Genomic DNA, 144,179 nt, shown 5'->3' with positions numbered 1-144,179 from the left:
TCAACCAATTTCCAGTATGAGGGATTCAAATATTTTTCACATTCAGAGATCATGTAGGAATGCCTGATTGAAAAGAAGAGAACAATGTCATAACGGTGATAAAATACATGCCAAATGAGGTATAGTATTAAACTTAAATGCTTAAATAATTTAGTCAAGTAAAGTTGACAAAAAAGAGCTATAAGTGCCTATGAGGTTTGCTTGCACTGTGTACAAGTGTGAGTTCTAGCCAACAAGCACGCCCAGTGTTAAAAGTGCAGGATGGGTACACCTAGGAACAGCAGGGCCATCTGCCCTGGGAATGCAAACATCCATCTTATTGAGGACAGCAAGTCTGGGAATAGATAAGGAACACAAGTGGGACGGGAGAAAGAGCAGCGTCGGAGCAAATAGGTGAGGACAAGGTGAAATGCAGTCAGGGGAGATGCCGGTAATGCAGCAGTCATGTAGACATGTTGAACCATTTAGTAAATTGCAATACTTACATCTACAATAATATAGTAGTCGTAGTCAGTTTTCATGAAAAAAAGTTCTTTCCATAAATATATATATATATAAACAAACATTTTCTTTTTATGTGAGCAGGACAGTCGGGAAGGTCAGTTGAAAGGACAACAGATAGTCATAACCATCTGTAAAGGATGCCAAATACCACAGTCAGCAAACTGTACACGGTCATGATACTATCTAGCTGCATTCTCCATTTGTTTTTATTTTTAGACCGTTTCCTCATCACTGTATAATCAGTATAGATGGTCCCACTGACACAGCACTCCATATTACCTTATCACACTGAGAGCTTTTAGCTGTGCATCCAGCCATTAGCTTGAGACGGCGGGCAGCGAGCAGAGAGAGAAAAGTGGCTTCCCAGTGCCTTTGGATGATGTCATTGGTGAAAGGGTCTTTTTATAACACAGCCTGTCCATCCTGGCGTCCCAGTGCAGATATCATGGCCGGTTGAACCTCTCTGGAAAATTAGCTTTGGCATTTAACATCACTTTGTTTTGTTCTTTTGTTGTTGTTGCTTTCACCGTTCAAAGAGACTTTTTGTTTAGTTCTGCCTGTGGCTGCAGGATGCTATAAAACCTCCATTACATGCACAGTGTGCCCTTGAGCAAGACACTTCAGCAGAAATTGATCACCTGCGAAACAAAGTAGCATAATGGCTCATAACACAAGATGGTGATGTCAGGCTATCTTTTCCAGATGTGTGTTGTGATTCAATTTGGAGTCCCCATATGCTCAATAAGATTACACATGCATCTGTTATTGGTCTGCACAATCCAAAATAATCCATCATTTAAAGTTAGCATTTGGAAGTGCAGGAACAAGCAATATGTGTTAGTACCTTTTTGTCCCGCATTAGGATACAGTGAGTCACGGAAGTATAGGCTGCAGTGGTGGATGTATTGCACCAGTAGTTTTTTTTATTAAGCCAAGGCATTAAAAAATATACCGTTTAATTTATAAACTTTCTGTCATCTAAGAACATTTAACTGTTCTGTCTGTCACTAAATATTACTGGCATTAAATAGATTAACAAAGATAGTAGTTTGTCATCCCAAATAAGTGCAATTGTAGCATAATAGTTGATTACTGTTGCACTTGTCGGCGTTCTCCATTTCCAAAAATTTGACGTTATACAGAGAGACATGCTTTTTGCAGTGGGCAATATAGCGGATATATTTGCGGAAAAACTCACGCCACAAGAACGCGTGAAAATGTGATGCTCCTTATAAGATGCCACATCAACTGAATGTGCAGCTAGCATTGGCCACCATCTGTCATTCGAATGGCTTTCATAGCGAACAGCAGCTTGATGGAAGATTCCAATAGAGATTCCAGTAGCAAGGCTCGCTTTAGGGTGGATGGAAGAGACAGCGGGACAGCAGAAGTCTTGAGATCTGTTATAAATTTTTGCATTTGCTGTAAGTGTGAGGTTTTTTTCCAGGCTCATACTATGCTCCACTTTGGGAGAACGGCTAAAGCTATTTCTTTTTTCCCCTCCCCCCCATCTAGAGTCTTTCCTAAGATCTCAGGCTGCTGAAAAGCGAGTGCCGACTGGTGCTCCGGTTCTGTCTCCCTCTGTCGGTCATTATTTTTTATGTTTCTTAGACGAGTTGTGCCTGTTAAGTAAATGTTATTGCTCTGTACATGTGCATGTGTAATGACAATAAAGATCCATTCTAAAGAAACGTTAGTGGCAATTCACAACTACCTGTGGATTGGTTTCTGATTTTGAATCAGAGCTTGGTCACTAACTGTGGGGTTTAATGTAGATCATTGAATGTGTTATGCACATTTGATATCTTATTGTATATGTTATTTCATTTATTCAAGAAGCTTTCATTTCATTGGAGAATTTCTTTTTAAATATCAACACACAAAAGATGCATTCTGTTCTCTTCCAGTTTCAAGTATGAACCGAACTGTAAAGTAAAAAGCAAATCGTGTACCGAATGATGATTCTTGGTGTATCGTGACTCCAACGAATGGATATTAAACAAATCAAGCTATAAACTGCCCCTGTTGCTCAGGAGTGTGGCATAAAAACATAAATAAATTGTCTAGGAATGGTACCTTAAAAACAACTATGCCATAGTGTAAAAGAGAATGACTCCATTACTTTGATGACCCCTCACTGAAAGAAAAATGCAGCACTTTAGCATCCGTCCTCCAGCCAGCATACACGACCTGATTTAACATCACATGAGAACAATTGTTCAGCTGTTCACTGGAGCGTTTCTGGTGGTCTGAGAAGAGTGCCCGTCGTGTGCGGTGACCGGTGCGTTATTGACAGATGGCCGGGCCCCCCGTCCTCCCCGCAGCAGACGTCTAAACCAAACAACTGGATACACTTGAGGTGATCCTCACATCAATAGCAATCAATTATTCACAGATTTGCGCTGGCTTGCGAAAAGCAGCTCGCCTGCAATGTGACGAGCGCGAGACCAGCATGCATTTTGTAGGAGCAAGTCCTAGACCCACTGGTGTGGTGCAATGACTTTCAGCGTGTCACTCTTTGACAGAGCTGCGATTAAGTGGGTCAATGATTCCCATTGTCTGCATTATGGCTATTAGCTTTTATGGAGAAATACATAATGCACGGCAGTTCTAGTTGTCAGCAAGTATAACATGGAGAGAAGCTTGTTTTATTTATTTCAAAGTGAGCTTCAACTTTGAACTAAGGGAAGAATTTTGGACTGTGCACCTCTGCAGATCTTGCTGATGAGCTGATCAGCTTTATTGGAGGAGGGAAACATCCAAAGCATGTGGAATAGGCGCCCTCGGGGACCGGAGTTGATGAGACCCGTTCTATCAAGTCCTCAGTCAGATAGCGCATTGTTCTAATGCCATTTTTCTAGTCGCTTCTCCTCTGTAGGCCATGCCACAGCATCTCAATCGAGTTGAGGGTAGGGCTTTATATATAAACGTATATAAATCTGAAAAAGGTTTATAAAATTATCTCTACAAATATTCATGCACAATGAAGTTAAAAACAAAGAAATGAGTCATATAAAAAATACTAGCACATGCCAACATCTGTTGATAAAACGACCATACATTAAACATTAAACAATAGGGTTCATGGGAGAACATACTGTAGAGGAAGACGTCGTCGTCAACAAAAAAAACCTTGCTGCTCGTTGGAAGTTTGCTAAAGAGCATTTTGATGTTCTACAGATCCACTGGCAAAATATTCTTTGGCACAGCACACAAACAGCAAAACCTTATCCCAGCTGTGAATCGTGGTGGAAGAATGGCATGGCGAGTGCTTTGCTATTTCAGGGCATGGACAGCTTTTTATCTTACTTTTATTGGATTTTCAACCCATTGTAGCTCTGTTATTCAGCCCCTCACATCAGAAGTGCAGTTGAATTGAAATTTACCTAAGCGTTTAATTGTAAGTAACTTATTGGACAACTGTCTAATAATCGCACAATTTTTGCAAGTCCTTCCAAGCATTTTGACCCCAACCTATAGGGAGTGCCACATATTCCACAACAACTTAACCATGTTAACCATGTATAAAAAAAAAATACATGGTTAACATTAACATACACTTGAAAGTGTTATTAGCTTGACACACATGTGTAGCGCAGTGTGGTATACAAAATGGCCTTTAAACAATAAATGACCATAAACATTTTCTAGATTATCCTTAGTTTGAGAAGAAGAGATCTTTTTTTGTCATCTTCAAGCCATTAGTTGCTTTCAGCTAATTTAATCAGCATGGTAATTCCTTTCTGTGGGAAAATAAGTCTCTCTCAAGAGCCGATATGGTGTCCACTAGGCCTGTTGTTTAGACAAAAGCCTCCCAAAAATAATTCATCAAAATTGAAAAAAATAATCATTTATCAGAACTCCTCACACAAAACACTGCTTGGGACACACGCTTCTTAATAATTGAAGTCCGCAATTAGGCATCTTAGCATGGGCTCGGTGTGGGGCTCCATGCAATATTCATAACCAGGCATAATTATGCAATATATTCACTGAAATAAGAGGCCATATATCCGCAGCGGGCCTGTCATGAGCCAAGACATTTTTATTTGCTTTGTATCACTGTTTCATCTTATACATGAACAGCTGGCTTGTGGAGACGGTAGAGAAGGAGGACGTCAGGCCCTTGGCACTGTGATGCTGGCTCATCGAGCGAAGAAAAAGGGGGCGGGAGATAACCAGTGAGTGGTGGTGCTTCTGCAATAGGACCCCACTAATAATGAAGCCTATTTGCCGGACAACAAAGTCACCTTAGTGGACTGCAGTCAGCATAGTACAAGATGAAAAAATAAGATTCGAGGCGCACAGAGTCGGTCTCTTGGGATGAATTGTATGATAAATTATATATAATGCTCATTGTAAGCCAAAGTAAAAAAAAAAAAAAAAATGATTGTAGGGTGAAGAAAAAAAGCCCTTGATGGCGCCTGAAGCAAATAAGCAAAAGCAGCGGTCTACAGTGGACACACTGTGGACAAGGTTGGCTTTCATCTTGAGATTCGCTTCAAAGCGACCGGCGAGGCGCTCAACAAACCGCCAATCAAAGCCCCGGCAGTAGCTGGGCTGCGTTGCACTTCACAAGGCCCGTCGTCTGGGCCGTGGCAGAGATCACACGCTGAGGCGCCGCTCGCATCACAATGGCTGATTTCCATGTCTTATCATTTTACACTGCCGCGTTTTACAACACGATGAATGAGAAGCAGACATTTTTATCTAATTTGACTGTAGTAGTATTTTCTTCCATCATGATTATTTTTGTGTGATTGAATGAATAATTGAATGACTGATAGGCGGTGACTGCAAACATATTTTGTCTGGAACGTCGGAAGAAAAACTTTGTGGAAGGCGTTCAAAAGGCACTTGGTTATGCAAGTTTTGATCAGTAGCCACTTTTCCACAAAGATCTGGAAAATTTGCCTTATCAGGAAATACTACCTTGGCTTTTCACACAGAAGCCTGAAAAAGCTGTATCTTGCCACAACCAAGTACATTTTCCTTTACCTGGCGTGAATTTAAAGGAAAATTTCAAGGAAATGAGGGGAGCCACTTCCATTGGATTCAGCTGTGTTCCCTCCCACAAATCAAAACTCCACCCATGCAAACAGTTAGACTCCATTTTATGCTACACTTTGACACCAATAGTGTCAAATAGCAAAAAAAAAAAAAAAAAAAAAAAAGCAAATAAGCAAGCCGTATTTATGGAATAAATTATAACAAAATTCTCGCCAGATAAATAGAAATCGAAAATATTTTTCATAACCAATCTAGTGCATTACCGAATTTTACTGAAATAATGGGCCCCAACTACAATTGCAGGGCTAAATGGTGGAATTTTCCTCTTAAAATTTTTTAGTCCAAATAAATTTTTCAACCACTGGCACCTGTGCGACCAGAAATTTTGCAAATATTTATATTTTGTTGTGGACAAACTTCTTTCCACACTTCAGTACATTTATCAGTATTATCAAAAAGAGTGGACTGAATATTTACTTTGCAAATGTGTGGCCCTAAATTTTCTTTTTGTGCCCCTAAAATTTCAGTTTAGGGGCTCCAAATTTTGAGCCCTAAATTAGTCAAATGTTTTATATGCAGCATTTATCCGAGGACTTTAAAAAAAATTACCTCCAAAGTGTGAACGTGAACTGAAGACTAAAGATTCTATTTTTGGGACCGGAATTGAGTTCCACCCAATATTGGTAATTTCGAAGAGGGACGGCTGTGCGACTCAATCATATATATATATATATATATATATATATATATGTTACATACATACTCGATCTGATTCGTTATCTCATTTATTGTTGTGAACATTCTGACTATTGTTAATCATAGTAAGGTCAATAACAATGTTCTTGCATAACTGAGGGCTATCCTGTTCTTTCCAAATATTCTACTGCTTACCATCAGTCAAAGCATCATCCTTTGAAGTGTCCTTCAGGACAATAAACAAAACATGTCTATTTTAGTCGCCACGTACCGTACTGCCAAACACAGACCTTTGTGAGTATGGCACCCATTTACTGTCAGTATAGTACAGATGTGATTAACATAAATAAGAGTCGAAGTCAAATAGGCATAAAGGTCATCACTCAGGAATAGTTCGGGCTCCGCAAAGTGATTTACAACAACTTAATTTGACTGTGTGGAGTCATTTATCTGCCACAGAGGGAGCCATGCAAGTCTCGACGGGGGGGACAATATGCCGTCACTGCACACGTCTCGCATCCGACCAATCAGTCAAGATGCTTTACACCTTCTGTCAGGGACCCTAACAGCTCTCATAAATTACAAGGCCATTGTGCGTGCTGCCAATAACTTTTGAAGGAGAAGCTCCACCAAATGCAGCATACTGTAGTTGCATCTATGTTTTTATACAATTCAGAGTATGATATTAAAGCAGAGATGTACTTGAATAGGTTCTATCTAGTACAAATATTAGTTCCCATAATGAAATGATTTATTATTAGTTGAAATAACAAGTTTAATTTTTTTTTTTTTTATTAAACTCAAAACATAATATTAGAATCACCACTCAATTCAATAATTTTCTTTACATTTATTTATTTATTTTTTAAAGCAAATTAACTTAAAACCAAATATAAAAATTATATTACATTAAATTAAATTACCCCGTGACCCTTGTGAGGAATAAGCGGTCACGAAAATGGATGGATAGATGGATGGATGGTTAAATTAAATTCAACTACAGTACATTTAAAGTATTAACAGTACTTGTTTTCATATTCTAAGTTTGTGTTCCAGAGAACAAGAGTAACCCAGTGGAACAGATGAAGGACACAAAGTTTCAATGCTCCGTAAACAAATGCATTGCAGCTCAGCCTCTGACTCGTGGGTGTTATATGTATTTGACATACGCCAGTTATAACTCAGTTGAAACGGCATCAAACGAACATAAATATCAAGGCAGCATGAAAAGAAATACAACCTCTAACAGTCAAAGCAACATCAAATGCCTTTGGTGGCTTTATATTACATATAATTTATTAGGCTCAAACTGGTACTGCTACAGCGTCCAGAAAATAGTATACATGCTATTTATTTTTCACTTTCCTGAAAATAAAATATTTAAGTTGTAAATAGGTATATATTTTTATTTGATTGTGTGCATGATGTTGTTTGTTCAAGAATATTTATATTTATAATATTTAATGTACCAAATGGAAACTGAGCCATGACCTTAAATCTGTCTCATTTTCAATACTACCAATGTTCCTCCTTTTCCACTTGAGGGGAAAAAAACAAACTAAAAAACAGCTTTGATATGGAACATACTTTCAGTGTTCCAACTGAAGGTTTGACTAATGCTTTTCATTGATGTCATCTGCACATAACACAGGCGAGGGGGCTATAAGGCGTGAATGATGCAGAATCATTTATAAACAGAGACAACAATGTGATAGGGACAGAGACGTGAATATGCTCGTCCACTGTCTGCAAGCAGTAATGTGCTGTGATTGATTTCAAAAGCCCCCACACCCCCCATCGAGTGACTATTGATATTCTGTAGCAGAATACTCACTATAACTGCAGCATATCAGATCTCCTCTACCATCAATATGGGAATAATAAACAGAGAATGTGAGGAAATCATGTCGGTGAATATGGCGTGTACGACAGGTGTGCAAATTTCATGAAAGCACATGTATTTGACAGATAACACTTAAGGTTGGGAGACTGTTGTTATGGCGAAGGATGCAGCGATTTTCTTTCATTTTGCAATGACAGCGCATGCCTCTGAATGATAGACAGTCATTGAGACCACCCAGAGGCATTCAAATACCATTCGGTACAGCCCCTTCGGAATTTTCACAAGAGAAAAGTGGAGGACCACTGAATCGGTTCCCTATAACCCATGTTTTGCAACCAGTTAAGAATCAAATAAAATTACAACAAAGGACGATATCACATGTATGTCAGTCTTCTTTAGAATATAACATTTGTCCTTTTCAATTAATAAAAAACACTAAGACCATAAAGGATAACTAAGACCATAAAGGATATAGCATTTTGCCCTGCACTTATGTATTGTTTCAAATGAAAACTTATGAAAGACTATAATGCAAGCGGGAAGCGCGGTTAGCTTGCATTTAGCAAGTCAAGAGGTTTTAGGTTTGAAACTCGGCTCAACAACTTGACCCCAGTCTCCACAAATATTTGCATTATTATTAAATTTATTACTGCTAAATTTTGACATGGACGTGTCTGCTGCGTTGCGACTGGAATTCCCGCAGTACATGCTTTCCAAATAAGGGGCGGTCATTAATCGCACGTTTAAAAAAAATAGTGGCATAAAAGAACTTTAAATTAACTCAAAATGAATGCACAATTTTGACACTCCTATAGTCTGTAGAGTAATGTGCTGCGCGATAGCCGTAAGGAAAAACATATTTGCCTATAAGGATTTTTAGTCATAGTTGATGAGCTAAATACTCTAATTTGGATTTACAGTAGGTGTGAATGGTTGATTTTGGCGAGTGTCCCTTTTGATTGTTTAGCAACCAGTGCACGTTAGCTATACTCCACGTTAACCGTCCTGAGAGCAGGGGGTAAAGAAAAAGAATGAAAATTAAATAAAATTAAATTGATAAATATAATTAACTCATTTACTCCCAACCATTTTGACTGAAGCAACCCCCTTCGCTCCCAGCTGTTTTATTGGATTTTGACAGATTTTGCAAGGCCCACAGAATATTGTGTGATTAGAGTATTTTCTTTTATCAGGAAAAAAAGTATATTTCTATCTGTTTCCGTTTTGCAGTAATTAGCATTAGAATATAGCTAAGTTTCGTCATTATTCACAAATCTGTTTAAAACTGTGGGTAAATTAGCTTTTGTCAAGATGGCTCCTGGTTGATCTCTTATACTCTGCTACCACTTGCTGGCCGTTTTTGTAATAACTACCATTGCTTTAAGCGACCTCTTCAGGTCAGAAGCTGCATCATAGCCTTCTGTATGCTCTTGCATAAAAAAAACATTTAAAAAACACAAATCCATCTTTAGGACACTTAAAACATTTAAAATAGATCATATTTATATGTTTTGGGGAGCAAAAGAGTTTAAAAGTCTAAATGGAATTTGTAAAAATAAAAGTAATGTTAAAAATGTGCACTTCTACAGGTTCAATTTCTGTCATTGTAGGCTCACTGTACGTGTTGCCTAGCATGAAGTCATAACATGAAGACTGCATATAGGCTGTTGAGTGGCACACCTTGACACGCAGGTGCCTTTAACACTAAAGCAAGGCATCTGAGATTACGAGGGGGAAGGGGTGGGAACCCTTTCAAGCAGATGGTGTCCATAAAGCATGGGTGCTAAAGCTCTCCCAGATGTTGAAAGGTGCTTGCGGTTGTGGTGACATGCAACGCGAGGGAGAACCTGCTAATGCAGGGCGTATTAGCGGCCTCTTTATGGGTGCGTTGGATGCTGCGCAGGGGGGAAACGCGTGGGTCACCACTAGTGAGCTACAGCCTGGATTTACGCTTTGATGCACCTACCCTTGAAAAAGGCGAGGGAGGGCCTCCGTGAGAAGACACCTCACACTCTCCAGCTTCATAAATCAGTTTTTCCATATCATCATCTAGTCATATCCAATGCATATGCACCCTTAATCAGTAAATCTGTCAGCTTCCTCCTCTTTTACTGATATATCAGACTCGTAATACTTTTGCACATATGCCGTAAATCTCCGACATAGCCTACTTTTTTGAAGGAGCGTTTAAGTTCACTGGAAAACAGAGAGAGTAGCTCGTCTCCCAGCGGGAAGTCGGAATGAATTTCTCCATTCCCCACTGAGGACCTGCAGAACATCTCGGCCTGATTAATGGCTGTACACTGTCTAATGAGCAGTAATTGAATGGTATAATGCAGTCGGCCCTTAAAAACCCAGAGGAGCCGTCTTGTGCTGTCTGTGGAAATGAGAGTGACATTGTCTCCACTTGATTATAGTTGACCTTGCGTGTGGAGACGAGGGCCTAAGCAATGGCCAACGTGAGCTTTGGGGAATAGGAGCACGGAAAAGAGCTCAGAGACAAATGGATTGGACTCGCTTTGGAGAGAGAACAGAACGGATCAATGGGGCGATCAATAGCAGTTTGATTTTTTATCACCAAATTCTTAAGGAAAGGAAGACGATTGATCAAGGCGTCCCCGGTGGAATTGGCATTTCTAACAATATTAATTAAGAAAAAATGCTTAGCTGACTGCTTGATAAATCAGCCAATATCGTTAAATCAAAACAAATGATCAAGTCTGCCCCGATATATTTTCTCAAAGGGTGTGATGTGGAGGAAAACGCAAAAGTGCCACAGCAGTCAACAAATCAATCAGCTTCGTAATACACAAAAGCCTGCAAAAAGTCCAACAAAAGGCAAAGTGATTATAAGAAAAGCTTTGTCAAATGTGACCAGCCGTGCTTGGCAGAGAGTCCTGAATGCTGAATTGCATTATTCGTTATTTGGCCACCACCGTACAGGTCAATATCACACACACAGATTAAAGTGAACTATGTCTTTATATACAGTTGCAAATGAAACGTGATGAATCATTTAAAGCTTCAGCTGAAAATGTAATCATATAATTGGATGTGATCATCAATATCAAGCGTATGGTACAAAACGTACGGGGGAATTTCACAAGCGGGAAGCAATGTGGCGTCAATCTCAAGTCAACGAGTCATGGCGGCAGTTATCCCTCATTAATATTCACAGCGCTCTTTTCATGATGAAGTTTCCGACCAACAGACGTCCTTCCCATGTTTGGCCTCAAATGGGGAAAAAAAGAGGAGTAAGAGCATAAAGTGAATCGATTTCATTTATCATGCTTTGAATACTGCGAGCTGCCATACAAATGTAAAAAGAAATCAGCCGCAGTATAATAATGTACATGGGACAGTATTCATGTACATTACTATACTTCGGCTGATTTCTTTTACTCACTCTTTGGTGATGGGTTCCAGATCCGTAACAAAGAAGTGACGAGTGAAGCTGGCTGAAAGGGAGTCAACTATACTGTCATACGAGCATTAGTGATAGTGGTTAAAACTAGGGGGGCACGGACTTTATCAGAAAGCTGTTATGTAGCAGTTTATCAAATCAACTTCAAAATAAACAACATATAAATGCTTTCTTGATTTATGTTAGAAGAAAGAAAAAGGTGAAACACACTGTAGCCTTGTGGCGTATTCTAAAATCCCACTGCTATTTCCCCGAGTTCCCTGTCAGGAAGAGAGTCTGATATGTACAATATGTTTTTCCACAGCCAATCTGAATCAGCAACATTCATGTAGGACTTAAAGCAATAAGTAATGAACCAAGATATTGACGAGGTCCTTAGCCAGGGTCATAACTGCCCCCCAGAAGTCAATAATTATCCCGATAAGAATATCTTTATTACAAAAGTGCATACGGCAGCAAAATCTTCGCCACACCAAAACATTCCCCCGCGATGTAATTGCCACCGCTTGGAATTATAGTTTTCATTAAAATGGAATGTTCAAGGTTATTGATTGCTTAAATAAGACTCAATATCTTCTCATTTCAAAGGCGAATGAAATTGCCGGCAATGGTAATATCGGCCAACTGTTGTGTGCATTCATTTCCACGTTAGGCTGCCGCATATTGCTGTCCCTCGAGGATTATCAGCGAGAAATAAGTGTATTTAAATGAGTGTAATTTCAACGGGGCACACATCCATGCAAAAGCGTCTGGTCGGGAGGAAAGCTTGGCTGCACTTTATCACTGCAAATGTACAAAAAACAAAGCACACACTTCAATTACAGGCTACACACAGAGAGAACGACCTTCTGTGATCATAAACACGCATTATCAAGTGTTTTTAAAGCTTGACACAGTGGCCTCACAGGACACAAGAGTGGAACAACATTCTGTTTACTACACAATGCTGTCTTTAACGACTGTTTGAGCCCCACGGAAAGACTTCAAAATAAAGCACAGTTAACATTAAGCATGTTATGTTCACAGGAAAATAAGAATATGGGCTTTGTGTTGACCGTAATTGCGAATTAGGGTGTTTTCCTGTGACATACTCTTAAAAAAAAAAACTATAAACAAAGGAAAGTGCCTACCTAATGAACTTAGAAGCACTCGCTGTACACTTCGTTAGATACAGTACACAGTCACTAATGAGATACAAGAGGCGTCCTTTACCAAGATAACTGCAAAGGAAACAACAAAGTTGCTTTAAACTAAGTTTGACAATAATCATAGAACCTGGATATTGAACTCACTGTGACATAGGAAAGTGTAATTGCTCAATAAAATATTGATATAGTAGCCTATTTGCTAAATTTCCTAACCTTGCCAGCAAGCTAAATTCTCGTGATACCACGAGAATCCATCTTGTACTGCTCCCGCTCATCCGTTCGCAACCGACTTTGTTTTAGGTCGGACCAATCCGGCATTGTTTGTGACAAAACCAGGAAGCGCCGAGCCCGGGGGAAACAAAAAAACCTAACATGGACGAATAGACTCTGCAATTAATTCTGTTCTCACAGAATGACTCAGTTTCCTTTTTGAAGAACAGTGAAAGGCGCTTTGTGCATATTTAGCAGGTAAAGACGGTAGGCATGCACAAGTTAGCGCATCGTCCAATCATCTTGAATTATTGTTCAGAATGTCCGCCTTTCCCGAGCAAATCACAGTGGAGCAGTCCCAGGTTATAAATGTCCATCCATCCATCTCACCTTTTCGATCGTGTCTATCCTCATTAGTGTCAAGGGTGAGATTGAACCAATGCCAGCTGACTTTGGGCGAACCACAAGCAGGACTGGTTGCCAGTCAATCATAGACAACAGTATATAAAGACTGACAACCATTCACACTCACATTCACACTGTCACTGAGTATGAATTGAACTTATCACCCACTTTTACACCATCAGTGATCTGCTCAGTCACTCTCATTTGGCCAAGATGATGTAAATCATGGCTAATGACTTGCATGAAATTGATCAAAAAAGCTTAACAGCAAACTGTCCCTTCTGCATTGTGGATGAGTAGTGTTACCTTATTTTAATTGTTACAACTTTCTTTCTTTCTTTTCTTAAACATGTTTGTGACGTAAAAATGGTACTTACAACGCTGAGTGTGCATGGGTAGTACTCTGAGTGGCCTTAAAGGAATACTTGACTCATTGAGACATTTTCAGCAGTAAAAAAGTTAATGTTTAGTTTCATACACTTGATTATTTTTCATGTACAATTAATACCTTTAAAAACTATTTTTTCCATTTACTGTCAACTGAAGATGACATCTGTGCTGAGGAAATAGGAAACGACCAATCATGTTTTCTGGGTTTGATTAGCAAACTGAGCCGTTTTTGGTCGTTAACTGTTTCCTGAGCACAGGTGATGTCACATCTTCAGTCGACTGCAAGTGGGAAAATTTGTTTTTAAGGTATTAATTGTTCATGAAAAATAATGAGGTTATCATGTTAATTCTCCACAAAATAGTATCTCCTCACTGTTAAAAATGGCTCAATGAGTCAAGGAGTAAATGTCAAGGGGTAAATGTGAAAAACAAACTGTAAAAAAAAAAAAAGGGGGGGGGGGGGGCAAAAAAAACACCAAAATCTTTAAAAATATTGGAGAAAATAAAACACAAATATGCAAATTGACAAGCGTCAAATTGTTATTATGCATTGACTGTAGTTTTATGTTGTAACATCACCATTCACCACTAGGTGGCAAACATTGCTTTGTTGTGCTTACACTGGGTTTTAGGGGTTAAAAAAAGATTTAATAGGCGGCCAATCGATGTTTAAACATCAATTTCTTATTAAAATAATCAACAAAACGTCTTACTTAGGGTTAGGGTTCTCACGTTAAGCATGGAAGAATGTTATATTAATGGAACACTAAGCCTTAATATTTTATTTCAATGCTGTTCAAACATTAAATAGATAGCAACAGATTGTGTTTGTTAAATACAGCGACTCACAGTTATAAGCCTGAAATTTCAGATAAATAAATACATTTTCATACAAATCTTACAGTGTCCATGAACAAGTTTACTGGTTAGTATTTTCTAAATTTGAGAAAAAAATAAAAAATAATCGCAATAGTCAACTTATAGATTCATATCGGAATCGAATGACCTATGAATCGTGATACGGATCGAATCGCCAGTTACTAGGCAATTCACACCCCTACTGGGTTTTGTACTGTGCTTTATTACAATTCATGTCATTCATTTGGCCACACACTATGTGGTTATTTTGTTGTTTGCTTCAACCCCACTTTGTTGGGTAAGGATAGTGGATCCTTTTTACATTCATTGTGAAATGTATTATGAAAAATTATGTATATTCAGAATACATATTTACACATATGTCCATATTCTGTCCACATTTAAAGTGTTATTTTTGTCCTGACACTGGTTAAAAAGTGTGTGGTCCTAAACGTCCCCAAGCAGCACAGATGAAAAATGTGTGGCCCTCTCCAGCATTTTAGTTGCCCATCCCTGTACTACCTGATGCACATTAGATTTGCGAAATGAGAAGGAATTACATTTTGGTTTACCTCTCTTGATAAGACATGATGAAATAATATTGAGTGCTATGCCAGACTATGTTTCTGTTCCTTATTTCTTTATCTCTGATTGTCAAGCAAAGGTTTTTAAAAGATGTCTTGTCTGATCTGTATACAGATCTTTCACCTGAACAATGGGCAGGTGCACTTTTAACTGCAACACCAGCACTCCTTGCGTCTCTTTCCTTTTGTTTGGCGCACTCGACATGCTGCACCTCCGAGAAAAGTGATTAATCACAATTACCTCATCGGTTGGCAGCCTCCGCCTCTTTCTTCTGCATGCTCGCTCCCCCTCAATCCCTCACTGGCCTCCTGTCTTCTCCCCTTCCATTTCCCCCTTCAACTTTACCAGAGATCAATGCCGCTGTCGAGCCACTTTATTTATTCAGACTGGTCCAGAGGATAAAAAAAAGGGGCCACGGAATGCCATGGTCTGGCCTGGCCAGCGTGAACTTTCACTTTGGGGTTGGCTCTTGACAGTGACAGGTCGCTCTTGAGGCAAGTGCTTGTGCAGATCCGTCAAACTGCTTTTCTGGTAAACAAACTCTTCTTCGTCTACTCTTGATTAACAGAAAACACTATTGGACATGAATCTACTTTAGTAGCCTCAAGTCATTTTATTTCATTGGTTTAAGACTACAGCTGCTGGATTAATGCCTAATGGCAGCAATGCACAGAAATTGATTCATATTTAGTTGAATATGGACGTAGCAGACTTGTGAAATGAATAAAGTTACACTTGAACCTCCAAAATTGAACACAATCTGTCAACAGTGAAATAGAAATTGCAGGGTCATCTTTTTTTTTTCATCCTAAAAACGTCATCATTCAACTCTCCATGCATTTTTTCGAACCTCATTTTCTAGAGTGCTTGTCCTCATTACGGTCTCAGTTGAGCTTGAGCCTATTGGCCAATAAAAAGTTTACTTTATTAGGTAACATGTTAACATTCTTAAGAGTCATATAAATAGTTGACCATTGTTAAAGTGTAAAACTGACCTTTTTATTAAGCAATATTTTCACATTCCACATGGCCATGAAATGGTAAAAATTTATCTTGTGAGACAAAACATGCATGTTAGGTTCATGTGCTACACTTGAAGACATCACATTTGAGTCAAAACGCTGCAAAGGGAACAATATCAATGAGAAGAATGCCAGATGTTATGACATAACATCTAAACTAACCTAACCCACCTAAATAGTGTACTTATTACAAATAAGTCTGTATGTAATGTGTGTTATTTGTGGTTACATTGCATAATTGTGCACGGAAAAAAATACCCATAAAGCAACAGCCTCCTATTAGAGGAATCAGGCAAACAAACACACCAATACAGACTACTAATAATTTGTCTATGAATGTTAAGCTGGAAAATTGCTAGCCATCAGCCTCATGAATGCCTTGCGATATGATGTTTTTATGACCCTTTGTCAGCATGATTCCGATTGGATTACCATTTTCATTCCCACATCAGAGGAAAATGAGAGTGTTTTGTTTTTCCCTTCCACACAAGTTAAATAACAAGCCTTTCTGGATAAATATTCAACAAAAATGCCTGATTGACTTCATTTATGATTTAAGCCTGCTCAACCGTGTTTGAAGTCTTGTTCTGGTTATTAATATTCACCGAAACCCGTGTTCACACACCAAACAGCGGGGGGCCATGTTCTGTTTGGACTTGAAAGAGCACTGTACTGGGTGAGAAGAACGGCCATCAAATATGTGTTCTGAAAAAAAACGTTTGACCCATATGCCCTAATTAATATGCCTACCACATATTAATTAGTTGTTCCTTATAGAATATACATCCAAGCATGCCTTATAAGGATAATATGGCACTTTTTTTTATTCCAGACGGAGTGCTGAAGTGCTCAACTCTTGAGTAGTCACCGATGCCAATACCAAGTACCGATATCACTATTGCCAGATCATTTTGAAGAATGTATTCCAATATAGCATGCTTTCCTTAAAAATTTTATGAAATTAATGGCATTTTTTTCCTAATTTCTACTTCCTGATCATAAAACAGCTACAAGACAGCGGCCAATACTGGTAATGGCGTACGTCATAATTACCAATCCTTGAAATAAGGCCGGGTGTCTTTTGCAACAATGTTTCTTGTTAGAGAAACTGCTAATTCCTTTTTAAATAATTCTACATTTTGATAGGAAAATGCACTTTTGGGACGAGCGGAACAACATGTGCATTGCACCCATGTAATGTGTGCCATATCGTCAACGCCCAAACCAATTGGTCGAATTAGTCGATTTTAGTGTCTTTTTGTGGAATTTTTATCAATAACACCGGAAAAATAATAAGATTGATATTAGCCATTAATTCAAAATGTTAACATTTACAAGCCTCAGTAATGTGTGCAAGAAGCATACGTAACAACAGCCTGGTCACACTCTTACTTGTAAACAGCATTCCATGTCAGAAAAAGTGTTTGTGATGCTCGCCTTAATGCGAACAGCACGCCCAAGTTGATCCAACAAGAGTTGATACCACAGAACTAAAGAGTTGAGAGAAATCTATCACTGAACTACCAAATATTGTTGAGATCAGTGTATCTCTAAAAAGAGAATTGTTAAACCAATATAAGATTATAAATTGTATTGTTGACCAACGTAATAAGATTGCTTCAGTTGGTAACACACGTGAATATCTTAAGTTATTATTATTATTCAACAATTGAATTTGTACACTTAAGTTGGTTCAACAATTCTCTTTTTAGAGTGACCCAACAAGTGTTGCATGCTGATTCTTGCAACAGAACAAATCACCACTTTAGCTGTGCCCAACACCTTTGCCAGGTCTTTTTTTTTTTTTTTTTTTTTTAACAAACTCCTCCTACAGAATTTATCTGATCGTCTTCAAATTTTGGATGTTTCATCTGAACAAGTTTAAGATGAAAGGTATTGAAAGTGTTTTATTTTATCGCACACTGTTGCCGTGGCGATGCACCGTTTGCAGAGTACTACATAATTCTCATTTTGAGGGTCTCACCAATGTGGCAGTACTACACCGTGCTATACCCCAATGGGATCTGGGCTGCAAGGGCCCTTTATAGCTGCTTGCAGTTCTAGTTTTTCTTTGTTACGGACAACACTTTGTGGAGCTAATAAAGTGACCACGAGTATGCATCAAATCAACACGGTAGGAGAATGAATATAAAAAGAGATGAATAGGACGAGAGACTGATTTGCTCCTGCAGAGGCATGATCTGAGTACTGATTGTGATACAGTTGTTTACATCATTTATTCCTGGCAGTGTCTTTCCTACCCGGCCCCTGAGCTGTGTTGTCAGCTGAAACCACCAGCAAACAAATTTAAGACAAAAAAATATATAGAGACATGCTGTCATGATGTCCTTCCATTCATCTGCGATTCATTATTGACATGTTGCTGATAATAGGGGAAAAAAAGACAAAACACAACTTGCTCCAACACTCTTTTTAACATTCTCCACTGACCTCCATTTTTCATGCGCTTTGTCGTTCCCCTGTGACTCCTATTCTATCGAATTCATCTGCTTCCAATACATTCTATACGCACAACCTATCAATCACCCGGGAGTGTGGCAAACTAATCATTTATTGATGAAACAGGGAGAGTGCAGGAGGAGGGAGGAAAAGGGGGGGGGGGGGGCAGCTATGAATTTCCAACTGCATTTGTCTTATTTATCAAGGCAGATCAAACAATGAAAACCCAAACAAGCTTTAAGGAAGCAGACAGTGGTGGGGTATTGATGAAGAGGAGGGGAGAAAAGGAGGTTTGGGACTCAGTTTGCAAGGAAGAGGTGGGAGGCGGAGCCAGAGTGATGTTCAGACAGCAGGGCACACATCTGAATTAAAGCTTCCCTGAAAAGGCAATTTTCTCCTCATCCTCTCTCTTGTAGGTAGAAAGGTGAGCTGCCTTACAGAGAATGAGAGGCGCACACAGACTTAATGTGTCTTTGCAGCCGCATCGCTCTTTTCTTTACTCGAAGGAGGGGGGGGGGGTGCATGGAGTAGTGCGGTGTAGTGATTTCAAGCTTCCACCAGACTGCACTTGTGGCAGTGAGTGTTTGCAAGCTCACTAACACGCAGTCTGGGGGAAAGGCAGCATTGTCACTACTCACTTGTTTGCTCTCTTTAATGTTCGATGCTGTTGATATTCTTTTGAATTCTATGCACCCACTGGTGGGCCGAGAGGTGGGGGGGATAAAAACAAGGGAGTGAAGTTTGCTTGGCGCGTTGACGAAAAAGAAGGGTTGAAATAGAGTTCACGCTTGCATGCTCGGCTGTGTCCACAAGCAGACGAGATGAAAGACGAGAAGAGCAAGTGGCACTGTCACAGCGGTACAGAGTGCCAATTCAATTTCATAACCTCAATTCATGAGTGAAATCAAAATACGCCTTGGCAAGGCAAACCAAAATCAACAATCTGATCATCATGTTTGCATTTCAATGATGTTATTGTTGAGGAGGGTGTAGCAGTAGCGTTATAGCTTGGGAAACCAACACCTGGCAAGAAGAAGTATTTGTGATTGAGCTACCAGTAGAGTACTAGAGTACCATTTTGACTAGATTACACTACGGTTCAAGTGGGGCAATTGTGCATTTTTTTTTATTCACTGGAATGGAGCTTTACCAAACGGCACAAGTTTGCCTCTCGGTTTTGGGCTTTAGAGTCACATTTTGGGCAGAGTTAGGTAGCCATACAGCCGTAAGCAATAAACACGGCTGTCTACTAGAAGCAAATGTCAAAATGATCAAACCCAAAGGCTCGTGTATTAGCAGAGGTGGAAAGGTCCGTCAATCTGTCAATGACTTAATTGCCCATTTTGCTAATGAATGACAGAAACATTGACAGATGCTCATTTTGCTAAGGAATGATGAATGACGATTGATGATTACAATGCGGTTCGGTTTGAAATATTGACGGATTGACAATGACGGAAGGGTGTCCCGACTGTTGCTCAAAATTCACGGACGCGCCGACATCTGTGTATTACATTCTTGGATAAAGAAGAAAACTAAGGACATTTTCACCAGACTGCTTATAGTTAGTTTTCGTTTTTTTGGTAAACATAAATAGTGCTAATTTCGTTGACAAAAAAATGTTGTCATATTTTTCATCACAATTTTTTTTTTCAGATGAAAATCTAACTAAAACTAAAATAGAAGCCATTCATTGAGACGATAACCAAAATTGACTGACAATTTCGTTAATTACTAAAATGAAAATGAAAACAAACACAGTGACTAAAATTCACACAATCCAATCAGATGGAATGAAACACGGGTGGGAGAAAATAACCACTCGGAAACTGTTCAGTGTTTACTGCACTTCATTTAATGTTCAAACAAGTTTACATTCATTGTGCAGCTGAAATAATTAATCTCAAGCAATTAGGCACTTTTTATTTAGGTGAAAACTAAGTTATGAGATGGCATATTATTGTCAGTTCAACATGTTTCATTGAAACAATTAATACAAATAGGTGTGTTATAATTTTCTGGATAAAAGTTGAAATGTATGCTGAAGGAAACACCTAAATTGTCAATTTAGTCCACTAAAATTGCTCTTTATTTTGTCGACTAAAATTGCTCATTATTTTCGTCGAATAAAATTTGATTAAAACTCAAATACAATAAGATAACAAAATTATGACTAAAACTAATTATTTTAGTTAAAAGACTTTAACTAAAAAATGTCAAAATTAACACTGTTTGACAATTTTTTTCAATGTTATTTCTAATTATTTGATGTGTTGTGGTTAGCTAAAATAACTTTGGTTCTAAGTGCAAATCTTGGCCCTGGTCTTCCTGTAGGGAGATTGCAATTTCTGCACTTTCTGTTTTTTTTTACAGGTGCTGCATCTTCCTCCCACCAAAAAATTGAAGACCCTAAATGGTCCGTCAGTGTGTACGTGAGTTTGTACGAATGCTTGTTTGTAAATGTAAGTGCTCTGCGATTGGTTGGTCACCAATCTTGGGTGCACCCTACAGACAATCTCTGATAGGCTCCACGCTATTGAGGACAAACGTGTAAAGGGATACAATGTGTTTGCGTTTCACTCATTGGTGACCCTTGAATGGACAAAGCAAGAGACAAAGCAACATTCCTCTTTAGAAGTGTATTTTCTGTCAGAAGTATTAAAAAAATGGGAATGTGCCTCCTCAAATTTTACAGCTATAGGTAACAATAACCCATCCATCTATACCAATTTTACTAAATAAGGTGGGAGAGCCAACAAGTTCTTTATGGGACAGGATGAGATTACAGTACACACGGCGGCCATTAAGAAACTCCAGCAGCAGACAAGCTGAGGTCATCCACATCTACTGTACGATATCCCGTGGGAGCGCACGGCAATGTGCATCAGGAGGCCCCCCAAGTATCAGGGAGAATAAGTGCAACAGACGAGATACTGGAGGGCTGGACTGTGTAGCAAGTAATCGGTCATCCTCTCTAGCGTCACAGGAGAGGAGTCAACGAGAGGACACTGTGATATGATAGCCCGGAGGTCTGGAGATGGTGGAGGGGCTGGGGGGACGGAGGTCCAGACCAAGCGGGACTAGCAGCCTCCAGCTAGCATGCAAGCTGCAGTATCAGCAGGGTCCACTCCTGGCCTGGTGCTCCTTGGGGAGCAGACACGCTGGCATCAGCAGGAGGTGGTGTAGTTTTCCACAGGGCGCTATAGTATTCCCCTCACCTTCCTTCCCGGTAAGGATATTTCGGAATGAAATGGACAGCTTTGGGGAGATTTACTCATTATTTCTCGGTTCTTTTTTTAAAGACATGCTAACTGAAGACCATATGAAGATAGTGCTTTTTTGGACTTTGGGTTTCACTTGTGAAAACCACATTTGCTGTTAAGCAGACATGAAGACCAGAGAGCTGTCTGTCTGTCCAAGTGTACTTAATAAAGTGTCCAGATTCCATGTGTCATTACTCACTTGTTTAAAATTTGTATATCTCATATGCTCGTATTTTGCATTCTCCTGGTGTACGGCAGTAAAATATGATGCACGATTATGAAGAAGTATTTGTCAAGCCACTCTTAATTCTTTCAACTTATGACGCAATCATTCACCTTCCGCAGTAACTCGTTTTAATCAGCAAAGAGGAGCAGTTTAGCTAATGCTGCCCAGCACTTACCACTGTATCATGAACTTCTCCGCTGTTACTAATCAACCGTAATGCTCAGTGACTGGACGGCAGGCCAATTCTCCACCAGACTGAAAGATGAGACTCATTTTTAACTTAAAACTTGCAGTGAAGTTTTTTTGCGGTGAGTTATGCACCTGCTTTGTACTGCAATCCTTTAGGTCAGCAATGTAAGATTAAGGATACGAATTGAAGCCAGAAAGCTTTATGAAAACATCCTTAATTTAGGCATTCCAGGAAACAGCTAACTCAGCATTGTAAGCCCAGCGAGGAACATTGTGTGCCGGATGATGTCATCGTTGCGTCGTGCAGTCAAGTAAAGGCTCTGCTGCAGATGTCCAATTCACAGAGCTTGTGCAGCTCACATACACCGCAGGCAAGGTTAAATTTTACACATCCTATGTGAGCACATTTTAAAGCATCTTTTTATGGGCATTTCTAAGCAGACTGCTGTTGCTTTGCGAGGTCAAACTGAAATTAATGACGGAGATGACCCTGTTAACGGACGACTTAACAGGTGACAGATCGAGACAGGGAGGGCCGGAATCTTTTTAGCCACCTCAAAGGGTCTTGTTAAGCGGTCACATCATGTTTACAGATATTCATAAGGGATCACTGAGGGGATTCAAATGTGGCACCAGCATGTCTGCTGAATGAATTATGCTCAGACTCAGACTGCCTAACCACAGCCATAATGTTGTCTCTGTCTCCACCTAGTGGTACAATAGGAAAGAGCAACAGTTTTGTTTTCATTTCTATTTACACAAAACTACTTAACCCTCATTGAAATACATGAAAAATCAACCATTTTAACAATAAAAGATCATTGTAGAATATTTTACTTTAGTAACTTTTTAAAACTATTATGGTAATTTATAAATGTATTCTGTGTTGATACAATTATATCATGTATAAATTATATTACATTTACTCCTATTGTATATGTATCAATATTTTGAATAATGCATGTAAATACATTTAACTATTATAGTAGTTATTTTTGTAATATTTAAGTAGAAAGTTCAATTTCATTAATTTAGTAATTTACAGAGTTTGATACCTATGAATGCACAATTTGGTACTCATCCAAACTGTGATTGCTCAGCCTGGAGGTATGTGCTCTTCTGAGTTACATTAAAATTCAAATTCCAAAATTCAACATTGAGGACGTGAGTCCTTCATCTGGGTCAGTGGTTCCTGACCAGGGTGCCATTGCACATTAGTGTGCAGTGAGATTTATTATGTATTCACTACAAATAATATATTTGTTTGTCCATCTATATGGCATCATTGTATAGTGAGAGGCAGAACAATTACACGCTATTCCATTAGATGACAGAAAATACAACATGTACAGTATTTGTTACCTTTCATACAACAGAATAAGTCACACATTAAACCTTTTGTGACTGTATCAGCTTTGTATTCAAATAAACAGACCCAGGTTTGAAACTAACTAGATGTTTATAATGCTAATAAATTTTATTTGTATAGCTTTAACAAAACAAAAAAAGTGTTTACAAAGTGCTTTGAACAGACCAAGCAGAACGCCCCATCACAGACAATGAAATGCTAACAAATTAATCATATAAAAGTAACAGCAACAATAGTAACCATAAGAACAATAACAAAAATGAAGGAAATGCCCCAGGAGTAAATCAAGATTACTCAGTATTCATGATAATTGTGACATTTTTGGTGGTGTGCCCTTGATGCGTACCTCATTTTTCTCTATGTGAAAAATTGGCATGTGCCACAGCATTGTCATCCTTCATGGTTAAAACACATCGCATGTTAGGTGACACCTCAAGATGCTGAGTGTGCATGTTCTCGTCTCCACGCAATCCTCCTATGGATTCAAAACATTCTACTGGCTACTTAATCACAATATGAATGTAGTATTTTTTTCCCCCACTCAGAGTCGTCATGCTCTTGGTGCAAATGATCTGTGCACGAGTCCCACTGTACTTGATCAACCAGCCTCTGTCGGGATTACCCATCAAAGTGGAACCAAACGGTAACTCAGTGCGTCCCGAAGACAGTGATGAATGTTAGTGGCGTTTCATAACCAATTGCACTCCTTCAATACGTCCCGCACGTGGGGAAATGTTAATTAAAATGCTAGGGGTGCAAACTAGACACGCTTGTCACGTATCACTTGATCAGAGTGTTATACAGTGACGTGTTTGACCAATGTCATGAGAAGCCAAATTATGCTGAAGTTCAGCTTGACACACAATTCTGATGTGATCAATTGCATGGGGCGAATCTAAGATCAAGAAGTTTAGGGGTACTGACGGTTTCAGAGCACATCCGATTGGAGGACATTTGGTCTATGCAAGATGGGAGAGTTGGTTTAGGTAGAGCACCCTTTAAAATGGGCTGGCAACACTAACGATACACATATACCAAATTGTAATATCACCGTCATAGTACCAAGACTGACCTGTAAGAGGCAACATGGTGCCACAGGGCATCCAGACGGCAAAAACAAAGAAGAAGAAAGAGTAGTTGTAGAAGAGGAAATAGCTAGGCTCTTCATCTATTAATCAAATCACAACCAGTTGCTCCTCTATTAATGTCCAGCAACAGTGTGAACTTCATAAGTGGTTTACAATCATGGAGTAGTGATAGGAAAATGAAGCTTCACGAAGCTTCATGAAGCACTTGCAATATTTATTTTACTCCTCTATATGGTGATCTTGGCTTAAATATAAAGGCCAGTGCAATGGAAAGTGATTACATTTCCACTACATCTTTAAACCAAGAGTGCCATCTGGAGGAGTCAAAAAAATATCACAAGTGCTTCATGAGGCTTTATTTGTCCATCACTAAGTTTGTGGCTTGGCCGAAATCTGTGTTGACCACACCGTGAAGCCCACCGCACACCAGTGTGGATGGAGTGTCCCATGGTGGGGTTATGCATAATCTTTTCTCGTCACACAATTTATACATTGTTGCACAGTACATATAACTTAGTATTAAAGGGAACAGGAGATTGCACAAACAATGACTCCTAATTAGTTTGTGTCAAACAGTTCTTGGTCAATTAAATGCATAATTCATCTCAGCATTAATTATTCATTTCTTAAGGGAGCGATGCTGTGCTTTATTAGGACTGCATCATGCATATTCAAATCATTTTTTTTTAGAGGGGTCAGTAGGATAACTCAGCAGGGACATCCCCCCTAAAAAACTTTTTTTTTTAAAGAAAATAAAAACAGCAGCAGCCAGAGATGCAAAGATGATGAATTATTATTACTGACACAACTATGCAAAAGATTATTTAAAGTAGGAAATGCCACACACCCCTATGTAATTACACTGCCAAACTGTTAGTTTAGTTAATCTTCATGTTGTTTTTATTTAAGTGTCTTTAGAAAAAAAAAGAAAAAAGAGTTTAGCCACCATTTCCATGCTAATGTTAACTGTAAAAAAAAAAAAAAGGCTTTTTAGGGAAAGGATGATGTTCTGTACTAGTACAAGTATGTAGCCCTTTAAATCCGAGCGCCTCTCGGACTTTGAAGAAGAAATTGTGTGAAACAATGCACTAATCATGAAATAATATAATGATGCACATCAAATTAAACTGCAGAACTGGGGCTACAAGAATATATAAGCCATTTTTACATGCCCCAAACACAGCTCAAACGCCTACTAATTTAATTATCAAGTATAGAAATCGGTATTGTGCAGTGAAATAATTCAGCTCTCCCGCTGTGCTCTTTCATGCAAAACACACGTGATTTTTTGTTTTTTCACATTTGTGCTGTGTGCCATACTAATTTACTTTTAACCAGTAACATATATTACACATCTCAAAAAATCTCACAAGTGTTCCATTTATTATGACACAAGAATTATTAAAATAAATCTTGTGGTTGTAGAGATTTCCTCTTATTTTGGGTATGCAATTTTCGAGCAAAAGCCTGAAAAGACAGCTTAGGGCTTAAAGGGTTTTAACTCTTGAGTAACCACCAAGACCAATATCAAGCACCAAGTACAACTTGTACTTTTGATAAATACAATTCCCCCCAAAAGACAATAATAGATCATTTTAAATAAAGACCTATATACCACAATATAACATTGTTAAAATGACATGAAGTTAATGGCAATTATGCATTCTTCTACTGTAATTTATCATTTCTAGTTCCCAATCGTAAAATGGCCACAAGAGCGCGATCGAGTCACGATACCTTGAAATAAGGCCGGTTGTCCTGATACAATACCTGGTATCGGTACTCGCCCATCGCTACTTCAGAAGTTTAAAAATATTTAGAAAATGTGCAGAGCTGGGCAAAACCGCCTTTACATCAGCCCGTCATTGATGAATGCTCACCTTTCGGCAATTGCTTCTGCATTTTCGGCAAGTGCTTTATGATGCAAAGACTGACTGAAGATTTTCGCCCGTCGGGATCTGTGCAGACTTTTTACTATCTTAAGAGGAGTGCACGAGTTTCATTTGAGACACAACTCATGTTTTATTATTTTTATGCTTCAGTATTAACAGTTTGTCACCACATCATACATTTAAATAAAGAAGCATATTACTTATTTTGACACATGTATAATGTCAAAAATGTTACTTTTATAAAAGTTTAACTAGGGAACACCCTGGAACTAATTATTTCTCATTCCATTGTTTCCTACAGGTGAAAAGGGTATAAATAATGACCTTAGTAAAACGACCATGTTCATGCCATGCTAATACAAGTGGTATGGTATAGTTTGACTTTGGAACTGATTATTTCTATTTTCTTAATTTCCAATGGGGAAAAAAAAAAGATTCTAACATCAACCATGTGTTAACAAATCACTATATAATAGTCATAATCAATGTTTATACATTTCATTACTGTATCCTTATTATACCAAAAGTTATAGTTCTGCATCATTTTGTCACTCCAGGTCAATTAGGCCATCTTGGCAACTCAGACAGAGTCCTTGTCAAATTCACATACAAAATACATTGTTGGTTGGCACGCAACATCAGTCCACTCTCCAGAGGCAACCATCTCAGCACAGTCCTCATCGTCATAAGCATTATTGGGTTCCCCTTTTCTCCATTTACTGTAGGTGGACATGGGAGAGCGATCCACGTAGGTGAACACTCCTTCCACGTCCAGGTCGTGAACGCCGATGTAGACTCTGCTTAGACCCGCTTCCGTGATGTAGCTCGCCAAGGCTGTGTTGGCTCCCTCATCCTTAGGCATGGCCAGGTGCCCTCCCCTCATCTGGCAATAGCGCTCGGCATCCGAGTAGCGTTTCTCTTCCTTCACCAGCAGATACACCTTTGTGTCTGTCTCTTTTATGCCAGCGACAGCTGCGGGGGAGGGCAGTGCTGAAAAATGAGCACTTGCATTTCTATAAATTTCACATTTGACATGGCCTGCATTTGCATGACTGAGGTTGACAAGTGAGGTAGTTGTCAGGGCATCCATAGTGTACATACGCACACACACACACACACTCAAGATCAAGGAAACAACAACAAAAATCATACCATTTTTGATGAACTTCAGTTCAGAAACTAGCTGGCCCACAATGATGTCCATTTCACCAATCATCGTTCTTATTGGTGAGCACTCACATGGGATGCCTGATGAGTCCACAAATCATATATTATCACAATTTAAAAAATCATGGGCTTAAAGGGGAAGTCAACCTTAAACATTTCTTGACAATATGTTATGTGACCTCACTAGTCTAAACATGACATTCTGATTAATATTACATTTGTGGAATATGAGTTGTAAAGCAAAATCCAGCCGTTTTTATCCATCTCAGGGGGCAGCCATTTTACCACTTACTATCGACTGAAGATGACATCAAAGTTGCCCAGGGCTCAGGCAACGACCAATCACAGCTCACCTGTTTTCTGAAGCTGAACTGTGATTGGTTGTTACCTGAGACCTGAGCAACTGTGATGTCATTTTTACTCGAGTGGCAAAATGGCTGCCTTCTAATATTGATAAAAACGGCTGGATTTTTGCTGCTTAACTCATATTCCACTTACACACTATAAACCAGAATACCGTATTTAGCCTAGTGGGGCTGCATAGAACATATTGTCAAGATTTGTTTTGTTTGTTTGTTTTGGGGGGGTTGACTTCCCCCTTTAAAAAAAATAACAATCTACCCGTTGGCAATTACTATGTGATACCTGGTTCTCCATCTGGGCCTCTTGGTCCTGGGTCCCCCATGTCTCCCTTTATGCCTGTGAAAATATGTCATTATTATTATTATTATTATTATTAGTCTAGGTAAAAGTTGTGTAATTTGGAAAGTTGATAACTCAGATTTTTCTCTGATAGAGTAATTGGAACAGTTACTTTCTTGTCCCAAAAAAGTCATCAAAATTGCTAATTCATGTGCCTGTATGTGTATTTTTGATCGAGCAAATTTGCTCACTTTTTCTGTTAATCAATAATAAAGTCATAAAAGAACCAAACTTCATGGAGGTTTTGTTCACAAAAACTTTTTATACTGACCTTTTATTCCACCTGGTCCCACTTTTCCATAATGTCCTATAATTCCTTTTTGTCCTTTAAGCCCAGGTTGACCTGAAACATACAGGTGACAAGAGTATGTATTCATTTATTACAAAATATCTCCTATCTAATATATATATTCATTCACCCATTGTCTATGTTGCATATAGGATTGCCGGGTGTGATCTCACTTGCCATTGAAAAAGAGCAACAACCTGGACTGGACACGAAGCAAGCGCAGGGCACATGCAGACTAACATTCACACCTCAGGACAATTTAGAGCCTTCAATTAATATAATGTGCATGTTTTTGGAATGTGGCAAGAAACCAAGGAGAGCCCGTAAAAGCAAGCACGCAGGAAGGCTGGAGCCAAGATTTAAACCCACAAGCTAGCGTGCTAATTAGTCGGCCACTCTGCCACTATATTACATCTCATTTTCTTTGGATTCTATGCGACACGGATGTCTGTTCATACCTAGAATGTAAGCACACGTTCAAATTTTGCATGTGCAACGAGCTTGAACACGGCCCACTTCTCATTAAATCCTTCAGTAAACACATCTACTGCTTTGGATTGTGCAAGCCATTTCTCATCCAAATGTAAACACAAGACCAGCTCCGATTAGCTTGACACACAGCACATCAACAAGCCAGACGATGTGATCCTTAACCCAATTATGTGTGTCTGTGGGCATGTACATCTAATTAAACGACTAAATATATATTTCTTAGAATGAGAAAAGAATTTTCAAAATTATACCAATTTCCCCTGGTGGGCCCACTCTTCCTGGTCTCCCTGGGGATCCCTTTGGTCCTTTCTCCCCCGGTTCTCCTTTTGAGAAAAATGACACAATAAGAAGACAACTGAAATGTGTCAAGCCGGTCTTACCTTTGAGGCCAGGGACAAGGATCTGAACAGTGCAATTCTCCTCTGTCAAGTGTTGTCCTTCTGATGTATGCAATGTCAATAAAGTCACTACATGCATAACAAGGAATGCTTGTATGTGCTTCTGTCCTTTCATCATTGTACACGGACTATGTAGTAGGCTGTAAAGGAGGGAAAGAAGTGTCTTAAGAAAGTATGAAGTAATCACGTAAATGGAAAAGAAAACAATAATTGATGGAAAATGAGCTATGGTAATGCAATTAAATCACAGAAAATACATAAAATCCAATGCAATTTGCCTTTATGAAGACAACAACAATACTCAATTTATATAACTAACAAATTAATATAACATAAAAAGTTACAGTACAAATACAATGCAACACAACTATAGGATTTTTAATCAGATAGCCTTGGTGTACCTAATATAATAATAATAATAATAATAATAATAATAATAATAATAATACTGTATAATTAGCACATTTCTAGATGCTTAAACATATTTGTAAAAAGAGAAATAAATTAGCCGGGATATTTTTAAATATCTAGAAAACAATAGTACTCTCGCTACTACCATATACAGTAATTGTTGAGCATTTAAGATTGTGTGGCTCACCTGTAAATGTTTTTTTTTCCAGTCCGAAGTAGAGCGTACAAGCAGCTTGGCAAAGAATTGGTCAGCTTAAAAAGATGTGAAGACGTTTCCAACACAAGCATGGAGGAATGTTGGGGATTGGACATTCATAAACACAGATAACGTCGAGCTTTGCAGATAATTGGCTGGGAAAGTTGCTGAGTGATTGACAAGAGTGTGGGGCGGGAGGCGACTGATGGTCACTGAACCTTAAACTTAGTCGGACCATAAAGTGCATTTTTCAGGATATTGAGAATTCAACTAGTAGTTTCAACTGTTCTCATCTCTGGGATGAGTAATCTTTGTTTTCCTTTCTTTTTTATTATAAAATCAAAATATGAGCAGGTCTGTCCTTTAATTGAACCAAAGGCAGTACCCAATACAGTTCAAATGCATGTATAACATATCCACTCTTTACTTTGTGAGCATGATGTTCAAATTTCAGAAGATTGGGAGTGTGTTTTGCTTTTTCTCTGGCCTTTTAATGTTTAACACAATTCAGTGAAAGATGTATGCCACACCTGGTGGGTGGAGCAAATACATTTGTTAAACACTGTATAAACGATTTAACATCTTGAGATGAAATCTTTTAAAACAATTCGGATTTTTGTTTGACATATTGAACAAAGAATGTGCACTTTTTTGGACAAACTATGGGTCTCACTATGAGTCTCACCCCACAGCCGAATTTGTCCACTTGATGGAGGTAGTGTTCAAATAAAGAAATGGGTTCTAAAAATTAAATATTGTCTACAATGTGTCACACATGCTGTAATTGAAATGCATCATTCAGGGCAGATTACATTCTAAAATAGCAGCCATGCATGATAACTATAACAATGTATTGTATATCAAATTTAAAAAATCTGCATTGAATTTGCATATATATTAACACTAAATTTGTCTCTGGAATACTGTTACACTAATTTTGTTCTGATAAATTTTTTTACAACAATCAAAGTGGAATTTAAAACTAAAAATGGTCAAGATGGTGCCTCAACGCTGTTGTCCAGTGACAGTAATGAGATACGGTCCAAACCAGGGGTATCACATATCCGAATTAGATCCACAAAACCCCACGGTGGCTTTCAAAGGTGGATTGAGTGTCTCCTTCAAAAATCCTCCTAAAGGTTTCAGGTGACATTCAATAAAGTATTCATGACTCTCAAGGCAACATTTGAAGTCTTTTCATTGCAATTATGCTCCCAGTTAGTCTTTTATAGACGACATTTTTATTTATTAGGATAAGTGTATAACCTAAGCCTACACTAAATTGCATATACATGGAACATTGTTACCTCTGCATTACAATTTCAAAATACACCAAATAATCCACATTTTAAGAATGCATTTAGGATCAGACAGACTATAATGCTGATTTATTTATAATAATAATAATAATAATAATAATAATAATAATAATAATAATAATAATAATAATAATTAAACACAGCAAGTATATAAACTCTACTGACATATATGGAATCATCAGGTAGTTCAGTTAAAAAGGAACAAGAAGAAAACAAATACCAATATGACCAGTAGGCCTACTAGCAAAAAAACACAGTTACCTTTATCATCCAACACATCACCTCTTAGCAACTCCAAACCAATACACCACAATATAGCATTTTGCAATCATTATTTATCTATAAAAACATTAAATAAACTACTTCGTACTCACCAGAGATGCTGACGCAGCAGACCTTTCTTTGCCCTTGCCTGTCTGTGTGTGCTAGCTGTAGCACGGATACATGCTGCCCTGAAAGTGCAAAAACAAAAACTCATTTTCCAGGTTCAACACGCCAGCAGCAACACTCTACTGTTGGTTGACCTAACCTCATAATATCTACTTGCACCTTCATGTCCGACATCATCTTCTCGTGTCAATGAATCTTGGTGCACATATTGAGCTCACCAAATCAGAGGGGTTAAACATAGCCGCCTAGCTCAGTGGTGTCCAAACTCGGTCCTTGATGGCCGAAGTCTTGCAGGTTTTGGATGTTTCCCTGCTCCAACGCACCTGTTTCAATTAAAAGGTTCATTATCAGGCTTATGCGGAACTCACTGATGAGCTTCAGGTGTGGTGGAAAAGAGAAACATCCCAAACCTGCATGACTCCCTTGAGGACCGAGTTTGGACGCCACTGATCTAGCTCATCTGATTGGAGGATGAAAAAATGCCAACATCACTCGTTTGAGCAAAATAGTGAAACTAAAATGTGATTAATTAATACACAACAGCTATAACGACAGTGCGTGTAATCAATACCAACACTGAACACTCTGGATTGTGATGGCGTTGGGCAGATTACATTTACATAGCAACACAAAGAAGCTGGAATCTGATTGGTCAAATAAATGAATGAAAAAATAAAATGAAACCAAAAATTACTATAGGTGGGGAGCCAAGACATATACTATGAAATAAAGATAAAAAAAAAATGTGTCTTATATGTCTTAACATTTAATGTAAGTTGTTGATGTACATAGGTTCGTGCTTTTGAACAAACAGAGGGCCTTGACTGCACTCCACTGGTTTGAATGACCTAATATAAATTGTTGCTAATTTGCTATCAATGACCCAGCGAGATATTAGAGTAAAACCACAGGTTCAAAACGAGCTAAAAGATATTCCGAGCCGCACCTAAACGCACCGTGGCCGCGAGCTATCTCTCCTCCTCTCTGCTCTACTGTCTGACTGCCTGACATCCATTGAGACTTGACTTCAGGTCGTACTGCGTCAGTCCTGGGGGGACATCGGTTGGCACTGAAAACTTGCGGTTGTCACACATCCAAATGAAGGAACTCGAAGTAGTCGCCAGCGCCGCACTTACGTAAATTTCCCTGTTTTTATTTGGAGGAAAGTCACAGCAACAGGTAGGCTACTACTTTACTAAACTTGATCATCTTGCAAATGGATTTAATTTACTTACCCGAATTGCTTGAACGTCATGGTTGGTCAAATTAAAACAACACTAGAGCTTAATTAATTCATCTTTGTTCTTAGTCTGGGATAGACGGCTACTACTTTACGTGAAGTCCTACTTTTAAACTAGGATGACGTCAGAACGACCCAGGGGTGCTGCAGGAGATTTGAGGGGCTTATGGATAGAGGGGTGCTCAACTTTGCTTCAATTAGTGTGTTGAGAACCTTTTTTCCTGACATTATCTTAAAGGTTTATTTTATTTATTATTTATGCATGAGATGGTATTCAATAATGTGCCCTTTTTTTTTAAATCATCTGTTTTGTCTTGCATGGACTTTCTATTCTATTTTAAAGATATACACCTAAAAAAAACACACACAACCTGTGTGCTTGTCTGTCTTCACCCTGATGCATTTTCCATGTGCCTGTGCCCAGCAGGGAACAGGAAGTAGCAGGCAGGAAACAAGAGTATGTGTTCCTGTCAGGCACTATATCCATATTTCTCACTCTGCATCACAGCACCAGACATGTGCCATTGATTTGCATTTACTCAAATAATCACTTGACTTTTTATTTGTTAGGTTTTAAGCATCCCCCTTGAAGCCTCTCTTGCCTCCATTGTCAGGATTAGGGTCAGATACTAATAGGATTTAAGGCGTGTGCAGCGTGCCGACACATTTGATTCAGGATGCCACTTTTAGGATGAGGCCCTCCTTAAAGTCATATACTGTACCACATTGTTTGACAGTGTCCTTTTAATGTGGCATGTTACATGAAAGAAACTGAAGGCACATTTTCTGTCACCTTAGTGGTACAAATCCTTACAGGAAATTTTGTTGTCATCTTGTTCTCAATCTTTATCATCCCCAAGTAACAACCAAATCTGATGAGAAAAAAAAGCATTTGTCCTTTACACCAACCTAACAAAGGAAGAGAGTTAGAAAAACACAAATCACTCAATTAATAAAACACATCACAAGCAAAATACACATTGGCATGGTGTTACAGCCTATCCGCAGGTGCAAATGAACAGAATGTCATATGTGACAATGTGATGGAAACTTAAGTAGGGGACAATTAATTCAGACTAATTTTTGCATTGAATTATTGATAGCAACCAAGAATAAAATAAGATGTGCCATCTTGACACCAGGTTTTGCACAAATAAAGCCCCTCAGAGAAACACCCCATGCCAAATACGTAATGACTGTGTTGAGTATTTGAAGTAGACAACTGTGGGAAATCTGAAAGTCTTCAGCCTTGATCTAACTTTAGGAGGTTGAAGATAACACAAAAGGGGAAGAAAAAAAACTGTTATCTTATCTTGTTCTGGCATACCTTTTGGTTTTGCCTTTGCTCATGCTGCATGACTTTGTTACAAAGGTCATATTTGCGATACATTTCCTTCATCTACTTGTAGTCTGTTCCAGAGGACATATGTTTAGTGTTACTGACCTCCACTACAGTTCTGTTGACTCTGTGGCACGTCACTTCTTAATACAAATGTGAAGTTGTGGAGGTCAATGAAAAAGTTAGAGTAATGTCATGTTATTGATTTAAGTATTTGTATTCAATGGTTACTAACCACCTGAGTGTGATAAAACCAGGCCAAGATGTGCAGCTGCATTTTTACAAAACAATGTTTAGCAATTCAAACAATATTACTATAGTACAATCTTTAAATGATTTAAATTATAGATTAGCCTGTTCTGCACTCTGTGTAGGCATTACAACACCTTTCCTTAATAGACAATGGAGAAAGTTTACAGTCATTTGTTTGTTTCTTTGTTTTTCATTCTAAGCATTATTTTTTGAGGAAGGGAGAACCTATCTGTGAATAGTGTGAACTCCTGTTTTGTCTCAGTTGTATATAGCCTACCAGTGGTTCTCAACCTTTTAGCCAAGTAATGCAGGGGTGGCCAAATTCGGTCCTCGAGAGCCACTATCCAGCCTCTTTTCCATGTCTCCCTCCTTCAGCACAGCTGAATCTAATGATCAGCTCATCAGCAAGCTTTGCAGAAGCCTGATAACGATCCTGATTATGAGTCAGGTGTGTTAGTGGAGAGAAACCTTAGAAAACAGGCTGGATAATGGCCCTCGAGGACCGACTTTGGCCACCCCTGAAGTGATGTAACTCCGTCCACAACCCAACAAATATAATTATTGGACAACCATTATTATGTATTTGGTGTGGCTAGTGTGGTATCTAGATTAATTTTGGATATATATGTGCAGCACACTACATCCAAAGAGATGGCAAAATAAATGTGGACTTACTGTACTGTTCTTCAAATAACTGTATGTCCCCAAGAAAAGGACAAAAATAGACTACAAGTTACTGCTCACACTGAATCTGCTGAGTAAGTTTAATTAATTTCTGTTTGAAGGCTGTGCCAGCACTTTGCAACACCGATCCCCTTTGACATTTGACCACAATCGCTCACCTAATTGGATACTCCAGCATAACGTCAGGTTTTAGCAGTGATGTAGTTGTTTTAAGATTAACGGAAGCTGTTAATTACATTGATGTAAAACTTTCACACTAGCGGTTCTCTCGGTGAGACTTTCGACATTTATTATCCAATTGATTGTAGTCTATTCTGGGGTCATGTTTTGTATTACCGAATTTGATAGAATTCATCCAAGCTAAGAGAAGTTGTCTGTAGTGTGATATTGGACACCAAGACACAACTTTAGCAAAGCTTTAAGATGAGGTTCACAACATATCCTATTGTACTGAAACAACTAAACGTCTGCTTAGCTGTGGGTTATTATTACTTGCTGTATTTTGTTCACCAAACCAAGACAGAAAAGCAAAGAGATTGTCCTAATTTGGAAGTCTCTAAGGAGCCAAGTCAAATCAAGCTCCAAGAAAATCCTCTCTCACGATTGCTAAGAAATCAACAGGTTCATGGAGAGAACCAATGAGCGCCAGCTCGTTGAGTACAAGTCACACACAAATGTCACTTGACATTTGTAAAAGCAAAACAAATAAAATAAGAAGTTAAGACTGGACTAGATCATTCATCTGCTCAAAACAACACTGGGATTAAAGCAACAGTTCGTAACATAAAATGAGAGATTATCCCACAAATTATACAAATGGAATTATTTTCCTCATAGTCCATCAAGGGAAGAAAAAGAAGGTCTGAAGAATCACACTCGAATATGTCATTGTTTTACGCTCAAATGGTGGGATTGGTCAATAATGACAACTTGTCCTTTCATATTTCCATTATCAGTGCTTGTTTAGCCAAAGAAGGTAAGCAAAAAATAAGTGTATTGGTTGTAATAGCGAGTGTTCTTGTATCCTCGCATTCAGTTACAAGGCCGTGCTGACCGCAGCTAAGCCATGGAGGATGGGAAGCCGGTGTGGGCCCCCCACCCCGCAGACGGGTTCCAGCTGGGCACTATTGTCGACATCGGAGCCGACACGCTCACCATAGAACCGCTGAGCCAAAAGGGCAAGGTGGGTCACCGCACACAAAAATGCACAAATACTTGTTATGTGATGATTGAGAATTCAAATGTAATATTGATCACGAAATAATAATCACATTTTTAAATGATTAACCACATTTCACCCTGACATTAGTATGAACCAATATTCCCACTATTATTAAGGTGGCAACAAAACAATGTGTTATAAATGAAATGCGAGAGAGAGCAAATGTTCACGGACATGAATAAATAAAGGCGGAGGCAGCAGGTGTCTGATAGCGTTGCCTATAAGAGAGCTGCTCATTAGACAACAGAGGCCACCTGTTACACCCGAGCGTGCATGTCTTGCATGTTTACAGCAGTATTAAACATAACAGGGCATCTCAAATGCAGATGAAAATACACCATCAACGAATGAATGCCATCACCAACAGCAGTAATCCACAAGATGGTGCTAATGTAACACTTTCAATAATTTTCTCATTGATAACGGGGCTAGTTTCCAAAACAACATTTGTGAATAGGCTAATTGGGTCAGGTCAAACTGTAAAAGACACCATATTGATTTATTACGCCACTCTCCAGTGGAAACCTGAATCATTTTTAGAGGGGAAGATAACCCATACATTTTCTTTACAATAATATGTTCTATGCAGCCTCACTAATAATAATCATAATAATAATAATGCATCGGATTTATATAGCGCTTTCCTATCTAATCAGATACCCAAAGACGCTTTACAATGGATTGGATACATTATTCATGCACTCACACATTCACACTGCGGTTGCGGTAAGCTACTTAAGTAGTCACAGCTGCCCTAGGGCAGGCTGACGGATGCTAGGCTGCCAGTGTGCGCCTACGGCCCCTCCGACCACCACCAAACATTCGCATGCTTATGAATAAAGAATAAATGAAGCAATATTGTGAGAAGGCGGTTTGAGGACCAAAATAAAAAACAATTTATCACTATCCGCAATTTTGGTTGTTTACTTTCGCCTCAAACGCTTTCAGGTCGGAACTGGGAAAAAAACAACTTGGATAAATCCGACTTCCGACCTTCCTTGAATGCAGCGTCAGGGCTCAGGTAACGTCCAATCACGGCTCGCCTGTTTTTCGCAGCTGAACCGTGATTGGTCGTTACCTGAGCCTTGAGCAACTGTGATGTCATTTTCAGCTGACAGCAAGTGGCAAAAAGGAAGTCCCCTGAGGTGGATGAAAACAGGTTGATTTTGCTGCTTAACTGATATTCCACAAACACAATATTAATCAGAATGCCATGTTTAGACATATTGTAAAGATAACTTTGGGGTTGACTTTTCCATTACGTCAAAAATAATTAGATTTTACCAGAAACAGTGTCGAACTGGCAATAAGCATCTCAAATTCCTTACCCAACTGACTGCATAATTGTAAAGCATGAATCGCACTGAACCGCTCTGTTATGACAGAAATTACTTGTTTCTTTAATGACCGCGATGCTTAGCTGGAATGCATTGAATTGAGCCTCGCTTGGAATGGCCATGAATTTGATCATCAGTTTATTCTTTAGTGCAAAGCATAAACTATGTCCCATTCAGTGAGGGAATGAAAGGGCCATTCAGTGTTTGTCTCTTTCACTTTCTCTTTATTGCAGTGCTTAGCTCATTAGTGGCTAAGCTGAGTACACAACTGTCGGCCTGGATGCCGCTTCTATGTCAATTTTATTGCTTAGACATCTGTCATGTGGCGTTTATTATGGCAGATTCGAGCCAAGTTAGTAGAATGAGTACACAAATTGTATTTCCGTGTGTGCTTCTAGTCTGTTTTGTGATAATAAACTGCATCAGTGCAGAGTGTGTAAACAGGAAAATGGAGGTAGCCCTCATTTGTTGATCCTCTCTGCAATCATGTTGCTGGGTCTGATTGTTATACAGTGTTGTACCTCAACGAAACTATGAAAGTTCATTAACTTGTTCATATTTTCGGAGAATATGAATTGAATGTAGTGCATTTTTGCCTAATGAACATTTTTGTGAATGTGCTCTTACTGTCTGTGAATGGTTTTCGAACAAGAGTTTGTATTTGTTCAGGTTTCCAGGAGAAAAATAGGATAAGCACATAGTAAATGAGCCCTCATATGTAGGTGGGTAACTGCCTTATTTGGGAACTAGGGGTCCACTGATTGATCGATCGGCTGGGATTGGCACCCGTTTCCTTAATTTTGAGTGATCGGTGATCGAGAAAATGGAAAAATGCCAATATTTAAGAGGTAATAAGCTCACAGCAACATATTGAAGAAAAAACAAAAAATATGAACAGTTTTGTTTTTGGAACAGACAGTCAACCTACAAAATTTTTAATTCTGAATGAGTTAATTATAAAATTTGTGAACTGAACTTTGAGCTAGTTCACACAGAAAATGAACTTTTTCAGCACTGGTGATGTTGAAGGTCCAACACAATCTGTGATACTGGTCAAACTCTCCAAACTGCATTTCCCATTGAAATCGATCCAATTTGAAATAATCTGTTCCAAATGTAAACAACATTTAAGGCCTTTTTTTTTCTAAAAAATTGTGGACAACTCTAAATTTTACATGCCTTATGGCAATTTGAGTTACTTTGTGTTTTACAGGTCCAGACGGAATATAAAATTTAGAGTCTGGCTTATTTGAATAATGCATCAATTTTATTGGTTCCCACTAGACCAGAACAAAGTGCAATCATCATTTGCTCACTCAGTCAGTCAGGTGTTTAGATCCTGTTGCACTTCACACTAAATTATTCATCATCGTGCCATGTCTGCCCTTGTTTCTCTCACAGCTGGCTTCTTCTATTGAGTTTATTTTCATTCACGCTCTACAATAGATAGAATGTCACATGCCTGGGAATGTATTCCTCCAGATGCCATTTCTGTGATATTAAAGCATGATGAATAATTTATGATAATGCATGCTTAGCTTTAATTTTGCGCCATTTTCCAGAACTCTAATGAGCATTGTGTATTGTCATTAGCTACTCAGAACCTAAGAGGAATTATCCTTATTTATAGCAAACAAGACTGTTACATGTATGCGATGTTAGAAACTATCCATGTTTCAGACTAGAGATGGATTAATTCGTCCATATTTTTTGGCTTGATTATGGAAAGTTAATCATCATTAATTAAATGATTACAGTGGAACCTCCAAAGTTGAACACAGTCTGTTCGTGATTTTCTCATTTCAAAACTTTCTTTGCACCAGTGAAACACAAAAGGACAGTCCAAAGGTGGCAGCACAAGGATGGATGATAGTACACAAACATATAACATCATGGAAATAGAAAGCGTCTGTACAAATTAAATTTAAATTTAAAATTAAATTTGACTTAGTAACAAATACAGTACTGGACAATCGACTGAATTCTTAACAATAAGTGTATCAATTCTTATCCCATCCCATTCCAGACATTCCTTGCGCCGATGAGCCAAGTGTTTCCAGCAGAAGATGATGTCAACAAACATGTTGAGGACAACTGTAAGTTAAACTTAGTGTTCAGCTCTCAACCTATTGTCATATACTGTAAATAGTGGAATTTTTTGTTTTGTCTTTTCAGGCTCACTCATGTATTTGAATGAAGCCACTCTACTAAACAACGTTAAAGTGCGATACAATAAGGAACACATCTATGTAAGTCTTCCCTCCGCTCTTTTTTTTTTTTTCATTGTTTTTTTTTCTCGAGAGTTCAGTATTGTTCATTCGGTAATTTTACCGATTTGACATGTCATCATCATTGCTCTTTTTTCTTCTTTTTAAAATTATTTTTTTTTAAATATATGTATTTTTTAATTTTTTTTTATTTTTTTATCTTCCTTCCGCTCTTAATGACATTAGATCACATACCACTTTAACTCACAACTTTTGCATTGCAAGTGTGCATTACAGGTTCGAAGGGCTAGAAAGATGATTCCTACTGTTAACTAAGGGGGGGACATGCCGGGTGGTAAAGAGGAAAAGGCGGTTAACTGAGGTTGACTGAATGACTGTCAAACAGTATAGCAATCCCAGTCACTCACTTAGCAAATGAGGGACAGCTGCTAAATGCGAAACGAGAGGCAAGAAAATGTCAAGTTGGCTTCTCTAACAGCTTTGTCTCACAAACATTCTATCATTTTTCCGTGTCTCTCTAATCTGCTTTTTATTGTTTATTTTACAGACTTATGTGGCCAATATATTGATAGCTGTCAATCCTTACTATGACATCCCCAAATTGTACGGCCCTGAAACCATCAAGGCGTACCGGGGCAAGTCTTTGGGGACTCAGCCGCCACATGTCTATGCAATAGGTGAGAGCTCACACCTTGAAAAAAAATGTCTGTGTATTTATTTGTAAAAATTTGTTTTTCATTTCAGTCACACACAAAAAGCAGTGCTGACTTTAATCAAGTATAAAATATAATCATATGTGTTTTAACTTTTTCTGTGGCTTAAGTTTTGATGTGTTTTGTGATGCCTCAAAACTATGGTACCAGTAATGAGAAAGAGATGCGATGATTACCATATAACTGGAAATGGAACTCACTGCAAAATAAAATAAGACGAAATAAGGATGCTAATCATGATATGAGCAATACAATTAATAAAATATAAAGTACTTTACACGAATAATTTTTACCAAACAGTTGGTAATATATATACACTTGACTGCACAATATTGGTACATTGATTGATTGATTGATTGAACATACTGTATGGCTCATACAAAAGTTTTATGGTAGTGTCAGTTTAAGCTTTGAATCGGCTAAATAACTTTATACTTGAAGTTCCTACTCCAGTAATGTTTGGAAATCAACCAGCAACAACTGATTATTTTTCAAAATTGGAGATTTCACTGCTGTATAACATGCAGGGTTTTGGAACGCTAAGTCAACCTTATGTTGATTTATGGAATTATTTTTAATAGGCCACACAACTAAATAATTACCAGATCATTAATATGCTATTTATTCCACTTAATGCTGTTATTGGCACAGAAAGTTAATTGGATGACGTGTTTTTCTCACTTGCTTTAGCTGACAAAGCCTACAGAGACATGAAGGTTCTGAAAATGAGTCAGTCTATTATCGTTTCTGGTGAGTCGGGTGCTGGCAAAACCGAAAACACCAAGTTTGTTCTCAGGTATGATTCTTAACGAGAAGATGCCCTCCTAACCCCCGTCACTCTGAGTTCACGCTGACTGTCTTTAATTTAAAGTGTGTCGTTTATATGCTGTCTGTTTTTATCTTTTGGTTTGCATTGCCATTGTTTTTGTTATCTTAACTGCATCTCCACCCTGTAGATATCTGACCACAACTTATGGAAGTGGTCAAGATATTGATGAGAGAATTGTTGAAGGTAAAAAAAAATATCTGAACAAAACAACTCAATGTTCTACAGAATGCCAGTGTGATCTTGACCACACAGTTATGTTCTTCCCCCTTCAGCAAATCCCCTCCTGGAGGCATTCGGAAATGCCAAGACAGTCCGTAATAATAACAGTAGTCGCTTTGGGAAATTTGTTGAAATCCATTTCAACGAGAAGGTGATGAGATCTTCTTGCTCAGACTATTTTGTGAGTAGACAGAAAATTGAATCTGCATGGTTTTCCTCTCATGTTGCCAGAATGCAGTTGTGGGTGGATTTGTCTCCCATTATTTGCTGGAGAAGTCCAGGATTTGCATGCAAAGTAGCGACGAGAGGAACTACCACATCTTCTACAGGCTTTGTGCTGGAGCATCTGAGGACATCAAGAAAAAACTACACCTCGACTCACCAGACAGCTTCAGAGTCAGTGTATTCATTAATAACATTTGCATTAACCTATTTGGGCCACGCCGAAAATTAAAGTGATTTATGAGGGGGTGATCCTCATATTATGCTCAATTTGTTTCTTAAAATTAGGAATTTATTATTTAAATATTAATAATTCATCCATCCATCAATTGTGTGGATGATACTGCTCAGCGTCGTATTTCATTGCTACTTTATCGTCATAAAAGTACTGTCATCCTGTAGCTCAGAGGTCCCCAACCCTGGTCCTCAGGAACCGGTATCCAGCCTGTTTTCCATGTCTCCCACAGCCAACACAGGTGGAGATCGTTATCAGCCTTCTCCAGAGATTGCTGATTAGCTGATGATATGAATCACCTGTGTTGGCTGTGGGAGTCATGGAAAACAGGCTGGATACCGGTCCCTGAGGACCAGGGTTGGGGACCTCTGCTGTAGCTGGTTTGAAAGGGAGTGGAGGTGGGCTGTCAATACTGCGATAGACCACTAGATGTCAGAGTGGTACATTTTATGTCATCTTCAGCCATCCATTTCCCATTCTGCTCGTCCTCTTTGCAGCCTAACCCAGCTCACTTTGTGCAAGATGTGGAGTAATCCCCAGACTGATCTCAAGCCAAACACAGGGCGCATGAAGACAAACAAACATTCACTCTCACATCATTACAACACTAAGTTAGGTTTTAGAATTTAGAAAGTAGTCGGAATAGCCGCAGAAAACTCACAAAAACGTGGAGAACATGCAAACTCCACACATAATTATCTCAAATGAGATTCAAACCGAGAACCTCTTCACTGTGAGGCAGAGGTGCTAACCACCACCACAGTGTGCAGCCTGCGCTATCTTCATACAGTTCTTTTCTTAATCCAAGTCTTCCCAATTTGGTTGAAAAGATGATTTTTCAATTAAATATTGTTTAATGCAATAATCAGCTCAGGGGGCGCATACTCAATAGACCATATTAAACATGCTCATCCCAGCCACAACACGTCGTTCTGCATGCTAAAATAACAAGAGCAACAGCAACAAGCTGCTAATTCTTTTAGTTTAGATACTTGTCATTAAATCCGGTCCCAAGGTGGCAGCAACCTCAACAGAGGCAATTACCTCACACTATTGCCCTCCAGTCAACTGTGAGAGGCAATATTAACAGGCAAGAGAGAAAATCTTTCACATGGTGACAATCAATAGGAATATCTCCCTTAGGTTTTCCCACAAGGCTGAAATGCGCTCATGCTAAGTTGAGATTTAATTAAGTACAGATAATTGTGTTCGAATGTTTGCAATTATTTTCTTTCTGCGTTGCAGTATTTGAACCGAGGCTGCACCAGATACTTTGCCAGCACAAACTCCGATAAGCAAATCATGCAGAACCGCAAGAGTCCTGAGGTAAAGTCAATTTCACTGCTCGCGTGTATTCACTTTGCAAAAAAAAAAAAAAAAAAACTGCCTGCTATCCTTTCCAAATTGTTATACCGACAAGCTCTGAATGCTGTGAGCACAATATCAAAAGCAACGGTAAAAACATTGCTCGATATGTATTTGGTGAGTGATGTATAACACAGAGAAGAACACTTGTTTTTGTTGACGTGAAGCCCGACTTGAAACAATTGAAAGAACACAGTATGTAGCTTGCCATCAATAAATTGAGGTAGAATATTTTATTTCATAATAAACAGAGTTACATTATATGGTAAAATAATGGTAAGAAAAAAAACATTCCTTTCCGAATAATAATTTAGGAATGTGAAATGAGTCATACCTATTCTGCTCTATTAGAAATGGGCATAGTTGTAAGTTAACTGATCATGTTGAATTCTTTGTGGAATTGATTGTTAGGTTCATTGCGCCTTGCAGTAATTGAGGCAAAATAAAGTGCAATACCTGCATCCAATCAGCAGGTGCACTCTGGATTCATACTCATCTTTTTGCTATCAAAAGAAGACCAATGTGACATTAGTTATGGGAAACTGAGCCACATTTACAAACTATGGCCTAACTCCGCCAGGCAGAATTATTATGCTCTGTACAACACTGACGTGGAACCATGTGATCAGAAAATTGAGAGAAAGCGGTTTTCCCATCAGATTGTTATCAAAAAATTAAAAATGAATTACTGAATTGTTAATATTCCCTAAAGTCCATTAGTCAAATGGTCGTCCTTATGCTCTACATGTCAATGTTGTATTTTATATATTTTAGTTTCATTGCTATTATTCCTCACCTTGTTATTTTACACAATTGCTATGATTTAACATCTTGTTGGCATAAGTTCATTTGCTAATTAAGTCACCTAATCATTTATTTCTCTGCCCCACATCATGTTTGTGATGTAAAGGACAACAAGGTGATGTCTTATTTATTTATTTATTCATTTTAAAGTAGAAGGAGCGTTTGTTTTTTCCATGCTGCTGTCTATACTACAAACATGAAAAATGCGCATGCCGTTTGGTGCTTATTCAGCTTTTTCTGGTTTTATCAGGCATTTAAATTTCTAATGCAACTTTAGTTCCTTAGGGTACTTAACAGTGAGGCCCTTATGGACCTGACCTTGTTAATTGTGATTGTGTGATTAATCCATCACATTTCATACTAAATGTCTCTTCTTTCTTTATTCATACATGAACTGTAAACTCAGGTAGAAGTTTGTCCGTTTGGAAGGAGTGTGTTTGCTGTGTTCTATTTAGACATTGGATGTAGTCTGCTAAAGAAGGCATTCAAGTATAACCGTCACACACTTTATTTTCCTAATCAGTATCTCCTCCGCTTCTGTTCGCAGCATGTGAAACTGGGCGCACTGAAGGACCCTCTTCTCGACGACCAGGGCGACTTTAATAGGATGTGCATGGCCATGAAAAAGATTGGTCTGGATGATGCAGAGAAGCTAGACCTTTTCAGGGTGGTCGCTGGCGTCCTGCACCTCGGCAACATTGACTTTGAGGAAACGGGAAGTAGCTCAGGTTGGACAGATGGAGTTCATTTTCGATTTCAAAAATGATAACACTAGGTTAAAATGTGTTTATGCAAAGATGATGTAGTTTGCTTGAAGAACTGCTACCTGAAAGCCACTACAGCACTGTAAAATAGTTTCATACTAATTTCATGTTGTACCAGACGGATATAAAAATACTACAAATGTTCTTAAAATATTTGGATAAAATATTCAATTTGAATTTGGCATCTTTAAACTTGTAAATACCCTGATTGTTCTTTTTAAATTTATATTATTTGTGAATTGTGATATTTTAAATACATTGTATTATTTTTTGTTGTTGTTGTTTTTTTTACATTCTATTGCGTTTTGTTTTCAAATTAGTCAATTTATATTTAAACATTGAAATATGTTATTCAGTTTTTATTTCGATAGTAAAAATTTATATTCATATTGAAATAAAACGTATTGGTAATTTTGTTCATCTATATCTTACCTTTTCTTGTAGATATTTGCGTTTATATTTCAATAACACGTAACATGATTTTTATATTTATTTGTTCGTTTGTATGTTTTAAATATATAAATTGAAATAGGTATAGAGTTTCATCAAATCCACTTTGAGGATTAAACCAAGTAGGAAAATTATTCATTTTATATTACAGCTTGTGTGTTTGTCCATATCGTATAGGGGGCTGTGTTCTGAAGAATCAATCTAGACAGACTCTGGAGTATTGTGCAGATCTACTGGGTCTGGATCAGGATGATTTGAAGGTCAGCCTCACAACGAGGGTCATGCTCACGACAGCAGGGGGCGCTAAAGGAACAGTTATCAAGTAAGTATTGACGCATTGTGGTCTGCTGCTTGACATATGAATTTGCTTCAGGCACTATGTCCAATATAGAGCCAATAAAAGTTCAAAAGAATTGTAAATGCATGAAAGAAGTAGAGGAATTACACTTTTTTTCTTAAATGCTGTTAAGTACTGACATAAGATTGAATTGGTTCCATTAATAATGCCCTTTGTGAGTTTCATACAAGTACTCATAATACACAAATATCACATACTGCTTGAGATGTCTTTGCTTATTGTATTTTATCCACGTATCACTTATTCAGTGCAGAGTGTGTTGCAGGCTGGTTACATACTGGTATTACTCCCATGTATATGCAGTGAAGATGTGGTGTTTGAGTGATAGGACCGGGTTTAGACGATTAATATTTGAAGAGGGCCAGATGCTGGCCTGGCCTGGAAGTGTTTCCCCCTTATGAATAATGTAGCAGGTATCTGAGGAGGCAGGCAAGTGTAGTTTCAATATATACAAGAAAATAAAAAAAAAAATAAAAAGGCCCCCACTGTCTGGAGGAGGGAGGCGGGGCCTGCCTCTGTCATAAAGGCCCAAACTGATTCACGCTGCCTTGGGGAGTTTGACTGCAGCACAAAGCCGTGGACGCTGTTATTGTATCACTCATGGCTGAGTCTCTCTCCAGAGGGGATGTGAAACATTGCCATGGATAAAAATGCTTGTCGGGTCTCTCTAACATCGGATGTGTTTTATACAACCTGCAGCATTTAAAACAAATGGAGAAAGTCAACGATTGGCGTGGTACCTATTTATTTATTTATTTTACGGAGGACAAAATGTATGGAATTTAAAAGAGTTGGAAAATATAGAAGGATTCATGATCGCTAAAAGGCACATATATTAATATTAAATTCCCCCAGTCCTCCCAGCTGGAATATCCAAGTTAATCTCTGGGTCACTGTGGGCGTGCACTTTGGCCTTACAGTCAACCCTGATAAATAATGAATTTTTTTCAAAATGTGTTAAAGTGCCATTAAAAAGTCAAGGGGAGGTCAAGGTTCACGCTGCACTTTCCATTCATCTTTAGCTACAAAATTTGACTTGAAATGTGACTGCTTTGCACAAAAACACCTGAACAGACAACAACCATCAACACATTTACACAAAGTTTTGTTGATTTTTTTTATTTTTATTGTCATGCCATACCATGTGCTCCTCTAGGGTGCCTCTAAAGGTGGAACAAGCTAACAACGCTCGTGATGCCCTCGCCAAGGCAGTGTACAGCCGCCTTTTCGATCATGTGGTCAAACGAGTGAACCAGTGTTTCCCTTTCAAGGCCTCCTCAAGCTTCATCGGGGTGCTGGACATTGCTGGCTTTGGTAAATATATTCTACTATAGTTCAATGGAACCTCCAAAGTTGAACACAATCGGTCCTGTGACACAAGGTTGACTTCCAAGAGCTTCTAATGTCAATACAAATTTCCCACAGGAAATAATGTAAAGGGAATGAAAGTGTCACTATCATAAAACCTCATGAACTCTACAAGCAGTATTACACGTAACACTTCAACATTCCTAACTTTTATAAAAGCATGAACATAATTCAACCGCTGTATTATTAAACTAGAATGAAGTTAAACTACCAGTACTCACACTTCCAAGACTCCAGCCAGATATATAACGGCGAGATGATTTTGATTTCGATTTTTTAGTTTTGGGTGTATTGCTGCAATTATCAAGTGTTCATAGAAAATGGATGGATGGTTAGTTTTGTGTGGTTTATTATAAGTGCATACATATTAGCATCTGTTCGATAAAATGACAGCATGTCATTAAAATTCATTGGTCCTATTATATTAGGAAGCCAGGCGCTTTCCTATGCCGCAGAAAGTTAAATTCCTGGTCATATATTCAGTCTGATTATTTTTTCCCCCCTTTTGCTATCGCTGGTGTCCTTTGGTGGTAACGTCACATACTACTCCAAAAAAGCCATATGCATAGGCAGAGTTAATCCTGAGATTCAGAACCCTTTGGGGGATCCACTACTTAGTTTAGAATTAATTCTCACAAAGGAACCGTGTTCTGTAGTCTTTTTTTTATCAAATTAGAATGTGTATACTGAAGAATCTCACAAAATACAGGAAAATGTGACACGTGTCCGTAATAATTAATTTGTAAACATAATTCAAGTTTATTTGTGCTGTGGTATTTCTTTTTCTCAGAGTACTTTGAGCACAACAGCTTTGAGCAGTTCTGCATCAATTACTGCAATGAGAAATTGCAGCAGTTCTTCAATGAGCGCATTCTGAAAGAGGTAAATAAGCAGCATATTTTAGTCATCCTCAGAAACCTTTTTCTGTCATGTCACAAAGTGACAACTTATTTACTCACTAAGTGCAGCAGGACACTGTGGATGACACATTTCCCCCTGTACTGTGTTTGTCTCCCTGTGTTCCCGACGAAATTAGAATGCTAATTTCCCGAGGGATATGATGAGACTTGTTTCTCTCCTGTGATCTCTTAATGTTATTTTCTTCTAAGGGCTGCAATTAAAGGAGTACAGTTTTTAAGTTACTTCAGGCACTTGCAACAATTTCTAATATACATTTTGGACTACTTTTGGACTTTTTGTGCAGGAACAAGAGCTCTACCAAAAGGAAGGACTGGGAGTGAACGAAGTGCATTATGTTGACAACCAGGACTGCATTGGTAGGTTTCTCTTTCATTTCCTGGTTACAACAGAGACACTCCATACACAAAAAAACTATATTTAAATTATACCTGCTGCAATAATGATTCTCACAATGCAAAAGAACTCAATCAAATGTATTTTTCGAACCTATTACATTTTTATATTTCAGCTAAACACAATCCATAATCAATCGTGTTCAATTTTGTTATGGGGGAGCTCAAAACCAAAATCATATACTTTAAAATGGATCAGGGTGACAAACAAATTTTATTTTATTTTTTTAAATGTCTCTAAAAATGTTACAGTCAATATACACACTTAAACCTAAAGGTAACAGTCTGAGCCCAGCTGCCATTGTTGCCATATACAGTACAGTACTAATAATGGGTATATTATTATTGTTTTTAAACTCTTTTGGTTGATGAACAACCCAACAAAAGACTTGAGTGTGTAGGAGCACACAAATATTTATTTTTATTTTCATAGTATTTTGACTGCATTCTATATCATATCCATTATTTATTTATCCTCTAAGTGACCAAATTTCCACCATATATTGTACATAAATATGATTAAAGTTCATTTGCATTGCTTCATTGATAGCTTATTCAAAAATACATTTTCCTGGTTATGATTTTCAGCAAGGGACCACATAGTGTGGCTCACTTAACAGTGCTGTTTTTTTTTTTATTCCGTAAATTACAGTTGTGCTTACAGGATTAAGTATATTTCACGAACCATATATCTTTACCTTTAATGGTCTTCTGAGTTCTGACATTACAACAAGCCACTCGAGCAACACTCGGGGACACTATTTAAGATGAAGGTACTGTGTGCCTGAGGGCTAAGATATGCAAACTGCAACACACATACTCAGGATGCTTAAAGTATGTCATCAGTTCGCCCACATCACATGGCCGTCATTTCGACCATTTCTCTTACTCAGATATGTGTCAGAGTGGCAATAGTGTATGTGGTGTCACTGCTACAAAAGCAAATATTTCTCATTATCCGAGAAGCGTGTGTCTGAAGGGAGGCCATATAATGAATCTTTGTGGCTTTTGTGGATTCTTTAGTGGCACATGAAGGCAGGAGAAATGATACAATCTTGTTTCTTGTTGTCCCACATGTCAAATAAATCCCCCAAATTAATAGGAGGAAATAGTCCACATATCAAGGTGAAGCATTTTGATTTGTATTTCAAAGGCTGTGATTATTCAGGTGCCAGGTTAACTGACAGCCATGAATAACATTTATGACTTGCAAATGACCATTTGGACTGCGCATTAATTCACTCATCAGTCTTCAGGATTCATGCACAGGTGCTTGTTCATGCAAATATTTCCAGGAGGTCTTTGGCTATTAGATTATATTCCAAACACAGCATGCCATATGAATAATTCAGACATGACACTAAATGAGCATCCTCATCAACACATTTTGTGCTTTGAATATTCACATCGAGTGGAAATTTCCAATAAGTGTTACAGGGTTCATTGCATCATATGGCCTTTTGGGATGTGTGTCTTGATTCGTTTGCAGACCTTGTTGAAGCGAAGCTGGTGGGCGTTCTGGACATCCTGGATGAAGAGAACCGTCTTCCTCAGCCCAGCGATCAACACTTTGCACTGGCTGTACACGGCAAGCATAAAGACCACTTCAGACTTACGGTTCGACGTTTTAACTACTTGCCCGCTTCCACACACACACAGTTGAGTTTACATGTCTAGTGGGGACATCTCATTGACATAATGCATTTTCTAGACCCTTACCCTAACCTCAACCATCAAAAATGATTGCCTACCCCAATTTCTTACCCTAACCTCAACCATAACCCAATTCAAACCCAAACTCTAAAATCAAGTTTTGATCTTCAAAAAGAGGTTTGGACTCATGGGGACCACCAAAATGTCTCCACAAGGACACGTGGTCCCCACAATGATAGTAAAGACCCAGAAAATGGTCCCCATGATGTGATATAAACCCGCATGCGCGCGCGCACACACACACTCACATGTCTCGCTATCTTTTACCATCATTCTCTACCTCTGTGTTGGGCATAGAGATCATGTTTATGGTCGTTTTTACTAGGCCTATGTGCTACAGCAGTTACGTGACTGACGTACACACTCCCTGCCTCTCTCTGCCTTTGTTGCTCTCGTTTCCCTCAGCCATCTTCTTGCAAGCATGAAATCCTTTTAGATTGCGTCCTTGACACACATTCAAGTTTTATAAGTAATGCATTCAAATACTCACTTTAAAAAAAGGTAACAATATTTGTGGACAGACAATCTGTTGTTTTTTTTAAATACTTTCCCAGATACGTAAACAGTCTCTCAGACGAATTGGCTTATTTCCTTGCAGTCATGCTTACCATTTTTATTTTCCTAACTATTACTTATAATCACAAATAAAGGACTTACCCTCAATAAACACGTGGCCCTTTCAGCAGTAAATAAATGCCTCCCTCACTGCATAAGGGAATAGATTGAATTTACTATTATGACATATCTTTAACGAGGAAGTCAACCCCCCCAAAAAAAATTCTTGAACATAGTATGTTCTATGCAGCCCCACTAGTCTAAATACGGTATTTGGGTTAATTTTGTGTTAGTGGAATATGAGTTAAACAGCAAAATCCAGCCGTTTTTATCAATACCAGAAGGCGGACATTTTGTCACTTGCTGTCGAGTGAAAATGACATCACACTTGCTCAGGTTTCAGGTACCAACCAATCACAGTTCAGCTTCATAAAACAGGTGAGCTGTGATTGGTTGTTGCCTGAGCTTGAGCAACTATGATGTCATCTTCCGTCGACAGTAAGTGGCAAAATGGCCGCCCCGTGAGATGGATCAAAATAGCTGCAAAATAGCTTTTTGTTGCATAACTCATATTCAACAAATGTATTATTAATCCGAATGTCATGTTTAGACGAGTGAATCACATATAACATAATATTGTTAAGAAATGGGTTGAAGGTTGACTTCCTCTTTAAAATATTTTGTTGTGAATGTTTCATCATCAATTGGGTGAGAGCAATCATGCAGTTCTATGCCGCATAGTTAGTTTTAGGGTCAATATTTAACTCTTTGACTGCCAAAAACGTTAAATAACGTTTAATAAAATCCTATGGAGGAGTGCCAAAGACGTTAAAAGACGTTTGTTTCAAAACAGAGGTGAAACTAACCATTTTCTATTGTGGATTACTGAAAAATGGAATAAGGTAGAAACAAACTTTTTTTTTCTGATGAAAGATGAGAGTCCAATCTTTTTTTCGTAGTATGTGTGTTTCCATAGTCCAAACACATAATTTTCTATGGACCTTGAAAGATCAGTCAAAATGCTTAAAATCGGCTGGCACCCACGGCATCCCTTTTCTGAAAACGTCTGGCAGTCAAAGAGTTAATATCCACTTAAGTTACCAAATATGTTTCATTGCCTAGGAAATGGGCTTCACTTTTCGAGTGCATTTCTGCCTTCAAAGTACTTGAAGCACTTTTAATGTCACCTCGTTCACTCACTGAATAATGATGGTGGCATATGTTGCCATGGAGGGAACGTCTGGGGGCTCGATATCTTTCTCAGGGATCAAAGCAACAACCTGCGGTTTGAAAGGCAACCACCATTACCTCTGTCAAACCAAATGCGATGAATTTTTACAAGTACCAATTATGCAGGTTCTCTTATAAAGCCGGGACGTATCGTATAATTATATACATATATGGTAATGCACTTCAAGTGCACCTTGTAATACATGTGCAGGACAACATGATTCATGCGAGCTGTCAATCAGTCAAATGAATGCAACTTACCCTTTTTTTTAGAATATGCTTGCTGTACAATGCATAACAAATAGCATTTTTGTGCGATTTCAGTGTAGCTCCATTAAACCAAACAAGGCTTCCACAATCAATACTGTAGCAGCGTATAGTTGATAAACAATGTTCTTGTGCATAGACAGTGATGGATAATTCAAGAGTGCAATCATTACATTTGTGGTTCAATATATAAAATTTGATGTCTCTCTCTTGCTGTGCCTCTCAGGTTCCTAGGAAGTCCAAACTGACTATTCATCGGAATCTCCGGGATGATGAAGGCTTTATCATCAGACACTTTGCCGGAGCTGTCTGCTATGAAACAGTAATTTGTCCTACAGTCTTTAATATATGGAGCAGTGTTGCCATCCTGAATATTCAAGAGCTGCATTATACAGTGATGACAGTGTCAGTGAAAACTACAATGGAAAATTAACAGTGAGCGATGCAGCTTGGAGTTGTTGATGAAATATTACAGCAGGTGCTAAATGGGTGTCAAATCTGCAGCTTCTCATTTTTGGCTCGACCTCCTTAAAAACTCATCTGTCATCTTGGCATACTATAAATGGCTATTGTAAGAAAGTTAATATGAATGCAGTTCGAGTCAGTTGCGTTTGTTGATAGACAGCACTAGATGCTGCTTTATTTCCTCGACTTCATTAAGATTGAACAAAATTTTTAAAAAATTCCCCGTGTGTGTTTCTGCCAACAGACTCGATTTGTCGAGAAGAACAATGACGCCCTCCACATGTCCTTGGAGAGCTTAGTGTGCGAATCTAAAGACAACTTTGTTCGAGAGCTGTTTGAGACCTCCACGACTAACAAGGACTCTAAACACAAGGCGGGAAAACTCAGCTTCATCAGCGTTGGAAACAAATTCAAGGTCAGGGAGGCCCTACATTGCCAAGCTGCTAATGTTAAGTAATCAGTTATATCAAAAGATGAATATGTACAAAATAAATCAGAACGATGAATCTGAATATAACATTTTGTGGAAATAGGCAGTATACTCTACCTCCAAAGTCAAACAAAGGAACATATTATAACCTAATCAAGGGTCTATTTGATTAATAATATATGATCTAAATACAAAGTAGATGCTATTGTGAATACCATTTAGTTAAACACATAAATGCTAATGACTCATAGACAACCATAGTTAACAACCATCAAAGTTTCTGAAATGGAGAGAGCTCTCCAACATGCTATTCATTTTATCGGATAATCTGCCCTAAAAGGGTAAGTCAACCCCCCCCCCCCCCCCCCCAATTTTTGACAATAATATGTTCTACTAGTCTAATCTAAATATGTTATTCTGTTTAATATTGTGTTAGTGGAATATGAGTGGAGCAGCAAATTCCAGCCGTTTTTATCCATCTCGGGGCGGCCATTTTGCCACTTGCTGTCGACTGAAGATGACATCAATGTTGCTCAAGTCTCAGGTAACAAGTTTACAACCAATCACAGCGCCGCTTCAGAAAACAGGTGAGCTGTGATTGGTCGTTGCCTGAACGCTGAGCAACATTGATGTCATCTTCTATCGACAGCAAGTGGCAAAATGGCCGCTCCCCTGAGATGGATAAAAACAGCTGGATTGATCATGTTTAGACTAGTGAAGTCATATATAACATATTATTGTCAAGAAATGTTTAAGGTTGACTTCCACTTTAACCAATGACCCCTCGCCCCAATTAGTCCTTCAAATAGAGGTTTCACTATTTAAAAAAGTGTCACAGAGCAGGTTGTTGGAATGTCAAGGTTTCACTATATTTTATTTTCCTGCCCTAGACAATTTCCCCCATCCTTCTTCAGACAAGTATACTTTTGATTTCTAGACACCTCAGCCTCTTTTCTTTGGGAGAGAATAAAGCTGAGTGAAGTCTGCTTCAGTTATTACGGAGCAGTGATGGCAAAACTGAAAAGAAGGCTGGAAACAAACACCTGAAATGAGACACTCACAAAAGAGTGTTTATTGAACCACAAGCACACAGTGTTGACGTCTTCTGTTTGTTTCAAGAATCGGAAGCCTGCCTCCCTCTCCCGACTTTCCCCCACCCACAGTCAGGTACAAAATACGCGCTGTGTATTTCAACAAGCTTTATCACTGCTGAGACTGCTGCAGGGCTTTCATCACTAATGCACCAGACACGGACTCTCGCACAAAGATAATGCCGTTCAATAAGGTGTTGGTGGCCAGAGAGTGTTGCAGGGGATGTGTAGGTGCCCACAGCTCATGTGGCCAGCTCACTTCATCTCACAATCCTCAAACAAAAAAGTCCTTGTCTGCTTCTTTTCACAGACGCAGCTCAACTTACTGCTAGAAAAGCTTCGCAGCACTGTGAGTTATAATCATCATGACATTGTAGACTCAAATCAAAACTTCTACGGGCAGATTTGTTGTTGTTTTTTTCTTTTAATGGCCCTCTTTGTGTGCAGGGCTCCAGTTTTATCCGCTGTGTCAAACCCAACCTGAAAATGGTCAGCCACCACTTTGAAGGCGCTCTCATTCTCTCACAGCTGCAGTGCTCGGGTAACATGTTTTTAAGTCTGTCTGTCTGTCTGCTACTGCAGTGCTGTATTGTAATGTCATCAGATAGACTTAAACAAACAGCCAAAATCGAGTCTATAAATCATTTAATAGCCAAAAGGGTGCAGACAAATTGACTGGTTGGAACAAAAGACTGCAAAATGACAAGAATTGTCAGAGTTGAAGCAACAGAAGGAACAAGTGTTTGTTTGTTTTTAAACAGTTTTGAGTAGAAAACAAGGCTGGACAGGCCCTGGCATTTTGACTTAGGCCCCTGGCTACCACGTAGCTCTGCCACTGATGTTGATTGGTTCAGTTTGCAGTCTATATTGTAAATGTTTTTTTGGGCTGGTCTCTTGAGGTAAAATAGAGGAACGTGATAAAATGACACCGCATCGGCCCAAAAACACTGTGGCCCACTGGGCATCTGCCCTATATACCAAATGGCCAGTCCAGCCCTGGTGGAAAATTATTCCAAAAGAGGGGCACTTAATACTCAGACTAAGATTTGAGGATACACAAAATCCTTTAAATTATATATATTTAAAATATTCTTAAATGAACTATGGAAAATGGTTGTAAAGTAAATAAGATTTGTTTTGTTTTGTTTTGTTTTACTCAGGAATGGTGTCCGTGCTAGACCTGATGCAAGGTGGCTTCCCCTCCAGAGCACCTTTCCATGAGCTTTACAACATGTATAAGCAATACATGCCGGGAAAACTTACGCGACTGAACCCACGACTCTTCTGCAAGGTGCAATATTAATTGTTTTCCCTCACTGCTGTTAATATAACAAGTGACTGAGTATGTCTATGTTAACCCTTTTTTATGTTGTTCTATAGGCTTTGTTCAAAGCACTGGGACTGAATGACAATGACTTTAAATTCGGGTTGACCAGAGTGTTCTTCCGCCCCGGAAAGGTAATCCGAAAATGTTGATATACTGTAAAACACAAACATGCCCTAAAATAGCCCAGTTAAAAGTAACTGTCCATTGTGTGTTCTCAGTTTGCGGAGTTTGACCAGATCATGAAGTCGGATCCCGACCATCTGGCAGAGCTGTTGAAGAAAGTCAACAAGTGGCTGGTGTGCAGCTGTTGGAAGAAGGTCCAGTGGTGTTGCCTGTCTGTGATCAAACGTGGGTCCAGTCGACCACACATAACATCCCCTATGCAAAACTGTGACAGTATATGGTTACATATTCACTCCCCCCAGTAAATTGTAGTTCCCTGATGGCGTTACTAAAGTCATACTTCACACCCCTGAATTTATTCGTAATGTGAAAAGTAGCTTCAAGCGATTTGAAATTGTACTCTCAAAGCAGTCAGCACTGCAACACTTGACGCTGTGCTTGCTTGTTGAGTCCTACCATTTAACAGCATGCATTCTGCTCTTTGTTTTGAAAGCATTCAATTAAATTATGGAAGAAAATTGCCTGCTTGATGAGGCACTCCCTGCATAACAGACCAAACAAGTACTGTATTGTATTTCAGTTGCCATTAAATTTAGGGTTTTCTTTTTGTGTGTGTGTGTGTGAGAAAAACAGGATTTCCCACAGGGTTAGGGACCTTAGTGCTGAATTCCATTACAGCATGTATGATTGTATCGGATTTCTATGTGTGATTATTGTGTTACAAATGTGTTTCTCTTTTTCCACTGTCACCAGTCAGGAACAAGATGAGCTACAGGGCTTTGGCGTGCATTAAGATTCAGAAGACGGTGCGCATGTGGTTATCCAAGCGGAAGCACAAGCCACGGTGAGTTTTTACTGGATTCCATTGCTATAAAAGCATGTAACCTACCAAAAGAAAGATTATATTCTCTTCTTTCATCAGGAAAAAAAGTTTATTTCTGTTTTCGCTTTGCAGCAATTAGCATTAGAATATAGCTAAGTTTCATCATTATTACAAATCTGTTTAAACTACCTGCTGGCCGTTTTTGTAACAACTACCATTGTTTTAAGCTTTCTCTTCAGTTCAGAGGCTGCATCAAAGTCTTCTGTATGCTCTAGCATAAAAAAAAATAAAAATAATAAAATAAAATAAACGTATTAATACGTCTTTGGGACCATGGCAATATTTAAAATAGAACATATTTATACATTTTTGAGAGCAAATGAGTTCATTGGACATTGACAAAGTTTATAAATAAATTACATTAATAATCCTTAACTTCAATAACAAAGGCCTGATAATGCAAAGTTGAGTCATGCCCCATCACACCGTTTTCAACACTACAGTCCAGTGTATACAGTATTCTTCTTCTCTTCTCACATTCTGAAAGAAAGAAAGGAAGAAAGCAAAAGCAAAAGCAAAACACATGCAGAGTTATTCTTATTCTTATTATTTAATGAAGTCCCACTCAATACTAGTGGGTCGATATCTATTTTGTTCTGTAATGGAATTAACTACACCAGGCTGTTACATGATCAGATAATATCCTGACCTGTATTAGTCTAATTTGTCTTTGCCCTTGGTGAAACATCATGTGGCCAATTAAACAAGGTTATCTTGTATAACTGCTTCTAAGTACCTGTAATTATACTGAATATCACGTGTTTGCTCTGTACAATCGCTTTGGTATTATTGATATAGAAAATATTGCCTTAGCAGTCTCAACTTTTAAATATCTTTGAGAATGTGTTACCTTGCCTTTCTAAAAAAAAAAATATATATATATATATATATATATATATATATTAGAGCTGTCAAACGATTACATTTTTAATCAAATTAATCACATCTTAGAATTCTGATTAATCACGAATTATACACCCTTCTTTTTATTGGGTTGTTTTAAGACGCTGGTTAGACAGCAATTAAAAAAAAATGGTTTTATGTCATTATAGCATTGATGGTATGGTAAAGGTGAAAAACCTGAAGAAGTACATGGAACGTTTCAACGAGGTGGTCAACGGGCTGAAGGAAGGCAAGCAGGAGATGGCCAAGCAGGTCCAGGAGCTGGCGACCTGCATAGACGCTCTGTCAGCCAAGATAAAGGTGAGTCATCACAAACTTTATGCCATCCCCTCTCACGGCATCCAAGGATTATTGTCCAGTTGTAAAGACTGACCTTGTCATAGTGACAGTAAAGCTGCTTATGCGGTCTCCTTTCTAGATGCTCACGCCTAGTATTGAGGTGTGCATGAACTATTTTACTACATATGATGCTAATAATAATAATAATAATGTTTATGTAATGATTTATAGAGGGTTTGAGTCACACTGTTATCCTATTTATGAATGAAATATGATGACATCCACCAAAATTGTGTTACACTCACTGCACCAATACCTCGACGTGGTTCCAGCAGTAAAGTTTTGTCTACTTTCAGACACCAAATTGTGACGTACAGATGGAGCATGTCAAACTTTGGTACACCGAAACGTCTGGCATGGTGCAGAGAGATCAACCGAATTCCCAAACATGTGCATTTATGCACACAGACGTCTCCTTTGCTAAGTGCCCAATCCTCATGCATTCTCTCTCGATCGATATTTTCAATCGGCTCATGGAGATGAAATCCTCTTTTCAATATTGTCCTTTAGTATGGCTGTTCCTTAAATGATCAAACTTGATTAGCAAAATCCCAGTCCACCCCATGCAATAAACACACCTTTTATTGGAGCTGCAAAGTGCAGCAAATCATCGACTAATCTGCATCCCATCCAGTGAGCATTCCCCACAAGTGTTGCTTTTCTTCAAACTGTTGCTCCTCTCGCACCATTAGCAGCTACGATAAATGAGAGGTGATGATGCCTGAGGCGTCCTGGCTGACAGTGACGCAGCGGTGATTCCTGACCCTTCCTATCCCCCGCTTCATCTCAGTCAGCCCCTCAACCACTTTATTCTTCCGTTAGCCTATTAGCAGCCAAGCGACAACACTCACAGTGCTGTGAGCAATGTGTTGCTGAGTGAATAATTCATGGGATGCCGATGCCTGTCATTCAGGCCTCCATACTTTAGGGACAAGACCTTGTCACCTCCCTTCTTTGTGTTCCTGTTAGTGACTCACTTTAATGAATCTGCACAATATACTGACCTCTACTCCGCTCATTAATTGTCTGACAAGTCCGGCAGCCAGTCAGTTGACGTCTATGTATTTATTTATTTATTTATTTTGGTGCATGGCAGCAAAATGTTGGCACCATACAAAGGTCACACTGTCACTAAATTATTCAAAGTTTGAGGAAACTTTTATGTTAAAAAAAAATAAAAAAAGATTAAAGGTATTCCAATTGTATTATCTCTGAAAAGGTTTTATTTTGATGGCCAAGTTTGTTTTTGTGTGTAACCTTCTGTCTCCATTTTTTTAAGATCTTATCCCAAATTTTTATTTTAAAAAAATGATTGAAGAAAGATTATATAATGGGGAAAATAGTGGGAAAAAAAGCTTACTTATTTGTCGCTTTTTGCATAATTCAAACAAAAATTGTTAATAGTATGTCATTCATTGATTGATTTGGTGCCTGCACTGGTACCTCTAAGGATCAATAGAACCGGATTTAAAAACAACAATAATAATAATAATAATAATAAATTAAATTATTATTATTATTTCATGTTGGCTTGATCTGAGTGTATTAGACAATGAACTGGTAAGCAATGTTCACACTGGACTGGATTAAAGCACCTGGTTTGTATGTTTTTCATTGACATTAACATTTTTATCAGCTCAGAAATTAAAAATAATTTTTGATGAAGTCATAAATTGATTGCCCTCGTCTTAGTGGTATTGTGCTGGTATGTTTTTTTATTTAGGTATTTATTTATTTATTTATTTATTAAAAATAACATGTCAAAAGGATGATTATTTGTTAGATGATGCATGTTTGATTGTTTATTTTTTTTATATTTAAAACAGCTCCCAGGTGTTTTAATAGCGTGTTTGTGACATATACTTTCATCAAAATACACCCAAGGTTCCGAGACTTACAGGACACTTAAAATCCCAAATTTTTGTCTGGATTTTGAGGTAGCAGCCTTTACTTGTTCAAATTAGCCACTAATCACCCCTCCCCATCGATTACAGATTTCATTACCACGACGACTGGGAGCCCTAGCTAGGGGTAGCTGCATATTGAGCCCCAGAGTCATCCATGACTATACATTAACTACACAAGTCTGCGTACGGTCACACTTGAGCTAATATGAACCGAACCACATACTGTAGGAATCAAACCTGCTGAATCTGCAGTCGTCCAAACCTCCCTTTCTCAGATCGCTATTCTCCTCTATGAAATTACCAACACCAGGTCTAACTCACCTCCTGTTCAGATTTTCGCCATGTGCTGTGCAAGATTCATGCTGTTCACAAAATTAGAGCCCATTGTTTACACCACATTTCAAATCCGGTTGTTCACATTTGACCGATGAACCAAACACAGCCATATAATGTATATCAGCTAGTGCACTGATCTTTCTTGTGACCTCATCTCCCATCCAACAGAGTTCAATCATGAACCGGAAGGAGATTGACACCGAGTACCAGGTGTTGGTGAAACGCTCAGAGCAGCTGCTGTCCTCCATGCAGAAGAAGAAGCAGCAGGAGGAAGAATCTGAGAGGCTGAAGCACATTGAAGAGGAGATGGAGAAAGAGAGAAAGCGACGGGAGATGGAAGAGCAACGGCGCGAGCAAGAGGAAGAGGAACGAAGACTGTATGTGGCAACAAGGGGAAAGTTCAGTGTAAAATATTTTGGTCTGAATCTGTATCAACTCTTTGTAGGAAATCAGTGATGGAGCTGAAGCGGAAGCAGGAAGAGGAGGATAGAAAAAAGAGGGATGAAGAGGAGAAGGTTCTGCAGGTTTGGGAAGCTTATTTTATTTGTCTTGTTTTGTACTCAACATATTGACATCTGCATGACATCTGCAGAACTGAAGAAAAGCCCCTGTTTGTTTGAGTCAAAAGATCATTTGTCTGGACTGCATTCACCTCTCTTCGGAAAATCAATATCCCTTCCAAGAAAAGATGTTTAGACCCGGTCAAATCTACTTGTCATTCATGCAGCACTTGTAGTCTAATCATTGGTTGGTCCGAAGCTTACTTGAAAGCAGCATCATGTATTTAAGGACATGTTACTGATGTTTCACCTCAGTGTCCTCAAAGAAATCAACCCATGATGAATGATCTTTGTTTCTTATGGGGTGCTTTATATTGTTGGGGCAGTTTGTGCTTACCAACTACTAGGGCTGGATGTCGATTCTAATTTCCTCCTGATTTGATTTTTCTCAATTTGATCCGATCCGCTTCTATTTTGTGTATTTTGACTAATAATGTAACATTAATTATTCTTAAAGAGCTAGGGAATGTTTAAAACTCCACAAACAAATTCCAAATAAGGAAGGCAGAAACTGGTTAAATATTTCAATAATTGTAAATAAAGATTCTGAATGGTCTTAACCTCCTAAGACCCCGGACTCTTGCGTGGTATGCATTTTTTATTTATCTTGGCTATTTGGGATGCCTGCTGAGTTTAAAAACACAAGAATTATCTTTTTACATTATGTCGTTTCTGAGAAAAAGAATGTCTGCATATGTGGCATTTGTTTTATATTTCAACAGAATAAATACAGTCCCATTTGAGTTGTGATGAGCAAAACTCTTTACGTTGTGCCTGATCACAACAGCATTTTCTCTGAGTGCAAAAACAAAACCATAGTAAACATTCTCTATTTTGCATTCTACTGTCCTAAACTGTTCATTTCAACTTCTGAACATGAAACATTTGACTTACACTCCCAAACTATTTTTCCTACATGGAAACATCTTTACACATATGTGTGAAGGGCTGTGTAACAGTTTAGATCTCCCTGTAAGCGGGGAGGAACACCTTGCATACACAACTGCACTCAAGCTTTCCCTGAGCAGCTTTTTGCACTGCAGCACGCTGCATTCTTCAAGTTTACCCCTCAGGCAAATGGGCATTCGCTCTCCTGCGTACTAAGACGTGGGGCACTGCTGTCATTGGACGCCTTTGGACCCAAACATCTGGGTCGTTTTCCTGCTCTGAAAAGTCAGTTATCATTGTCATACTGACCCAAGAAGGTCTTGGCCACATCTTAAAGGAAATTCAAGGAACTGCAAGTCTCTTTTTCAAGTGTCTTTTTTAATGTCTTGTGGACATTTTCAACAAAACTAAGTCCTTCTGTCCACATAGGTGTACATCAGCTTTAACAGCATGGTAAATCCTTGCAGTTACTAACGTTTGTAAAATTTGACTTTTAACACTTATATACATATCTGAACAAGAATCAGCCATAAAATGTCATTGATTTTTTTTTTTTTTTTACCTGGTCAATTCTTCCACCACTAAAAAGCAGTATAATGTCCTCGTTAGTGGACATCAGGCCCTTGTAGAGCAAAATGTAATATTATGCTCTAGACAACTAAAAATGTGAAGTCCACATATGTGGACGCAAGGTCTTAGGAGAAGTGCAATAAGTTAGTCAAAATGTATAAAAACGTACTATATATATTTATTAGTTTGTTTATGTTTTTTTATGCTAGAGCATACAGAAGGCTTTGATGCAGCCTCTGACCTGAAGAGGTCCCTTAAAGCAATGGTAGTTATTACAAAAAATGGCCAGCCGGTGGCAGCACAGTATAAGAGATCAGCCAGGGCCATGTTGCAAAAAGCTCTTTTCCCCAGTCTTTTCAACAGGTGTCTGAATAATGATGAAACTTAGCTATATTCTAATGCTAATTGCTGCACAACGAAAACAGATACAAATATACTTTTTTTTTCCAGATGAAAGAAGAGACTCTAATCTTTCTTTTGGTGGCTTCCATGTTTTTTAATAGCAATAGAACACAATATTCTATGGGCGTTGTAAAATCAGTCAAAATTCACTAAAACAGCCGGGAGCAAAGGGGGTTGCTTCAGTGAAAATGGCTGGGAGTGAATGAGTTAATGTAAAAAAAAATACTTTTAAGATCGTGTGAACAATAAATTTCAAGAAAACAGTAAGATAACAAAAAAATTGCCTTTAAAATTATATTTTCTTATGAATTTATAGCAAAAAAATAGATATTAGAATAATTGATTCATGGTTTCATAAATCGATATTATGCTCAAAAAGGAAAATTGATTCGACATTTCGATTATTTGATATTTAAAACCCAGCCCTACCAACTACTGTAGTTGTTAGAGACATGCTAGTCTGCATCCTTAAAAAAAAACATCAAGGTCTTTGGGGGAAGCATACCCACAAACCTCAATCTTAGGGGGATATTCACAAATCAGGGAGAGCCCTCTATACAGCATATATGCCATTTTTCTATGTGATTTGCAACTAAAATAAAGTTGCTGATTGAATTTCCCCTCAGGGGAGCATAATAAGAATATAGTAAAGTTAAAAATGACATTAAATTAAGAGTGTACCAGGGACTTTTTTGGCTGACTTTATACTGCTCCATGCAACTAATTTACTGTATTGGATTCATTCCCACTGCTCTTGTAGCTTTTTATTTGGACATCAGTACATACTAAATTTTACCCAGAGGAAGCTTGATATAAACCAACTGTGTGCTGCAGTAAACTTACAAAACAAGCCATTTGAACACTATACGCTAAAGCATTATACTGTATGTTATGTAGTTACATTAGCAGACTAAAAAGAAATGATGTTGGTTTGTGTGAAATGGGAAAAACTTGTTTTATTTGTATTTTTTCACACATCCCACACCTCAAGGACGCAACTCTTTAGTGATTGCATAGTGTCATTGGTTGACAACAAAATAATATAATGAGCTCACATTGAAGCTTTGCAAGGCCTTCCCATGGCTATATCTCCCCCGCGCCATCTCTGACTCAGCGCTAAACTGATCTTGCCAGCAACTGAAAATATTGCCAGAACCTCTCCAGTCTCTCACATCTTGGCTCCAATAGCGAATCTGCCATGGTATGATGCTGAGCAGTGAGTACAAGCCCCGCTGGTGGACATTTCTGTTTTTGATAGTTTGGGCAGAAATATGCACACGGGTGGCTTGCTGGAGGTCAGTTTGTAGGCCTCTTGAATTGTTCCTCTCAAGGAGGAAGAAGCAGATATCTGTTCTACTGCCGGATTATTATTGCCCCTCTAGAGCCCTTCACCTCTCCTAGTGAATTGGCCTGTCTCCTTGTATCTCTTCCTTGCTTTTATAGTTTGCCAGGAGCCGTAGTGTGATACTGTACGATCAGCATGACGCTCCAGAAACTACCCCATTCCTCCACAGATTTGTTTCATGCAAATTGCCTCATCTTCCCACCTGTTGTTTGTTCCATTTGCACATATTAGCTTAAATGGATTTGTAATGTTGATTGCTTACTAATTGGACAGCTTGATATCCAGTCATTGGGATTGATTTAGTTAGACTGTGATGATTTTGTGTCTCTTTATTTTACGAGTGCCATTTTTATGCAGCGTATATTTCCCATGTTTTCACTTTCTGCCCTAAATGACAACACCCTGGTCCTGACCTTGTACCAATTCCCAGAAGGCTTCCCATGTGGTCTTGATTGATGATCCTATTCCCTGACAATTTTCCTCTAACCAAACTCATTTGGCCCTCTTGTGTTCTCGCATTTGTTCTCTTATCTGCTTTACTCTCATGTGTTATTTGTTAAATCCATCCATCTTTGCCTTTTCAACACTCAAGATTTAACATATTACTGTTCCTTTTCATATGTGCTTAGATACAAGTAAAGTTTCATGCACATTTTCTGCTCTGACCAATTTAACCCTTAACTCATTCAAAGTATTTGTCTCTGTATAAACACACTTATGAAGCAACTTTTTCACCAAACTTTGCGACCAGTAGAACCTTTTCCCTCACCTTTATTTTCTGCTGCATCAAGGACTCACGTCATGATATCTTGGCCCCTTCAGTACTTAAATCTTTGTGTTGTGGTGTCATTAGGGAAGCTCCGAGAGAGAGGCTTTGTGATTTAGGTCCGCTTTAGAATGACAAAACCTGTGGAATAGCTCTTCCGAGGGCCACACTAGGCTTTGTTGGGAACCATAAATTTTTTTCTTGTGCTCTGTGACTGCAGAGTAGCTCAACACTCAGATCACCCCATGTTTCACTCTGGTCGTGTGTCATAGCTGCTGATCTGACCATCCACCGGCATGAATAATACATTATAGGCTAGAAGGTCATTCATATTTAAAGCTCCTTAAAGGAAATGACCGTATGTGGACTTCATCAATAGCTATAAAAGAGAGAGAAATGTTTCGTTTCACAGTGATATATATATATATATATATGGGTGTCAGGCAATTACAATTCTTAATCGTAATTAATCGCATGACTTTAACATGGTAACATAAAAGTGGAAACATGTTAAACTAAAAGAAATATGGCTCAATCTTTTAGTCATTGATACAGTCATTTCTTAATAAATCATAAAATTGAGTTAAAATCAAAATGATGTAGTGTACTGTAAAAAAAAATAGTGTGATATTGATTTGTGTTGAGGTCATTTTTCTGCCACTAGACGGCATAATTGCATTTGTAAGACATTGGTGACAGCTCAGTGCATTTTTCTTTTCATATTAAGAGCTATCTAATCTTTAAAGCAACAATAAGGAACTTTGAGTTTATGTTGATTATGGCGTCGCCTTATGGACAAAAGTGGTAATGTTATGTCTGAAGGAAGACCACATTTCACATTAGGACAAGCGTATTGCGTCGGTTTTTTGGGGGGGGTTTTCATGCGTTGACATTCAAATTGACTTCAGTCTTTGTAACGAATGGGTAAAGGGAGAAGTGACGTTTGCCATAAAGCAGTCAGCACATGTGTAGTTATGTATATATGTGGAACTTTTCATTGTTGTGGAACTTTTCATTGTTAAGTTTTTTGTTTTTTAAAAAAGGTTATCTCGGGTGCTGACTGATTCTTGTGTGTATAGTAGGGCAGTGATTTCCTACATTAATTAAGCCAAGGCATCCGCAAACTAAAAACAAAAATACTAAAATTATGAGTATCTTGTATCAATTTACTCACAAATTGACATGCTCATTGTAAAATGTGGGCATGTTTGCTGTCAGAGCGACTGGTCAGTAGCTATTGAGGCTGCTGATGGTGATCTTTTTGGGCAGCGAGTCGACTTGGTCGACTTCAGGCATGGTGGGATGAGGAACCGTGACAGTGATGCATTGAATACTTTGGTGAAGACCCCGCCGGCCAGCTGGCCTGCACGTTCTCTGAGTACCCTCCCAGTCAATCCGTCTGGGGAAAACTATTGTTGTGAAAGCGCTTTCAAACTGCAGTGCTGTGTTTGTCTAGACATATGACCAATAAAGCTTTCTTAATAGTGGATTAATAGCTTTAATCAGGCTCGAGCAGACAGCAGAGTTTTAATTGTTATATAGATTCTGGCAAAAAGGAGACCATCCGTATTAAGCCAACATGCGGTGTGTGCGTGTGTGTGATTTTCCAGGCGGAGCTTGAAATCCAGTTTGCGCTGGAGCGTGAGGAGCAGGTCCAGCGGTCCGCCATACTGGAGCAGGAAAGACGTGATAGGGAGCTTGCCATGAGGATTGCACAGAGCGAGGCCGAGCTGATCACCGAAGATGGTCAGCTGGACCCCAGTCTGCGCAGGTATTACATGTGAAAAGAAAGAAAGAAATGCACATGGTTGCATTCGTTTCACAATGAAGTGAATGGACAAGCATTGATGGGTGTTAAACTTACCGTCTGGCTGTTTTGCATGCAAGTAACTCTTTTTTCCCCCCCTATTATTCTGCCCTGTCAAAGTGATGAGACTTTTTCGGATCTTCCTATCTCTGCATCCTCAGCCAGAGCCATGTAAGGACTCAGCACTATTTTAGACTAGTGTCAAAGTCACTCACTTTAGTGCCATAACCCCGATCATAGTTCCATCCATCTCTGAACTGCTTTGAATAGATCAGCAAAGCAAAACCCTTGTTTCATTCCACCAAAGCCGCAATCACGTATCAAATGCAACAATAGAGTTTTTGATTAGACAGAATCACTGCATGTGCTGTTCCAAGGATCCTTGTGTTTGATCAGAGGCGCGCAGCATACTATTTACTCTGTGTGTTTGCTCAGTTTGCTGTTTTGCTCACACATTGATGTTTAGGCGTCGCGTCGGCCGAAGATGGATTATAACTACTCAATACGGGAGCCGGTTTCATTCTTTTATAAGGATTGATTTGCATCTTAATTCTGCATGAATCGGTGTTGATTGCATTCAAAAAGGGAGACGGTGTTCTTTTTGCTGTTGCGACCCAGCAAAGAGGGCAACAAGTACATTCCCTTTTTCCACAGCCAAGCTATTCACTGTTGAGGCGTTTGAACTTTAAATCTAAATATCATTTCCAGTTTTATAAATGTCAGTATGAGTGACGTACAGCAAACCACTCTACTGGTCACCCATCTGCTGTTGAGTAAATTTGCCATTGCTGCGTTGTAACTTTTGAGTTATGCAAATTACGTACCCGTAATTTACGTAAATGCTCATCAAAAAAAAAGTCTGTTTGATCCCACTCTAACCAGAGTAAAATTTACACTTTGAAGAGAGTAAAATATTCTGAGTACATTTTTCTAAAAGTATTTTGTTTTAAATAAACTAATAAAATGTACTCCAAAAAATGTCCCTCTAAAATTGTATTAGAATTTCTAAAAAACATTACTAGGTTTTTGTAATGGCATAGGCCAATTCGTTCGTACATATTAAAAACACTTTGAGTAATTTACTCTCTTCCAAGTTTTACTTTAGAGTGTGACCAAATAGACTCTTTTTAAAGTAGATGTACTCTACAAAATGTACTGTGTATCAAAAGTACTAGCGGTATCGGTTTTCCTGACCACTCAAGATTTAAGCCTGTATTAGTATCAGTCTGAAAGAAAAAAAAAACGTCTCCAAACCGTCTGCCCTAAAGGAGTCTACTCGGAAATCTGCCCGTGCTTGTGCTTGTATATGCAGCACACAAAACTAAAGCACACTTACTTCTACATGCAATACACGTAGACCCACTTCTTGCCTTGGCTGGTGTCATCTTATATTATAATTGACCAAAATAGGCATTTTGGACGCTGCCTATTCCCTTGTTGCTCCAACCAACCATTTCCTATTAGCAACAGCCCATCGCTTCCCTCCCACGGCTTATTTCCTGCCTGCACAATCCTCCTCATCGTGCTCTCTTTCCCATGTTCCAGCTAGACCGATGATGATGGCTCCCACTCTGTTTCAATGTTTTTAGTCAGCATCAATTATAAATGGTAATCTGGGTGATTAGATCAGCCATCCTCTTCTCTTAGACATTAGCAGCTGTAAATAGAGGACTTAATTCCTCGGTATTATTGAATTAACAGCCGCCACTCTGCAGGACGGCTTGTGGATGTGTGCTCAGATCCTGCTGTTAACTGTGCGAAGGTCTGTGCCACTCGTTTGATTCATAAATTAAACTCGGGAGCTAAATGCCTGCGGATGCACGTTGTTGTCAAGCTGGTTGTAAACACTCGCGCAGTCGGCGACGAAGGCGGGGGGCAAAGTGTTGCGTAGCCCTCCTGCTGATGTGCTTGTAACGTGGATTGAATCCCGTGAGAAGCGTCTCGTAGCCATAATGAAGAATCTTTTGTTGAAGCAAACACTGACCAAAGCAACCAGGAAATGAATTAAGCGCGCGGAAAATGTGCGCGTTAGCTAACACATTGGACTTTAGCTCGCACTTTGCGAGAAGTCTTTATGCCTTCATCGACTGCAGGCACGGGGAGGGCTGCCCTCCTGCAGACTTCTGGAAGGTGGTCAATGTAAGAGACTGTCAAGGAGGGTTTCTTAAAGCGTCTGAGAATAGAAAGAGACAGTTCATACTAGATCATTGTTGTTTTGTTTAGTTTTGTTTTTACTGCAAACAAATAAAAATCATGATTACATTTCTAATTTTTTTCAATCCTGGAAATGTGAATAGTTGTTTTGAAGTCAAAATCAAGATAAACAAAAATGGTCCTTCCTCGGATCTCCTGACGGCTTCACGGCTCTGGCTGGGTTCTGGAGTGTTCGGTTTAGGTGAACCGTATGGGATTTTTTAATAGGTTTTAGGTGAACTAATGAATACACACTCACACGCACGCGCACATGCACATGCACATACACATACTCACCCACATACAAAATAAAAAATAAAAATAAATTTAAAATTAAAAAATAAAAATAAAAATAAATTTAAAATTAAAAAATAAAAATAAATTTAAAATTAAAAAATAAAAATAAATTTAAAATTAAAAAATAAAAATAAAAATAAATTTAAAATTGAAAAATAAAAATAAATTTAAAATTAAAAAATAAAAATAAATTTAAAATTAAAAAATAAAAATAAATTTAAAATTAAAAAATAAAAATAAATTTAAAATTAAAAAATAAATTTAAAATTAAAAAATAAATTTAAAATTAAAAAATAAATATAAAAATAAATAAAAAATAAAAAAGAGAGAGAGCAATGACGATGACATGTCAAATCGGTAAAATTACCGAATGAACAATACTGAGCTCTCCAGAAAAAAACAAAAAACAAATTAAACACACAAAAATATGGTAGTATGAGTACATAACCAAAACAACAATGGTTCACTGTAGCACTGAACCCAAGCCACAACTGTGTGTCTAGCTCCCAGTGAGCTAAAATACTGGGCAGCCGGCATCTTAGGACCACATTTGAACAGTCATGAAGTGAGGCACATTAAAAAGATCAATGTCCAAAATTAATACAACAATTTATACCTTTAAAAACAAATTTTTCCACTTGCTGTCGACCTGTGTTGAGGAAATACTTTTCTGGGTTTGGTCAACAAACTGAGCCCTGATTGGTCGTTACCTGTTTCCCGAGCACGGGTTATGTCATCTCCAGTCGACAGCAAGTGGTAAAATTAGTTTTTAAATTAAATGAATTGCTATCACATTCATTATAGACAAAATGATAGGGTTAGGGTTCTTACTGTTGAAAATGGCTCAAGGAGTCAAGTATCCCATTAAAAAAAATTAAATACTTTTTAAAGATAAAACAATTATAGCACGTACACACACACACACACACCCCTACAACAATCATTCTTAATTGACTTTGAAGAAGGTGCACTCCGCTTCCCATTTGTCCCGTAACGAAAACCCGGTCATTTTCATTCATTAAAAAAAACAACAACGGTCACCTGGACAGGATGTTAAAAAGTCGACATGTCCGAACAAAAGAAGACATTTAATCACCTTATGAAAATCCACACAAGTACAGCGGCGAACATGTAAACTCCAGTCCGAAAGGCGGGAGCCAGGATTTGAATCTCAAACCTCTTGATTGTGAGGCAGGTGTGCCAAGTTACCCATTTTCTACCCAGCCCATTACTTAAGTCAAATTTGTGTTTTTGTCCAAAAACAGTACTGCTAAAATCATTGATCCGTGGTGTTTTGGTTGCTCTTAAAAAATACAATTCTTGCTCGTGAAAGGTGAAATATGTACTTAGGTAACAACCTCACATTATTGTCTCATCATTGGCAGGCAGTGTACCTTTTGTGCACTGTCACCGTCTATTTCTTTATGCGTCACGCACACCCATCATTACCTGGTCTTCTCCCGCAGGGGCCCTCAGGTGCAGGCAACCAAAGCCGCTGCCGGTGTGAAAAAGTATGACCTCAGCAAGTGGAAGTACGCCGAGCTGCGAGATGTCATCAACACTTCCTGTGGTGAGGAAACCCGGCTCCCTTGTTTGTGTGCATCTTTTGCACTTTTTGTGGATTTCTCCCAGTCATTTTCTTTTAAAGTATCCCGAGAGGTTGCCAAAAAAGCTGCGCCTGCAGCTGTACGGGTTCATGCGGACACATGAGATCTTGTGCTCATCAAATAAAAAAGACGGATCAGTGGGTGCTCCCACAGCTGCTGCTGCTCATTAGGCTCTTTTTTTTTTAAAGTGGCACAGTAAGGAAGTTATCACCATTATGGAGGATGACGGACCTCTGCCCTTCCAACTCGTTCTCAGCCAACTTCTACTCAGTCAGCATGAAGATCGGAAGATTTTCCACCGGCTGCCTGGCTTATGTCTTTATTTTAAGTCAAGCAACTCGGATACTTCCTGTGGGATCCCAAGGACATCTGGGTAATCTGTGAAAGCCACTTTATGTAATGCCGCTGCTATACAAATCCATTTTTGAAGGCCAATTAATTAGAGGCGAATAGTCTCGCATCCAACTACTGAAGAAGGGATTACCTCCGCCAAGGAGGATGTTTGTGTTCAACTTACAGTTTTGGATATATCAACCTGTATTTTTAGGACCTGATAATGATGACGCTTCTTTCTTAAAAAATGTAATGTCAGCTGTCATTCATTCACACAGAAAATTGTCTTTTTTCCCTGTGCAGTAAAATCATACCTTGTTATCGACACAATTGTTTTGTGTGTCGTACTGCATCATTTTTAATTTGATACATTATTTTTTTTGGGAGAGCTCAGTATTGTTCATTCGGTAATTTTACCGATTTGACATGTCATCATCATTGCTCTCTTTTTTTTTTTTTTTTGTATGTGTGCGTGCGTGCGAGTGTGTGTGTATTCATTAGTTCACCTAAAACCTATTAAAAAAATATCCCATACCGTTCACCTAAACCGAACACTTCCAGCCAGTCGTGAGGCCGTCAGGAGACCCGAGGAAGGACCAAAGAAAAGAAAGGAAAGTGAAATCCAGCACCGACCAGACACCACCCACCAGTCCTTCACCAACCCCAGAGACATCTAAATTCCAACAAATCAGGGAGACCTCAAGAGACCAAAGGAGAGACTGAGGAAAGGAAGGAAGGACAGACAAAGCAGAGTGAGATCCACAGACACCAGCCTCCACCGATTCAACGACCAGAAGAAGAAGCAGATTGTGTCTGAGTTTCGATAGATGCTGGTGTGGTGATGCATTTATGTCAGTATCGGATCTCAACTTGAGTCAAACAAAGTTCTACATTTTTCCCCTCATCTGTGATATTCAAAAAGTTACTTTTCATTTGAGGTTGTATTGATCCATTCAACAACCTTAATGCTACATAATGCAGTACTGTGCAAAACTCCATTTTAATTTACATGCGCCATTACATTTGCTGCTTTAGCAATTCTTTAATGACCGCATAGAAACCAAATGTCACTCAGTGGACTGCAGACGCGTTAATTGTTAACAAATGTCATGTTTATGTTCATTTGTCCATCTGTTTGTTAGTTGGCAGGCTCTTTTCTGGTTTATGGAGGATGACTAACTTGATTCTGGAAGGTGAACTGTTCCATTGATGCCCCCCCAAAAAATCATAACAAATAAATACATTCCTTCATGTATGTGCACCTTTATCCAGATGCCCACCAGAATTGAAAGTATTACGATGAAAAGAAATTTGAGCACATTTATTATTTCAGAACTGGTCGCTCTCCTGTAAAAAAAAAAAAAAAAAAAAAAAACAATTCAGAACTGGTCGCCTTTGCAGTCATCCGTACCCAGGAATTAGTACTCAGCTTCAAAACAATTCAACCTGATCTATTGTATGTATAAGTTAACGCCATGTTTTGTTTGGACAGACATTGACTTGTTGGCGGCCTGCAGAGAGGAGTTCCACCGGCGCCTCAAGGTCTATCACGCGTGGAAGTCCAAGAATAAGAAACGCAATGACGACGGAAGCGATCAGAGGGCTCCCAAATCTGTCACCGACTATGGTTCGTTCAGGAAATGTTTCTGTCCATCCCCTTCCGAATGCATTTGCATACTTCATGAGCATGTTTTTTTTTTTTTTTTTTTCTCCACCACTCTCCCGTCCCTCACATTCATTGGCAGGGATTAATGAGCTTCCTGTAAATAAGATGCCTGTGCTTGGCAAAATTCAATTAGTCGACAAAATACAGCGGCCAGAAAATGCAGCCGCCGCCTCCTATGTGCTGAAAAATATTTATTCTAATTAACAAGTAACTGCCGGTCATGCTTTGTCAGGTTCAACAGACGCTAATGTGACAGCTCACTGCTTTGCTTTGTGCCGGAAACACACACACACACACATTGTTTAGATGCATGAGGGCATACTGCTGATCTGCATTTTGGCATTTTGCGCAACAAAAATGGATTGTTGACATTGATAAGGAATGTGGACATGTTTAGACCCTTTGAGGCGGATTGTCCTCTAAAACGACAGCTCATTTTTCAAATCTAATACTTATATGATGATTCTCAAATCTCTGTAGATTGCTTTCAGAAGAATCGAGTTGTAGTTATAATTTGGAGGGGTCTCAAAATTAGTACGTTAATTTTGAGTTAATCTAAAGTTCCTTTATCTCCACTAATTTTTGAACGCGTGATTAATGACCGCCCCTTACTTGGAAAGCTTTTGCTGGGGGAATTCCAGTTGCAACGCAGCAGACACGTCCACATCTAAATTAAGCTGTAATAAATGTAATAATAATACATATATTTGTGGAGACCGAGAGAGTTACTTAATGTTAAAGATTAGATAGCTCTAAATATGAAAAGAAAAATGCACTAGGCTGTCACCAATGTCTTACAAATGTAATTATGTCATCTAGTGGCAGAAAAATGAGCTCAACACAAATCAATATCACACTCGTTTTTTACAGTACAGTACATCTTTTTAATTTTAACTCAATTCTATAAATTATTATGAAATTACTGTATCAATGACTAAAAGTCATTGATACAGTAAGTTTCCACTTTTATGTTAACAAAAGTATGAAAAGTTGGGGGGGAAAATGTTTTATTGTACATTTAGAACAGATGTAAAATTTGCGATCAATCGTGAGTTAAATATTGAAGTCATGCGATTAATTACGATTAAAAATCTTAATCGCCTGACACCCGTAATAATTTGTATAAAGCACAATTTGTCATCCAATCCGTGAAACTGGATTTGGCCATCATTTAAAGAAAAGATTCACATTTAGATCAATTGTAGTTGTAATAATTTGTTCCAGAGTCCAAATTATCAGCATTAGAAAACCTTTTTCAACAATACAAATCATGTTTTAAGTAATATTTTACCATGATTCTTTACAAATTTTCACACGTACTTGTAGGCAAAATGCTACAAACATAGTACAGTATATTTCCCATAATGCCACGGGATAATACTTGTTACATACCCAAGTCAAAAATGCCGAACCTAAATCATTCACTGCAGACATAATAATAAATCATAAAAGTTACGAATCAACAATGTTTTTACTTAATTTTCGAACATATTGGTATAATGTGGGCCAAATGTTTAAAAAAAAAAAAAAAGAATTTTTTTTCCCACTCATGCATGTGCAAATAACTTAGCATTATGGGAAAATATGCTATGTTTGTAGCATTTAGCCTACAAATACGTTCAAAGGTACATTTTTTGAACACACAAGTATAAAATGAAATAGTAGCAATGTTGAACATGGCTAACTACTGGTTATCCTCTCCAACTATTACGATACTGACCATATTTTTCAGACCTATAAGTCACTCCAGAGTATGTCACATTTTTTTCTTCAAAAATAATGAACATAATTTAGCCTAAGGTTGATTAATTACGGGATCATTTTTTAAATCTTATGTGTCTAGTTCGGACTCTGTGCTCCCTCTCCAGCGCAACAGAACCCTACCCCCACCATGATGGCCCAGCACCAGGAAGTGGCTATGAACCGGCAGCAGCGCTACTTCCGCATCCCTTTCATCCGGCCGGCCGACCAGTACAAAGACCCGCAGAATAAGAAGAAGGGCTGGTGGTACGCCCACTTTGACGGGCCGTGGATCGCCCGACAGATGGAGCTGCACCCGGACAAGCGGCCCATCGTGTTGGTGGCAGGTGAGTCAGGTCACGTTGGGTCAAGCGATGCGCATTGAGTGATGATGAGACCTGTAAGACCAGACTTGTTAGGGAGAGTCATCGCTGGTGATGAGTCATGGTTCTTCACACCAGTCTGATGTAACCAAGGCCGGAAAAAGCAGGGCAATCAAAGCGCAAAGTCCAAATCGTGTTGATCGAGGTGAGATTTGTGTCAGGAAAACTTCACGGCTGCTTCACCGTGACAACACGCCACTGTATGATGCTCTGAGCATCTGACAGCTCCTGGCTGGGAAGAACATCACTACTGTGTAATTTTTCCTCATTCCAAAGCGTAACGGTATCAAGGACTCTGGAAATATCCTTTCAGGAGTGTAAGAATGTGTGGTCGTCAGAGAAAGCTGGGAAAGTGTGTTAGGCTTCAAGTGGATTATTTTGAAGGGTACATTTTCAAGTTTGAATTTGAAATATATATTTTGTGACGCCAGTCCTGGAACTTTTCTGACATACCTCATACTTCCAAATTGCTAAAACAAGAAAATTCACATTTTCATCTGAAAATGATGTTGCATAAACTACTGTAAGGATGGGCATAATAATCCATTAGTCAATTAATTGATCGTAATCACTTTAAGACAGTTGGTCTTGAATTAGTTGAGGCACACCTTGGTTGCAATCAGCAGAGGTTCTGTTGATTCAGAGTACCATTGTATTATTTTGTTCAAAATATTCACTCTTCTATTGTAGTAATAAAAAAAAAAGATAATTAAGTTCTATGGGAAACATACTTTACATTACAGAGTATTTTTTGCCATCTAATTTAATTTGGAGGGGAAAAAATACGCAGTATACCGTTCCTGACTAAAATGTCTGTGTAAGAAAATAATTAATTGATTTTTAATATTCTTAATGGTCAATTAAGTAATTGATGTTTAATGCTCATGCCAAGTCTAAATTTTACCTCGTCAATGAATCTTTTCTTGTCTGAATGTGAGCAGCAAGCATTCATATTGCATGCATTACCGCATCCAAAACTATTTATTATTCTTTCCCTTCTTTTTTATTGCAGTTAAAAGTCTTAACGCGTTTAAAATCAGTTTGGCTTCTCTACGATCCATTTCCTCCACCCACATAATTGGATTTCATGGCAGAAAGAACAAAGTTCAGATGATGGACAGAGACGCAGTGAATGAAGCAATGATGTCATGGCATCAACGATTGATTGTGTTTTAGTCCTGCACTGCAGTCCTCAAATCCTTTCTTTCTTTTACATTTCGCTATCTTTCATCTTCACGCTTAACTTCCTGAGTGAATCGCAATTTTCTCCATGCGGAATTGTCTCCCGCCTCAGGGAAAGATGATATGGAGATGTGCGAGCTGAGTCTAGAAGAAACCGGTCTGACCAGGAAGCGGGGTGCCGAGATCCTGCCCAGGCAGTTTGAGGAAATCTGGGAGCGTTGCGACGGGATCCATTACCTGAAGAAAGCCATCGAGAACAAGCAGGCGCGGCCCACGTACGCCACCGCCATGCTGCAGAATCTCCTCAAGTGAACTCGTGCGTCGGCCGCGCCTGTCGCAAGGCAAGCGGGATGTGTTGGATGATGCAATCTTAGCGGTCTCCTTTCATGTTGTGTTGTTTGTAGATGTTGTGTTCACCACCCTTGAAGAGGCCTTAAAATTGCACCTCACCAAAAAGACCAACCTCAGACCTTAATGAGCGGCGCGTTAATTGTCGTTTCAACCGTGTGTTTCCCGAAGGTTAAAACGTAAAGTTCATCGTTTTCATCTCAATCTTTCATCTTTTTTTGTATTGATGCTCATTTGATATGCGTGAGGACCTTTTTTGCTTTTCACGTTTGCAGTGGGTTTGTTTGCTTCTTCAAAACGCTCACATCGTCTTTCATCTTTGCGTTCTGTTTGTATTTGCACTGCAACACTGCAGAGAATAAAATTAATATATCACCCCTTCATTCTTCGTTGTGCGTTTTATTCTTTTTCCTGTAGCGGCCGAGCTCATGAAAGTCAAAGTGTGAAGGATCGTGAGTAGTGCAGCAAGTAAGTCCCAACTGGACTTGACGCCCTAATGGGCATTGCGGCAAACGAGATTAACGTACAGATAATTTTAAACGAAGGCAAATGTGCGGCTGATGCATCGCACGCACACAAGATGATCTGCAGCGTTAAAGCTGATTAAAGGTTCACTGCAGGCATTTGTTCTTCAGCTTGCACACTTGGTGAGCTTGGACGTGATAAACACGGTAAATTAGCTCATCTAAACAATCATTTGTCTCATTTAACGTATTTCCAAATGTGTGATGCCGGGTCATTTATCAAAAGGGAATTGCTGCTTTCAAGCAGTTATATGAGGAAAGGCATCTGTTATTGGCGAAATAAAATATGTTTTAATTTGGTGTGATGAGGCATGGCTGCTGTTAACAGAATTTTATTTTTTTTTCTGAATGGAAACAACTAGGCAATTATATGAGGTGAGGCATTCACTTCTTTGGGTTGGAACATGCCTAATAAATATTTAAGGTATGGCATTTGTAAATGACATTTTATTTCTTCTTGAGTAGACGTTTATTTGTAGTGATGTGCATTTTTTCAGTGGAAGAAACACTGATTATTTGAGGCAAGGTGTCTGTCGGCACATTCCTGCATAGGCATATTTGAGGTGAGGCATTTATTTGCTTCAGCCTGTTATTTATGTATGGGATATATTAGCAGGAATATATATTTTTTTCTGTTCAGGGAAAAAAAATCTTGATAGAGAAAAAATGTGTTTTATTTGAGGTGAGCATTTATTTGTTTTAATATTATGGCTTAGTGATTATTTGAGACATGGTGGCTGTTTGCAAAAAATATTTGTTTATATATTTCTGATAGGAAAAAGAGGAGTCATCTAATTGCGATGAGGAGTTCATTAACGACACACATATTTGAGGCGTGGAGTCTGTGCAAATATTTATTTGAGGTGAGGCTTTTATTTGATTCAGTGGGCAACACAATTATTTCAGGCATGGCCTCTTGTTTTATTTAGAAGAAGGAGGCTTTTAATTAATTGAGGTGAGGTGTTTCACTTGATGCAAACCCTTGATTATTTGAGGCATGGCGTCTGGTATTACAAATATTTTTACTTAAAAGGGAAGTATTTATTTGTTCACTGGACAGTTGGCCCATCATCAATTGAGGTATGGCATCTATTATTGGAGATACGCTACATTCCAAGTTTCTAACCCTTTCAACTGCCACAAAAAAATATCCGATGCAAAACATTTTATTGTTTATTTTAATTGTAAAATGTGTACAAAAAAAAACAAAATCTTCACAGATGAATGATCAGACTTAGAGAAGCTTTGAAGAATTGTTAGAACATAACAAACCTAAGCCTTTTTTTCTTTTAGTTAGCATCAACTATTACATTCATTCTCGTATTTTTAGGACGCGACAATGGCGCATAAAAAGCATGTCTAAAGTGAGATACCACCAAGTGTGTCACTTTGTAAATAAATACCTCATTGTGAGGAAAGAACAGCCATACAGGTAATTATCCTATCGTTCATTATGTGTAATAAATATTGGATTCCACATGAAAACAACATCATTCCGCACACATTGCAATATCCATAGCGCACCGTCTAGCAAGACACATTCATCACTATGAACAATTCATGACCTAACACTCTACAGGGGCTTCGGGGGGGCGTGGCATCAAAGATACAGTTAAGCATGGATCCTTCGCTGGGTTTGTTGCCGTGGCAACTGGGGCCCCGGGACGCCGCCGTGCCATCACACCACGGTGGCCTCACCGCCTTCGCTGTCTGATGTCCACAGAAGAAAACACGCTCTGTATTCATTTGGCAGTCGCCACGTCTGAGAGAAGCAAGAAGAGATACGAAAGATAAAAACAAATCCGCGCACTCCTTTGAAAATGCCATCATTTCAAAAGTCTTTCCGCAATTAAAAAACTGAGCACGCCGCACACCCTCTGATTAACCCCAGACAAAGTTCCGCTGTTGTCGTGGGATTTTCCTGACATTTCCATTTCCAAAAGCCATATGCCCCACAGAGAGTTTCCAAAGCAGCAGAGGGATCTATTCTTAAAAGGTAGCAGTCAGCAGAAAGGTACAAAGGAATTTCCAAGCTATTAGATATGCCATGGAACACTGTGATGTTGCTGAAAACTGGACTTCCCCACAAAATGGATTAAAAAGTGGGAAAGGGAAATTCATCAGCAGTTTTGGAGGAGCAGCAGGAATTTCTAGGGGTATTGGCTGTCTCCTACTGACAAGATTTTTTTTCCATTTGTTCTATGTCAGGGCTGTTTGGCAATTTTTTTACACTTTTTGCAACACAGAGAAATGTGGTGAGGGAGGCTGCAAGTAGGCTTACAGCAACATTAAATGTTTGAGGAGATGCGCTGAAAAATTACAGCTTTAAAATTACCTCTTTTAAATACAAATATTTGGGTAAACAAAAGCAGCATTTATGTCAACATTCTTCTTTTGTTTTAATTCTCCTTAGTATGTCACAGTGTCCCATCACTGGTGAGCTATTTTTAGAACAGACCCGTGTGCTACTCATGTTCTCCATGGGGCTAACTAGTACCCACTGGCACCTTTTTTTAAAATCTTTTTTTTCTATGTGATGTTTATTTTTTTAAATCAACAGAGCAAAAAAAGCATCCGTGTTTGCAGAGTATCTCTTTCGTCTCGCTCCATCCCTCCTGTTGCTCACCCTTCCTCTCTCTTCTTGCGAGGAGAACCGTTAATTCAAGGGAATTAACTACAATAAGGTGGCTTGTTTAATCAACTCTGCAAGCAGCCAATCTTATTTTGCCCTGCTTAGAAGTCCCCTCACCCTTACCATGACAGCCAGTATTAGCAGTTATTGAAACCACTTTAAACCATCAAACCGATAATTGGCCCATGCCTACTTATGATCTGATGAAGCCAAACTTGACCTTTTTGGCCATAATTTGTAGCTTTTTTGCAACACTTGAGTATTTTCGTGCAAGAGTTCCTGTGGGAACCTCAGTTCATGAACAAGATTTTTTTTGTCATTCTTCAGTTTTCATTTTGAATTCGCTTTTTGGGGGGATCTTTTGCTGAGAAATGTATTCCTAAATGTAAACTTCCTGCGAGTCATCATATTTTATTTTGTTTTTTGGTGGATTCGAGAAACAGTTACGGAAGGCTACGAAGAGGTTCGACAGCAGCATTAAGCATTAGGAGTGGCAGGAATTTCTGTCACGTACTGGCTGTGTCCTACATGTGACAACAATCTCCCATATTCTTATAAGTGTCATTAATCAGATAACAGAATGTTCAAGCAAGGTTAAAATTGCCCCCCACCCCCCAAAAAAAAAACATACATGAATGCTCATTTTTGGAGTGCCCCAGATAAAAATTTTGTTAAAAATTTGTAGGGCGATCAAGCATATTGCTAATGCACAAAATATTTTAGGAATCTGCATTTGCTGGGAATGATTGGGTTTTTTTGTGCATATTTTCCTTTGCACACTTGTCATAGATCTGTACAATATTTCATGCAAACGTGATCAAATATTTACAGTCGCACTTGCAGATAAAGCGCATATTTAACCTGAAGGGAGCAAATCATTGCTTAATGATGAATCTATCTCATTCCCACTCCTACTCAACTATCCCCGGGTGGTTTTCTCACCTCATTGTGCGGGATGCATTGATGGAAGTCCACCAGCTCCGATACTAACTTTTCGGATCTTGTGGTGTAGAGTTGTCTGGGGATCTGTGGGAAAGACACACGCACACACACAAAGTGGACACCCACTGTGTTGACAACACGCTTCATTAATTTCTCATGCCAGCCGAGGCGTCTGGAGAGCACGTAAGCAGATGGAGAGTAAATAAAAAGTGACGAGCGCTACAGTACAACAAGCATTTTTGACCTAAAGCTATAACTACACAGCAGATGTCATCTTTGGAGGGTTTTTTGCGCGGCAGGTTTTTGGAAGTTTTGCAACATTGTCGGGAGCCTCAGCTGTGTTCTGTGTCCTCACAGAAGTGAAACCTCAAAAGTCGGTTCTTAAGTGGTTAATTCTGAGCACGTTACGCTTCTTCTTTGGCTTTGTGCAACACATATTCCAATGGCGTGAACCAACGGCAACGGCATTCATGACTTGCCACGAGACGTCATATCGCATGAAACCTTAGCATTAGCCTCGTGTTTTTTTCTAATGGAACGTTACCCAACAACGCAGACGTGCAGAATTCATTATAAGAAAACCAATGATGAACATGAATTTTGCTTTTGAATGACTGCTAAGTATTACATATCAAATACATATTGGAATGAAAGAGAAAAAAAAGCAATTAGCAACTTTTAGTGATTAAAGTTCATGATTGATGCTTTATCTCTGACTTGTTTTTTCAGAAATGAACTACGCAGACATCTCGGCCATTTTTACAGCAAAGTACATTGACTTATGTCTGTGTACTGTTTTAGGGCCTGGTCGTGACGTCATTATGTTGTTATGATGTTGATGTTGTTAATTCCTTGGCAGTTACTATGTCCCTTATGATGATAATGTTATCCCTAACAGGACGGACTGGGCACCAAGTGGGGGCCTTGGGGTCATTGTGTTGTTATGATGTTGTTGATGCCAGTGGCCATGCAGTTACTATGTCCCTTACAATGATAATATCAGTTATATTAGTCACTTAGTGTGTCTAGTCACTTTTATTTGATCATATAGGCTTTTATTCTGTAATATAGAATTGTGCATTATTCAATTATTCCCTTCAGGCAAACATGTTTCAAAACCCGAACCGATAGGAAGTTACAATTTCTGTTGTTACAAATGACGTGTTGTTATGATGTTGTTGATGCCAGTGGCTATGCAGTTACTATGTCCCTTACGATGATAATATCAGTTATATTAGTCACTTAGTGTGTCTAGTCACTTTTATTTGATCATATAGGCTTTTATTCTGTAATATAGAATTGTGCATTATTCAATGATTCCCTTCAGGAAAACATATTTCAAAACCCGAACCGATAGGAAGTTACAATTTCTGTTGTTACAAATGACATGTTGTTATGATGTTGTTGATGCCAGTGGCTATGCAGTTACTATGTCCCTTCCGATGATAATATCAGTTATATTAGTCACTTAGTGTGTCTAGTCACTTTTATTTGATCATATAGGCTTTTATTCTGTAATATAGAATTGTGCATTATTCAATGATTCCCTTCAGGAAAACATATTTCAAAACCCGAACCGATAGGAAGTTACAATTTCTGTTGTTACAAATGACAGAGAGTGCGTTAGAGCAGTGAGTCGGCTACTTGAGCAATTAGTAGCATGGCTGTTAGTTCAAGTGCTAGCGCCGCACAGCACTGTGTACCTCAATACTGAGATGTATGTTTTCAACTGAGGCATACAGTTCCGGCTCAGACTGGTGAGAGCGGGACGAGGCCGAACTCGAGGGGCACGGCAGTGTGGACACTTGGCTTAAGATGCCATCGTCATTCTCATATACCGGGTTCACCCTCAAAGTATTTTCAAAGGCATAGGGAGCAAGGCTGTGCCTAGTGGGGGGGAGGGGGGGGGTGGAAAGAGGTTTTGTAAAAAGGCTCACATCACAAACATAACGAGAACGCTGAAGCGTTTCTGACTTACACCAAAGTCACCGCCTTCCTCGTCGCCGCGCACTTCTTGTTAATGAACACCAGAATGCCGATGATGGCGCAAACGAGGCAGAGGCTCCCCACGAGGCAGGTTATAATAAGCGACGGGTCGAGTGGTACCGACACCAGCTCGCTGCAGCGCTCCCCATGGTAGTGCCAGTATTTGCCTACAGGGCATCTGGAACATGGAAATTATCTAGGTTAGCTAGAATAGGGCACACTTCAAGAATGTTTTACCGTCATCTTAGTGAATTTTTGACACCCCGCTACCATGATTTAAGGGAAGAATTGTTGGGACACCAACAGTGGGCTAAATTTACATACTGTGCATATTAAACCCTGGATTGTATTTGTCCCATTTTTGGCTTTTTTGATGTATTTCATTTGTTGTATCAAAAAGTATCCCAAAAAAACACAAGGATGCTAAAATTTTCAACAGATTGTCACAACATGTACAGGTTCAAAATGGCACTATTGCAAATTGGAGATTTATACCACGTTTCATTATGAAATGCCCATTTTGGTCACATTGACTGCTATTATTAATCAGAATTTTTGATAAAAAACAGGCATGCATAATAAATTCTGCTGTTATGATGTATTGACTTTTTCAAGGCTCTTTGAGAGCAAGCAATACATGTGATCATGAGGAAGCTAAACATGGCAACCTAAAACAATGTAAAAAGTATTGGAGAGGATTTTTACTACAAATTAAGTTGTCTGATTCACTTAAAAATCGCTTTATCAACCTGTAATAGACTTGTAGCCTACTTATGGTTAACAAAAAATATATATAATTCATAAACTGTGGATGTGGCGGAAAATGTTAGATTCTAGCCAATCAATAACGAATGTGCCCCGAGTAGCGCGGCGGCGTAGCTTCTTCCTACTGTAGCTAGCCCCTCGCGTGTGTGTTCAAAGTTAACCAACAATGGCAGAGAAGGTTACAGGACCACCGAGCCGTAAAAGAAAGACTGTTTTGGAGGTTGCTGAACGGAGGAGACAAGGACTGAAAGAGTGAAGCCAAACAAAAGTAATTTTGGGCAAGTCACTGATCTGACTATATTACTGGATAGCCGATAGGCCAAGACTCTTGAAGCCGCGAGGCCGCCATATTACTCCTCCCAAGAAACGCTTCTCAGCATACAATCCTATACATACCGTCCACTTGTTGTTGTTGTTTTTTAAACTTGTTAAAAAATAGTGACTACCCCACCTATGAGCCTGTATATGTTTAATCTGTACGTATACATATAGTTTATAAAGTAGTCTGCTTACGAGATGGGAGAAGTAAGATGGCCGGCCTGTGGCTTTAACGGCTAGCCACGGGCATGTATGGGCTGCTATCCAGTAATATATACAGAATAGATCAGTGGGGCGAGTGTTTTCAGCGATGCCATGCGCTAAAGCAGCAGAGAGGTCTGAAGATGGATGCTTTGGTCGCTAAGTTTCTGCTGAACAGGTAACTTCAGTTGGCTTTTTGAGTAAGAGCTATACTTTATGAAGCTTGTTAAACATGTACAGTTGTATAATGACACTAGCGCCAGTGCAGCTCAACGGTTTGTTTATTGACGCTACGTAAAATGCATGGGGGGGGGGGGGGGCTTGTTGCGTACTATTGAGAAAACCACAAACAGCCGTTGGGCTACTCCTTCGCCGCAGAATCCTCTAGAATACCTTTAATTAAAATAATGAAAACAATGATTCTTGATTCCGAGACATCCTTGAACATTTTTCCGGACAGTGTTTCTGTATGTATTTGCTCTTGTGTCATCATCCAAAAAATACATTCACTGCAATACTTTTGTGCCAACCCCCCCCCACCCCCGAGTAGAATACCTGCATGTGGCTCCATGGCCAGGGCTGAGTTCACACAGGCCTCCATTGAGGCAGTAGTCTGGCTGCAGGTCACATACGCTCTGACACGGAAGGCCATCCACAGCGCTGTATCCCGGCTCGCACAGACACTCTGCCTCGTTGTTCCAACTGTTCTCCACACAGCGTGAAAACTCATTACAGGCCAGGAACTTGCACGGGTCGGCTTCGTCAGCTGCGGGAAAAAGCAGGAGAGTGACATTAACATGAGTGTTGCGTGCGCAGCCTGCTAGCCAACCGCCATCTCCAGGTTCAGAGGAGAAATGAAAGGGCGCTTTGATCGATGAGCTGCGAAGCGGCGACTTTTAATAAGATACACAGTCAGGAGCTGGTGCGTGCAAACAAGATGCATCACGTTTATGCTACGGTGCAGGGAGGAGGGATGTCTGGGGACTTTGACCTTGTGGCATGAATAAGTATACGACTTGAGTCCGGAACTCACTATACTTCATTAGAGAAAAACGAGTCAAGCTCCATAAATTTTGCATTATTATTCATGACGGCGCCGTCGGATGTGAAGTCAATACAAGAACGTAATGTGAGCTAGTCTTTGTTAACACATCTGCTTCTCAATTCTGAGATTCAGGATTTTAATCTCGGCTCAGGCCTTCTTGTGTTGAGCTACTGCCACTTCCTCCCACGTTCCAAAAACGTGCATATTGCTCTATCTATCTATCTATCTATCTATCTATCTATCTATCTATCTATCTATCTATCTATCTATCTATCTATCTATCTATCTATCTATCCATCGCTAGCTAGCTAGATAGCTATCTAAATATAAATTTTAGTGATATTTACTACACACTAGTATACTTTGTCTTCATTATCATATTTAGTATTGGAATAATTCATAATTAAGTAATCAAGTTCTTTAATGTTATGGTACTTTGAATACATTGTCATTAAAAAAAATGTAACAGGTAACTATAGTAGCTGAATCAAAATACATTTTAAAAATAACCCTGCCGCAGTTGGACTTTAGCCGCAGGTGTTTCTAATTAACCATTTACCAACAGGTAAACAAGCTAATTTACCTGTTGGTTGAGCAACTGTGTCTAACGCCAAACTGTGGCAGGGTTTTTACTTTCTGGGCCTGGATTTGACACCTCCGTGGGTACGGCAAGCTCATTGATCACAAAGCACGGCGGCAATATTTTCTTTCATTGGCATATCAGTTTGATGACAGCAATCATAGCATTCATATGCAAAATGGGACACTTTTACCAAGATTATCACACACAAGATCATAGACAGAAAAACATGTGACAATGCCACCCTGGCTTTGCCTTAATAATGTGTTTGGAAAGTGTCCAATTATACGTTTTGCACAATTCCTGAGAGCATCTGCAATTTGTATTTAACACCTGAACACAAGGCAGTGTGAAGGCCCACTTGGAATTATTTTTTATCCTAATTCTTCGGACAAATAAATTGCATTTTAAGGAGACTAAACTTGCCAGAGTGCTCCCTATTTTTTTGTAGCTGTGTGTAGCCTGGTAAAAGTCTGTGAGATTTAAGGGACCCAAATGTAACCAAAGTTAGAATAAATTAGTCTCAGACCGTAGTTTTACAGTTTAACACAAAATTGGGTGGACATCACTCTGCGAGCCTCTTACTTTGACTTAGGGTTGCTCTCGTTTTTGTGTCTGTACAATTGAAAGGACAGAGAGAGCAATAAAAACGTATTTTCAGGGAGGGTAGCAGAGATTCTATCAGCAAGGACACGTCACCTTGTTCTATCTCCAGGGAGCGGCTATCAATCTTGATGTCGAGCCGCTTGGACGCGGCGCTACAGAAGTCTTCCAGCACGCAGTGCACCGCCTCGGTCACGTTGTACGGCACTTCCTTGTCCAGCTTCAGCCTGCTATTCACCACCACGCTGCCGTTGCGGAAGTTGAGGATTTCCAGCTGCTTGAATCCGGTCAGATTGGACTCCAGGTAGGGTAAAAGCTGTAGCGAGTGGGGTAAAGGCAATTCTGATGAGTTTGTCCTGACAAAAGTAGAAGCAGGATTGGATTTTCTTAGCTTTCTATGTGGTTAAAAGCTTGGTTAGTGCTCAAGAAAAAACGGGAAAAGGAGCTGTGAAATCAGGATTAGGTCAAATCAGAACAAGTAGGACGTCTTCCCTCAGAAGAAGACCACCGCAACACGATCTACTTTGAATCATCTTGCTGTTGAGGTTGGCTCTGCTTCGTCCGATCCAGAAACTATCCAGGTCACATTTCACTGTGCGTTCGCTATGAATAGTTTGTGATTTAATTTTTAATGCAAGCATGAAATCCCGCCATGACGGCATTCGACATAATAAGATCGGGAGGCGAAATTAGAGTTTGCGTTAGCAGCGCGGCGCAGAACGTGCTAATTGTAGTCACGCAATTTAGACAGGGAGAGGGATCAGCCGCTTAGCAAAAGACGGGCATAACCAACCGGCAAGGCTTCGCATGTGTTAGGAATATATTTCTATATTAATATAAACTCAAGTTAATACATGCAAAGGCATCATGTCATGAAGGTAACGCAAATACACCGCAAACCACAAACAGTACTTTCATTTAAAGGAGCCTGCAGTTGCGATATCAGGTAGGAAAAAAAAACAACCTATTAAGACCGTAGAGACTGATGATGCTGGCGATATTTAGCGGCGCAGAAAGTCAACCGGCTCAAGTAATGGCCGCGCATCAATGGGCATCGATCGCGCTCCCACCCCCACAGCCGCTTCATTTCGTGCTCGGCAAACACCAAGCTGGGGAGATTAGGCCTTAGCTGGACGGGCTGCGGAGTGGGAGATAAGAAGACCTTAAGGAGCTCGCCTCTGATGGGGTTACTTCACATCTCGCCCACCGACACGTTCGTGACAGCCTCTTCCCTGCGGCTAATAGTCTCCGGCAGGAGTGGCCAGGTTGTTATCCGCCATTCCCGACCATTCGTCTCCGAGCGTCGATGTCAAATTATCCGTGAACAATGGATTAGAGACCGATCGGTACCTGGCACGCGCAGGGTCAAAGTGGTTGCTTTATCGCCAAACCTCACAACAGCCGCGTCCCGTTTAGGCAGGAGAAACTACTACTAGTTGTATCTACTGGTTCCCAGTGAAACATCCCTTCTCGTCACAACGAATAGGAACCTGCTGTTTAATAAATCGTGTCACTGTCCAAGAGTAATTCCAACCTCCATGTCCAGTTTTTAGTGGTTGCTTCACAAACCAGTAGGTACAGTAATGGAGGAGTTCAACAACAACAACAAAAAGCAGGTTTCATGTATATGAATGTATACATGTCAAGCATTGGGTGTGCAGGATCACTAATGGAAGTCTGGCAAAACCGTTTAAATGGGCTGCTTTATGTCACATTCAAATGTTCCTTTCTTTTTTTCCAAATAGCCCATTTAAAGGACGATTCTAATGGACTATTATCGATTAAAGCCAGTAAATACTTACCATCTCAAACGTCTGATCACATTATTGTTTGTGCTTCCAGGAAGTTATATACAAGGAATGATGAGGAGAACTGCACAAACCTTTGCTTGGGCAACCATTAAAGATTGGAGATGGAGAGGCTTTTTTTATTTTATTTTTTTATGTCCACATTTGTTAATGAATACTTATCATTTTCCTTTGACAATTTGATAATGCGATGTCAGACAGACGGGAAAGGGTTTGCTTCTCTGTGGGAAAATAAATCAACATCGTCAACAAGATCAGTTAATTCCAGCGAGAAGCTAAAAGTAAACCGACAGTGGATTGAGAAGTAATCGGCTCTGTGGCCTGCAGGCAGGCCTCAGGCGGAGAAAAAAACGACTTCAGTTACATGTGTTGTGTCTGCTCGTTCGCATTTGCGCAACTTGATAAAACAGTAAACACCTCAAACGGCAGAATGCCGTGTTTAGACTAGTGGGGTGCACACAACATATTGAGGAGAAAACATTTGACTTCTGTTTTAAATAGTGAGTTGCATGAGATGACGCTATTAATCATTACATGCGTGTATAACAGTTGAGAATATCAAAAAGTGAGATTCCTTACTCACCTTACCATCATTCCATGGTCATTAAATTGAGTAATTACTTTGATTTACAATTACACTTGAACGTGACAAAAGTGAGAGAAAACACAACTCATTCGTGCATAAACCGACTTGTATTAGTGAATGATGAGTCTATAAAGTTGGACAATTAATAAACGTTGTGCGATCATTTCCATTAGGTAGTGTGGGAGAATTGTTTCTCAATCCAAAAAAATGTCTTGGCCCTTTGAGGTTCACTATTTGTGGCAGTGCTGGTCACTAGCTACACAATATGTTCACCCACAAGAGTGATTCAACAAAACCTCACCCAATAACAATTGTTCACTTTTATTCACATTCAAAATGACATTAAGTTTGTCTTCGTATCTACATGCAGGGTAGTGTGTCAACATACATGCAGATGCCCACACATGGCGCAAAGCAGCTTGAACCCTTTTATAGCACGTGTGCGTGTGCGTGTGTGTGCGTAGGGCAGGAACTGACCTGAATAACAGAAAGCTTCTTAGCATGCACAAATGACAAACCTCCACAATGACTAAGGCAGACCAAGGTCTCATGATTCAGACTACAGTGCGTGGGCCGCTTTGCAACCCCAAACAGCAACAAACAACACACCTGTAGCACCCCATAACAAATGAAAAATGGGCACCCTCACTGCTAATGGCTATTATGTTAATCTTACACCTGCTAACATTGTTTTTATGAGAATTTAATAGTACTAAAACTCAAGCACCAACATTATTTTCCAATACCAACTATTCAATATTAATACTGCATTTCCACTAATAGTGCTTTTGGTGAATTTACTCCGCTGCAGATGTAGATGTAGATCTATGTTATGGAGTTAAAAAAGAAAGAAATGAAAAGCGCCTATTAAAAGGACACCTTCTATTTAAGGGAATTATGGGAGTGTTGTGTGACATACTCCAAAAATTGGATGATCATAATTTAAAAAATGGTTATGTTTGGAATTATTATTTTAACAATTTATTAAGAAAAAGGTTGTGTTTTTATAATTAATGAAAAAAAATTACATTATTGATTTTATCGACTAATTACGGTGCATTGCTCTTTGTATTAAATCCTCCTAAATTGACATGACTCCATATATTAGTATTTATGAATAAGGCCCCAACAAATCAATGTTACGAGACGCTGAACAAATCTGGACAAATGTCACTCACAAATAAATAAATAAATATATAAATAAATAAAATGTACTTCACTGCATTGCATATGTAACTATAAACATTTAGCTTTATTTCATGAAAGAGTATGTACTTTAAAAATATAAATGAAGTCCAAATTATGCTTTTCAAACTCGCAGTTAAAGAAAAATGGGTTATCCGTTTGGCTTAAAAAAGATAGCATAGCACGTTAAATTTAGTTATAAATTTAATTAAATTTAATATACTTAAAAAAAAAAAGTTGCCTATTTGATATTCTTAGCCTGAATAATCTATTTAAAACTCTATTTTAGGACAAATTCACTGACTACCTCTCATTGTTTGTGTCTTACAAGTAAATGTGTGCTGCCCCCTATAGGTTTGGAGTGTAAAAAAAAAAGATGACTTTAAAATAAATCTGTATGTTTCTCATTTTTATACAGGTTAAATACAGGTTACATAACAGACACAATTAATCAAACAAGCTTTCTATATGCTGAAGATAGAATTAAGGCAACAACAAAAAAAAACTCAGGATAGACAGCTACAGCGACAGCGTCTATGGTGAAAAGTGTGTTAGTGTGCCTTCAATTTGTCATACTGAGTTAGGAAAGATGCATTAGCAAGTGGTTAGGTAGAAAAGTTTGCGCTCTCTCTGAGATGTCACACATGTGAGTTCCAATATGGAAAAAAAATACCGGTATGGAGGCTAACGTTGTCTGTCTCCTAAACCCAGATTTACTGGATGCTCCAGGATTTGGCGGCTTTCTGGGCCCAGAGTGTTGAGTCTGAGTGAAACACAATTATTGGTAGAACTTTTTCATTCCTCGTTCTCCACACTAAGTAATTGTTTGACCTTCAAATAACAGCTTTAAAATCATTGTGTTGGAACGCTGGCTTGTCGAGAAGACAAAACAAAAGCGACCCCAAATCACCTGGCATAGTTCTCTAAAATATTCAGGACCATCCACTGCTCATAGTCACTGTCAAGAGATGTGTGCAGTGCTTGTACAAACTTTGACATGCATGCTGACATGATCACATTGTTTATGTAAGTTATGTTAGTGTTTAGCACATATATTCATTGGCTTAGCTACTTTAGCTTCTTTTAGCTTTGGCCCGGGTCTTTGTCAGTTAGCAAATAAATGATTGACACATTCAATTTGTAGTTCAACACAGTAGAAAAAGTAAATACATTTATCAACTGTAGGGGCAGCCACAAAGTAAAAAAAAATAATAATAAAATGACAATAAAGTTTCTTAGTGAGTCGTATGCTGTTTCTAACTAACTCACTGTGAAAGTACAGCGCTCAATAGTTACTATTTGCTGGCAACAACACATTTCGTGAGAAATTTGGCCTTTGCTTAACACCATATCAAATGTTTCACATTTATAAAAAAAATATCATTTTAGGAAAAAAAATAGAAATATATTACGATATGTTTAGTTAAATTGGCAGCTGTGAGGATAAGGCTTGCTACAAAGTGCAACCTCACAAAGTCCATATTAAGTGCCAATGACCTTGTCAAATGATAAACACTTTCATCACAATGATGAGCTCAAAAAACAAAGTACCAAAAGGTAGCGTGCATCAGCATTACATCCAGCACAAAAGCTTGTGTACCTACCAGTTCGAGAAAGGTGTTCTCCAGTGATTTATATTCTGGGGAGGTCTTGTTGAACAGGTCGTCGGAAAACATCATGTTCGTCACCCTCAAGCTAAAGAAAACCACTAGCTCTCTGCTCTGCTGCACCGCGGCCATGACAGGAGTGCTGGCTTGTCTCTGGGATGGGGCAGCCGTCGACCGCTCGTCAGCCTCTGAAGGGTATCTAACACTACTGCTCTCCTCCTCCAGAGCTTCGGTCTCTTCCGTCCCATCCTGTTTCGATTCCACGTCGTCCTGGATGTTTTCTGAAGGAGGGTCCGCCAAAGCTGGAATCGCTCCGCTGGGGCCTTCACTTTCAGAACTTTCAGTGGGGATTGAGCTAGGCGGTTCGCTGAGGGATTCGCCAGGGGTCTCACTGGATTCATCAATGGTGGGTTCAGTTGAGACAATGCTAAGGGCTTCTGTGGGGACTAGGTTGAGGACTTCACTGGGGGCCTCGACGGAACCTTCACTGGAGACTTTAATGTTGGCTTCACTGGGGACAATGCTGGTGACTTCACTGGGGACAATGCTGGAGGCTTCACTAGGGCCAATAATGGGGGCTTCACTGGGGCCAATGCTGGAGGCTTCACTAGGGACAATGCCGGGGGCTTCACTGGGGCCAATGCTGGGGGCTTCACTGGGGCCAATACTGAAGGCTTCACTAGGGACAATGCTGGGGGCTTTACTGGGGCCAATGCTGGGGGCTTCACTGGGCACTGGCTCGGCAGCTTCACTGTGGGCCTCACTGGGATCTTCATTGTGGGTCATCAAGACAGCTTCAGTTGATACATCATTGGAGACTTTGACTTGGGGCCCGTCATGAGACTCAGTGGGGACTTTGCTGTATTCGTCACTGGTGGCTTCACTGTTGACTTCAATGGGGGCTGCACTAGGGGCAATACTGGGGGCTTCACTAGTGGATTGAATAGGGACAATGTAGGGGACATCGCTAGGAGTTTCATCGACTACTTCATCAGGGACTTCAATAGAGACTTCGTTGTGAAATTCAGTGGGGGCCTCTCTGGAGGTTTCACTGGGGACATCAATGGAAGCTTGACTAGAGAGGTTGTCGGGCACATTACTGGGGATCGCACTGGGGACTTCCATGGGGGCATCACTAGCAGCATCGCTAAGGTCTTTACTGAAGAACTTGATGGGGACCTCACTTGGAGTTTCACTGGAGACTTCATTAGAAATTTTGCTGGAAGCTTCACTGGGAGCTTCATTAAGGATTTTGCTTAGTACCTCAATGGGAACTTCATTGGATGAACCACTGTTGGATACACTAGAGACATCGATAGGGGATTTGGTGGAGACAACGCTTGTTACTTCATTGGTGACCTCGAAGGGGGCATCGCCTTTGTCCGCAGGTGACGGTCTCGGCTGCATGTCAGGCTCAGGTTCAATGCCTATGATAGCACCCTCATGAGACGACTGAGCAGATTCTATGCCAGAAAGGTGAGCTTCATCAATGATCACTATTTCAGGATGAGTGTCTGGTGTTGACGAGGTTAAGTGATCATTCTCTCCTGTGTCTGCCCCTTCAGGTTCTTGCAAAAGAAAACAAACATTGAGAACGTGTTTAAAAAAAGAGAAATCAGAAACTTTTAAGCCTCACCTCCACTGTTAACGTCCGGTGTACTTATGTCCTTGACCTCCGCCTCTTGTCCCTGTTCTACGACGGCCTCTGGTGTCGTAGCTGGTGTGATAACGTCACTCATCTCTCCCGAAGGATCACCTCCGGATGCGTCTTCCACTGCTGCTGCTGCCACCGGCACCCCATCGCCGGCTGTGGGTGCAGAGGTGGATTCTGGGACGGTGGTCAATATGGAAGGCACCGAGGTGTGTGTTTGCGGTTGAATTTTGGTACTTTCAAATGTGTTTTCTGTCGCTGCCACTGTGGGGAAGAACTTTGGGGTAGAGTCCTCTTCCATGACCTTGATGACATCCCCGCTCCCAGTGGTGTACATGCTGAGTGCTGCATCTGGGTAAGCTGTGGTTACTGAGGAGAAACACACGAAAAATCAATTCAACTCCCTTCAGCTGCTGTGCTTGAATAGCGTGAAAATTGTGCTCACCAGCTTCAAAGGTTAGACTCTGAATGTCCAACGGAAGCGATGGCTCCTTTTGTAAAGCTTTCACTATCATGTGCCTCAATTTAGGAGCATCCACATTTGTCTGCCCGTCTGGAGGCTCTGGATCATCACTGAGCTCAGTGTTTCCATCAAAGACCACAGCATAATGCAAAACTGCATCCTCTGAACTGACACACACAACAAGTCAAGTCACAAAGCTGCGTGAGGGTGACAGACTATTTATGGACTACGGGTCACATTTACGACTCAGCAACAAAATATCACTACAAAATTATATTCAAGGAATAAAGAACATGCAACAATTGTGTTCTATTCACTGTGTTGTTTTGTTCCAGTCATTAGTCATTACAATACAATTTGACCTTTAATTTGAAAATAAATGAAAGCGCAGTAAACTCACCTGAATCCCAACATGCGAATTTCTTTGAATCCTGGAATTTTTTTAAGTGCATGAAGCATCTACCGGAAGAAGAAGAAGAGGTATAAACTCAAATACAACCCACAAAGGTCTGTTTTAAAAAATGCTCCTTACTATATTTTTTCACCCCATAAAATTAAAATATACAGACGCTCCCCTACTTACGAACATTCGAGTTCCGAACAACGGTACATGCGAACATTTCTGCGCGTACAGTATGTCGAAAAATGTTTGGAAAGAGATGCTGTAAGTTAGATTTTGTATTGCGCGTAGTGCTTCTTTCCGCCGCTAATACCGACGCTTGGCGCTGTGAGAGCTCATTGGAGGCTCAGCAACGTGGCGAGGAGGAGGAGGAAGAAACGCCGGTCCCCATAAAGGAGGAAATAACTTTTGAAGCCGATTCCAGCGACGACGAAGAATCTCTCATGATATAAAATCCTCCTCTTCCTGCTCCTCCATCATCTCCTTAAGCATCGAGTACATCTTCCAAAAGTAAGTTAAATTTCATTTTATTTATCTTATTACGTACATGTACATACTGTGTGTGTCTCTCGCTCTCTCTCTCTAACATACGTAGTACAGTACAGTACTGTACGTATTCTCTCCATTTTATTAAAAGTTTTGTTCAGTACAAACCAATGCAGGTTACTTGTACAAGCCTTAAACATACTTATATAAACCTTCAATATACTTATATAGGCTTTAAACATAAATTATAATACAAAATATAGCACTGAAGCAACTTACGAACAAATTCACCTTACGAACGATCGTCCGGAACGTAACTCGTTCGTAAGGTGGGGAGCGTCTGTAATATCAATTCATCTGACTTTATCTGATTTTATCTCCTCAGTTCACCTCAGTTCCATCAGTAACTGCATCTCACTCAATCTCAGCCTAAATTACACACTATACTAATAGGGTTTCCATCCAAATGTTTAAAAAAAATTAAAAGTGAAAATGCGCAAAATGAACAAGCGACTTATCCCCGTTTCCATTTGTTATTATTTTGCCAATATTGAGAGGAGAGGAGACTGCGCCATGAGATGATGTCATATGAGAGCGTATCTTTGCCCCGAGAGACTCGGCTGACTGTCAGCAAAAGATGAATGTTTGCTTATTTTATTAATTTCAGAAATATTTCAATTTATTATATTTATTAATATTTCAACATTCTCTGTACGGCACAGTTTCGTATACCCTTGCTTCTCATTAACTCAAGGACTTCCTCCAATGTCACACCTTTGCCATTGCTGCCCCCAACCCTCTGCAACTCCATCCCAGACAACATCTGCAGCTCTAAATCACTCACCTGATTTAAAACCCAATTAAAAACACATCTGTTCAGAAATACCGATAATCCGACTCTCCTCCTGCCTTCCCGAATTTGAACTCCAAGCATGGAACTATCACTGCCGTGTCAGTGCCTCTAATTGATTGCTTCCATTTCCATAGCAATGCTGGGCTTGCCAAGAGATGTGTGGCCCAAATGCAGCAATGGGTTTCCAGTCCACTAGAAGTTGAGCACTGCCAAAGGCTAAAAATTTGAGTTGGTAGGGGAATAAATCATGTCAAAGATGGTACCCTTCTTAACCATTGAAAGTATGAGGTGGCACAGGAGTACTTATTCACCTAATTAGCTCGACACCTAACCTTCTGGCGTGCAAGCTCTAGGACCCCCTGCGGACATTGATTCATGACTGCGTTTGGGCCAAGAGCAAAGTGGACACACTCCGCCATCCCAATGTGGCTGTAAGGGAAAAGAGCCTCTTGGATTCAGTCCAGGTCATAAAGTAGCTACAGTCTACAAAGCAAAGCCAATATAGCCTTGAAGATCAAGTGACATTTACTGTATATAGGCCAGACTGCAACCGTTTCCTTGTTTGGAATTTGTATGCAACTCATCCAAACAGCTTCAGCTAAAGTTCTCAAAATCCACAGCTCCCTCGTGAGATCATACCTTGTCCGTTACTTCTCCGGTGATGTCATCAGCGTCAGCCGCCTGGGGGTCATGCAGCAGCTCGATGTACGATGGCTCCACAATGGTGGCGTTGAACTCTACAATGTACTCCCCGTAATTCTCTTTTATCATGTTTGGCTCTTCTGTTATCTGGCAAAGACAAAGTCGTTATTCAGTGTGACCGTTTTCATTTAAAAAGAAGAAGTTGCTGTTTTAATACCATAACATCTTCTGTTGGAATGAGAATCACTGGGGGAGTCCAGGTGCCTGAGACCAAATTAAATATGCAAGTTAGGATACCGTTAGTCATCCAATGTTTGACACACACTGTATTAACTCTTTGACTGCCAAAAACGTTAAATAACGTTTAGTAAAATCCTATGGAGGAGTGCCAAAGACGTTAAAAGACGTTTGTTTCAAAACAGAGGTGAAACTAACCATTTTCTATTGTTGATTACTGAAAAACGGAATAAGGTAGAAACAAACTTTTTTTTCTGATGAAAGATGAGAGTCCAATCTTTCATTTGGTAGTATGTGTGTTTCCATAGTCCAAACACATAATTTTCTATGGACCTTGAAAGATCAGTCAAAATGCTTAAAATCGGCTGGCACTGGGGACAACCCGTTTCTGAAAACGTCTGGCAGTCAAAGAGTTAATAGGTCATCAGCTCACTTGTTTTTAACTCGCATTCCACCCCCGGTTCCGGTGTTTCCATTTCAACACTGGCAAACGAAATAATTGTCATTAGAATGTGACTTTCTACTCGACAAAGAAACTTTTTGGTAACTTTTTCAATATTATTATAAAAAAAAAAATCATTGATATAATACAGAAGTAACCTTAAAAAATGACAAAACACACACATACTTTAAAAATGAGCTTTCACTTACCCTTCAAGTTCAGCCTGCTCGGCCACTCTCTGAAAGTAAAATATATATACACGTATATCATCACATTTGATTTGTGATTCTAAAAGTGAGGTATGTATATGGCTAAGGGCACACAAGATCCCTGTAATGGTATGTGAGAAAATCACTCACAGCCACAGTTCAGTTGTAGTTAACTTTGAAGTTCAATAAATTTGCATTTAATCGTTAAGAACGGTTTGTAATTATAATATTTAAATTATTCGTATTATTTTTATAATTATTGCATTTTGGAATGTTTATGTTAATATCAAATATTAAAATGTCACTGTATAGTATTAACTTTTTGTCCATTTTCCAAATAAGTTCTCACTGCACTCACCCGGGCCACCATGTCAAGATGCTCCTGAGAACGACTGAAGTTCTGAGCCAGGTCATCCATACAGAGGTTTTCATGTTGGCAGGTGTAAACCCAAGATCGGTACTCCTCTGTGTTTGGCACCCTGTCCAGGAAAATGCGAAAGGCCTCCCATATGGCTTCCTGGCAAACTTGAAAAGAAGACGCAATTTTGTGTTATTTTCAAATGCACACGTCTGCTATCCACTCTTTATTGACATTTAACATTTACTGTAAATGCGTAACTAATTATGAACTGCTCACACAGCTTCATACAGTTTTCTTCAGGGGGAAATGGGATCACAGAAAAATGATGTGCAAAAGTGCAGACATTATTTGTGAAAATGGGGAATTAATTATTCATGTATCATCATACGTCACAGGAAAATCCACAGGACAAATGAGAGCCCCTCCTAATAGTATTGGAGCACAATAGCTCCAAAAAGGGTTCAATAATATAAATAAATAAAATGCTTAAAGTATTTGGTCGAATTCAATAAAGGTCAATTTATTCATGTTTTTTAATCTTCCGCATTTGCATATCTTTATGAATATAAATATCCCAATCACAATGGATTCTTCTTTGCCTGCAAGGTCCAAAGTGTCCAACATCATCTTTATTCTCTGGCAAATTAATTTCTGCACGCAGTCGCAGCGATTACGTCTGCAACACCAAAGTCGTCTGGCTTCTTCTTCTTCTTCTTTTTTTAAATGACTCATTGGAGTCATACGCGTTATCAACTAATGCATTGTAACAGCCAAGGTGGCCATTTTTATGCACTGCTTAAATCAAACACAATCTATATTTTGGATGGAGACCATTTCCATATAAATGCGGAATATCCCGTCTGGCTCAGTGTCTTTACCCAAAATGATATATCCGTTTGCTTTTATCATTATTGCCATGTCAACTCTTTGTATTTTTCTTCTTTTTGATGATTTTTTAGTCCAGTAAATCACATTTAGCAGGTATTTTTATGGGAACTGTGATGGCGGAGTAAACAGATTAGCCAGGCACGAAAGTGCAGCTGACATCTATATTCTTGTGAAGTAAAAGAACGTTTTTCAAGCGTTTTAGCACATTTAGACGAAAACGATTCAACTAAAAGACGAGGCTGACTTGTGAAAGCAAACCCTCTTGAAACTAAACAAGCTGCAAGATGATTGGTTGCACAAAGAGCCGCCGGTGAAAGGTGCAACTGACTTAAAAGCGAATACACGGGTCATTGTAAATATAAATGACAACAATCACTTTCAAAATAAATACTAGATACTAAAACAAGGCTACATGTTGTAAAAAAAAAAACGATTAAAAAAAAAACCAGTATGTAAGTGAGGTTCATTCCAAGTTCAGAAGAAACATAAAAAAGCACATTTACCTCGGAGCTTGTAGTACGCTCGATGGCTGCCGATGACAGCTTTCACGGTCTCCTGAGGACATACTTTGACACCAGTGGTGAGCATGGCCGACCTCTTCCTCCGATGTCCATCCTCGCTGGCTCTTGCGTTGTTACTGTTGTATTTCGTCGTTCTAGAAGCTTCTAAAAAGTGCCTGTACTTCACATCCCGGAGTCCAGAAATACCGTGGTGCTGGATGTCTGCAAGGAGGACGAACAGAAAGCATTTGTTGTTATTGTTAGAAGACTATCTTTGTCTTCCGCGTGTTCGTTGTTGTTCGGGTAGAGAGAATGTTGATTTTCTGAATACAGACTGCAGATCGGTGAACAGGTCCTTCGAAGGATTTATTTTACAGAATATTCCGGACACAAGCAAGTTTACAGACAAATGGCTGCAGTCCTCTCGCAAGTGTGTAGTTACAGCGGACTCACAGCATTCTTATACTATCTTGAATAAAAAACAGGAAATAGCCCCCCCCCCCACCCCCCACCCCACCAGACCTCATTCAATACACTCACCAAGCTCTACTGAAGAAATCAAAACAGTTATGGCTAAACTAAAACAGTTATATTTAAATCTGGGCAAAAGACCCTCAACATTATGTAATACACTTTCTTTATACCTCTATAGCAGGACTATAGAGATGACTCACATCATTGCAATAGAAGCATACTATGAAATATAGAATTTCAAGATTTTACAGGTCAAACCAAAATAAACAAATCAAGCAAGAACAAGGAAGTAGGAAGATAGAATTTTAATATTTTACTACTTTCATTATAATCCCCCCCGGAGGTGCTTCAGTCCATCTCATAACCAGGTTTGATGACACCCTTCAAGGAATGCCTCTACCTCATATATCACGTCTTCATCAGTATCAAAATGCTGACTATGCCATTCGTGTTACAGTCGGAACAAAGAGAAGTCTGATGTGGCCAAATCTGGTAAATAGTGAGGGTGAGGAAGGATCTGGTATCCACAGTGGCCTACAGTGCTCGACAAAACACGATGTCCAAGTTTCCCACAATGTTTAAAAGCAGCACCTTGTCAGTCACAATTTTGGGGACTAATAAAAAAAAAAAAAATCTGGTCTTGTCTCTGGACAAAAGCATTCTGCATTATAACTGAAAATGATCTAATCAAGTTTTGTTCAGAGAAAGAGAGGTGAAGAGAAAAATAGATTAGACAAGAGGAGTCAGAGGTATAATTTATGAAATATCATTCAAAAAGAAGTAACGTGGACTTCAATTTAGAAATTATTTTTAGGTGAAAAGAGCAGGAACGGGCAAAAACGTGTCAAAAAGATTGAATATGCCCCCAAGGTTTCTTAACCTAGGGCGCACCTTTTTACAAAGTGATCTCAAACAGCCGTCAACTTTAGAAGCCAAGCTGTCGGGGGGGGGGAACAATTAACACTTCGGTTTTCACCGCATTCAAATGAAGCGAGCTGTAAAACATCCAGCCATAAAAATGTGCAGCCTAGCCATCATGCAGCAGTACACTTCTCTCATCTGTATCATCGAGGTTAAAAGAAAAATAAATTTGGAGGTCATCTGCATAAAAAGCCATATAAGATGCCTTCAAATCTGCTGATGACATTGTGAGAGGATGTAGCGTGCAGAAATGATGAGCCCTAAGACTGACCTTTGAGGAACACCACAAGAAATGGCGAAAAATGGTATCAAAAGCTGTGCAGAGTTCAAAAAGAAGCAAAAAAAAAAAATACCAGCATCGAATTGTTGAGCTGTTTCTGACGATACTCCCAATCAGCTGACCTCAATAAGCTTAGAAGATCCACAACTTCAAGGTTATTAGTCCTACTAGCCATTTTCTCACATAGTTAAACTAGCATTAGCATTAGCCAGTTTTTTTTTTTTCACTTTGAAAAAAGCTGTCACATCACACTCAATTGGAGAAGGCTTACATGAAGAAATCTGCTTGTTGGCCAGTCCAGATTTATCACTAGCTTTCATCGTCTCTGACCGTTGGTATTTGGAACTAGCACCAGTTATTAGTTAGCTTAGCTTTGTCATTAACTCTTTACCAGTCAGCATGTTATACGTATGAATATTTGTTCCCTCTCTGTACTCACACATTCCGTCCATTCACGTCGCCGAGGTCGAGTTGGAGAGTAGTTTGAAGTGTTTAGGTGAGTCTTATTTAAAAAAGTTTTTGTAATATAAAAAACTTAAGGAATGCACCCTGAATTGTCATTGTTGCGTAACTTTTCTGGATGTGTACTTGAGAGCATCCTATCCGATCATTCTCTAGTTTGTTAGCTTAACTGTAAAGGATGTGAAAACTGAAACTGATGTGCCCAAACTGAGGCCTTAAGTATTGTAAATGACACTGCAGGTCATCCAACTGCTAGCCTTTTTGTTCTTGTGCCTTCAGGCAAAAGCTTCCATTCTATTGAATGTCCCAGCTATCATTTTGCTGAGAGTTTCTTCTCCTGTACTTAGCCCAGATTGAACAACTCCAAATGAAATGAAATGAAAATAATGTGCCTATTGTCTGGCTCTATATCTTCCACCGTTTCTCCTTTTCTATATCAGGTCTTGTAAGGTGTTTTATTCTGTGCAGTAATTTATCCTTCTGTAAGGTGATTATGGGTCTTTTCCCCAAGCGGGCATGTTTTCCCCGGTCACGTTTTATTGCTGTCCTTGTGCGTTGTATTTTGTTTATACTGTTTTCCATTGTGGTGCTGAGACAAATAGCAAACAAAGCTATTCTGATTTCAAATGATTCTTGTGGCTTCGTGTTCATCAGCATATCAATAACAAATTATTCTATAGTCTCAGTCATTAGTGGTATTATACCGTCTTCATAGTCTTTTTTTTTTCTTTTTTTTGGGGGGGGAGAGCTCAGTATTGTTCATTCGATAATTTTACCGATTTGACATGTTATTATCATTGCTCTCTCTTTTTTATTTAAAAATTTATTTTTTATTTTTTATTTTTTTTATTTTTTTTTGTATGTGGGTGAGTATGGGTATGTGCGTGTGCGCATGCGCACGTGCGTGCGAGTGTGTGTGTATTCATTGGTTCACCTAAAACCTTTTAAAAAATCCCATACCGTTCACCTAAACCAAACACTTCCAGCCAGAGTGGTGAGGCCGTCAGGAGACCCGAGGAAGGACCAAAGAAAGGAAAGGAAAGGAAAGTGAAATCCAGCACCGACCAGACACCACCCACCAGGCCACCAACCAGAGTCCTTCACCAACCCCAGAGACATCTAAATTCCAACAAATCAGGGAGACCTCAATAGACCAAAGGAGAGACTGAGGAAAGGAAGTCTTATTTTCAATCAATACTAGTAAGTACCAATCAGTGCTAGTTAAGCCACTCATGTGGACCATTATGTTGAATGTCAAATGTCACTGGAATACCCTGTTGACACCTTACAGCTGAGTTTGTGCTGGATTACATCACAACAAGCGTCCCAAAAAAAGATGCTGAAAATCAACAAATATGATGCATAACACCAACACGGGCAGCCATGTGGGCACGAACGAGGTGCGACACGCTGCCCACGTGCAGGAGAACCTCAGCTCGGACGAAGCAGAAGCTCATTTGCCGCTATTACACAAGCCAGTCGTCACTATTGCATCAGAAGTGTTTGAGAAGAAAAGCCAGCATTGTGATGCCAGGTGGCAACCCTCGGAGGGCTCCTTAAGACAATAAGCCAGGATTTATGAGCCCCCCCAAACACAGACGGGAAGTCATCAGACCCAAATAACAAACGGGCCTCCTCTGGATTATCAAAAAAAAAAAAAAAACTTTTTTTTTTTTGGGCTTGTTGTTCTTTGCTGTTTTTTGGGAGAAAAACAAAACGAGAGATCAATTCTGCAACGTGATCTTCTTTCGATTCTGGCAAGCGAGATGGACTCATGCGTGTGCAGACAGTTGACAAACAGAGTGCAGCACAGAGCACTCAGGTTGTGTTGTTTATGTGAACGTCTCAGATGAACACTTGCTTTGTTGTTTTACTGGCTTTCGACACAGAAATTGCTTTGTCATTACATTGTACTGAGGACTGGGGAATACACCGATACGTGATTTAACAAATACAGCCAAGCATGTTGTCACTTAAGTTCAGGTTGATTGTTGTTTTTATGTGTTACTATTTACAGTATAAAAATGTTTGATTCCTGTTTTTACGTTTAGAAATTTGCGGCGGTTGACTTGTTTTTGAACGGGAGAAAAATAATGTTATTTTTTTTTATAATTTTGCTCAAATTGTATCGAGGCTTACCGTTACTCTCAGGCGGCAGCCATTTTGCTAGAGCTGTCAAAATTAATTGAGTAATTGACAAGTGATCAATTATCAAATGAACAACAACTATTTTAATAATCGAGTAATTGATTGGAGCCATTTTTTTTAATTGTCCAAATCCTCTGATTTGAGCATATTAGCAGTAATTGTTCACTGGTTTCTGTAGTCCTTCATGAAAGAATACTGGTTTTCTTCTGTGTTTAATCAAACTAAGACATATGCAAACATCTGTTTTTACTACAGTGACCGAACCGGTAACATTGTACGTCAATTCCCCTTTTTTTTTTTTTTAATCACTATATGAATACGTCATACAAAATAAACACCAATCAGTGGTTAATAAACAGTAATCAGGTAAAAAAAAAAATGCTTTTGTAATACATGCAAAATTAAAATGAATCCGATTAGTCGATTAATTGATTGAAGATTATTTGATTCTAGAAATATCCGTTTTGTACAGCCATTTGCTGTCAACTGAAAATGACATCACAGTGCCTAAGGGCTCATCTTGCGAACGTCACATGCCCAAATCCAGAAAATCGGTGAACCGTGATTGGTTGTCTCTGGCCCTTTAAGCAGTGTGATGTCATTTTCAGTTGACTGTCCAATTACCTACAAAATGCAATATTAATCAGAATACCGTGTTTAGTCTAGTGGGGGGCACATAGAACAAATGACTGTAAAGAAAATTTATGAAGTGACTTCCCTTTTAAGGTTTGTGCCCAGTTCTGAAATGACGTGATGATGGACCCAAGGTCACCGTACAGCTAATTCACCAGTGAATAGGGAAGCTGATAAAAAAAATGTTCAGAATGTGACTTAGAGAGAAAGGGTGTGGCGTGGGTGTGTTTTCCTCCTATGTCAGCCTTGAAGATTGACACACCAAAGCACGTCCCTCAGATTTCCACCTTAAAGAGTTGCGGCGTGGCGTTGAGAGAGTGAATAGCGCACCTTTGACACGCCGTGCGATCGAACAGCGGCCGATGAAGTCGACTTTTGTGACACACAATATGTCTCTGCATTCAATCTTTCTTTTGTTCGTGTCTTTGCAGTACACAAGCACAATATTGTTTTGCATTGTGAGATGTCCTTGACGTCAAGTGTGAAAGGAGAAATGTGAACATATACTGAAAAATCCAAACCCAAAAGGGCCTCAAACTGAGAATATGCAAAGAATTGTTGTCAAGGGTGACAAAAGGTCACACTTTTGTGCTTGTTGTTGGCAGAATCTTTTATGCCTCAAAATAAAAATGTGACATCATCTCTGCATGGAGTTGCTCTTATTTATCTGTTTTAATTAGTTTTCATTTATATTAGCAGCACGGTGTGCTAGTGGTTTGCCATTCTGCCTCATCCCTTTTGTGGGCTTTTAACGGTTCAAATCACAGATGGAGTTGACTGGTAGTAGTTTTTCTATGGCTTCCCCGGCTTCCTCCCACATTCCAGAAACATGTATGGTAGGTTAATTGAAAAATCGAAATTGTATGTAGGTGTGGATGGATGGATGGATGGATGGATGGATGGATGGATTGATGGATTGTGGATGATGTATGGATGGTGGCTTGATTGATTGATTGTTTGCTTGCTTGATTGATTGATTGATTGATTGGATGTGTGATTGGTGGAATGAATGGATGGATGGATGGGTGGATGGCTAATTGGATGGATGGATGGATGGATGGCTAATTGGATAGATGGATGGATGGCTAATTGGATAGATGGATGGATGGATGGCTAATTGGATGGATGGATGGATGGCTAATTGGATAGACGGACTGATGGATGGCTAATTGGATAGATGGATGGATGGCTAATTGGATAGATGGATGGATGGATGGATGGCTAATTGGATAGATGATGGATGGATGGATTTTGGATGGATGGTGGATTGATTGCTTGCTTGATTGATTGCTTGATTGCTGGTTGGATGTGTGATTGGTGGAGTGAATGGATGGATGGATGGCTAATTGGATGGATGGATGGTGAAGAGGAATAAAAAATATTTGTCCTCTTTGCGTGTTCGAAAACTTGAAGAGAGATTTAATGTAAGAAAAAACACCTTTGCAAAAATGTTTTTAATCTAGCAGAGATCTCTGGACATCGTAACAGACTCCAATTCATCACTCAACAGGTGGAATTCAGAGCGCCGAATGTGCCTCTTCAGCGTGTAAAATGGCTTCTTATAGTTAAAACCGACCGCCTCTCTTTCATTTGTAGACAAAACATACTCTCTGGGTACTTTTCCATGAGCGATGGCGAAAACAGAGTCAGGGGTGCGTGTTCGAAACAGATTCTGTTCTCAAGGACCAAATGTGTTTTCCCACAGAGAAGGAACCTCTAGACCAAACAATATGCCCCAGCCCAAGGTCAAATTATACTGAGCTCAACACCACCCGCTTTACACGTCCACAAAACCTCTCAACATGGTTAATATAAAGAACTGAGATGTTAATAATGTATAACAATGGTTAATATATGAAAATAAAGAATTTAAATGTTAATAATATCTAACAATGGCTAATTGGATTGACGGATGGATAATTGGATAGATGGATCGATGGATGGATTGTGGATGATGGATGATGTATGGATGGTGGATTGATTGATTGCTTGCTTGCTTGCGTGCTTGATTGATTGATTGATTCATTCATTCATTGGTGGTTGGATGTGTGATTGGTGGAATGAATGGATGGATGGGTGGATGGATGGCTAATTGGATAGATGGATGGATGGACGGATGGATGATTGCTTGCTTGCTTGCTTGATTGATTGATTGATTGATTGATTGGATTGGTGGTTGGATGTCTTATTGGTGGGTGGATGGATTGATGGATGGATGGATGGATTTCTAATTGAATGGATGGATGGATGGCTAATTGGATGGATAAATGGATGGATGGGTGGATGGGTGGTTGGTTGGTTCATGACAATGTGACCCTTTGCATTTCACATGATGTGCCAATATGTGTTCATGTAAGTGTGAATTGTTTGTCTATATATATATATATATATATATATATATATATATATATATATATATATCCCGCACCTCTTGCCCCAACTCCACTTGAAAGGGCTCTAGCTCACAAGCAATCCCAATTAGCAGCAAAAGTGCTCTAGAAAAATGTAATGGAAAAAATGATGGATGAAATCTCATTAGGAGTTAACATCTCCTGTTTTTTGGCTCAGGCAAACCACAATGATTAAACTTCCAAGCGTTTTTGATAAGACAACCTTTAAATGAGGGTGTGTTTTTTGTTGCTGTTGTTGTTTTATTGCGCACATGCACAGCCACGGGGATGAGAGCGGGGAGGTGGGACGAGAGGCCTTAATGGCCGACGCAGGCGCAGGAGGCCGCCCGGCGGAGTTACGAGCCAGAAAAGATTAGCGTCCTGTGACGCCGGGAACAGAATGGCTTTTGTTTCCTTCGGCGTAATGAGCTCAAGCGGGCACATCACACCGATCAAGACACCAGACGTTATCACATTATACCATCCACGCACACACAGCCACCTGTTTTGCTCATGGAGAATACTTGTGAGCTTTAACTTGTCTTTGTGGATCTAATAAAAAAAAAGTTCCTCATTGCATTCCGCAGTGTGGGCCTTTGAACGAGCTTGTAAATACCAATGCCCTACCGCTGCTATTGAGTTGATTATCATTGTGATTGTAGTATGCAATTAGATAAAACCTTAAAACTCATCTTTTGATATTGGCATGAACTATTTAATTATTTATTAGTTTTGTTGGTATTTTATCAGTTGTTGTTTTTTTTTTAAACACCCGCTGTTAAGTGCTTGTAGTTGTTTTTTTCTTTTGCTATTAAAAAAGAAGAATGGTACTTTTACAATAAAATTTTACATAGAAGAGCAAATAAAAAAAATAAAAAATGTTACATTGTTAGCATTAATGGTAATAAAAAAATATATAATAATAATAATAAAAATTGTGATGTGTCAAACTGCCACAATATAGCGCCAACTACTGTCAGATTGGTTTTGCCTTAAGTAACGGGTGGATGGTTTCAGACTCCTTAAATACCCCACAACTTAAAATAATGCCTGATACCGATACCCGTTGTCGGTACTCGCCCATCCCTAATGATAACAATAATACAGGCAACTATAAGGTGCCGGTGACACTTCCCCGTTTCATCCCCCTAAAAGTTTTTCAAAATGTTAGAAATCCCTTATTGGTATTTTGTCTTTTTTTTATATATATATATTGTAACTAACTGCACACGGACAATACAAGCAACAGCAAAATGTTAACTTGCTTGCTTGCTGATTGTCCACTCTGACAATGACAGGGTGGACATTTTTGGCTTATGTTAGCATTTTATTGACCTTCACTTAGCAACATGCTACCATAAGCAAGCTGACTGTGGGCTGTTTACAAATATAAAGTATTTTCCATTTCATTTTTTTTTAATCAATTGATATTTCACTATATGACAAAGTGGACATATTAAGTTTGACAACACCCAACTATGATGAAAATTTCTAAACATTAATGTAAGTATTTATTCTATTCTGATGCCTGCCATTTCAGCCTCAGTTAAAGCAAAACAAAATGCTGTTCGTATCGTCGCTATGTGTGTTAAAGGGGCAGTTAGCTCATAATGAGAGGGTGGACAGCAATTTCAGGGGCACAATCAAAATGCTTGATGTGATTCCAAAAATGTCACACATTGTGCAAATGACTCTATCAAATAACTTGTGAACAAAAAAAAACTATACAACATATAGTTAGCAGAAATCACATATATCCAAAGACAAAAATTGCATAAAATGAAGGAAAAACATTTTAATATTCTTATCATAGTATGTGTGCAAATGTCTGGCCGCTTACAATAAGACATCGGCGTTTCATTCTGCTACATCTTCGGGATGACTGAGTGATTATGACGAGGACACCTAAAAGACTTTATATTGATTTTGGCAGCAAAGTTGGACCGCAAACTATAACCGCAATAAGAATCACATTACATCGCATGGTAATAAATAATTTTTAAATTGTAATGCCCGAAATGTATCGCCGTGTATTACAGGACTATTTTATGTATTTTATAATCATATACTAGTAAAATGTAATTTTCTTTCATTAGATTTTATTTCTTTTTTTATCTTTTATTCTTATCATAAAAACTCCATGAACTTTCTTGATTTACGGCTCGCGCTTCCTCACACTCAAGTTGAAGTCGCCAATGGTAATAAAACTGAAAAATTGAAGGCGGTCTTCGCTATCTTCACTGGAAAATGAGGATGATCAATTAATTCCAGTCATCTAGTGGATCCCACTTCTTACACCTCTGAGGATGTATTCCTATTTTTCACAATCAAAACATGATAACGTGTAAATTGGATCTAATCAGATTGCGTTGTTCCTTAATTGTAGCATTTTTTCCAAAAACAAGCTGATGCTGTCCTACCTTTGACTTGACTTCCTTGCACACCAAGCGGACACCAAACGAAGAAGAATAGTCCTAATTTCCAAAGCATGGTGGGTTAATTTCCAAGGTGGTCTATAGGATGTCCAGGATGTCTTCTGTTGCAGAGTGTGTACAAGTGTCCTCATCAGTGCCGTTCAAGTTGCTGTCTAAGGTCCCGGGTGCCGCGGTGAGATCCCAGTAGACGGGAGAGGCGGATGCATGGATGGACGAGCAATGGGAACGAAGTGGGGGGGAAGAGGAGCAACAGGGGTGGGACACGCTCGGAATCCCGGCTCGATCTCGGGACGCTTCCCGTCAGAGCGGCAACAGTGATGAGGTTAAAACAGCAGATTCTGTTTAGAGTTTAATCTCTTTACCTTCTTCTCGCGGCTCGTAATCCGCCACGTGGCCGCCCGGCCTCATCCTGTTAGCCGCCTTCTGGACACGAGCGAACTGAGCTGAGCGCACGTTTGGGCCACTTCCAAACAACCTGCTCGATGGTGCCGCCCACTATGCTCCGGCCCGACCCGGCCCCTGGTCCCGCTGAGACAAAGTGAGGAGCAAAGTGGGACAGAAGGCCTCTATTTATGCATGCACACAATGCACTTTAGTCCTGCTTCTTACACAACCAAATGTGTGGCTTGGAAAAGCCGTGTGTGCCTCAAGCTAATGCGGGCTGAACAACCTCTGCTGGATGATGTCAATTTCAATCAGATATAAACAAAACACTGGAGTGGTTCGCCGTGACGACCCCTGACAGGGAAAGGTCAAGAGACAGTTTTTCATTTCTATTGTGGCTGTCAAATTTTTTCCACTCTCAACCCAAGTATTGCCCATTTGTTTGTTTGTTTGTTTTTTTGTGTGTGTGTGTGTGGTGGTGTGGGGGGGGGGGGGTCACTTTTCTTTTACAGTGTACTAGCAGGTGTCATGTCTATTGTTCCCCAACTTAAAGACAGAAATTAAAACAACTCAGAAAATTGTTGTGGAGCAAACAACTAGCTTGCTTTATTGTGCTAGCTAACATTGTTGCCATTAATGCCAATAATTTATATTTTCAAGTTGTTTTAACTTAAATTATTGGTTTATCCTAATAATAATAATAATAATAATAATAATAATAACATAAAAAACTGTTTCTATTGTCCCCCAACTTAAAAATATAAATCATAATAACTCAGCCAATTGTTTTTAAGCAAATAACTAGCTTGCTTTGTTGTGCTAACTTACATTGTTGCCATTAATGCCAATAATTTATATTTTCAAGTTGTTTTAACTTAAATTACTGGTTTACCCTAATAATAATAATAATAATAATAACATAAAAAAAGAGTTTCTGTTGTCCCCCAACTTAAAAATATAAATCATAATAACTCAGCCAATTGTTTCGGAGCAAATAACTAGCTTTTGTTGTGCTAGCTAGTTGCCGTAAGTGTCAACAATTTAGATTTTCAAGTTGTTCCTGATTAAATTACTGGTTAGCTCCCAAAAAATACCAGTTGTGTTTTATTAAGTACTAGCAGGTGTTACCTTTATTGTTATTATTTAGTTTGGTACTGCTGTGTGTGTGTCTCATTTCTCTCTGTCTCCTCCCAAACTAGTATTTTAATTGTTCTCTTTTGGTATTGCTTTTGTTGTCTTTTTTCCCCTAGGTATGTTTTCGAATGTTGTTGTTTTTTTAGTTGTTCGTTCTGTACGCCCCCCCCCCCCCCCCCCTAAACCACTGTGTCTTATAACGGAGCATTCTAAATAAATTCCAACACAAAATGTACATGTTTTGTTTTGTTTTTAATCAGTTTTCAACACCCCTCCATACATTTTCAATATCACGTATCCTGTAGGCAAAACAAGAAACAAAAACGTTGTGGGCCGTCATCGCTCGCTAGTCACAATTTTGGCAGAGTGACACAAACGTGTTGGCGTGCGGCCTGGGCGGTCGTCGGGGCGTATCAGGGCGGGAAGTCTCCGTGTGGCAAGTCTCCGCCCTCATCTCCTCCTGTGAAGAGGATTAGCCGCTCATGTTAGTTGCTAACAAATTGTTGCTGTAAATAAGCCTCTTCAAGAGCAGCCTAATCCTTCCTGGCACTTTTCTGACACACTAATCTCAATTTGGAACCAGTCAGGGCTGAGGTGCAACATATTTTATTGTGAAGCAGTATTTAATTGCTGGTGTGGCACATGTGTGCGCGTGCGAGCATAACTGTGTGTACGTGCATGTTGTATTATAATAGTAAGTATGAAGGTGTGTTACTATATTTTTTTATACAGCTTGTCCTCATTAAGGTCACCTGAATATATATATATATATTTGTAAATCTTTTCATTGTGGTAACAAAATTCTTAAAGCAGCATTCACTGTTTCTGATATTTATATTGAAGGAATATTCAAAGTTTATTGCACTACTTGGAGATTCTAGATTTTTGCAACCTAATGTGTTATTCATGGAAAACCTGCCTATTTGCAATTTTCTGTAATGTGGGGGTGAAAATCTGTTATTGTGAATGTCTTTATTCAAAACAACAACACAATATGAACTAAAATAATATGTCATTTTAACTTTGATGTGCCTTTTTTTGACTCAGGATACCTCCAAAAATCCCATCAACAGAGCATTATCAGTGTCGTCAGTGGATCCATCCAAAGCTTTAGAAATGCACTCCACATTTTCTATTCCATCACACAGCTGCTTAAATAGATCAGCAGTCAATACTTCAGTGCGTCTGGTTGCTGTGTGGGGGGATTTGCGTAATTTTAGCTGTCATTTTCTCTTTTTGTTTGCCTTCAACCATTGTGTACATCGCATCACTCATACATTATTTTATTACTTCTGCATATGAGAAGAAAAAAAATCCATGCCACTGGAAGTGAGCATGCTTTTTGCTGTTGTGTCATAGATGGAACAACAACCTTGCTGGCAGCCCCCTATGACAATATAATTTGAGCGCATTTACTTTTCTTGTTCTCGCCTGTCAATTTTGAATAATTGTCTCTTTAACATGTCTAAAGCTTGGTCTCATACTGCTGTTCCAAATCGGAACTTTTCACAGCTATCCCGGAATATTAAGCACATTGATCTTTTACTAAGTTGGAGAGGGAATGAATGCAAATTTTGCAGTCCATTCTTCTTTGAATTGCCAGTTCTCACTATCTAGTGGAACAGTGAAGTTGGAACATGACACTTTTGTGCAATCTACACTCATCCACCTGGCAAAATGTCAGCGAAAATGAACTCGTTGACCCAGTAACAATCTGTATGTGCATTAGCATCGGAGACAGGTCCTGGTATACGCCCGCTGTCCCAAACAAAATGTTTCAATTTGGGCGCACCTGCTACGTGACAGGTTCCCGTGGTGGGGTGAGTCTGCATACACAATGAGGGCTCTATTTTCATGTTCGCACGTGCGCTTGGTGTAAACTGGCCTCTTCTGGCATTTTCATTTTCTTGCCTGGGCAAGTCTCGTTTACCTTGTTAGGGAATTTGGATGTGCCTTCCTGGTCATTACGGTGGGCCAAGGCCATTTTCAATTGCTCACTACCAGAGCACCTGAATATTTGGTGACAAAAAGTGCAGTGGACTTTAGACCAGCTAAAAGTGGGTCTAAGTTGTGGTGAAGATGTTGTAATGCGATTTTGATGAGTTTGATTCTGAGTGCAGATTCTGCACTCCGCTGATATGTATATCATCATATTTATCCTTGTAGAATTCATTCATTCAATTAATATCGAAATAAGAATGACTTATAGAAGACATTAGCAACTGCATAGCAAATGACAACATCATCATCAGGAAGGGACATAGCAACTGTATAGCATCACAAGTGACAAATAAGGAGCAATGAATGTATACAGGACAAAATATCTGTTTTTGCAAAATCTCTTGAATAAAATCTGAAATATAAAATCTTGAGTGTGTATTTCAAATTCAGTGTGTTGTTGCTGCTATGTGAAAAACACGTCTGTCTATTTTTGTCATTTTTTATATTTGTATGTTTTTCGGATGAAACTGAAATGCAGACGTCCCAAAAACGTAAAAATGTATCAAAATAAAAAAAAAATAATAATAAAATAAAAAGACAAAAATGGACATAAGTGTTTTTCACATAGCAGCTACGATATGTTCCTCTCTGTCAGAAATTGCCGCATTCATTCTCCAGAAAAAAAATAAATAATAAAAATAATAATAATAATAAAAATAAAAAATAAAAGAAATTGCCGCATTCATTTAGCATGCATCACCCCGTTAGTCCAGCGTGCGCATCAAGTGCTTGAAAGTGACCCTCATCCATCAGGATTAGGGTCAGAGTCAAGATGAAGGCAAAGATGAAGATTAACAGTATCGCAGAGTCGTAACTGCAGGCTTTGCAGGCTTTGCGCACAAACATGACAGTCGTGCCGCGTTGTTGCTTGTGATTAAATCAACTTTGCATAAACACAACCTAATGGGAGTGTATTCATTATGCCTTAAAAAATACATTCACGCCACCAACAACATTTCCAAGTGTGACGCTCAACCACTATTTGATGGCGACAAGCCTGACCTTCTCATGCAGATGATGGCTTGAATCATAGTGCAATTACAGAGGTCACTTTAAATTATGCAGCAGGGGGAAAAGGAGCACTTGCCATCTGTCAGGAGGACTTATTTCACTGCTGCAAAATGCCTCCATGCGCTTTTGTCCTCTAAGTGCTTACATCCCTCATCTGTAGCTTTGCATTTGGATTTTATTCTATTTGTTGTGCTTTATTTATCCCAAAGGAAAAATTGTCTTTAGACTGCAACGCACAATACTTATCGCTTGCATTCCTTCACCGTGAGAACAATTGAGACACATGGTAGGCACGGAAGAGTGATGACTTTGGCTACATTGGGGGTAGTTTGTGTGATTGATTTATTTTTATTTGTTGCTGCAGTCACAATGTGGAAATGTTAGACCTGAGGTACACATTTAATTGAATTGGATTTAATCTATTTTAGCTGCACGGGGGAATAGTGCTGAGGTTCAGGGTTCAAGGCTGTTCTAAAACTGTTTCTCTACAGCACTTCTTCCGCCTTAGCATTTAGGATTATAATTCGTTGTTGTTGTTATCATCTATCCATTCGCTCTCTATACCAATCTTTATACCGGGGTCGCGGGTCTGTTGGAGGTCAGGGATGTATTTCACAAAGCAGAACCCTGGGTCGAGAAACCTTGAAATGTGAGAAACTCTGCGTTTTCCGTTTCAGAAAGGGAGGTAAATGAAACCAGAGAAAAAAAGGTAATTCTAGCCCGTTTCATAAAACGAGGGCTGTTAAGCTCTCGGTCAGTTACCGTAGTAACATGTTCCATAAACCAAACCTGGTCGGTTGCAAGTTTTTCACACTGAACCTCGAGGTTTTTCTGTCCACGCCTCCTTTCAGCCACACACGAAATTTCATTTCCTCATTCATAAAGTCCGCTGGGGCAAGTTTTTGCGTAAATATGAACTTTTTTCAGCGACTGCAGCTCACAAGATTAGAATTTGTTCTCGGGAAAATAAGTAAATAAAATAAAATAGTTTTTCCTTCTAATGTAAATTTGTGACTATTTTTGTTATATTTGCAACTTATCTTCTCATAACAAAAATACTGACTTTTTTCTAATCACATTATTCTATATTGCAACATTTGCCTAAAATTTCTGATATCAGATATAAAAATATTTTACTGTAGTGGCGCAAATTGAAATAATTATACACATTATTGTTTGCTTCTGTCTGCTTCAGTATTGCAACGAGACTGTATCATGTCATTGTGAAGACTTCAAAGTTGCTCAATTTCAGGGGATGAGTCTGAGACAGTCTAGTCGAAACACTTCTCTTTGTGAAAATCCACCATGAGGCCTTCGCCAGCGAGTCGGCTTTTGAGCAGCAACATCAACACCTCGGCTACTTAACTTTGTACGTGAGGTTTGTCCTAATCCACCGTAATCTGTGATGAAGATCTACTCATAAGAGTAGTAGCTGTTTGATTAATCGGGCCCTCAAATGGTAAGGGAGGCCCGGCCCGGACCTGCCCGGCAGCCTGTTAAGTGGATGATAAGCATCAAAAGTGTCGGCATGTGTCAATGGATAACCATCAGGAAGTGGGAGGCAATTAAAAGGCTTATAAATGTTTGCTGGCCTGCTCCGCTCTTGGAAGGCCACAAGGAAGCAAAGTGGCAGGAGTGACTTTCCCTTCCAGCATGCTGTCAATCCATTTACTTTGAAAAGAAACAATTATGCAAATATCGAACTCCAGAGTTTTTCATATAACAAGACTCCAGCAGAGAGTGGCGGCTCATGATGAGATTATTTTTTGGACAGATGTACTGAGGGTGGGAGTATGACACTCTTACGAAAAATGATCCCCATAGATTTGCCTTTGATTATTTCTTAACTTGGTCGAAGAAAAAGCAGGAAACATTTTTGTGGTAGTATAATTGTATCATTAAAAAAAAATGGGTATGCCATACCTTCACAATTGTAATTTTCCAGAATACGTGGCAAGAAATTATGAAAATTGTCAAAAATTCTATTTTGTGTATTATCTTTATATATTATATTGTTTTTACTGATTACACTTTTAAGGAATTCCTAGACACCCTGTGGCCTTGTCAAAAAAAAAAAAGGCTCCATAATGGGATATCAAATGAAATTCTAATACACTTGAACTTTCAGTATTTAATACAGCAAATGGGAAATACAAAAAAAACATGGTCGCGTAAAAACATTCAGCGCTGAATCATGCCTCCGTTTCTCATAAGAGCAGCAAGTCGACTCCTTACCCTCTGAGATAACGGCCCATAACTCAGCTGGCAGCCCCTCCCTTCCAGGAGATGCAGCTTGTTCTGTGTTTATGTGTTATTGATGGGATTGTGAGTTTGATCAAAACGGCTCATGTGTGTCCGCGTGTGTGTCCTTATTTTGGTTGTGTAAGTAGCAGCGTAAAACTACATTGTATTACATTTGTGCGGCAAAATCTATATAAAAACTCACCTTTGTAAATTGTTGCTAGACTTACTTGGTTGGTAATTTATGGCCCAATCACTAACAACAACAGCCTTCACTAAAAAGATGGTTTAGCAAAATTGTCAGCTTTATTCTAATAAGGATTTTTCTTCTCAAATGTTTCACAAGATTGACTGTTATGTCTCTTTTTTTTAAACATCAGCACAACTTGTCAACATTTTCTTCAAGGAAAAAACAGAGCAGTAAATATATTTGAACTTTTTGAAAAAAATCTTCCAAATTGAATTTTTTTAAAAAAAATAGGTTTAATGTACCTTTACAATTACCACCTAATGGAAAGGCATTTAATTGCTCATCATTTCACTTTATGTCGCTGGCATATACTGTGCAGATAAACAAATATATTACATAAAATTGGATGGTTTCCCACAGCTCTCCCTCACTATTTTAGAGACATCTGACAGTCCTGTTTTGGATGACTTTGCTTGGAAGAGATAAAATAATATTCAAATTAGGCCTAATTATCCTTATGTGTGCACCCCGCGTTAACAGAAGTCGACCTCTGACAAGAAGCGAGTTTGAAATGATGCATGCAGTTGGCGTGGATGGCATACATTTGGAAGCATGTACCGGGAGATTGCTTTGCCTGGCAACTACTATTAAGACAGATGGACAATGATGTCAACACAGCGTACTCTGAGCGTGCGTTGCATTGAAAAACACAGAGAGCCTCGAAAACCAAATCAAAACAGCATCAACTTGAGAAATCATTCTAATGTATGTCAACCATACTGAGCGTATATGCAAGGCAACTTGTAAGCACACGTCAAGATAACCTGATAAGAGACATTTTCGTATGAGCAGAAAGATGAGATTATTGAAGCTGTCATCCCGGAGATGACATTAATTGTGACACGGGGGAAATTTCTCCTGAAGAAGCCTCTGATTAAGACGCTTCAGCGACGAGATGTTTTATGATGAGGAAATAAGTGGCCCGACGGCGTCGCACGAGAGCCTGAAATGGGGCTCACATGAGGAATCATATCCAGCGCCGTTTATAATACAGACCACAGGTGGATGAAACGCTCACGTCGCGACCCTGGAGGGATTCCAGCATTCTCTCCAAAGAGGAGGAGGAGGAGGAGGCGGCGGCGGTGTGCAGGTAGAAAGAAGATGGAGCCATGAATCGTGCTATCCGGTGTGTAATATCCCCAGTGGGCAGGGTTCATTTCATCAAGCGGGATCGGGGAGTAAAGCAAAGCTGATGTGTGCGGCGGTGATAAGAAGCAAGTGAAGGACAATGGGCCAACAGAGGAGGGAAAAGTGGAGAAGCAGGACATCGTGAAAGGGAGGCAGACGCATAAAAGTGGATGGGAGGATGGGGAAAGTAATAGAATGTGGGGACGCGTGCCACGGGAAGCTGACAAAGCGGTCAAAGTGAGTGGCAGCCATCAAATGAAATATAATATAGTACGGCACATAATGTGGCTACAATGCATACGGCAGAAAGAGATTGCTTATAATGTTATATATATTTTGTCTCGTCATCCATTTTGTGGACGAACATTCCTCCACATTTGGGGCAAAATGTATAAGTTTTGTTACATTTTTTTATATATATTTTTTTTCTCTTTTCTCTCGCATTGAGAGGAACTAGTTGAGGTGGCTCGGGCATTTGGTTCGGATTCCTCCTGGACGCCTCGCTGGAGAGGTGTTCCGGGCATGCCCCCGGGGGACGACCCAGGACACGCCGGAGAGACTACGTCTGTCGGCTGGACTGGGATCCCGTCGGAGGAACTGGCTGATGTGGCTGGGGAGAGAGAAGTCTGGGCTTCCCTGCTAAAGCTGCTGCCCCCGCGACCCGACCCCGGATAAGCGGTAGATGATGGATGGATGGATTTTTTTTTTTTTTATGTGTGGCCCAGTACCAAGTAGCCAGCGGATCAACACTGGGACACGGACCGTGGATGGGGAACACTGTAGTAGATCTCCGCTTATTCATGATGCGGCATTCATGAATGACTCTATTTGAGGACTTTTATTAGCTGAAAACCCACTTATTTGCGTTTTTGTTTTTTTTATGGTATACAGCAGTGGTGTCCAAACTACAGCCCGGGGAGCATTTGTGACCCGCCGCTCATTTTTTAGCAGCCTGCGGCATATACTAAAAATAACTTTTGACATCGCCAGCAATAAAAAAAAATAACAATAATAATAACTATTGTAAAAATAAAAATAAAAATTTAAACTAGTACAGTACTACTAATAAACTTTTCTGCACAGCAAATTGGTCAGTGTTAAATTTCCAGTGTTTGATCAAATATGCAGTAAGCAGTGTTACTCTAACACTATTATGATAAAAAGTTACACTGGCAGAGCAAATTTCCTTGAGTGTTGGGGTGGATGTTGGGTGGAACGTGAATAGCAAGACCTTGAATGTTAAATTGACCACACCCTCATTTCCAGTGAAGGAGAATTATTTCGTGTCCATCGCGCTGTCGATATTTCAATAGCGATACATCCAGTTGTTGTTGTCGAGGTGGTGTGGTTCTGTGGTAGAGTGGTTGTCTCGCAACTATGAAGCGTGGGTTTGATTCCAGGCCAATGTGACTATATCAACGTGTAGAGTACTTTCAACACTGCTGTTTACCAGTGTAATTTTTAACACCATACAGTGTTGGAGTAACACTGGTTAAATGTTACCCCAAAAAAATAACACTTTGAAAAGTGTCGGATCGACACTCATTGGTGTGGACACGTATCAACACTTTTCTAGTGTTAGATTTAACACTCTCAGTGTTAATCTAACACTGGCAATTTTGCTGTGTATAGAATTTATATTCATAACAGTGGGGGAGAACAAAGATAATTCCGTTTCAGAAGCAAAAATGTTTTCCTCCACTTTCTGCTTAGTGTCTCCGTCCGATTTGTGAACATGTCACATTAATGATACTCAAGTATGGTCAGCTGACTACAGATTGTTCTTGAATATGGAGATGAGATTTAGCTACTGCTCAGTGGAGGCGGATCTATTTTAAGGGGATTCAGGGCCCCGGGCAAACCCAAAACCTAAAAAAAATAGATATATATCCACTGGACATTATTATCCAATGGAAACATTATTTTCAAATGACAACAATTTGAACAGGTTATATTTGATCTTGGAGGTTCCACTGTGTGAAGAAAGCAGCTTGTGTCCCAATACTTCTGTCCATTTCGTGTATGCTCACCTGATTTAACTTTAAGCCATAACTTTTCCACATAAAAAAAAAGATCATTTTTGATGCTATTAGCAGTCTTTTCATGACTCATATGCCCCGCATGCATCCATCAAATGATTTCCCCCCCTCTTCGCCGAGTCTTGATTGTCGTACTGTGAGGACATGTGTTTTACTGTAACCATGACAACTGGTTTCTGGAAGCTAAGTCGACATGAAGCAAACCTTGAAAAAGTAACAATGACACAAGGTGCAAAGAAAGAATGTTACATGAGGATCCAGAGGAGGGAACAATGTGTTTGTTTTTTTTTAATCCAAGATGATGTTGCTGAACATTGTTGACATAGTGGAAGATGAAGGGTTAATGTAGTGCGGCCGTTGTAGGTAATAACGCCCCCTGAAGCTGTTCCAAATACCAAACCTGTGTCAAAGCATCTGACATCAGCGGGAACGTCTGCGGGCGGCACGGAAAATGCGCGTTGACAACGAGCTGGAGGCTTGGAAGCCGATGAGGAGCGCGCCGAATTAGGCCCGCGTCAGGCAAATTTCATGCTAATAGCCGCTGTGACATTTGGTGTTGTTATTGCATGTGAAATTGAGAAATTACAAACACGCTCGTCGAGTTTCCGTCTCAATGCTCCTTCTCATGCTTAATATCAAAAGGTTAATAGACAATATGTAAATGGAGCCTCAAGGTGCAGGGAACGCCCTCATTGATATTCCTGCAGGCTCTCCTCCAAGTCCAAGTCCAACCGTGTGATGTTTTGTTTTGATGTTTCACCAAAGACGCCATCGCATCAGTACATACTTGGAATTAGTAAAAATCAGGGTTATTATACTTTTGGAATTGTCATTATTGTTAGTTTTTATTACATTCTGAGTTTTGCTTTTCAAATAAGGTCTTCATTAGTTTTCAGGCCAGCATTTTTAATTAATTTTAGTTTGGGTTTTTTCAAAAATGTTATTGACATTCCAGTCATACATAAGTCCGTGAGTCAATCATACAATATCGTCTCTGGTGAGTGACGTCATCTGGAGGCATTTATTTAATGGTTGCTACTAGATGACATGTCACGTCTGTGCGATTCCAACATCCTTGTTCTGGCTAATACTGAAATAAATACATTTAAAATCACATTTAAAATCAAACCCAAATGCTATTTCATGTATTAAATTAATGACCAAAGACAAAAACAAATGACTTATTCGCCATAATTATAGTTTGTTTTAGTTACCGGTAGTTTTGTAAACATAAAATGTACTGTAGTTTCACTCAGTTTTGTTTAAAAAAAAAAAACGCATTTTCATTTTTCTTTTCTTAACCCTTTAAGGGGAAGTCAACCTTAAACATTTCTTGACAATAATATGTTATATGTGACCTCACTAGTCTAAATAATGACATTCCGATTTATATTACATTTGTGGAATATGAGTTATGAAGCAAAATCCAGACATTTTTATCCATCTCAGGGGGCGGCCATTTTGTCATTTGCTATCGACTGACATCATAGTTGCTCAGGGCTCAAGCAATGACCAATCACAGCTCACCTGTTTTCTGAAGCTGAGCTGTGATTGGTTGTTACCTGAGATCTGAGCAACTGTGATGTAATTGTCACTTGACAGAAAGTGGCAAAATGGCCGCCTTCTGATAATGATAAAAACTGCTGTATTTCGCTGCTTAACTCATATTCCACTAACGCAATACTAACTAGAATACCATATTTAGACTTGTGGGGCTACATAGAACATATTATTGCCACACACACACACACAAAATGGAGGGTTAATTTCCCTTTTAAAATAACATATGTAGAAATATACAATAATGTTGTAGCAGGTACTTACTGACAACACTGACCCACTCAGAAGTTTTCCACACTGTTCTACCCTTGATTTAACTTCGAGCATCTAAATCCAAATCTATTCTGCATTGTGTGAGAAAGGGCAAAGCAGTACCTTTGTTCTTGACGCGCTGTCTTCCGTGTTGCGTGGAGAGCCGACATTCTGCATTTTAAAGCAGTTCAGGATGAAACTGTGAGCTTGACCCTTAAGTGGGGCTGTGTTCAATGGCACAAAAGAACAAGACAGCTCATTGTTTGCTTTGTCTCTAATATATTTTTCCTGCTCTCTGAAGGTCTCACAGAACTAACATGGGAGCTTATTTTTACACACTGAAAAACCCTATCGACGATAGGCCGGGGTGAGGTCGCAGTCAAATGATGTCAGTCAAACACATGCAAATGACATTTTAAATACATCCGTAAACTAATTGAATGCAGTCAAAAAGGAAGTCAACGTTAAACATTTTTTGACAATAATATGTTATATGTGACCTCATTAGTCTAAACAAGACTAATTAATTTTACATTTACACAGTTAGGCAGAAAAAAATGCAGTTTTTATCCATCTCATGGGTCGGCCATTTTGCCACTTGCTGTCGATTTAAGATGACATCACAGTTGCTCAGGGCTCAGGCAACGACCAATCACATCTCACCTGAATTCTGTAGCTGAGCGAAATGTGGCAAAATGGCCGCCTTCCGATATATTGGTAAATCCTAATTGACCCCCCCCCCAAAAAAAATTTTTTTTAATGATGAATTGAGTGGATTTTTCTAGCGGGAGCTGCATAGAACATATTATTGTTAAGAATTTTGGGGGGGTCTATTTCCCCTTTAGATTTAAATATTTTTGCTCTTTCTACATCACAAGACACAACATCATTAACTTTTTGTGAGTAGTGCATATAAACAGTGACAATTGCATTGCCAGCAATGTCAGATGCTCAGGATTGTTACAGGATTTAGCAAATATAATAATAAAATGAAATATTTGTGATATTTCTTTGCATTATTTGAAAGAAAATAATCGTATACAATATCTTCATCATAAAACATAAAATGCTTTTTTTTTATGTGATTCTTGAAATAAAATAAAACTACATTGAAAATCATAAAATAAACCGATTTTTCTGTTTTTATTTTTTTTTAAATGACAAACATATGTATTGATATAAAAGTTATGACTGCAGTTGCGTGACCAATGTTATAAAGCAGAATCTGCCGCTTCCTCTCCAGGTGGCCATTATGACTCCTCATCACTAGTCTATGCAGCACATATCCAAGTAAGTAATTTTGTGGCGTGGTGCCTTTAGGCGTGTGAGTGGACGTTAACGGTGATACATTTCGGCTGTGATCTCCTTGCAGTGCAGTTTTGGCGACGAAAACACGAGCAGTGGCCTGTCGAGTGGGTTAATGGAGATGTGAGATTTGTTTTTTTTTGTGGGGTTTTTCCCTGCTTTATTACTGTGATCCTTTACAAGGCACATATACGGCGTGTCCAGTCGTGTGATTGGAACAGGCAGAGGAACATATATTGGCTTCATGGGTGACAAGTAGCACTAACGTGAGGCGCAAGGGGCCTTTTAAAAGCACCTTTGGAGCATGTGTGTGCATTGAAGCGTGCACAGCATACACATGATTATTAATAAGATGAAGTGTGCATTGTGGGTGTCATCCATCTTGCATGTTAGCTCCTGCTGTAGCCGCACATTGAATGGAAGAGCACAGCAGTTGACAGATTTTGACTCCTGACAATACATATTGATCTCAATAATTCTTTATTTATGATTAATAAGGTATAGGTCATAGGTTTAAGCGTGCAAATAAGGTGATCAATCATGAAAAAAATGTGCAACAGTTTGAACAGACTGAATCCAGTGCAGTGCAATTAAACGATGATATTGATGGGATAAAGTTAGTTTGACAGCCCTAAATGGTTCAATCTTCTTACCCTCTTGGTCCGCTTAATAGATAACCTGCTGACTCATTCCACCGCACGTCAAGGTCAATTGTTCTCACCTTCGTTGGGCAATTTATTTATAGCGGATGGGCCAGCGTGTTTCCAATTTCTGCTGATGAATGCCACCAGGCCTTCTCGCCGCCACCATCGGGTAAAACGAGAAAGCTGTTAACCAAAACTGCATTGAGCGGGGGACATTGTTTATGGCTCCATTATCCACGTGTTGTGCCTCGCTGGCCGTTAGCATCGGCGGCGTCCTTCACTCCATGCAAAGCAGCAAGGCAGCGCGTTGGGCTAATAGGAAAAAACGCGCTGTAATTAATGTATTTGTTCGAGAGATGCAATCATCCCGTGTCAACAGAGGGCTTGTTTGCAGGGGACGCTGATGACAACGCTCAAACCAAAAGAGGAATTCTTTGGATACACAAAATCATATCTAGCGTTTTTGTTGAACAGAATATGGATGTGCTACGTGACAGACATTTTTGTTTGAAGAAAATCCCACAAGTACGTTAACAAAACTTTCTCACCAAAATACACACTATATTGCCATAACATTCAGGCTTCGAAAGAGGACATGTTATGGAAAACTGGATTGGTAATTGTATCAAAGAACAAAGCCATTAGCTAACAGCATTAGCCTAGCCGCATTAGCTTGTGATAACGACAGAGGTGAGTAGAGTAGCCAAAAAATAATGACCAATCGCGGCTCGGCTTGTGAACATCACGTGACTAAATTTAGAAAACAGGTGAGCTGTGATTAATTAATAGCTGAGCCCTGAACACCTGTGGTGCCATTTTCAGTCAAGTGGCAAAATGAGAGATTGCACATAAACCTTTTATGGGATACTCACATGGAAATTCCTGAAGGTCATATCTGCCAATCTGGGACTTGATATGTGTGACCGGATGGAAAGTACACTAATTACACGGGTGGTGGGTCTCCTGCTAGATAGACTATGGTTGGTGTGCCTTGAGGCCCCGCCCGTCCATTGCGGTGTGTCGGAGCACTTTGGCTTTGCCAGATGGGGCGGGTTTCGGGGCCTAGGCAGTTTCTTGGTTGTGGGGTCATGGTAACTCATTGGTTTCTGTGTCTTGGTACCACTGATATTCGCCCAACACATACTGAAGAAGAATAAAATTATTTGTCCTCTTTGCGTGTTCCAAAACTTGAAGACAGATTTAATGTAAGAAAAAACGCCTTTGCAAAAATGATTTTAATCTAACAGAGATCTCTGGACATCGTAACAGACTCCAATTCATCACTTTAGTGGTGGAATTCAGAGCGCCGAATGTGCCTCTTCCGCGTGTAAAATGGCTTCTTATAGTTAAAACCGACCGCCTCTCTTTCATTTGTAGACAAAACATACTCTCTGGGTACTTTTCCGTGAGCGATGGCGAAAACAGAGTCAGGGGTGCGTGTTCAAAACAGATTCTGTTCTCAAGGACCAAATGTGTTTTCCCACAGAGAAGGAACTTCTAGACCAAATAATATGTCCCAGCTTAAGGTCAAATTATACTGAGTTCAACACTACTTGCTTTACACGTCTATAAAACCTTTCAACATGGTTAATATAAAGAATTAAGATGTTAATAATGTATAACAATGGTTAATATATGAAAATAAAGAATTTAAATGTTAATAATATCTAACAATACACAACCACTTCGATCCAATCTTCAGTGCCGCAAGGCCGGTAACCCTCGCCCTGCTCTTTTGCACTCGCCGAGTCGAGTCTGATCGGGTCGCAACTGCAACTGCTTACATGTGCTGTGCTTGACCTGCTGAATTTTAAATTAGGCAAAACGCAATCATCCTCTTGTATGTTTTTCAAGTGGGGTTCTTGTAGGCTGAAATGCAGACGTTTTTATAAAAACACATGACAGCGCATGACATCGCTTTTCTTTTTCGTAGCCCATCAATTTTCTATACGCTTTTCCGCACTCTGGTTGTAGGTAAGTAACAGTTTTATGCTAAAATACGCATTCCATCCATTTTCTTAACCTTCGGACAGTAGGCAGGGTTCACCCTGAACTGGTTGACAGCCAATCGCAGAAGCTTACAGCACCTGGTATTCCCAGGCGGTCTCCCATCCAAGTACTAACCAGGCCCGACCCTGCTTAGCTTCCGAGATTGGGCGCTCTCAGGGTAGTATGGCCGTGAGGACAAAAACAACAACAAATTGTACAGTAAATGTAAACTTGTAATAATATGAAGCAATAATTATACATTAATATGGATTTCACCATCAAAACAGCCCTCTAAAGGAAACTATAGCTACAATGTTGCATGTAGAGAGAATGACTTCTTCTTCAATGACAACTCAGGCAGTTGCTTTAATATTAATCATTTTTCATAGAGGATAAATAATATATGCATGTGAGTATTGTTATATTATCTATCTACATGTTTTGTTCTACAATAGGTGTTTTTAAAAAAAGCCATTGCTTTGTGGTTTGTAAAACCGCAACCACCGATGCTAACTATTAGCATGTCAACGGCATTATCAATTATAAGTTAGCATTAGCTAAGTGGGGGATGTAATTTAGTTGTATTAAATATATGATGTGCAATTATCTTTGTTTGTTATTTAGATTGACACCAAACTTCAACTGGAGTGGCATTTTACAGCTGGAAGACAATTTTGTTGGTGAGATGTTCACAATTTGACAAACGGATGCTTTTTGTGAAGTGAGTTGAACTGAGCTTACTGCCAACATAGAGCGCTGCCGCTCATATCTCTACTTTGCATTCGCGAGTGAAATAACAAAATTTGTCCAAAACGAGGATGCCAAAAACATATAAGCCAGGTCACTCTTATGTCAAGGCGCTAGCATTAACATTAGCCCACATAATAGCAAATTTAATGTAGAATATTTTGGGGGGAGGCAATTAACAGCGATTAATTTATTTTGCACCTCCATCATTCCTTATGTTAGTATTCTATTCAGTGTTTTATCGTTTTTGTGTTGTACTAATGTTGTGGTAAACTCATTTCTACTCTTACACGACAGTCTAAATGGTCAAATGTGACTTCAAGCATTGGCTGTAACGTTAATAAAGGTTTTACAATGGCTGCCCTTGGACCTTTGAATGCATTCCTTGTGTTCCCATTATTCCCCAGGAAATTAAATCCTATAGAAAAGGCTTGAATATGTGCTATAGGAGTTGCTTGCCAGACATTCACATTGCATTTTGTCCCAATGTCTCCACTCTCTTACTGAACTTTATTGTATCAAACAAAAGCCTCTGAGAGTCCGAAGTTGCCCATATGCTAATGAGGTGTTAGAATCAGAATTACAGTAAATATTTGTATGGAAAGCATTGCTACAACATGAATATAAAAAAAACGGTAATACGTCAGAAATGGAGCTTTATGCCACCTTGCAAAATAATTCATTGTATAACCTTGAAACTGTGTATACGCCAGTCAGAATCGTAACATGTAAAGAACGGGGATGTGCAAGGCTTTTAAGTCCTAAATTGCATACATAGTGGGATACATACGGATTATGGCGCTTGTCAGATAGTCCATTCATAATGTGCTTCTACTGACTATTAGATTCAATTCATATTTCAGACGCAATGCTGTAGAATTTGATAGCACCTAGTGAAGGTTATATGTCCACAATAATGGGATGGAAATTTGAGTTTTATGTCGGCTTATATGGCTTTATGTGGGCATGGATTCATAATATAGCCATTAAAGCATATATTTGTGTATCCTTTCCAATATTAGTGTGCATACATGTGTGAGCTCATGTGCATTGTCAATGCGTGATGAGCCATATAAAAATTCCATGTGTGTGTGTTGGCATTGCGAGCAGCCTTTCCTAACAGGGTGGTGTAAGCTACCATTGCTTCCTGTTGTTGTTGTTGCGATGTATCGGACTACAAGGTTGTGAGAGCCTCAAGCTACTGAGTGGATCTGCAAATGTGCCGAGAGGATGTCACATGGGAACTTGCCCTGTTAATCACAATGTATTACAATGTCAATAGAAATAAAGTCAAATGCATTCCGTCTGTACTCTGTAGCGCTAACTCAGACACGAGGTGCGCCCCCACAACAACAGGCCAAAGAGATACTTGAAATATTTCTCTTTATTGCACAGCATCTCTGAGAGGAAAGAGATGAATCCTTGTGTGTGTGTGTGTGTGTGTGTGTTTGTGGAGGTCAAACATCACGTTGCAGACACACACTATAGCAGCCCACACAGCTTATCTGTGTGACATTTGAAAACATAAGAAGCATGATATCAAAAGTGGTCAGAAAATACGCACACATACACATCTGATTCACAAGTGTGCAAAGCTGGAGACGAGTTTACGATGAGGATATCGAACGCAGGCGTGGAGAACATCCTTCCCATTGGGCCATTTCAGATACTGTGAAGTTTGATACAATTATCCAACAAATGTTTATTATTATAAAGTTTCAACATTTAGGGGTCAAATGTTTAAAGGCTTTTCATTTTCTGAGGTTTTATTTGTTTTTAGAATCACACGGCAGATGGGACGGAGTGCTCATCCGGGCCATGTATGGCCCACAAGTCATATGTTTCCCCACCCCTGATTCAATACAAGCAGGATACAAAAAATTCTGCCTTTTTAAAAAATAATAAGAAAACTCCTTTTTCAAATTAAATGTGAGATTGTTGTTATTTGGACTCTTTTGTGTTCATAAATGAGGAAACCAAGTGTGAGGAGCACATCTGTGTATGATGAAGTGCACCATCACACTAAATAAAAGGTGCAAATAGAATTTAAGGGATGAAAATACAATAAATACATAAATAAAATAAATAATAATGGAAAAAAATATTACAATAAAAATATAAATATTGTTAAATTAATGCAAACAAAAGTGAGCATTATTATCTTTGTTAAGGCTTTTTTTTTTAAATACAGATATTTTCGATTGTTCATGTTTTTTGTTTGTTTTTTGCCTTTTTTGTGTATTTTTATCCATGACAACAGTCACCCTGCAATGATATCCATAGATTTTTTTTTTTAATGGAATCTAGTTTCCCCCTGTATTTTACCCATCAATGTCATAACCAATACAATAAAGTAATGCGTGTATTTACTCCCCCCTCATCCTCTTCACACACGCCATGGCTTTGAATTGTTATATATGGCATCACATTCGTAATGAAAAATCAATGAAAGGATCACCCTCTGCAGCATCTGAATCGCACCAGTTTGTGGAAAGCTTTCTTGAAGTCCTCGTTGGACATGGTGTAAATGATGGGGTTGATGAGCGAGTTCAGGTAGCCGAGCCAGGTGAAGAAGTCAAAGAGCTCGGGGATGACGCAGGCGTCGCATGCGGCCACCACCAGCGTGTAGATGAAAAAGGGCAGCCAGCACACGATGTACGCGCCCAGAATGATGCCCAGCGTCTTGGTGGCCTTCCGCTCCCTCGCCGCCGAGATGCGCTTCTTCTCCAGCGCCGCGTCCGACAGAGTCACCTTCACTTGGTTGTCGCTGGTGGACGAGTTGGTGTCGCTGGACGGCGCGTCGTGCCTGCCGCCCTGCAAGGGGCTGGTGGAGGCGTTGGATCCGGGGGAGCCCGTGGCCAAGTACGCCGAGGTCAGCCTCTTGCCCGCCGCCTTCTTCTTCTTCTTGGGGGACTGCTTGAGGATGCGTTTGCGCGCCTCCACGTAGATGCGCCCGTAGAGGACGATGAGCAACAGGGTGGGGATGTAAAAGGCGCCGAAGGTGGAGTAGATGGTGTAGAAGATGTGGTCCGTGTTGACGCTGCAGCTGGTCAACTCGTCCGCTTTGACCTGCCTCCAGAAGAGCGGCGGCAGCGAGATGGAGATGGCGATCACCCAGGCGGTGGCCACCATGCCGGCCGCGCGCCCCGGCGTGCGCTTTTTGGAGTACTCCACCGCGTCCGTGATGGCCCAGTAGCGGTCCAGCGCGATGACGCACAGGTGGAGGATGGACGCCGTGCAGCAGGTGATGTCCGACGACAGCCACACGTCGCACACCACCTGGCCGAGCGTCCACTCGTGGATGACCGTGTAGAGGACGCACACGGGCATGACCAGGATGGACACCAGCAGGTCGGTGACGGCCAACGAAGCGATGAGGAAATTGGCGGGCGTCTGCAGCTTCTTGGACTGGGAGATGGTGGCGATCACGAAGGCGTTGGACAGGCTGGTGGCCAACGTGATGGCGGAAAGGAGCGACGCCAGGCCGATCTGGTAGGCGAGGCTGTGCGCGCTCCAGCCCGCCTCGGACGCATCCTCGGGCTGGCTGATGTTGGAGGCGTTCGCCGGCAGCTGGGTGGGCTCCACTTGACCGGCGCCCTCCATCACTTCTCCGGTCACTCTTGGCTCATATTCTGCGCGCCGTCTCACACTTCGGGGGTGGAAGTCAAAGAAAGTCGCCTCCTTAACGCCATGGCAAGGATGATTCTGTGATTCACTTGTAATCCACTCCCCGGGGGGATAGAAGTTCATCCCTCTTCATCGTGATGATGTGCTGCCGTTCCAACGCGTGAGGGACATATAATCCGCATAAGGTGGAAAGTTCTCCTGACGCGCGCCTCCTTGGAGCCCCACATCGGTTGACTGACGAGGCGAACCTCAAAGTGCTGCTTTTTATACAGTCTGTGACATCAACTGATGTCTCCATGAAGGACCAGACTGTTTGCTGGGTCATAGTGCCCGTGGGTCATTTGTCACTTTGGGATGCCCGTCACACGTCGCGCAAGGTACAATATGCACATGTTATTAAATTTAAATATTTATGAATTATTTAAAGCTGGAAAATAGCTGCTGAGATGATGTAATTGGATTTCTAGTCTGCAGTTGTGTGCGTGTGTGTGTGTGTGTGTGTCTACATGTTAGACAACGAGTGATGTTCTTCAAACTCTGAAGTGCCGAGGAGTGAAACGGTTGCCACAAATCCCGGTGCATCTGGCAAGTTGGTGACAAAAAGTAGACAAGAATTTAGACCAGCTAGAAGCAGGTCTAAGTTGTGGCGCAGGTGGTGTAATGTGATGTGATATTGGTGGATTTGATTAAGGCGCAGGTAGTCTGTCAGATTTGGAGCACCGCGGATGTGTGTGGTGGATGGCATCCTATTTCATTCATAAATATGACATCAGTGTAGGACGATTGCTCTGAATCACTGTAGAAATCAGTTAATTGACCAAATTATTTACACACCACATAGATGCGTAATCAAAGGTGTGAGGCAGTCTCCAATTACATCTTGCACTTTGCATGCATGCCAATCTCACGCTTCGAGACACCATCAAGTCAATTTCTGCTTCAGCAATGTCAACTAAAGCCTGGTTTACATGGAGCCATGTATTTTGATTAAAACGAATCCGAACGGCAAAACGGAATAAAAATGCTCCATATAAACACCTCCATCGGAATGAAAAGGCTGAATCCGAATGGATGGATGGATGATGACATCATAATAAAGCAACTTTTTTTGTGTGGATAGATGGATGGCTACATCGATTGATTGATCTGGAGAGTTTGGAAAGATAGATGCAACCTTGGTTGCTTAGTTGGGAACATGTTTTGTTGTTTGGGTAGGTTGATTTGCAAATTGTTGGGCGAGTTTGGTTAAAAGGGGAATTGGTGTTTCGTTGTTGATGGATGGATTGTTCAGTCATCACTTGAAAGTGGATGAAAATATTGATGATTGGGTAGGCAGGTTGTGAAGGTTGATTAGTGGCTTAGTGGTTGAAAGGGTATTTGGTAAAGGATTGGTCGCCAGTTGGTTGATGGGTCTGAATGGGCAGGTCAGATCAATCAATCAATCAATCTTTATTTGTATAGCACTTTTCATACAAAAAAAATGCAACTCAAAGTGCTCTACATAGTTCAAAAACAAATCCCCAGGCCGCCACCCCCCACAATACCGACCCATTAAAATAAAATAAAAAAATTGAAAAATTAACAAATATATAAACAAACATTCAAACAAAACAAAACAGATGATCTAAGGCTCAACAGGTGGACTGACAGCTCTGACAGTCTCCTTTTCAAATTAAAAAACAAGTCCTAAAGTGTGTGTGTCCATTTTGTGCTACAAGAAAGCAAGAACCTCTTTTTATGAATTGTGAAAGCAGTTCACTTAATATCTGTTTTTAAAGATACTTTTGTCATTTTTGTCTTTTTAATGGCCTCCACCAGCTCTCACTTTAGACTCACCTTTTCTACCTCTAAAAATCTGTCCCATAATAATAAAGCCATGAGTAAAATCTAATCATAAAGCACGTCTGCTGTCCCCGTGTAGCCTTGAATCACCCTGCTCACTCGCGCCTCCTTTTCCACACATGCGTGGAGAATTTCGGAGCTGGTGCTCACACACAATTGAGTTGGGCAGCTTTTGGCACCTAAACGGCTGGGGCTGATGTTCGTAATGGCTCACTGACACCAGGCTGTGAAGATGCCGCTGCCATGTGAGGGCATGGCTGGAAATGGCCTTGTTTGCAGGAAAAGCATCCATGTGGAAAATGACAGGTTGAGATGGACCACACATGCGGGACATTGTGCAGTATGTACTCAGTGGGCAAAACATTAGGTATACCTATAATGCTCAAGTTGATATATATGATTGCATATTATATATAATAAGGTAAAGTTTTTTATGATTTTGGTTGCATTATTTGTTCGTATAATAATTAACTCATTCACTGCCATTGACGAACATAAAAATTCATTTGAACTATTTCCATTAGTTAAACTTTTTTTTGTATGAAAACCTTGAAAACATTTTTTTATTGTACATTTAGAACAGATATAAAATTTGTGAGTTAACTAGTGAAATCATGCAATTAATTACAATTACAAATGTGTATTGCCTGACGCCCCTAATTTTTAATAATCTTTTCTATTTAAAAAAAAAATAATTATTTTTTTTAATAATCTTTTCTATTTAAAAAAATATACTAATCTTTTTTTTCACATTTTTTGTAATCTTTTCTTTAAAAAAAATAAAATTTTATTTGTTTAAATTTTTAATAATCTTTTCTTTAAAAAAAATAATTCAATTTGTTTAAATCTTTTTTTAATTATTTAAAAAAAAATTTTTTAATCCTCTTTAAAAAAAACAAATTTCAATTATTTTCTAATTTTCAATAATCTTTTCTATTTAAAAAAATTAAAATTAAATTAGGGGCATCCGGCGATTAAAATTTTTAATCATGACGTCATCACAAATGACTTCTCTAGTTAGCTCACGATTAATCACAAATTTTATATCTGTTCTAAATGTACAATCATTTTTTTTCTAGGTTTTCATACTTATGTTAACAAAAGTGGAAAAAAATGTTACCTTGTAGAAATAAAGTGATTTTTTTTTTACATCTATAGCCGTCAATGGCAGTGAATGAGTTAATTGGGCATTATCATCTTTTAATGTGACATATGGTTAATGTACTTTTTATTGTTTATATAAAATCCGCTGGAACCCTGAATTACTAGCCCACCCATCAGGTGTGAAATTAAACAACTGGCAAAGTAAACAAAGTCTCTGTTGTAAGTTTTCTAAACATTTCTGGTTTGAGCAGTGGATTACATGAGTGCGCTAGCACCCTCAGAACAGAAAATCTCAGCGAGGCAAAAATTGGGGGGGGGGCGTTACTTAACTTATGTCAGTTCACTTCAGTGTACTATAAGACTTGAACCTCGGGGCTTTCATTAAATCATGTCACACACAAGTTATTAAGGCACCTGGGAGCACTTTGTGGGGGAAAGGAAGGTTGGCTCTCGTTCAGTTGTGCAGGTGTACCTAATGAAGTGTCTGGTAAATGTAAAATAACATGCTGTGGATGTTTTGTTTGCAGTCATTGAAAAGCCCATTGTGAGCCGGTGTTCATTTTTTAATAGCGATGGGAAAGTATTGATACCTGGTACCGGGATCTGACTGATACCTGACCGATTGATTGTATTTCCTTGGCTTTAAGTGACCATATATGGTTCTTTGTCTTACAAAAGGCCATTACGATGAGAGGGCGAAAAGTCAGAGCTGCCATCAGCAGACAGATGGCCGAATGGCTGCGAATGAAATATATGGAAATAGAAGTGGGTCGGGAATAGGCGCTCATGTAGAATGATGACGAGAGAAAAGGGCGATGTTTTGCATGTCAATGAGAAGATAAGAGCTGAAGATTAGGTTCGTCAAAAAATGATTTGCATTGAGCACCTATGAATGAGCTCCCTTGTGCATTGTTATGCCGCCAAACCGTCGGTGCACCCTCCTGCGAGTTCATGATTGTTGCAGTCCTCGACCTGCCGCGGATGCCAGGCCTATTGCAGAGGCGCGCACTCTATTACGGCAGCCACTTTCTCTGTTTTCGCACCTTTGTTTCAACACCCAAAAACATGCATAGTTCCGCTGTGTCATGCCCGCGTGCTTCATGCTCTTCTAATTCCTTTTTTTTTTAAATGGCAAATATTCATTTGTTTTCAAAGATATCTTTATACAATATATCTCGACATCTTTTCTTTTCTTTTTTTTTTACGTTATTGGGTGCGACCCAGTTCAGCAGCAGCAGCAGCAGCAGCAACATTTTCTCAGACACACTCTGTGTAATCTCACCTCATCTCTGGGCGCATTTGGGCAAAGCACAGTCGCAGACTACATATCCTATCTATCCTATCTCCCGCTGACTCTGAAAAGCTTATTTTTAGTCCTATAAAACACCCGCAACACGTTGAGATTTTTCCGAGCAATATTAACGTACTGTCATCGTTCTCTGACTTCTCACCCGCAGTTCAATGTTTGACATATGGGCAAAAGTATTGGGACGCAAGGCCGCAATGAACTACAGGATGGGAAAATAGAAGAAAATGAAGCTCGTCCTCCATGTGCAACGTATCCAATCACGCCATCGTGTACCTTTTTCCCAGCTGTTCCCACAAAATTGGAAGCATGCAATTGTCCAAAAATATGTTTGGAAGATCAAAGTGGAAGTCGACACAAAAATTGTCCTCACAATAATATGTGGTATTAATTAATAATAGTTAATTAATTAATATCCAACCATGATGTTATTTTCAGTCAACGGCAAGTGGCAAAATGGCCGCCCAATGACGCAATATTAATCGGAATGGCATGTTTAGTCTAATACTGTCATGTCTGGGAAGGCCTGGTTTTGGTTGAGGGTCCCGATTGGTCCTGAGTGGATTCCTGCCCTTCCGCAGGCTGACCAATCCGGGCCCTCAGCCACTTGTGCCTGGCCCCAGGTGTGATGAGTTAACCTAATTTGTGTGGGTGTATTTAGTTCCCGGGTGGTGATCAGTCCTTGTGGGATCATTGCCGCTTGTCACGGTCACCCCCGGAGTTCTGTCTGTCATTTTGAGTTTTGTACCTTTTCAGTTCCTTGTTTATTTTAATACTAACCAGTAGCCTGGTTAGTGTTTGTTTGTAAAATAAAGCACGCCAGTCTCGCCTGCACTCCTGCTGTGGTTCTCCTGCCTCCCTGCATTTTGGGTCCTCCACTCCACACGTCGACAGACACCATGCCGCTCCGTGACCACACCGTGACAAATACAACATATTATTATAAAGAACATTTTTGGGTTGATGTTCCTTTAAAGAAACCAGATTGATTAATTGATGAATAAATGGCATTGTGATGAAGTGTCCCATTATTTAGTCACAATGGTACAGTCGTGGTTTTAGACCATTTTTACTTGTAGGGGGAAGGGAGGGGGGGGGGCACTCTACGTCACTTTGTATCATCATAATATATCAAATCAGCATGTGATACCCTTGTGGCAATGATGTGGTGTAACACAAACGTTACTATTTAGTAGAGGGCTTCCAGGGAGGGGCAGGCACAGATTGAAGAGGACAACTGGCCCCCTGTCAACACCCCCTAGAACCGCCCCTGCTATGGTGTATATCTTGATTACTTGGGTAAATAAATGTATTGGATGGATGGATGGCCTCTCTAGTGTCAATCAAATGCGCAAATTGACCTAATGGATTTTCCCATGCTGGTCAATACAGCCATTAACCTTCATAAATAGTGTAAATGGTTTCACGATAGAATTCACCTTCCTGACCACCTGGCATATTTTTGCTGGTTAGTCCATATGTTTTTACTTAAAGCCCTGAGCTGGCGGTTTTTAGAGCATCATTCACACTCCGCGCAGCTGCACATTGCATCTGCTACCAAGTGAACCCGATGAACCAAAAAGAAATGAAAAGCTGGTTCAGTCAGTCAGGCTGGGATTCTCTGCAGGTTCACATCACAATGAGTCATAAATAGAGCTTTTAAAGCAAGTGAGATTCGACGAGATGGCGGGAATCTCGACACATCACGATTCCACTCGATTACGATGACGAGGGCGACGGCGCATGAGCCACTGATCACCTCTGCCGCCTCTGCTGCAGTTTCACAAGAAATTTCACGTAACAGACCCAACTGTATGCATACAAAAACATTTTCCATATGGCCCCTTTAAATAAGAGGTAAAAGGAGGAGTTGCATAAGTGATTTATGTCATGGTGATAATTGATAATTGAAATGTATTAATCGAGTCAGAATCATTAACATTTGACATCGGTTCAACAACCACAGCACTAATAGCGCTCGTTTCATGAGTTCGTGTAGTCTTCTAACGACTTTGTCGCCAAAGAACAGCACTGGTGACCAAATAGGACAACTCCAAAATGAGGGCAGATCCCCTGGTTGTCACATGCCTCCCCCCTCCACCTACCCAAAAATCACCACTGCAGGGAATGTCTTAACCTCGTCCAAGCAATAATGGGACAGCACGGGGGAGGTGACCACGCTGAGCCGCGAGGTCAGCCGTGTTTGGCTTTGGAAGATCCGGGAAGGGAAAAAGTGGTTATTTCACTGTCAGCGGGCCACTGCAACTTTGAAGCAGTTTGTCGCTAACAGTAAAAGACGAAACAAAACTTGACGAAAAAGCTGAAGGAAGATATGACTCGTTTGAATGGCAACAGGTGGATATGCAGCTTAATTACACCTTCTATGTTCTGCCTGTCACTATGTATCACTGCTATTGATTTATAAATATTCCATGCCGTCAGGCTGAAACAGCCCATGTTAAAATTTGGTCAATTTCATGTTATTTTTTTCACAGACCGTTAATGGCCAGTCCCACATGTGTGTTATTTATTTTTTTACAAATTAATGACCAATCTAAAGGGGTGACATTGGTTTGCTCTATGCTCCAATGTCAAACAACAAACTGATTGTTTAGGAAGCACAAGGATTCCAACTGGCACCAGCTGTATTTGTAATTAATCGATAATTTTGTTAAATTGGATCTCTTAGAGCACAATTGCCCTGTAATCAATCAATCTATCAAACTTTACTTGTACAGAGTGCAACTCAAAGTGCTTTGCATGCATTAAAATCGACCCTGCTCTACGCTTATGAAGTTAAATCTTTATGAAGTTAAAGCCTATATAAATACACTCCTGTGGTGAGATCCCAAAAAGCTGATGAAAAAGGAAAGCAGAATTTATGTATGCACGTTGGATTTTTGAAACACACAAATGGGCTAAGTCATATGCAGATTAGGTCAAACCACGCATAATTTCAGCCATGCTAGTCCCCCATGACAGCAAATATGAGTCAACTTTGGAAATTCTTCTATACCAGGAGCCTGCAACCTGCGGCTCCGGGGCCACACGAGGCTCTTTAGTCCCTCTTCTGTGGCTCCCTGTGGAGCTAAAAAATAAATAAATAATGAATAAATAAATAGTAGGAACTATTGTTTTTTTTTTCATATGTATTTTTATTATTTAGATAAAGTATTCTTTAAATGAATTAATGATTTAGATTAAAAATAATAATAATGAAATATTCCAAAAATGTCCAAATATTTAAGTTGTCAGAAAAAGAGAGACGAAAGGTAAATGAAAAGATTTTAAAAATTACACAAAATGTCCAAAAAGTGGCCAAAGCAAAAGCAGAAAAATACCATAAAATGTTCATTAAATTACCAGAAATGACAGAGCTGAATTAAAAAAAAAAATAAAGTCACAAAAGAAAAAAATTCAAAAAGTAGAAAATATAAAATGTCCAAAAACACAAGAATTCCCCAAAATTACTATAAAATGTCCACAAAATTGCCAAAAATGTCGGAAAATTGATAGCAAAAAAAAAGGCAGGAAAAAATGTAAAATAAAAAAGGGAAAAAGAGAGGCAGAAAATTACCATAATACGTCCATAAAATTGCCTAAAATGTCAGAAATTTTACGCAATTCAGAAAAGTCTAAAAATATTTGAAAATCGAAGTCTGAAAAATTACCCCAAAAATCCAAAAACAGAGGATGAAAGGTTGAAAAACATGAATGTCTACGTATTGGATGCTGCATATTTTTGTATTGTGGGACCGTTTTAATTGGCTCTTGGGTACATTAGACTTACACTAACACACAGTTTTGTTCATCACAATGAACAAAAAATGTTTTGCGTCTCCAGACAGATTTTTTGTCAATCATTTGGCCTAAAATGGCTTAAAATGATTACTGACCCCTGTTCTATACCATAACCATCGTCTTGGGTTGCCATGTTATGATGATGTGTGAGTGAGTGCTCTCTAAAGCGTTAAAGCCACCATGCCAGGCATGTAATGTAGGCCACGTGTTGAGTTCCATGAGCCGCCCCAGTGCAGTGCAGCCCCAGCCTGGTCCGGTCCGGCAGCATATGGCGCCTTGCATGTCGCCAATCCGCCTGCGAAAAGTGTGTCACAGGAAAGATAACGACTTGAGAAGTGAATGATTTTTTAGGAGGGTTGGGGTCTAGTTTTCCAGATGGGATGATGATAGAGTAGAAAGGGCCTGTGTGCTACTTTTTGCAGCGGTTCTGCCCCAATTTTTAGTCGACCCCCTTTATGCAGATTACAGTGCCGGGTCATACGTTTGAAACTCGATATAACTGCATGCAACTGTGCCACATGTATCATCAAACAAAACATGTACAATGTAAATTAAGTGTATCATATTCACCAGAGTAGCTGGTTATTAAATAATGGGAAAATGAAGCTTCACGAAGCTTCATGAAGCACTTGCGATATTTTTTTTACTCCTCTAGATGGTGCTCTTGTTTTTAATATAAAGGCTAGTGCAATGGTAAGTGGTTAAATGTCCACTGCTTTTTTAAACCAAGATCGCCATCTAGAGGAGTCAAAAAATATCACAAGTGCTTCATGAAGCTTCATTTGTCCATCACTAATTACTACTTTTTGCAGCGGTTCTGCCCCAATTTTTAGTCGACCCCCTTTAGGCAGATTACAGTGCCGGGTCATACGTTTGATACTCGATATAACTGCATGCAACTGTGCCACATGTATCATCAAACAAAACATGTACAATGTAAATTAAGTGTATCATATTCACCAGAGTAGCTGGTTATTAAATAATGGGAAAATGAAGCTTCACGAAGCTTCATGAAGCACTTGCAATATTTTTTTACTCCTCTAGATGGTGCTCTTGGTTTTAATATAAAGGCTAGTGCAATGGTAAGTGGTTGAATGTCCACTGCTTTTTTAAACCAAGATCGCCATCTAGAGGAGTCAAAAAATATCACAAGTGCTTCATGAAGCTTCATTTGTCCATCACTAATTACTACTTTTTGCAGCGGTTCTGCCCCAATTTTTAGTCGACCCCCTTTATGCAGATTACAGTGCCGGGTCATACGTTTGAAACTCGATATAACTGCATGCAACTGTGCCACATGTATCATCAAACAAAACATGTACAATGTAAATTAAGTGTATCATATTCACCAGAGTAGCTGGTTATTAAATAATGGGAAAATGAAGCTTCACGAAGCTTCATGAAGCACTTGCGATATTTTTTTTACTCCTCTAGATGGTGCTCTTGTTTTTAATATAAAGGCTAGTGCAATGGTAAGTGGTTAAATGTCCACTGCTTTTTTAAACCAAGATCGCCATCTAGAGGAGTCAAAAAATATCACAAGTGCTTCATGAAGCTTCATTTGTCCATCACTAATTTATATTGGCGCTGGCCTGTTTTGCCAGTCAAACTTGACCAGCTCTGACCAAACAATCAGCGCACAGAAACATGATGATGTCATTGAGGGCAAGATTAGCACCCCCCGCCCCGCTGCCATCCAATAAGAGCAAGGTCACGAGTACATCTCACAAGCCGAGCGTGATGCACAATTTCATCCCTCTTTGGGGAATACGAGGCGGGAAATGAGCCGTGATACTGCGGTCAGGCCCGTTACGGCTCGTGCGGAAAAAAGAGAGTCCATTTAGTAGCCGAATGGTCAGATGGGAAACCAACTGCTGATTGTTTCCACGAGCTGGAGGCCTGCCACGCTTCGCAGAGAAAGAAGCAAAAACACGGAATTGATTTATCTAAGCCGGCGCCATGACGCTGCGCCGATACCATTGTGCCAATCAAGCAGGATTGGTTGAATTATGCATTTTTTTTTAGAAATCAACCACAGCACCACAGATGGCTTCCTTTTAGCAATTAATAGGAGATTACCCAACGGCACAGGCTGCAAACATCGTAAATGACACGTCGCGATGAGGTACGAGCGAAATCAGACGCAATTATGCGAGCGACGTGAGATGAGGCCTGATTCGCAGCCTCCCGCAGGAGGCTGTCACATTTCGCACATCTTCGACTGATGACATACGTGTGCGCTTGGTGTGTGTTGTCACACGCGAGAGCACTGACGCAGGATTTGCAGGCGTGTGCTAATCACATGACAGTTCTGGGGTAAGAAAGTGGAAGGAAGGTTAACATTTACACCTGACAAGGCAGCTCGTTGATCAACGCTTCCCAAACTTTTGAAGCTATCAACATCTTCAAAGAGTTGGCGCACCCGCGCACACACCATGAGAAAAGTCAAAAGTCTTTTTGCTGCCAATGAAGGAATTGTTTCTTTAAGAAAACGATAACAATAATTGGTTAGTTGTTTGTGGTTTGAATCCTAAATTGTCCATAGGTGTGAATGTGAATTAGCTCCCACAAGCTAAGCGTGCAAGACTGCACCTGTGCTGTATTGATTTTATGTTGGAGAAGAAGATAATGTAAAGCAGTGGTCCCCAACCTTTTTTCCACCACGGACCGGTTCATACATGTCCACAACTTTGGCGGACCGGCAACCCAGTGGATTGGGGGGGTGCTTGGTTGTTCTTCGGCTGATTAATAAAAGGCTACGACAACAAACGTCAACAAGTCCACTACCATAACAAGGGTAACAAAACGCGACTGAGATAATTAGCATCTTGACATGTGTCAAGAGTCCGTCGTAAACAGAGAGAATCTGGTCACTTTTCAAAATAAAATATTTTTAAGTCTCGGCTAATCAATTAACCGGAAGTACAGTACGTTTTTTTTATTCTTTCAACTGTGCGGCCCGACGCGGCCCGGTCCAAAGGTGCCCACGGCCCGGTACAGGTCCGCGGCCCGGTGGTTGGGGACCACTGATGTAAAGGATTCACTGTCAATTAAAAAAAAATATATATATTTTTTTTATTACTCACTAAATAATTGAGTAATTTTTTTTTATCAACGGACGATGGGGCCCTACAAGACCAATTGTTTTTAAATTATGAGAAACAAATGACTATAAAAACTGATGATCCCCCGATGCGGAACGTTGTTCCCCACCTTTGCTCTCTAAGGCAGGAAAATAAGATACATTTACCGGCATGTTAGTCATTAATGTCACAAAGGCTTCATTTGAAAAATTGTATGCAGACGTCCGAGGTGGATGACTAATTGTTTACAAGCCTCATTGCAGCAGCCAGCTGCTGCTTAGGTTACGTTTACACTTTGTTCCCGCCGGCCCTATTTCAAGTCACCGTGGACAAAACTGCGGGATTTTGAGACACAGGTGGTGATTGCTGTGGATGCCCGGAAAGCTCTTTAAAGTGTTAAATAAAAAAATCCACCACAGTCGCGGAGGGAATGAGAAACCGAGTTGACCGTAGTAAAATGTCAAATGGGGTGCTACCAAATAAATTTCACAATACGACACAAGGGGTATCGAAACTTGGAGGTACAGTTTGTATTCCCCAGCATCTCATGGTCCTTTCAAGCTCTTCTTCTTGTAATTGGTGCACATTTTGTCCTGTTTTGCCACAGTTCTCTTGGCAAGGTGGGTATATGTTTGCCGTTTTGTCTTGCTCAATCATGCCGTGGTCTGGGAGGGCCCATTACATATGTAGAAAAGTGCTTACAGCGCTCCTAAAGCGAAGCCATGTGTTTAATTTACTTCAAAATGCCCGCTGCGGCATTCCTGTTTGCACTGTACGCGTGTGTGTGTGTGTGTGGGCGGGTATATGCTACAAAATGGGGACAACATGATGACTTTTCACAGACAACTGGGGACCTCACCTACAAATGGGGACATTTTGGAGGATGGAGAAAGAGAGACAGAGAGAGGGAGAGAAAGAGAGAGAAAGAGAGAGAGAGAATGACAGAGAGAGAGAATGGCAGACAGAGAGGGAGAGAGGGAAGGAGAGAGGGGAAAGGGTGTGAGAGAGAGAGGGAGGGAGGGATGGAAAGAAAGAGAGAGGGGGGGGTAAGGAGAGAGACAGGAAGAGTGAAAGAAAGAGAGACCAACGGAGAGCAAGAAAAAGAGAGGGAGGAATAGAGTGAGAGAGAGACAGAGACAGAGAGAAAGTGGGGAGGGGAAGTGATAGAGAAAGAGAGAGAGAGAGAAAGGGAGGGGAGAGAAAAAAAAAGAGAGAGAGAGATGAGAGGGAGAGGGAAAGAAAGAGAGAACAACAGAGAGCAAGAAAAAGAGAGGGAGGGATAGAGTGAGAGAGAGAGAGAGACACCGAGACAGAGAGAAAGTAGGGAGGGGAAGTGATAGAGAAAAAGAGAGAGAGGGGGAGAGAAAGGGAGAGAGAGATGGGGGGGTAAGGAGAGAGATGGAAAGAAAGAGAGACCAACAGAGAGCGAGAAAAAGAGAGGGAGGGATAGAGTGAGAGAGACACAGAGATAGAGAGAAAGTGGGGAGGGGAAGTGATAGAGAAAGAGAGAGAGAGGGAGGGAGAGAAAGAGAGAGAGGGAGAGAGAGAGAGATGGGGTAAGGAGACAGAGAGAGGGGTAAGGAGAGAGAGAGGGAAAGGGAAAGAAAGAGAGACCAACAGAGAGCGAGAAAAAGAGAGGGAGGGATAGAGTGAGAGAGAGAGAGACAGAGAGAAAGTAGGGAGGGGAAGTGATGGAGAAAAGGAGAGAGAGGGGAGATAAAGGGAGGGAGAGCGAGAGAGATGGGGGTAAGGAGACAGAGAGAGGGGTAAGGAGAGAGCGAGGGAGAGGGAAAGAAAGAGAGCCCAAAAGTGAGTGAGAAAAAGAGAGGGGGGATAGAGTGAGAGAGAGAGACAGAGAGAAAGTAGGGAGGGGAAGTGATGGAGAAAAAGAGAGAGAGGGGAGAGAAAGGGAGAGAGAGTGAGAGAGATGGGGGGGGGGTAAGGAGACAGAGAGAGGGGTAAGGAGAGAGAGAGGGAGAGGGAAAGAAAGAGAGCCCAACAGTGAGCGAGAAAAAGAGAGGGAGGGATAGAGTGAGAGAGAGACACAGAGACAGAGAGGAAGTAGGGAGGGGAAGTGATAGAGAAAAAGAGAGAGAGAGGGAGAGAAAGGGAGAGAGAGGGAGAGAGAAAGAGAATGAATTTGCGAATTAGTTGTGTCTTCATTAATGACTCACTCACTTTCAAGCCACATATCCAAAATCTTGTCAAGATGCCGAGGCTAAGGCGGGGTTTTTATTTTCAAAACCAGCTGTGTTATTCTTTGAATGTGAAAAAGCATCTTGTTGCTGCAACATTTTTATCTGTGCTGGATTATGGAGACATTTTATGCAGTAGCCTATAAGAGTGCTGCTGTAAAATGTCTTTGGATGATTGATGCTGTTTATCACTCTTCTTTGACGTTCATTACTACCTGTAAGATGTCCACTCACATCTGTAAATTATGCTCTGGAGTCGGATAGGATGCCCTGCTCTGACCACTCCAAGGTACGCTTTTTATTTATAAGGCAATATTGGGACGACTACCTTCATATATTGGGCCTTAATTAGGCTGAAAAATGCTGAATCCTATTTTCTTAAATCACACGATTTTTTGTTGCTTTCAGGGTTTTTTTTTTTATGCTCATACGGAGTTGACAAAAATGGCTTTCGTTTACTTTGCTCCTTATGCAAGGAATAGGCTATTAAATGGCTGCTAACTAACCAATTTCATTTCTTCAAACACTTTTAAATCCAAACAGAGAGTTTGTGAAACAAATTCAATAATACATACTTTTTTTTGTTTTTTTTTGTTTTTAAACAAGGCTTTTAATCTCAATGGGATAAAGACTGGTTCAATAGTAAAAAAAATAAAATAAAAATAATATAAAAAAGTAAACTAAATTCTAAATTCCGCCCCATGAGTCATCATGAGTGCATCGCCTATTTTAGGCATTACTACAACTGGAATTTCCTGGCTGTCTTTCCATTAACTTCTCTACGCAGTTTGTTTTCTGGTGGCTAGCGTGTTAAAAAAATAATGCAGGCATGGTCAAACTACAAGCGACAAGAATCCTGACCTTATACTGTACTATTGTTTAGTCTTAAAAATGACTCTGTGAGGTTGCCCAGAGGCACCACATTGCTTTGAAATTAATATTTAGCAAGTGAAGTGTCAGCCTCTTTAGCACCATACGTGAAGAAAGGGGTCAGTAAAAGGTCACTTTTGGTGGCTTTTTCTGTGATTTTCCAAAGCAGCCTCAACAAGGGCTGTTAAGAGAAGAAAAAGTGTTGAAGAAGATTTAATATTTAATATAATAGTATTTGGTCAGTCATAATGATACCTGTGCAATAATTAATATATTGTAGGTGAACCATGACATTATAGTTTAACTGAAAAGGGGAAGTCCTTCATATATATATATATATATATATATATATATATAAATGATTTGAACATTATTTCTTTGTGTTTTATTAATCTTTATAATAAATAAACTTCACATTTTTAATTAAACAACTGAAATAAAATCACTTTTCTACCATATTTAAATTAATACCGATGCATCTTCAAATGCACATTATGTTGTGATGATGACCTCTGCAGCATTTTGTAGCCATTAGTGCTCAATGATGCTGTAGATGCGCCTCCCTCACTCACATACGCACTGATCTCCACTAAGTGTTTTTCAGAGAGATGGATGGAGGCGTCCGAAGCTTGTCAAGATGTATTAACGCAAGGAGGAAGTGGACGACAACTTTGTTTTTTTTTTTTGGTTTGTTTTTCGGTGCACTCGGTATTTCACGGAGGCACGGCTCCCACTCAATAGGCTTTGGCTCCTTACCCACGAGTTACTAAAGCCTGCAGGTCTCCATGGCGACAAAGCTGCCATGTGTGTCTACAGCTTGCCTGCTGGGTAAAAAGAGGCTCTGTGCACTGTGCATCATCAACTGACACCCATGCGTCGCCTTCCGTATGTGAGACGGCCTGCCTTTGCTCTGGTCATTTCTTATGCATTGAATTGCATGTGGCATTGTCAGGAAGGTACTCATTGAAGACAGATGATTTATCACTGTGGTTGCCATGGTGAAGAATAACAGAGAATCATATCGAGAGGTTTCTTATATTGGGCCCGTTTTATAGTTAGGTAAACAAACAGCTCCGAGTATCTGCAACAACAACAATAATAAACTGGTGATCATTTTGTTCATAAAAAAAAAAAAGAAAGATTTTTAGTTCTAAATAACATTAACCAAGTTATTGTATAGTGTATGCAACAACTTAAAGCCCTAACTAACTTATATGATGTACCGGTAGTTTAATTTTATAGTAGATAACACATTATTCATGTTTATCTCACAATAAATACATTTTACATTACAAACTGCTCCTAATTCATTCATGATCATTTTATTATTGTGCGTAGTTACAAATGACGGCTTTTCCCTCACATGTCACCGTTTCTAAAACAGGGTGTTAAGCAAAATTTAGAGTATACCAACTTCTCCAGAGACCACTACACCACTGATTATTATTATTATTATTATTATTAT

The 144,179-nt window shown here is 39.5% G+C and overlaps 4 protein-coding genes and 1 pseudogene across 17 annotated transcripts; 1 reads left to right on the top strand and 4 right to left on the bottom strand.

The window, feature by feature from the left end:
• Nucleotides 1–27,064: 27,064 nt before the first annotated feature.
• On the bottom strand, nt 27,065–32,269 carry colec11 (collectin sub-family member 11). Of its 7 annotated transcripts, none has more exons than XM_077557228.1 (9): nt 32,086–32,269; nt 31,931–32,008; nt 30,229–30,404; nt 29,613–29,770; nt 29,484–29,555; nt 28,723–28,794; nt 28,395–28,448; nt 27,735–27,830; nt 27,065–27,572 (listed from the first exon to the last, which is right to left on the bottom strand). In XM_077557228.1, exons 3-9 carry the CDS (start codon nt 30,351–30,353, stop codon nt 27,163–27,165), a joined length of 987 nt encoding a protein of 328 aa, XP_077413354.1. In that variant the 5' UTR covers nt 30,354–30,404; nt 31,931–32,008; nt 32,086–32,269; the 3' UTR covers nt 27,065–27,162. The 7 variants fall into 7 exon arrangements, with proteins under 7 accessions (XP_077413354.1, XP_077413372.1, XP_077413381.1 ...); XM_077557246.1 differs by having other exon boundaries at nt 27,065–27,554; XM_077557255.1 differs by having other exon boundaries at nt 30,229–30,293.
• Nucleotides 32,270–32,922: 653 nt separating this feature from the next.
• LOC144043485 (unconventional myosin-VI-like) lies at nt 32,923–76,927 on the top strand. 4 transcript variants are annotated; one of them, XR_013291114.1, is made up of 33 exons: nt 32,928–33,125; nt 36,498–36,644; nt 40,047–40,116; nt 40,196–40,269; nt 40,796–40,925; nt 41,652–41,757; nt 41,918–41,973; nt 42,063–42,160; nt 42,241–42,405; nt 43,712–43,792; nt 45,183–45,363; nt 46,027–46,171; nt 47,364–47,521; nt 48,366–48,457; nt 48,780–48,852; nt 50,378–50,505; nt 52,880–52,975; nt 53,363–53,533; nt 54,950–54,988; nt 55,087–55,180; nt 55,800–55,930; nt 56,020–56,097; nt 56,185–56,314; nt 56,843–56,933; nt 58,025–58,175; nt 60,626–60,834; nt 60,903–60,981; nt 66,599–66,759; nt 66,916–66,966; nt 70,752–70,855; nt 72,718–72,852; nt 74,735–74,978; nt 76,309–76,454. XR_013291114.1 is itself a non-coding variant. In XM_077557174.1 (33 exons), exons 2-33 carry the CDS (start codon nt 36,528–36,530, stop codon nt 76,506–76,508), a joined length of 3,813 nt encoding a protein of 1,270 aa, XP_077413300.1. In that variant the 5' UTR covers nt 32,930–33,125; nt 36,498–36,527; the 3' UTR covers nt 76,509–76,927. The 4 variants fall into 4 exon arrangements, 3 of the variants coding, with proteins under 3 accessions (XP_077413323.1, XP_077413300.1, XP_077413309.1); XM_077557174.1 differs by having other exon boundaries at nt 32,930–33,125; nt 74,760–74,978; nt 76,309–76,927; XM_077557183.1 differs by lacking the exon at nt 66,916–66,966 and having other exon boundaries at nt 32,931–33,125; nt 74,760–74,978; nt 76,309–76,927.
• Nucleotides 76,928–77,916: 989 nt separating this feature from the next.
• impg1b (interphotoreceptor matrix proteoglycan 1b) lies at nt 77,917–108,821 on the bottom strand. 5 transcript variants are annotated; one of them, XM_077557134.1, is made up of 19 exons: nt 108,187–108,821; nt 98,462–98,680; nt 97,068–97,234; nt 96,710–96,738; nt 96,492–96,541; nt 96,039–96,085; nt 95,819–95,968; nt 93,841–93,899; nt 93,423–93,607; nt 93,215–93,346; nt 92,963–93,133; nt 91,324–92,894; nt 90,393–90,482; nt 86,237–86,456; nt 84,468–84,678; nt 82,621–82,806; nt 82,346–82,529; nt 80,643–80,726; nt 77,917–78,830 (listed from the first exon to the last, which is right to left on the bottom strand). In XM_077557134.1, the coding sequence occupies exons 1-19, from the start codon at nt 108,254–108,256 to the stop codon at nt 78,747–78,749; spliced, it is 3,909 nt and encodes a 1,302-aa protein (XP_077413260.1). In that variant the 5' UTR covers nt 108,257–108,821; the 3' UTR covers nt 77,917–78,746. The 5 variants fall into 5 exon arrangements, with proteins under 5 accessions (XP_077413260.1, XP_077413251.1, XP_077413277.1 ...); XM_077557125.1 differs by having other exon boundaries at nt 92,963–93,346; XM_077557151.1 differs by lacking the exon at nt 82,346–82,529 and having other exon boundaries at nt 92,963–93,346.
• Nucleotides 108,822–124,225: 15,404 nt separating this feature from the next.
• On the bottom strand, nt 124,226–124,334 carry LOC144041932 (5S ribosomal RNA; annotated as a pseudogene).
• A 1,918-nt stretch (nt 124,335–126,252) lies between these two features.
• Nucleotides 126,253–128,737, bottom strand: htr1b (5-hydroxytryptamine (serotonin) receptor 1B). Its single transcript, XM_077557112.1, has one exon. The coding sequence runs from the start codon at nt 128,634–128,636 to the stop codon at nt 127,341–127,343; it is 1,296 nt and encodes a 431-aa protein (XP_077413238.1). The 5' UTR covers nt 128,637–128,737; the 3' UTR covers nt 126,253–127,340.
• Between the last annotated feature and the right edge of the window lie 15,442 nt (nt 128,738–144,179).

The sequence above is a fragment of the Vanacampus margaritifer genome, chromosome 1 (assembly GCF_051991255.1).
Source record: "Vanacampus margaritifer isolate UIUO_Vmar chromosome 1, RoL_Vmar_1.0, whole genome shotgun sequence".
Classification (NCBI taxonomy): Eukaryota; Metazoa; Chordata; class Actinopteri; order Syngnathiformes; family Syngnathidae; genus Vanacampus; species Vanacampus margaritifer.
Note: the sequence above shows the minus strand (reverse complement) of the source record. Positions and strands in the feature narration are given on the sequence as shown.

Bases quoted from the DNA above. Each gene is read 5' to 3' on its own strand.
- colec11 (XM_077557228.1), bottom strand. From the start codon at position 30,353: ATGTCCAATCCCCAACATTCCTCCATGCTTGTGTTGGAAACGTCTTCA. The intron at 28,449-28,722 runs GTCAGTATAAAA...ATATTTTCACAG, and splicing joins GGGACCAGGTGGAATAAAAG to GCATAAAGGGAGACATGGGG. The intron at 27,831-28,394 runs GTATCACATAGT...TGGACTCATCAG, and splicing joins AGGCCCAGATGGAGAACCAG to GCATCCCATGTGAGTGCTCA.
- LOC144043485 (XM_077557174.1), top strand. From the start codon at position 36,528: ATGGAGGATGGGAAGCCGGTGTGGGCCCCCCACCCCGCAGACGGGTTC. The intron at 42,161-42,240 runs GTGATGAGATCT...TCATGTTGCCAG, and splicing joins AAATCCATTTCAACGAGAAG to AATGCAGTTGTGGGTGGATT. The intron at 48,458-48,779 runs GTAAATAAGCAG...CTTTTTGTGCAG, and splicing joins ATGAGCGCATTCTGAAAGAG to GAACAAGAGCTCTACCAAAA.
- impg1b (XM_077557125.1), bottom strand. From the start codon at position 108,256: ATGCTTTGGAAATTAGGACTATTCTTCTTCGTTTGGTGTCCGCTTGGT. The intron at 98,681-108,186 runs GTAGGACAGCAT...TCCTCCTTGCAG, and splicing joins GCAAGGAAGTCAAGTCAAAG to ACATCCAGCACCACGGTATT. The intron at 90,483-91,323 runs GTAGGTACACAA...TGTTTCACTCAG, and splicing joins AGAACACCTTTCTCGAACTG to ACTCAACACTCTGGGCCCAG.
- htr1b (XM_077557112.1), bottom strand. From the start codon at position 128,636: ATGAACTTCTATCCCCCCGGGGAGTGGATTACAAGTGAATCACAGAAT.